Genomic DNA, 144,179 nt, shown 5'->3' with positions numbered 1-144,179 from the left:
GGTCGCAAACAATCGGTGAGTCACAAGAAGACATCCAGTTGGATAATCTAGCCCAAGGTCCCATCTGAAAGGTGGCACCACCTACAGGGCTTGGAGCAAACGAGCAATTAAATGAGATACATGGTGGTGCAAGGGTTAGTGGTGCTGCTTCATAGCTCCATGGATCCAGGTTTGATCCTGACCTCAGGTACGGCCTCCGTGAACTTTGCATATTCTTCCATGGCCACGTGGGATTTCTCTGTGCGCTTTGGCTTCCTCCTACATCCCAAAAATGTTCTGGTAATTAGATACCGTGCATTACCTCTTAGTGTAGATAAACAACATAACAATCAAGGGGGAAAATAATGGACATGTGAGAGAGAATAAGCTATAGCGAAATAAGGAGAGGGGGAATGAACTGATGGGATTACTTTTGCTGGGATCTGGCATGCACCTGATGGACCCAATGGCCTCCTTCTGTATTGTTATAAGTAAGTAGGAATAGTACTTCACATAATACCTGTAGTGTCCTGAAGTGTCTTTTCATTCATAGCTTAAGCCCATGAAATCTGAACACAAAGAGGTCAGAGTGGAAGTGGGATGGCGAATGAAGGAACAGGGTCACCCTGGCAGACTGAACGGAGGTGCTCTGCAAAATGATCTCTCAATCTGCGATTGGTATCTTCAATGTGCAGGAGATTGCACCGTTTCTGGACTGGAAGAACAAATAGCAATTTACTTGTTATTTAAAAGCAAAATTCTACAATCTGAAATAAGAACTGAGGACGCTGGAAATACTCAGCAGATCAGGGAACATCCATGAAGAGAAACTCAGAGCTGAAAATGCACTCTGAGCTGCCTTTACAAACAAGAGTTAGAAAGAATCAAAAAAGGTCATTGAGCAGATAAATGCGAAAGGAATAACATTATTTCAATTTTGACCAAAAACTGCCAAACATAGAGACATAGAGAATAAGAGCAGGAGTAGATTCTTTAGCCCTCTGAGTACCTTCCACTATTCCAATTGATCATGGTTGAGTCTCTATTGTAATACCATATTCCCATTCTCTTCCCACACCTCTTGATGCCTTTTGTGTCTCGAAATCTACCTACCTCCTTCTTAAATATATTCAGCAAATTAATTGCTATTGTCCTCTGTGGTAGAGAATGCCAGGGGTTCACCATCCTCTGATTGAAGAAATTTCTTTTCTTCTCAGTTCTAAATGTCTTATCCTGAGACAGTGACTCCTCACCTTAGACTCCCCAACCAAGGGAAAATATTAATACTTCCTCATAATTCCAATGGCAACCAGTCCTTTGTGTATAGCAATGTTTTATTCTTCCTGTGTTATGACCAAGCAATAGGTTAGTCCCTTTAAGTCTGCCTGGCATGAATTATCAACTGATTTTCAACAGTTTTCACGAACTGTGCTTAACCAGTTCCCATACAACTGTGGCACTCAGTTCTGTCAGACTTTAACACAGGGTCATTTTTTTCTTTGGCTTTTATGCCTTTAACATTATTAACAACCAAATTAAATTCTAGATATTTAACCCTTAACTTGTCTTTTTTTATTTTGAGGTTATTAACAATTAGTGCAAAGCTTAAGATAGCTTGAGCGCTCTTTTGAAATTATGACATGTTTGACAGTAATACATTTGAAGAGCCTACCACATTAGCTGCATAAACAAGACTCATTAATGAATGAAGCTAAGTCAAACTGTCAGGTTCTTTACTTTCTCCCTTTGCTGCTTCTTCCTCCCTGTTCCTTGCTAATTAGCTTGTTTCCTTTCACTCCACAGGCTGGTGCTGGAACTGGAGTCAATGAATGTCAATTTTTTTTTTGTAGACCCAAGAGTCAAGCTAATCAACAGAACTAATGACTCTGCAGTCCATTTTATCCGAAGTCCTGCAGTGGCTTTAGAGAAAGCAGTCTCCAACATGTCGATTTCCATCAAAAAGCTGCCAACCCCAAAATGAAAGAAAATAAGCAGCAATTAATATATTAACCTAAATAGCTTTGAACTAGCATTTTCTGAAAAACTTAGTTGCTTGTTGACAGGGGATTGATGGGTGTTTTGAAAGGAAGCAAACACAACTAGATTACATGCAGTACATCAAAAGACAACCACTTCTTGGGAGATTTTCCTCTGTATCCTGCAATAATGATATATAAAGACAAGTGCTCTGAAGTGGGTGGAATTATTCATTATGCTGTCGCCTGCTGATTTGTGTATCCAACAATTTTTGAATAAATATGGAAACTAAAATTAGCCTTATGGCATAATGTAATTAATTGAATGTCTTTGCATATCTGATTTCTGAATCATGCTTCAACTCCTTGCATTTTTCAGCAAGAAATTCACTAATGCAAAACAATTAACTGGCTGCATGACTGCACTTTTCCCCTCATTAGACCATCAAGAATGTAGTGGGTTTTCACTCTGAATCTTATGACAGCAATGAATGTGACTGAGTCAGGTATAATGCAGGTCAAGTTTAATGGCATTGGCTGCAGTACAGTAATACATTTGATTGCAGCCTGACCTTTACCTCAGAAGGGACTAATCTATGAACAACCTTTTGTCTACAATGGTTCACTGTGGTATTTCAATAGGATTTTTTATTCATCTTGGCTCATTTGTCTGTTCCTGCCTTTGACCTTACATTCTCTCCATTCAAACTCAGTTAATTAAATAAATCTAGAGTAAAAACATCAGTGTCCCTGAACAGGATTGTTGTAAAAGCCCATCTGATTCACTAATATCCTTCAGTAAAATCAGCTGTCCTTACCCGCTCTGACCATATGTGACTCCAGGCTCACAGGTTTGCAATTGACTGCCCCCTGAAATAGCCTAGAAAGCCACTCATCTTTGAAAAGTTTGGAATGAGCAAAAAAATCCTGGGCCTAACCAGCCACCCACAGTTCCCGTGAATTAATAAATACAAAAAAATGTTCATAATGGGACAACACAATGGTTGGACAGAGTGAGAATGAGCAATCAAGCCAGATGACTGTATTGTTGTGACTACATTGATTTGACACAGGAGCTTGAAAGCCTGGATGCCCAGACTTAAAGAACAGCTTCTTCCCCACTGCTATCAGACTTCTGAATGAATCGTACCCCCTTCCCGGTGGTGCTGCCATGTTCTTGTATCCTTAACACTATTCTCTCAGATAGTCCCTTATTATCACTTTAGCATATCTTTTTGCATTACTTCAGATTGCACCACAATCTTTGCACCATTCTGTTTTGCACATCATTGTATTTATTGTTGTATTTGTGGTTATTATTACCATTGTATACAGTTTACTCTGTGAGCTTCGTGTGAACAAGGACTTTCATTGAACCCTGGTGTATATGACAATAAATTAATCTAATCTAATTCCTAAATAACTACCCTCCAGTCACTGCATTTCTCTGGCATTTATTAGGAAGGGTTGCCGTAGACTCTGTCGTAATTTCTCTTTCATCCATCCATTAAATAGAAATGCTGAGAAATTTGACACCACAAAGCCCAAATAAACAGAATTGTGCACATAAAAATTGGATTAATGTGGTATGAACCAATTTTGCACATGTTTCTAAGTGAGTCAACACCAATAAGCTATGGGCTTTAATGTAAGAACTTCATATACCGTAACACTATTTTTCTGACGTATAGCTGTCAAAAGAAGTCAACAATTGTGCAATGTTCAAAATTCAATTCTGACAAGATCTTCAACCATTTGGTTCAATTCACAACTGTCATTGTTCCCTTACAGAAGAACCAGCTCGAGGCAATGCTAAAAGTTCAAACTGAACATTATTTAAAGGGCCAGATGCATATTTACTACAGAATTCCACACAACTCTCTCCCAAACCAATCTCAAGTAGATTGACCCAAACTATGATCCCATTCACCACATCCTTGGGTTCAGAATGTTCCTCCTCAAAATTAAAACCCCAGAAACCCAGCAAATAGATAGGTGATTCCATGTTCACCAGAAAACAAATTCATTAAAAAAATCTAGTGAAAGACAAAAGAGATGACACTGATGACAGGAAGTTGTCAGGAGGGGTGTCTATAATGACATTAGTTCCCTGCATGAATGCCTGCAATTCTGGATGCCCGACAATTTACAAATGTGCCCCTACCAGGTCTGAATGCATAGATCTCATTTATCTAAAGTAGAAGGTTCCTTACTTTGCTGGTTGATCTTTTCTTGACTTCTGCAAAGCAAAAGTAAGGAGCAAAGAATTATACGTAGTATATCTCAGCAGAGGCATCCTCCCTGCATCCTGAACCAATGTTTCTGAGAGTGAAGGGGGTCCTGAGCCTGACTTTGAGAAAAGTGCAGGGATTTGGGTCTGTTTGCTGCCTGAGGTTCATCCAGCAAACAGTTAAGGATCATGGAGAGGAAGGAGAGTTTGAAGGCAGGATCAATGTTGGATATGTTTTTAGGAGGAATATTTTTAGGATTTTTTAGATGACAGGAAATTTGAAGAACTTGAGAAATGGGAATGACCAACAATATCATCTTTCATGGGGGTCAGGAAGGGAAATTGTATGAGCAGCATTTCAGTGGGAATAGAGTAAAGAATCAGGAAGTGTTTCCAATGAATCACAGCTAACACCAAATCATATGCTCCTGTCATATGACCATTAGACTGTAGATCATACTTAGAGATTTTTCCAACCCTCAGTGTTTATTTTTCCTTTTTTTATATTTAAAATTTCATAGAAATGAATTTCCACAGGGCTTCTCCATGAAGGAAGAATTTACCAACCTTACTATTAATGAAGTTAAGTCTTTTGATCTTCCATTATATTGGCCATGAGTTGGACTTCATAAACCACTGCAATCCATGTGCTCTGGTTTGAGACGTAGTGTTTTGGGCCACTGCAGAAGTCAGTAAAGTATCCTCATGAGTGGTCAGGGAATGGGCATGGTTTGTCCCTCCTGGCCTGCTGTCACTGGGGCCTAAGATGTGCCACTTTCTCCCATAAGAGACAGGCACCTGTGAAGTGAGCAATGTGCAACATATCTGCCAGAGTGATGTGCCTGCCAGAGGCAAGTAGCTATGAGTGTGTGGAAGCTGTGAGGAGCTTGTGCAAGTCTTGGTAATGGTGTGGTGACGGTTTGGTCAGGCAAATAAATGCTCAGTTCTCATACTTTTAAAGTCTGAGGACGTTGTGGATCATGTGAATCCTGGCTGAATGATGGGGTATACAACATAGAGCACTATGTAATGGTAATAGAATTGCAAAATGTTTCTACTGACCTCTACCACACATGGGCAAGCCTTAATTTTCTTGTAGAACTCACAACCCAGCATTAACCTTGAATGCAGTCTCCTTGCACTGTCACTTCACTATGAACCTGAAGGGTTCCCTGGGCCCTTGTGAGAAAAGAGCCTTTCCTTCACACTGACCAAGGTCTAAAGGCCATTGTGCCTTCTGTCTGCCCTGTTTCACTAGTCTTGCTCTAGTCTTCCAAAACAACCAGCAATTACAGTCAATGAGCACCTACCCTTTATGAGGTACAGACTTGGATTCGACGAGCACTAACTAATGTCAAACTGAGTTAGACACTCATGAGCTCTGTGGATAAATACTGAGGCAATCCAAAACATACTTAGCACTGCCTAGACACTGAAGTCACAAGAATGAGGTGGGAATACTAATTTTGTTTATATCCCACACTGGGTCAGACAGTTGCAGGTTAATCATGCATTGCTAACCCTGTACCCATTATCCAGCACTGTAAGATTTAGTCCCCATTTTCTCTTCTATGTGCCTTATAACTGAAAAAAGATATGTCAATCACACCAGAAGAATGAAGGATAATGCCAAACAGTGACATTCTCATTTATTATCAGATGTTTATTATTCTTTTCTTCCTATATCTCTTGGCTCCACCCCAGCCAACACACCCACTTCCTCTGAGATCACTTAAAATAATGAACATCCACAGACATTCAACAATCTGAATGGGTTCCAGCACTTGCACTTTCAGAGCATCTTGTTTCTTTAGAATTAACTTTATCTGAAATTCTTCACACAGGGTAACCGTTAGCTCAGTTTTCTGGAATGTTAATAAAAATGTGTCCATTTTTGGAAAACTTGTGATTGTTTCCTCCCCTGTCATTTGGTGGTTTCCACAGGAAATACAACCGACAGAAGAATATTTCTGCAGCATCATTTTTTCCCATGGAACAGTGGGAAAGAAGTGATTCCATTCTGTCCCAGTGACAAAGTACAAATTTCAGAGATGAATCACATGCGTTAAAACACCTGCTATGGACCAAGTGCAGAGCTTCATGGAGTCAAATCTGATAGCCCGGGAAGTGGGTGTGAGCATCACAACATAATATGAACAGCATGTCAATATTCTACTGTCAACTCATTTCCATGATGTTAGCATTTACCCAGTGCTAACTGCACTGTAGAATGGCTAGATGTTAACACGGCACTGTTGTAGTAAATACCTATATCCAGTTAAAGTTAACCCTCACTACTTAAAGCTGGAGGTCATCGCCTGAAGATGAGATGCATTATGACTGGAACAGATGCAGACAACAGTGCAAGAAATGAATCAGACTAATGAGGAATGGCACAACATGGGGGAGTGTGGTTCCAAAGATTTCAAACTAGAAACTTTTGTCAAAGGAATGCAAAATAGGAGTATTATTTAGCGACCACAAAGGGCCAGGAGTTCGACCAGACAGATGCATAAGGGGACATCGAAGCAAGTAACCATCGAATGAATGCTGGGACTCGAGCTTCAACTTGGACGCAATGCCAGAAAAAAGTTCAATGACTTCAAATGAAATGGTCAAGGTCCATGAATGCATTTTCAAATCCCATATCCAAGTAACCATATTATTAGCCTTAGCAGTGATCAATTTACTCCAATTTCCACATCACACCCCCATCAATGACCGACAACAATAAGGACAACTACTTTCATGTTCATCATCTCACCCTCACACAGGTGGCACTGTTGTAAAGCTGGTAACTACATCTTATAGCCCGGTACCTCTTCTAGCATTTCAGCCCTGACAGACAAGATGCCCAAACAGGTGGCACAGCACTCACCATGCACTTCACTTTCTCGCAGGACAGTGCAGGAGAAATCTACTGTTCTGGTGATAAGTGATATGTTAATTCTGTTTCTCTGTCCACATATGCTGTCTAACCAGCCAAATCTTTTCCAGCTTTTCGTTTGTTATTTCAGATTTCCAGTGTTGCATTATTTTTCTCTTTGGTAAATCGAAGGGGGCAGACTCACTTGCAGGTCCTAACCCACAATGAGCAGATGGTTCTTGCCACTACTGGGATGCCCACTGAAGAGTCCAATAGCTGGCAGCAGGATTGAAACCCTTGAAGTTGATGGTATCCTCATACCTTGTCGCACCAACCTTTCAACCCACACTATCTTCTGATTTACAAGCTGTGGTTAGTCTCAGCACACTTCTCTTACATGCTCCCCCTCTCCACAGGCCAGGCACATCTTCACTTGATTTCACACTCATAAGCAGCACCTCAGGAACTCATGCTTCACGTAGAGTCATGTAACACGGAAACAGGTCCTTCAGCTCATTGTGTTCATGCAAGCCATCAAGTACTTATCTATACTAATCCAGTACTCAGCCTGTAGCCTTCTATGCAATGGCTCATCTAAATACTTCCTTGCAGGATTATGTGAGCCACGACAGAAGAAAACAACTGTTCCGATGAAAAGTCTATAAACTGCCTCCACACCCTCTCAGTTCCAGATTCTAATCCCATCTGAGTGAAAAATTCTTTACCAAATCCTTTTTAAATCTCCTACTCCTTATCTTAAAGCTCTGATTATAGACATCTTAGCAAAGGGAAAAAGTTTTTCACTATCTACCCTATTTATGCCCCTCATAATTTTGTACACCTCAATCAGGTAGTCTTTCAGTCTTCTCTACTTCAAAGAAAACAAACCCAGCCTATCCAGGCACTTCCTATAGCGAAAATGTTCCATCCCAGGCAACATCCTGGTGCAACAAACAACCTGCTGGAGGAACTCAGCGGGTCGAGCAGCACCTGTGAGATCAAAACCCTGCATCAGGTAGTTGAACATGAGACCTTCCTGGGAGGAGGTTGGGCAATGGTTTTGTGCAGATTTGCCTGGGAAGTGCACCAGAAGAGAAGAATAGTTTGGCTGTACAGAATCAAGAAATGGGTAGCAGCAGCAGCATGGAGAAAAATGGGAACATGAAGTATGGGCTCACAGTACAGCTTCAGAAGTATGAAGACTATACTAAAGGTCTTCTTTGAAAGCAATGGACCCACAGTTGGAGTTGCTACAGATTGAATGACAGGTAATAAAAGCTGGCAGTTTTTATATTTTGCAGCTGGCAAGGCAGGATAGCAGTGGGATACTGGGACCTAATGTAACCATTACAGAGGTGTCTATAGAGGCGACCTCAAGGTTGAAGAAGAGACCTTGAGGTAAAAGTAACATGTTGGTTGGAGAGTGGGAGCAGGATAAGATAATCCCCAGAAAAGAAATGAGCTTAATGGGAATGGGAGACCATGGACAGTGAAAGGAGGACTGTGTGGGAATGTAATGAGTTGTCCCATTCAGATGGACCACAGCAACAGTGATCTGGCAATTTGGGACAGATAGAAACAGTCTATGGAGGACAGCTCAGAGGAAGAGTCTGGGGTGGCACAGCTAGTGGAGCTGCTTCCTCCCACTCCAGAGACCCGGGTTCAATCCTGTCCTCAGGTGCTGTCTGTGTGGAGTTTGCATGTTCTCCCTGTGACTGCATGGGTATCCTCCAGTTGCTCCAGTTTCTTCCCACATCCCCGAAACATGCCAGATGGTAGGTTACTTGGCTACTGTAAACTGCCCCTAGTGGGTAGGTGAGTAGTAAAAGCTGGGGGTAATTAAGAATGTGGGGAGAATAAAATGGGATTAGTGTAGGATTAGTGTAAATGGGTGCTTGGCAGTCAGCGGGGACTAGTTGGGACAAAGAGTCTGCTTCTGTATTTTGTTGGTCTATGGCTCATTCCTGAAGTCCTTATGTGTAAATGGGTGGTTGATGGTTGGCATGGACTTGGTGGGCCAAAGGGCCTGTTTCTGTGCTGTGTCTCTTAGTGACATCTACAACATCTGTGATCTACTTAGTCGGCACAAACGAGCAAGTTCATCAGTGCCAGAGGAGGTGATAGAGGCAGGTAGAATTATAACATGCAAGTAACATTTGGAGAGGTGCATGGATAGGAAAGGTTTAGAGAGATATGGGCCAAACACAGGCAAATGGAATTAGATTAGATAGGCATCTTGGCCGGCACGGACATGTTGGGCCAAAGGGTCTGTTTCCATGCTGTATATCTCTATGAATTATTAAGGTTCAAAGAAATCAGCAGCCTCACTGCAGGATTCTAGTGGCAAGGTGGGACATAGCAGCCTCAGCATGAGGTGATGAACCAAATTATAACCATTCAGTTGAGTGATGATGAGAACAAGAAAGCACATATCCTACCAATGAGCTCATTATCCAGGGAGCTCTTGGTGTTCATCAAACTGCTGAGTGATCTTAATCAGGCTCAGACAGAACTTGATGAGCTGCAAGAGGGCTGCATTGCACTGTGGGGTAATTGCTGATCTCCAAGGATGGATCAGCTTCTTCGAAAGATTTCAGATCAGGTGTGGATTTGTTGATGTCAGCCCAGTATAGAACAGCAGGAGCGAGAGAAGACTTGCTGGCAGCTGTCATGTCAAGACGGAAGATGAAAAACACGATGATGCTGGAGGAACTCAGCAGACCAGGCAGCATCAGTGGAGAACAGCAGGCGGTCAACATTTCAGGTCAGGACCCTTCTTTGGGACTGAAGATAGGAAAATGGGAAGCCCAATATATAGGAGGGAAAAACAGAGCAGTGATAGGTGGACAAAAGAGGGGAGGCGGGGTGGGCACAAGGCGGTGATAGGTAGATGCAGGTAAGAGATAGTGATGGGCAGGTGTGGGGGAGGAGGGGAGAGCAGATCCACTGGGGGATGGGTGAAAGGTAAGGAAAGAAAGGAAAAAAAAGTGGGGTAGAAAAAAGAGAGATAGGCTAGGATAGGGAAGAAGAGAAGAAGCATGGGGGGGGGTTTGTGGGAAGGGGGGCGGGGGTAATCTCCTCCTCCCCCACACCTGCCTATCACTATCTCTTACCTGCATCTACCTATCACCACCTTGTGCCTGCCCCGCCTCCCCCCTTTTGTTCACCTATCACTGCCCTGCTTTTCCCTCCTATATATTGGGGCTTCCCCTTTTCCTATCTTCAGTCCCAAAGAAGGGTCCTGACCTGAAACGTTGACCGTCTGCTTTTCTCCACGGATGCTGCCTGGCCTGCTGAGTTCCTCCAGCATCATCGTGTTTTTCATCTAGATTCCAGCATCTGCAGTCCTTTGTTTCTCAAGACAGAAGATCTTGGTGATGATCCAGAGGACAAACGTTAGGGAAAGGATGGTGGTTATCTGGAATGAGCTGCCAGTGGAGGTAGTAGAAGCAGATACAATTACAATGCTCATAAGGCATTTGGGCAGATACTTAGATCGAGGAATGTGGGCCTAACGCAGGCAAATGGGATTAGTCTAAATAGGCATCACTGTCGGCATGGATGAGGTGGGCTATAAGTGCCTGTTTCTTTACTTTATGGTTCTATGATGCATCACCGCTCGGTATGGCAACTGCTCTGCCCAAAACCACAAGAAATTGCAGAGAGTTGTGAACGGAGTCCTGTCCATCACACAAACCAACCTCCCCTCCATTGACTCCATCTACAGTTCTCACTGCCTTGGGAAAGCAGCCAACATAATCTAGGACCCCTCCCACCCTGGTCATTCTCTCTTCTCCCCTCTCCCATCGGGCAGAAGATACAAAAGCCTGAGAGCACTAACTACCAGACTCACAGACAGCTTCGATCCTGCTGTTATCAGACTCTTGAATGAACCTCTCATATGCTAAAAGATGAACTCTTGATCTCCCAATCTACCTCATTGTGGCCCTTGCACTTTATTTGTCTACCTGTACTGCACTTTCTCTGTAACTGCAACACTATATTCTGCATTCTGTTTTCTTTTTACTATCTCAGTGTCATAATGGGTGGCGTGCAAAACAAAAGCCTGTCACAGATACAGTGAAACTAAAGTACCAATACCGATATGATTCTATGAAAGGAGCTTTCTGACAGAAAGTATAAGTAGGGAGGAGGAAAGGCCCAGCCTTTGGTGTGGGGAGCAGCTGCATGAAATTGGCACATTCAAAGGAGCAACTGAAGTGAAGATTGTTGAGCTTTGAATTTATTGTATATGTGAGTATATATACCATACTCTATGTAACAAAGCTAAGGTCAGAGATAATGAATAATGATAGAATACAACATGATGTAATGTAAAGAACAGATGGTAGGTGAGGAGAGCACAGGAAGTTCAGCAATTTGCTGAAAGCCATGACATATGCAAGTTCTTCAACCCTGTCAAGACCAAATACAACCCAAACACCCAAGGGCTCACCTCACTGGGAGTCAAGAATACAGGCAAATTTACCAAGGTCAGAGAGGCAGTCAGTACCTGCTAGAAGGGATGCTGCAAAGAACTTCTTGACCACAACTCTGTCCTTGACATGAGGGTCCTTGACTCCATTCCACAACAAACCCTTTAGTCCAGCCTCACCACCACTCCTGACCAACATCAGGCTGAAAAGGCCACATACCAACTGAGAAACAACAAGGCTTCAGCAGCAGATAGTATCCCTGCTGAAGTTCTAAAATGTGGCATGAGGAAGTTGAGTCACAAATTCACAGCCTCACTTCCCAGTTCTGGGAAGTTGAGGAAATACCAGCGGACCACAGAGATGTCATGATTATGATCATCTTCACAAAAGGAGGCAGGTTTGAATGTGGTAAGTACAGGGGAGTTTCCTTGCTATCTGTCACAGGGAAAATCATTGCCAAGGTCCTCCTCAACCACCCCCCTTCCAGTGGCTGAAGAGTTGTTCCCTGAACGGCAGTATGGATTCCATTCACCTGGAAATATAGTGGACGTGATCGTTACCTGGTGTCAACTCCAAGAGAAATAAAGAGAGCAGCATCAATCTCAGCCTCCTGTTGGAGTGGAGCTAATCAACCGGGAAAAATGGGAAACTGTTCAACCTATGTCACCTCCACTCAGGAAACAAGATCACTCCAACTTCAGTCATTATGCCCAGTATGCAAACAACATTTACGTATGCACATGTTCAGAGGCTGAGCTCCAGGTCATCATCAACTTGCCCACTGAAGCATACAAGAAAATAGGCCTTAACATCTAGAAAAAATGACCATCTGCTAATCCGCCCCTGCTGCACAACACTTTTAGTGAGATCTTTCCTTGTGGAAAATAACTGACACACCGCCTGTGCTAAAATGGTGATTACACTCCCAAGTCTTAAGTTGGCTGTAGAAGGATATATGATGGGCTAGCTGAAGTAAAGCTCTCTACCCTTCCTTTTGTTTCTTCTTCTCTCCGTTCTAAGAAAATAAACCAAAGGTCACAAATGTGGCTTCAGATAAGACCATTTCCGCTTGTCCTGGTTCACCACTTTAAATACCTTCATTAAGTCCATTACTGTGGCAGCATGATAGTGTAGCGGTTAGCATAACGCCATTACAGTGCCAGCGACCCGGGTTCAATTCCGCTGCTGTCTGTAAAGAGCTTGTACCTTCTCCCCATGTCTGCGTGGGTTTCCTCCAGGTGCTCCGGATTCCTCCCACATTCCAAAGACGTACAGGTTAGGAGCTGTGGGTATGCTATGTTGGTGCCGGAAGACTGGCGACACCTGCAGGCTGCCCCCCCCAGCACATTCTCAGTAACGCAAAAAGACACATTTCACTGTGTGTTTTGATGTACAAGTGACTAATAAATAAATAAATATCTTATCTTATTACGCTCTAGTTAGTCTGCTTTACAATAAAAAATTCAGGAAGGATGGATTCATCAGAGTTTTGCCTATTTTGGTTGAGAGTCCATTTTTTAATTATAGTGTTTGAGGGTTAAATTAGGAAGTCAGATTGCTACTTTCACGCAAGAAACACTAAAATTATTCTGTGATGGTACTCTTAACTGAAAGAAGCCTCCTACAATTTCTGAGATATCTCTTCCTTGTACAGGCTGCCCAAGACAAAACACAATGGGATACGCTTGATACCTTATACTGGAGCACGGCAAGAACCTTGGAAAGGTGAATGAGCCATAGAGTCATGGAATCATCTAACATGGAACCAGAACCTTCGATGCACTGATTCTGTGCTGCCCATCAGGATGTTCCTTGGAATGGAGGGCTGTAGTCATAAGGAAAGATTGGGTTTATTCTCACTGGAACACAGGAGTCTGAAGACTGACTTTAGAGAGGTTTATAAAATTATGAGGAGTACAGATAGGATAGGTAGTCAGAGTCTTTTTTCCAGGGCAGGGGGATCTAAATCCCCACCCCCTCCCATACTTCTTCTCTTCTTCCCTTTCCAAGCCTCTTTTTTTCCTTTCTCTCCTTACCTTTGACCCATCTCCCGGTGGATCTGCTCTCCCCTCCTCCCCCACACCTTCCTATCACCATCTCTTACCTGCATTTACCTATCACTACCTTGTGCCCACCCCACCTCCCCCCTTTTGTCCACCTATCACTGCTCTGCTTTTCCCTCCTATATATTGGGCTTCCCCTTTTCCTATCTTCAGTGCTTTTCCCTCCTATATATTGGGCTTCCCCTTTTCCTATCTTCAGTGCTGAAGAAGGGTCCTGACCAGAAATGTTGACCACCTACTTTTCTCCACGGATGCTACCTGGCCTGCTGAGTTCTTCCAGCATCATAGTGTTTTTCATCTAGATCCAGCATCTGCAGTCCTTTTTCTCTCTAGGGGAATCTAAAACTAGAGGACATGGGTTTAAGGTGAGAGGGGAGAAATTTATAGGAGACTTGAGTGGTAAGTTTCTCACACAGAGGGTGGTGGTTATCTGGAATGAGCTGCCAGAGATGGTTGAACCTGATACAATTACAATGTTTAATATGCATTTGGACAGGTACTTAGATAGGAAAGGCGTAGAGGGATACAAGCCTAATGCAGACAATTGGGTTTAGCATAGGTGGGCATCAAGGTCAGAATGCATGAGCTGGGCTGAAAGGGCCCATTTCTGTGTTGTGCGATTCTATGATCAAGTATCCATTTACTCTACTAATCCATTTTATTCTCATTCCCATCAACTTCATGCCCTTCCCGTCCCGACTCCCCCAGATTCTACAACCCATGAACGCCAGGGACAATTTGCAGTGGACAATTCACCTACTAACCCATACATTTTTAATGGGAGGAAACCAGAGCATTCACATCAGCAGAAAGAGGATGTGCCAACTCCACATAGACAGTACTACTGGAGATCAGGCTCATACCCAGGTTGTGGAGCTGTGAGGCAGCAGCTGTGCCAGAGTCTGCCACCCAGCTTAAGAATGGCCTCTGTTCAGGGGAGTGACAGAGGGATGGACAGCAAGGATGGTCTGCACTCTGGGGGAATGACTGAGGTACAGATAGGAAGGATGGCCTTGGTCCTGGGTAGCGAAGAGGGGCAAACAGGAAGGATGGCCTGTCTGGGGGGAGTGATCCAAGGATGGAGAACAAGAGTGGTCTCTGGTCTGGGGAAGTGACAGGGGGAAATGGTCTTGTGTCTGATGTGGGAGGCTGAAGCAACGGTTGCAGATGGCAGGAAGAGTTACCAAAGTTTGCACATAATAACTCTGAGCTCTCTGAAGTGCTTCACCGATCTCCACAAAAGTTGAACAATCGCATACTGAGGGCATCTAAGGAGCTGGGCGGGGGGGGGGGGGGGGAGGCAGCGGGAAAAAACGGACAGTAGATGATCACGGTCTCAGTGGAAGTCTAAGCGGTATATTCAGCCTGTCAACGACAAAGACAGGCGCTGTATCATTGGGACCTTTCCCACCTAGCATCGTACTGATCGGCGGGACCGGCGAGGAAGGCAGCATTGCCGCCCACCTATTATAAGGAACCGATTAAAGACAGAGGTGGCCTTAGACTTGCATCCCCCAGTGAGTGCACATGGTAACAGCTGGCAACATCACCGTCAGCTGATGTGAATGATCCAGGCCGGGGCTGGTCACCCTCACAGATTGTCCGTCCACTCGTTTTGTCACACAATGGGGAAGGAGATTCCGCATCCGAAGCAGGGCAATTTACCAGATGTGCCCGTCCCACTAATGTCCAGCTGTTAGCGCTCCGGATCCAGCCCAGCAGATTAATTACAGCGATTGGTTACTTATTACGGTTCCAGTCACACCTGCAGCCTCTGCAATTAGTCACCAGATTGCCCCGAAAGTCCTAAACAGATGCAAATTGGCCTCTTGCCATTTTCTCGCCAGGTGTGCCGAGCTGGTGGATAAAAGCAGCTCTTTCAGTGGCTTGTGTGTTATTTCAATCGCTGCCTACAGCCTGATGGATGGAGGTGACGGGACCTCGCTTTCACAATAACAATGAACATCAACCTATCTCCATCTGGAACCCCCACACGGTGATCCTTCATGCTACCAGGATGCCAGACACCAGGCTTTCAGGCTGCTGTTATTAAATGCAGCAACTATGTGGAGCATCGCTGCCATTGACTGCAGTGAAGTCTCTTCATGTGGTTGCCCGGGATTCAGATGGAGGTTACAGAACAAAACCATCACAGGTGCTGAGGAGGATGCAACGACTTTCATTCTGACGCTTATCTGTCAGTAAAGTACTGAATTCCGCGGGCAGGCTTTCCATTCTCCTTTGCAACTACGTATTCATTGGCAAGTGTTCTCCTGAAGGCACCGGACCCAATCATTCCGCACTAGTTCAACCCAAAGGCCATTCTCCGCGAGTGAACCTCCGCCTCCTGCGTTTTCCCGCTGTAGGTGGGAGGGAAGGGGGTGCTGATGTTCACTGCCCAACACCGTGGTGTTTGCAGTGTGCCTCCAATTGTTCAAAGGAGGGTTGGTGGGTGATCAGTCTCCTCCTCCCTCTCCCGCCTGTTAAACAAGAAAGATTAAGTGATCAGTTTCCTTTGGGTTTCATTTGCCCCGCCACCTCCATAAACTTAGGGCTTTCTCATATGAAAAGGAGTAGGTCATTCTTTCCTCAGCCCCCTTCTGCCATTCATTTATATCCATTTATCTGCCTGGGCTCTGCATTTTTAATAGCCTTGGTAATAAAAATCTATCACTGACGTTTTCTGATAACCTCAACAGGGGAGACTACTACCACTTCTGGTATGAATTAATATTTCCTGGCATCACCTGGATAACTGGGCCCTAATCTGTTGACTATTTTGCCTCGTACTGGGCGCACACATTGGGAGAAATAATTTCTCTCTATCCATTAATTATTTTAAATGCCTCAATTAGAAAGCCACTTAATCATCGGTATTCAAGGGGATACAAACCTACTCCAAGCCAGCTTGCTTCAGTTTAACCATGTATAATTCCACCAAATTTGCTCTTCCTGCTCTCCTTCCTGAGGTGCCTGCCCCAGGAGTCATTCAGCAGAGATACAGGCCCTTTGGCCCAACGACCATGGTGCCAACCCATCTAGTCCCAATTTCCTGCGTTCAGCCCATATCCCTCCAAGCCCCGCCCCTCCATGTACCTATCCAAGTGCTTCTTAAATTATACTATTGTACCTGCCTCAACCTCTTCCTATGGCAGCTCATTCCATATACTCACCTCCCTCTGTGTGGAAAAGTTGCCCCTCAAGTCCTTTTAAATCTTTCCCCTCTCACCCTAAATCTATGCCCCCTAGTTTTGGACTCCCCTACCCTGGAGAAAAAACTGTTACCATCCACCTTGTCTTTGCCCCTCATCATTTTATAAATCTCTGTAAGGTCATCCCTCATTCTCCTACGCTCAAAGAAATAAAGACCTAGACTGGCCAACCTCTCCCTATAACTCAGGCCCTCTAGTCCTGGCAACATCCTCATAAATCTTTTCTGCACTCTTTCCAGTTTGATCACGTCTTTCCTATAACAGAGTGACCAAAACTATACACAGAACTCCAAGTGCAGCCTCACCAACGACTTATACAACTGCAACATAATATCCCAACTCCTATACTCAGTGCCCTGACTGATGAAGGCCAGAGTGCTAAACGCCTGTTTCACCACCCTGTCTACCTGTGACACTACTTTCAACGAAATATGCACTTGTACTCTGAGGTCCCTCTGTTCCATTACACTCCCTAGTGCCCTACCATTCATAGTATAAGTCCTATGCTGGTTTGACTTTCCAAAATGCTTCACCTCACACTTAACTGTATTGAGATCCATCTGTCACTCCCAGACCCACTTCCATAATTGATGAAGATCTCCCTGTAATCTACGATAACCTTCTTCACTAGCAACAAAACCTCCTAATTTCATGTCATCTGTAAACTTACTAATCAAGCCTTGTCCATTCACAAAATTAGACCTGCTCCAGTTTAGGAGCCTAACCTGTGAACCTGTACTATCCTTTTCCATCACTATCTTAAAACTAATAGAGTTATGGTCACTAGAGCCAAAGTGCCACTTCAGTTACCTGCCCTACCTCGTTCCCTAGGAGAAGGTCCAGTATTGCACCCTCCCGAGTACAGCCAGCTGTACATTGACTCAGGAAACTTTTCTGGACACATTTCACAAATTCCACCCCATCCAGGCCCTTAACACTCTGGGTAGTCCAGTCAACACCAGGGAAATTAAAATCTCCCACTAATACAACCCTATTATTCTTACAACTATAAGCAATGTCTCTACACACCTGTTCCTCAAGTTCCCGCTGACTATTGGGGAGGGGGGGGTCTATAACACAGCCCCACTAGAGTGACCCTCCCCTTCTTGTTTCTAAGTTCTACCCATATGGCCTCACTAGATAATTCCCCAAGAATGTCACTCTAACTACTGCTGTTACGTTTTCCCTTATCAAAAAGGCAACACCCCCTCCTCGCTTACCTGTACCTCTGTCACACCTGTAGCATCTGTATCCCAGAATACTGAGCTGTCAGTCCCGCCCTTCTCTCAGCCATGTTTCTGTTTTGGCTATAACATCCCAGTCCTCAGAGCCAATCCACACTCTGAGTTCATCCACCTTGCCTGTTAGACCTCATGCATTGAAATAAATGCAGTTTAACTGGGTATTCCTTTCCCTGCCTTTACTGTCCCCCTGGCTGTGCTGATTACTAAACTTGCTCTCGCTGACTACTGCTTTATCCCATGACTTGCTCCTGCTCAGAGTCCCTGCTCCTGCTCAGAGTCCCACCCCCTGCCAATCTAGTTTGAACCCTCCCATATAGCACTAGCAAATTTCCCTGCAAGGACATTAGTCCTCTCTGTGGTCCAACTGCAAACTGTCACTCTTGTACAGGTCACCTCTACCCCAGAAGAGATCCCAATAGTCCAAGAACCTGAATCCCTGCCCCCTGCACCAGTTCCTCAGCCACGAAGTCATCTGGCCAATCTTTCTATTTCTGACCTCACTAGCATGTGGCACCAGGAGGAATCCAGAGATCACTACCCTCAACGTTCTGCTTCTTAACTTCTTACCTAACTCCCTATACTCATTCTGCAGAACCTCATCCCTTGTTCTGCCTTTGTCGTTTGTACGAACATGTTTTGTCCTCCCGTCGAGAATTTTCTGCAGCTGCTCACAGACATCTTCTGCAGCCGCCCAGGAGTGAATACAGCACTCCAACAAGGACCTAACCGGAGCTTTACTTAACTGTGACATATCTAAGTCCCTTTGTATCCCAGCCTCATTCTCTTCATTAGATATATTTAAGGTGGAGGTAGATACATTTTTGAAAGTATGAGGAATTGAGGGTTATGGGGAACTGGCACAGAGAAAGAGTTGAGGCCAACATAAATCGGCATTAATCATATTGTATGAAGGAGCAGGATTGAGGGGCCCGGAGGCCTACTCCTGCTCCTGTTTTCTTGTGTTCTCTCCATTAGCTATAAGTATCTGAATGCAGCTTTCTGTCATCATTCATTGATACCTTTGCATACATTCCTACATCCATACACCTGCTTCTGCATAGTTCTGGGTATTATTATTTAGAAAATATTTATCATTCTTGGGCCCAATAAAACTAAATGAAAGGCTTTTGTTTTGTTGTACTTGTTCATGAGGCATGGACATCTTTGAGAATTACTGTCCATGCTTCATTGCCTCAAGAACTGGGGATGCAGTTAAGAACCAACTATATTGCTGGCTCTGGAGTCAATGCCTGGGAGCATTTTGATGATAGCTGTTGAGTTAATCATCAGCATGTAGCAGGAAGACAGCCTAAAGGTTGTCATCCTGTTCAGGAAGATTCCCAAAGGGACTGAGTTCAGTCTGAATCCTAAGGGACAGCAGGTGACCCCTAATGAGAGATTGGTCAGGGGTCAAAGGTGATCCTGGGGAAGGTTTAACTCCCAGGGGTGCATTTCAATTTAAAATGTCAAGTAAAGTTTGTGTGGTGGTTCTGTGGCATCTCTGGGTTGTGACTTCAGAATTTGAGGTTATGGCCTTAGACCTGTGGCCCTCCTGTGCCTGAAGGGTCCCTGGTTGAAAGAAAGGAGCACACTGCCAACATCCCCATCTGCCATTTTAAAGCACACCGGCCAGATTGAGTTAACAACAGGATGGATATTTTATTCCAGTTCAACCTACTACAGATTAGCAGAAGACAACTTAAACTGTTTGAAATTCATTCAAAGTTGTACTTCTTTCTCATCAATGTGCTGGAAGCTAGGATTTACTTCATATTTCCCCTTCTGCTTTGAAGACAGAAAACAGAATGGCCCAAGCTCAGATATGGACAGAACATTCCGAGGTCACCACTGCCTGCCTACCATCCGACGCTCAGCACATCTTCAACTGCACCGCAGCATGGAGACGGGAGACACACTGGGGATCAGGTATCAGAACATCCACTGAATCCCTTGGAGGCTCTGGATCATACTGGAACAGGGGGGCTGAATGTACTTTGCAACTGGCCCCTCAGCTTTATGCCAGCAGAGTCTCTGACTGACATATGGACAACAGCTCTGCTGAAGGTTACCACCCTTCATGAAATAGGCAAATTCAGGTAAACTGTATATTTATTTTTCTTTATTTCACATTTTATTTATGTTTTACTTAATTTACAGTTGTTGAATATATTTTAATTTAATTCATTATTTTTAAAAAAATTAATTATTTTTTAAATAATCTTTTGCACAGTGGCCCAGCTAGTAGAACCACTGCCTCACAATTTTAGCAATCTGGGTACAATCCTGACTTCTGGTGCCACCTGCATGGAGTTTGCTTGTTCTCCCTGGGGTCGCAGAGGTTTATTATTGTCACTTGTACCGAGGTACAGTGAAAAACTTGTCTTACAAACCAATCGTACAGGTCAATTCATTACACAGTGCAGTTACATTGAGTTAGTACAGAATGCATTGATGTAGTACAGGTAAAAACAGTAACAGTACAGAGTAAAGTGTCACAGCTACAGAGAAAGTGCAGTGCAATAAGGTGCAAGGTCACAACAAGGTAGATTGTGAAGTCATAGTTCATTCATTGTATAAGGGAACCGTTCAATAGTCTTATCACAGTGGGGTAGAAGCTGTCCTTGTCTGGTGGTACGTGCCCTCAGGCTCCTGTATCTTCTACCCAACAGAAGAGGAGAGAAGAGAGAATGTCCCGGGTGGGAGGGGTCTTTGATTATGCTGGCTGCTTCACCAAGACAACAAGAGGTAAAGACAGAGTCCAAGGAGGGGAGGCTGGTGTCCGCAATGCACTGGGCTGTGTCCACAACTCTCTGCAGCTTCTTGCGGTCCTGGGCAGAGCAGTTGCCATACCAAGCCGTGATACATCCAGATAGGATGCTTTCTATGGTGCATCGGTATAAGTTGGTGAGAGTCAAAGGGGACAAACCAAATTTCTTTAGCCTCCTGAGGAAGTAGAGGTGCTGGTGAGCTTTCTTGGCCATGGCGTCTACGTGATTTGACCAGGACAGGCTGTTGGTGATGTTCACTCTCAGGAACTTGAAGCTCTCAACCTCAGCACCATTGATGTAGACAGGTGCATGCACACTGCCCCCTTTCCTGAAGTCAATGACCAGCTCTTTTGTTTTGTTGACATTGAGGGAAAGGTTGTTGTCATGACACCATTCCACTAAGCTCTCTATCTCCTTCCTGTACTCCGACTCATTGCTGTTAGAGATACGGCCTACAACGGTGGTATCATCTGCAAACTTGTAGATGAAGTTAGAGCAAAATCTGGCCACACAGTCATGAGTGCATAGAGAGTAGAGTAGAGGGCTGAGGACGCAGCTTTGTGGGGCACCAGTGTTGAGAATAATCGTGCCAGAGGTATTGCTGCCTATCCTCACTGATTGTGGTCTGGTAATTAGGAAGTCGAGGATCCAGTTACAGAGGGAGGTGTTGAGTCCGAGGTCTTGGAGTTTGGTGACAAGCTTGCTTGGGATTATTGTATTGAAAGCAGAGCTGTAGGCAATAAGCAATAGTCTAATGTAGGTGTCTTTACTGTCCAGATGCTCCAGAGATGAGTGTATGTTGCACAACATAAGGACAAAAATTTTGCATTGATTTGATGTTGCAGACAACTAGCCAAAGGACAAGGATGAAGAAGAGATTTGTTTCCTCGCAGCAAGTTACCATGATCTGGGATATTTCAGATTTCCAGCTTCGGCAGCATTTTGGTTTATTGAAGATGACACTTAACTCGTTCTGTTGGGATTCAGTAGTCAGCCTTTCAGTAACTATGTCTTTTAAAATTCAAAAGCAGTTTAGAACATGCCTTTAACCATCCTTGCACCCAAAAGAGCCAGTTTAATTTTTAGAAACCCTACAAATGGGTGCAATTGGCAGTGACTGCCAGCAGTGATCATTTCATCCTGGAGTGAGCAGGTTCAGCTGCTAGCACCATCTTTTTTTTAAACAAGTGCCAAAGGTCACAGAGACCCAATTTATAACTTGCCCTCAAATTTTTGCTCAAGTTTTCAGCAAATGATATTTAAAAAAATGCGTGACTGGGTGGAACTCTGCCCATATTCCCAATCCATGGAGTCACTCTGACGACCTTCGAAAGTCAGAGTGATGTGAGTTAATACTTTTTGCCTTCCCACTCTCCTTTATCCAACAACTCACCAAGCAGCACTGCACAGCTAAGAGGGTGAACACATTTTGTTAAGGCCAAATAAGCAAAGTCCAGGAATTCACTATTCTGCAGGCATATTGAGGCACTATTTTACTTTGGTTTTATGATTTGTTTTATCATATTTTTGCACTATCAAATGAAGCCAATTTATTCAAGAGATTGCAATGGCTCTGTGTGGATTGGAGGCCACCTATGACATTTTAATGCCTTTGTGGTGTATTTCTAACAACTGTGAGGCTATCAGTTAATTTAAGGAAGTTGAAGTCACTGTTACTTTAAGGACTATATCATGTGGTTACTTATAGGAGCATTGATGTACTATGCATTTCAGATCCAGTTGAAGACCAACTACCACAAGGTGTGGTGAATCAAGGAGAACAGTTTTGTTCTCGTCATGACCATGTCTGAGTGACTGATACTCAGCTCGAGACCATTTCAGAGGAACAATATGCCAGAGCTTGAAACCCAAAACACTGCAGATGCTGCAAATCTGAAATAAAAACAGCACATGTTGTGGACAATCTGCAGATCAAACTGTATCTGTGGAGAGAGAGAGAGAGAGAGAGAGAGAGAGAGGAACCTTTCATCAGAACTGGAAAAGTGAGAAAATATGCATGTACTAAGTTGGAGAGAACACGGAGGATATTTGTATTAGGGTACTGATTAATGTTGCCTATGTGACACAAACGTGCCTGATGCCATCTAAGAGACGGAAATGAATGCTGGATAGTCAGAGCTCATCTCTCTGGAGGAGAGTTAATAGGGGAAGATAAATAAGTCAGTAGAGAGAGAGAAACTGGAACTGTGAGATGCAGAACACAGCAATTGCTGTAAGTCTACAATAACAGAGGATGCTCGAAATACCCAGCAGATCAGGTAGAATCAGTAAGAGAATAAAACTGAGTTAATGTTGTAGGTTAACCAGAACTGGTCAGTTCTGTCACAAACAGCCAAAGGTTGGTTACCTGAAAATGTTGAATTCTATGTTGAGTCCAGTATCTACAATGTGCCCAGTCAGAAGATGAGTTGCTGTTCCTTGGCCACTTATTCTCTAACTTTTCAGAAGAGAACAGGCTATGATGAACCCACACATGCACCCAGTTTCAGATTCAAATAACAATAATTGTTTCAGCCAGCTCCATCAAGCCCATCCATTCTCCGTATCCTATGCTGTATTTAATAACCATAAAAGTAATGGAAATGTTCAAGATTTAATTTTAATTCTAGTATTATCATCATAAAATTTATCATGATTTTGAGAATCGTTCACAGATTTTTAAGAGCATTAATAATAGTTACTTACAATGTCCGTTGCCATGACTTTGTTCATCATTGTTAATCTGTCATTTGTTTATTGAGTATCACAGACTAAGATATTCATTGGTGCCAAAGAGACTGCAAAAGTGGGTTGTAGTTCAGAAGTAGGGAAGTAATGTTTCAATTGTACTTTTTTGGTGAGGCCACACCTGAAGTATTGTGCACAGTCTTCATTGTATTATTTAAGGAAGGATATACTGGTATTGGAGGCAGTGCAAAAGAGATTCACTGGGCTATTTCCTGGAACGATAAGGTAATCCTCTCATGAACAGCTAAAGAAGTTAGATCTATATTCTTTGGTGTTTAGAAGAACAAAGGGTGACCTTACTGAAATATATAAGATCCTGAAGGGAGGTGTTGAGATGTTTCCACTAGTGGGAGAACCTCAGAAGAGGAGACATAGTTACAAGATTGGGGGCGGTCATTTAAAGCTAAGGTGCATAAGATCTTCTTCTCGCAGAGTTTAGTGAAGTTCTGGAATTCTCTATCTCAGAGGACTGTGGAGACTAGATCACTGATGGTATTTAGAGAGAAGGGAGATAAATTGGGTCCATGGGGGACTGCAACAGAAGAGATGAGGCCTGGGACAGATCTGCCATAATCATATTGAATAGTGGGACAGGCTTGAGGAACCATGTGGCCTTCTCCTATTTCCTTAGGTTCTTATAATTCCAAGACAACCTACCAACTTTTTGGCTAAACCCACAAATGAGTGAGCAATCATGGCTGTACTTTATACCCTGCAGTAGAAACTTTATACCTTCTGGGTACAAAGAACAGGCTTTTCAAGGTGCCAGGTGTATCCCAGCCAATGGCTCCTCCTGTCCAACAACCAATGGAGGCTGCACTTCAGCAGGCAGCTGGCAGTAGGACACTGTGGATAAGCAGACAACACACTTAAAGATCAAAGGCAACATGGGGAATCTGGACATTTCTGCTCCAATAGAATGTGCCACCGGTGCAATACAACATTGTGATGTCCACCATGCCTGGGCACCCTGCCAACTCATTATTTGGACTCACTCATGGATAATGCCTCTCAGGTGAGCAATTGTAGGGCGTTCCAGGGTCATACACTGAAATGTTTGAAACACACTCCTCTCTCCCCATGTAGGAGTAACTAACTGAGGCCAGTCCAACATCTCCTCTGTTTTGGCTCATTTGGGTGCTGGGCTCAGTGTTTGGCCCTTCAGACTTGCTCTGTCTCTGATCAGATCATGTTTTTTTTTAGAAGACAACAGGTTTGTTACTTTTAGAGTGGACATTGTAGATAAATGAAAAATCCAGAGACTTCAGTGCTGCTCCCCACTGCCAGAATATTAGTAGAAAATTCATTGGCCCATGCATAGGAACATTAGAAATAAACTAGGCAATTCAACCTCTCATGCCTGTTCCAGCATTCAATAAGATCATGGACGATCTTCTACCTCAGTCCCACCGTCCTGCACCAACCAAATATCCTTTAGTCCTCTTAATATCCAAAATGCCATCAAATTCTCCCTTCAAAATACTCAGCAATAGCACCTCTGCAGCGCCATTCTCTGGGTAGAGAATTCCAAAGATTTGGTATTCTTTGGATGAAGACATTTCCTCTCACCTCTGTCCTGAATGGCTGACCTATTTTAAAACTGTGAGCCTGGCTCTAAAAACCCCATTGAAGAAATTATCACCCCTGCACCTATCCTGTCAAGCCCTTATCATAAGAACATTAAAAAAGCAACAGGAGTAGGCCACTTGGCCCCTCAAGCCTGCCCCACCATTCAATATAAGCATGGCTGATCTGTTGCATTCATCTCTTCTTCTGTGCCCGTTCCCCACAACCCTCAGTCTCTTGATTTTTCAAACATTATCTACTTCCACTTTACATACCCCCAATGATCCAAACTCCACCACCCTCCAGAGTAGAGTAATCCAGGGATTCACCACCCTCTGCAAGAAGAAACCTGAAAGGATTTTGTATGCTTCAATGGGATCACCCCTCTCCCTCAATTCACTGAACTATCAAAGGTGCTTTGCCATCAACAACAAACCCACAATCAGAACAGTTGCCCAGCTAGGAGAGCTGCTGCTCTACAGCTCCAACAATCCAGGTTCAATCCTGACCTCTGCTGCTGTCTGTCTGGAATATGCTTTTTGTGACTGTGTGGGTTTTGTCCAGGTGTTCCTGTTCCCTCCCATATCCTAAAGGATGTGCAGGCTGTAAGGTTAGTTGGCCACTATAAATTGCCCCTGGAGTGTAGGTGAGTGGTAGAATCTGGGGAGAGTTGATGGGAATGTTGGGAGAATAGGTAACAAAGGAAATTAATGAGGAATGGGATAGCTCAGTGAGCTGCCACAGACTGGCTGGGTTGAAGTGCTCTTCTATGTTATAAGGAAATATATGGACATCTCTATCACCTAAAGACAAGAGCAGCAGATACACCTCACGTTAAGGTTTCCCTCATGGTCAAACACCATCTTGACTGGGGTAGATATTGGCATTCCTTCATTATCACAAAGTCAGGATTTCAGAATTTCCTACATAATGCTGCTTTGGGAATCCCTACACTACATTGGAATTTAGTGGTTTCACAAAGGTGGCCAAGAAACAGCAGACTTGCCAGCAATGCCCACGTCCCTGGAGTGAGTCATAGAGTTGTACAGCACAGAAATGGACCCTTTGACCCACCACGTCCATGCTGAAATGTTTTGCCCATCAATATTAATCCCATTGTTCCCCATCAGGATCATATAGAACACAGAACAGTACAGCACAGGAACAGGCCCTTCAGCCCACAATGTCTGTGCTGAGCATGATGCCAAGTTAAACTAATCCCTTCTACCTGCACATGGTCCATATCCCTCCATTCCCTGTATATTCATGCAACTATCTAAAAGCCTCTTGAACGCCACTATAGTATCTGTTTCCACTACCACCCCTGGCAGCTCACTCCAGGCACCCACCACTCTCTATGTAAGAATCTTGCCCCTCACATCCTCTTTAAATATTCCCCCTCTCGCAAAGCTATGCCCTCGAGTACTCGATATTTCCACCCTGGGAGAAAGATTCTGGCTGACTACCCTATCTATGCCTCTCATAAGTTTATAAATTTCTATCAAGTCTCCCCTTAGCCTCCAAAGCTCCTTAATGAATGTTTGAAATTGTCACAGTAGGGTTTGCTTGAACAATTCTGAGTGACACCTGAGTTCCCTCACACCCATTTACCCTCCAGTTTATATAGGAAGAGGAGCCTGCTTCACACAAACACATAATCCTCTTATTCATGTCTACAGCTCCTGTAGACCCACCTCAGCAAACAGAAAGGAACTGGGAACAAAAGTCACCAGTTGGGTGATGTGCTGGAGAGGACAATTACCAAACACTGATCATAGATCAATTGGTAGCTGCAGTGGTGCTAATTGGTCAGTTCAATCCCACCACTGATTTTGTTGCCATGATCCAGAAGATGATCACTCACTTTTTTTGGAGTAATGGAAAGCATCGGGGCATCCCCTGCACTTCTGAGTCTCCCGATTGAGGAGTGAAGCTTAGTTGTCGGGAGAAAGGAGGAAAATTCCTCTGCAGAGGCCTTGGCACCTTAATTCACGCACATTATAGAAAGGATGTGGAAGCTTTAGAGAGGGTGCAGAGGAGATTTACCAGGATGTTGCCTGGATTGGAGAGCATGTCTTACGAGGAAAGGTTGAGCAAGCTAGGGCTTTTCTCTTTGGAGAGAAGGAGGATGAGAGGTGACTTGATAGAGGTGTACAAGATGATAAGGGGCATAGATCGAGTGGACAGTCAGAGACTTTCTCCCAGGGCCACAATGGCTAACACGAGGGGACATAATTTTACCATGCTTGGAGGAAGGTATAAGGGGGACGTCAGGGGTAAGTTTTTTTACACAGAGAGTGGTGGGTGCGTGGAACACACTGCCGGCAGAGGTTGTGGGGGCAGATACATTAGGGACATTTAAGAGAATCTTAGACACATGAATGATAGAAAAATAGGGGGCTATGTGGGAGGAAAGGGTTAGATAGATCTTAGAGCAGGATAGAATGTCGGCACAACATTGTGGGCCAAAGTGCCTTTACTGCGCTGTAGTGTTTTACGTTCTATGTTCTATGTAAACTGTTGAGTTGATGTGCACATGTACTAAATCTGTAGCCCAAGTACCAGCTGCTGGGGTAAGGAAAGGAGCAATTCTTGGTACAATGGTTCACCCACTCACTGTGCTTCCAGCATCTCTAAACATGCAGATGGCATTCTATTTAGAAGCAGAGACAATGGCATGAAACATAAGTAAGGTGAGGAATTTGCAATCATTATGTGGCTTACCTAATGAAATGGATCTGTTTCCTCAATTAGCCACATTAATCACAAATCTGTACTTGCAAATAAAGCCCAAAAGTTTAACAAGCTGTCAGCATAAGTGGTCTAATAAATGCATGTTTTGGAGATTAGCAATGACTTAACATAAAACTGAAACACAGATATGTAGCACAGCACCCGCTGGTTAATGAGCACCTTGTTAATGGGACCATTAATTTAAAGGCACCAATTAATAGGAATGTGCATTTTTTTGCAACCTCTCATCAGGTACTGACTCTCTCTTGGTATATTTTAATGGGGAAAGAAAGTCTTACATTTATATCGTTCCTCTCATGTCCTTTTCTGGAAGACCCAAAGCACTTTGCAACCTATATCATCCTTCTAAAGTGTAATGTATGAAACAGAGCAGCCAATTTGTACACAATAAGCTCCCACAAAAAGGAGTAGTATTATGATCAGATCAGCAGCTTCTGTTTCAATATCGGCCAGAATGCTGGGGATAACTCAGCTGCTCTTCTTCAAACTAATTCCATGGAATTTCTTAAGCTCACCTGGGACAGCAGTTGGATCCTTGGTTTTATGCCTCACCTGACAAACAGTATCTCCAAAGATGCATCACCCACTCAATGGCATGACTGGAGAATCAGCCCAGACGTTTGTGCTCAAGTCTCTGGAAAGAGATTTGAACCCAGACTTTTATGCCAAAAGGCGGGAGTGTAACCAAAATGAGCAATCAACAAGATGCACAGCTCAGGGTGTGTAACCAGCACCATCAATGCCCTCATAAAGGCAGATGGCTAATAGTTCAGTGGATTATTTCAAGTTTTGTTCATGGTGAAAAGGGTCACTGCTGGAGAAATGAGCAAACTCCATTTTAGCACTGTCAGCTTCTCCAAGGGCAGGAGTGACATTCCTGGATGTGTATTGGGAAATACCAGTGCTAGTTGTTAAGACCAAGTCCCATTGTGCTAATAAGAAAGGGATCCAAAAGTAATTGCATTGTTTTCTCAAGTTATATACTCCTGACATGTATAGAGTGTGTAAAAAAAAATCTTCAGTCTGTTCAATGCTCAATACAAGAGGGCATGGCTTTAAGGTAATGGGGGGGATCTTCAAGGGAGATGTCAGAGGGAGGTTTTTCACCCAGAGAGTGGTTGGTGCATGGAATGCCCTGCCTGGGGCGGTGGTGGAGGCTGATACATTGGTCATGTTCAAGAGATTGTTAGATAAGTATATGGAGGAATTTAAGACAGAGGGATATCTGGGAGGAAGCGTATAGATAGTCTTAGGAGTGGTTTGAAGGTCGGCACAACATGGTGGGCCGAAGGGCCTGTATTGTGCTGTATTGTTCTATGGTTCTATGGTTCCAAGTCCTCAGGCCCTTTTAAATGTAGGAATATTGCAAAACCACAAGGTCCAGTGCACCACTTGGTAAAGGCATAACCCAGTGTGGATCTGAGCCACGCATATCAGGAAGGTGTCAGGATTGATCCTTGTTGGGAGAGGTCCCTTTAAGAGATGGTGTGATCCTATTATCATGTCCTCAGGAGGTTGGATGACAGCACACAATAAAATGGCTTTGCCATGGAGTAGCACATGGCAAACTCTGCTGAATTGCGAGTGTTTGTTTCGATGCAGTGATTGCATATACTGAACAAGGCCAGTATGATAGTAATAGGTCATACCAGTTTATGCATTGAGTAGTCTCTGAAAGAATTCCCCATTGAAGGAGCCAAGGAGATCCCTGCACTGTATACATTGTAATCACATGAGTTCCCAGTCATCTTCTGACACAACTGATGGCTGCCAAGCAGGACATTTAAACAGCAAGTCATAATGCTCAGAACTGCAATCATCCTCATTACAAGGTCTCCCAGATTGTTTACCTCAAACCCCTCAAACCAAGTTTGTGGTCTACAGGGCAGCAGTGATCCCTGCCCTCCTGTATGCTTCTGAGACATGGACGACCTGCAGCACGCACCTTAAAGCACTGGAGAGGTACCACCAATGCTGCCTGAGAAACCCTCCAAGTGCATTGGTAGGATCAGTCTCTACTCCCAGGCCAACATCCCTAGCAATGAGGCCCTAATTACATTCCATCTGCTCTGTTGGGCCAACCACATTGTTTGCAGGCCTGACACCAGACTTCCGGAATGTACACTCCATTCTAAACTCTGTCACTGCAAGAGATGTCCATGTGAACACTGGAAAGGACACAAGGATGTTCTCAGAATCTCCTTGAAAAAACTGCATTATATCCACCATCTTGTGAGAACTCCTGGCCCATATCCACTCAAAATGAGAAGGAGCATTCCAGATGGCACTGAGAACCACAAGCCTGTTCATCGGTAAACAGCTGAAGGAAGGCAACATTGCCAAACAAATCCATTCGCTGACCCCACTGAACAGTTCCTGTCTCACCTCTGGAGAGCCTGTGGGTCACACATCAACCACATCAGTCATCTTAGAACCCAAGGGACTGTCTACATATGTTTGTTCCCACAAATGGCAGAACTAGTTTCCTCTCTCTGTCCACTCGTAATAATTGTTCTTTCTTATCAATCTTATGTGCTTTTGATCCCATTCATTACAATACTGTAGAGATGTGGTTACCATATTGAGTGATTTTTGTGTATTTTCTGACATGGACAAAATTGACTTATGATCTCTAAAACAACCCGCTTGTTACCTCGGGACAGCCTGTAATTAGCTCTAAATATACTATATTTTAACAGTAAAGTATAAAATATTTAGCTCTAAATATGCCATATTTTTAACATATTTATATACATAAATACGTCCCATCAAGGATATCAAGACAAAGCAAGAAATAGTCTGACTAAAGTAAGTACAGAGCAAATTCTTAATTCTTAGTACAAGCTTAGACATGTGCCCATTTTACACTCCAGTACATGCTTTTACACAGGAAATAACCAGTTTCAGAATAAGCAAGTAATGACCGGGAATGGGGATGAACTATAAGTGGGCTGAATGCCCGTGCATCAACTGAACTGGATGGAGATATACAGTCTAATGTTAGCATCAGTGCTGCCCAAATGATTTTGGATCACTATTTTCCTATCAGCAAGAAGTTGTGCTTTAAAATGCCATTCCGAATCACAAAAGAAAAATTCCTCCATCCTTTAAGAGAAAAACCTTTCTGATCAATGCTGTCTTTAATTGCAGAGGTTTAGTTTTCCATTCAGAGATCTGTAGTATGGTAGAGAGAGGAAAAAGCAGCAGAAAGGGAGGAGGAGAAGGGAGCCGTTCACCTGTGTTGTCCCACTCAGTCATTCAACGGAACATGGCTGATCTGCATCTTCACGCCATTTATCTGCCTTCGTTCCATATCCATCTCTATCCCTGCCTAACAAAAAATCTACTTACTTCAGTTCTGACATTTCAATTGACTTAGGCCGACAGTACTTTTTCAAGAGGGAGTTACAGAGTTCCACTACCCTTTGTGTGAAGGTGGAGCAATTGACTGAATCCAGGTTTAGAGAAATTTGGGCTTTCTAGCTATTAATTAGAATGGTTCATGCTAGGAGGGAATAAAAGAATTCCACTGTGACTACAGTGTTAAATCATATGCCACTGTTATAATATATTCATACATTTTACATCCTAACTCATGCAAATTGCCTCTGCAGTGGAGCAGAAATTAATTCAGTGCTGTAAATGTTTCATGACATTGGTTGTGACAAAGATGAGACCACCTTTCTGTATCAGCAGTCCTTGTGAACCGGTGACAATCCAAAACAGACCAGGGTCCCCAGACAGAGGTGCCCAGAAGTCAGAGGCAGCAAATAAGCTCCTCATCCATTTGGGCAAATGCTCCTTCTAAAGAAAGAGAAGTGTCCTCCAGGCCTGCACTTCATTCAAATGACGTTTAGATGCAAACACCACTGCAGTTTCATTAGAGAATGGCTCACTAATTATGGATTTCCCACTTGCACAAAGATCGCTATGTAATTTATTTAAATGAATAACATTCACTTTGCTTTTTACTCCCCCTTTATTTTCAGATTTCCTACATTATTAATCTGGATGATATAATAAAATGAAATTCATGCCATGTACAAAGATTGTTGTTATAAAATCCATTTTCAGACATCGGGCTTATTCAGAGGGATTGTTTCTGTCAGACCTGAAACACAGTTCAGATTGCAGGTTTATAACAGTAACTGCAGGAGGGCTTTGAAATAAAGAGCTACTGAAGATACTTTGTAAATCGGATGACCGCCAGCAGCAAGTAACCACAAATAGAAAGCGATCACCTCTTACCCAGTAACAACCTTGGTTTGCCCAGTCCTTTCATGTTAAAGAAAATTAAACAAATGAGATAGCCCTCTTGTTATAATTAATAACATTACATTACATAAAATATAAGATTAACTGAGAGTCATGTCACGCATACAATTATTGTTGCAACTCCATATTACTCATGCAATGAAAAACCCTTCTGTAATTAACCTACATGTTACATAAAACACTTATTGTTATTAAAATACACAGTTACTTGTTGAAAATCATGTTTGTGGTTCCTGAGATACGTGTAGGATTCACTTGGTGTCTTTTGTATCTATTCTTTCCCTGTTCCTTGTGGATGTGCAGAATGGGGCTAAACTAGATTTGCCTTTGCTTGGGATTGTACAGTAATCTTCAGGAACTGGGAATTAGCATCCGGGATCAACCCAGGTGAAATATCACTCTTTTTCTACTTCCTTTGTTTTTCTTTATTGCTGATAAAAGTGCTGGAGGTAGAAAGGGGGAAAGTGCTGATTGATGGAGTCAGAGATTGAACAATAGGTCCGTTTGCTTTCCATTAGGTGCAAAGTTAGTACCCAGGTTGGTAAACTAATTCTACAGTGGCTCACTTGGACACAAGAAGTCAATGTGATGATACCTCAAGGAATGCATGCAATCAGAACAGGCTGCTCTGGGGTCTCACCTTGTCCTGTCACGGGCAATGGTTTCTGAAAGCCCTCCTGAATACTTCCTTTATTGGACTGGGCCAAGTCCTAACTACTTAATGACCTTTGGTTTGTTCAGTGTGATCTCCATTTCTAAAGCTTTTCTAATTTTAATCCAACATCATTTTTACGAGGTTAAAATTCATAAAATCAATAATACAACAAAATTTTAATTATTTGTAAATATTGAACAGTGCAGATATTTAACAATTAAAGTTTGATTAATTATTGCTATGAGACATTTATTGTCCTTCCTGAGTTCAACTGTGTATCACATGGATAAACTGGTGATATTGGTTATTAATACTTGAGAGGCAGAACACAAAATAAAGGGCCCACACCTTGAATAAGTGTCTGATAAAGAGAAGCAATTTGTATTTATACAAGCAGGTTGGGACACCTTAAAACTGTTTACATGCCTTGTAGTTTTTTTGAAGTGAAGGCTTGGGAATTTAAGAAATAAATTACTCACTGCATGATACCCAGCCTCTCATGTGTTTTAGGAGCCACATACACTAAAGATGAACTCTTGATCTCCCAATCTACCTTGTCGTGGTCCTTGCACTTTATTTGTTTACCTGCACTGCATTTCTCTGTAGCTGCAACACTATATTCTACATTATGTCTTTCTTTTTACTACCTTGATGTACTTATGTATGGAATGATCTGTTTGGATGGCGTGCAAACTAAAGCTTTTACTGTATCTCAGTACATGTGACAATAATAACCCAATACCAATACCACATTATTTATGTAACTGGTCCAGTGGAGTTCCTGGTCAATGGTGACCTCCAAGATGTTCAAAGTAGGGAATTCTACAGTGGTAATCTTTAAATGTTGAGGGGAGGTGGTAAGAGTTTTTCCATGTTGAAAATGTTAATTGTTTGTCACACGGAGAATGTAACAGACCAAGTCTTAATGGTGTGTCATCTTAGTAAATGGCTGTTTAATTATCTGAGGAATTGTGAGTAGTGTAATCATCCCTAATTCTGACCTCATGACAAAAGGAAGGTTGTTGTTGAAGTAACTGGCTATGTGTTTGTCCATGATCTGAGGAATCTCTGAGGCTGAGATGATGGGCCTCCAAAAACTACAATTGTCCTTCCTCATGCTAAGTATGATTCAAACTAGTGAAATCATTTCTGTTTCATTCTCACTGATTTCATTTTCACTGGGGCTCCTTGATGTTGCACATGGTCAAAAGTAGTCACTCTCACCCCACTTCTGGAATTCAGCTCTTTGGTCTGTGTTTGGACCAAGGCTGTGATCAACCAAGTGGTCCTGACAGAATCCTAACTACACATTGATCAGCAGGTTATGTGTGAGTAGGTGCCTTTTGATGAAACTGTCAAAGACACCTTCTATCACTAGACTGATGGTAGCTGACCTGTATGGATTTTTGTGGCCACGACATTACCTGAGTTTACTGGGTAGACGCCAATATTATACTGGCCAGAGATCCAGCTAATTCTGAATCTCAGATCATCAGAACTAAAGCTGGTACGTTCTCAAGCTCATGGAGGGAGCCTGAATCTAATTGCCTGAAGACTGGTATCAGTGGCAGTGTAAATTTCAGGAGGAGGAATTGTCCACTCATCACTCGTAACTGAGAATAGTTTTTAATATCTCAGGTTTGTCTTTTGCATTCACTTCTGGACTCCAGCATCATTGAGGACAATTTGCATGGAGCTCTCTCTTCCTATTGGCTATTGAGTTGGTGACCATTATTCATACTTGGAAGTGGCAGCACAGCTGATCTATGGTTGAATCCTTCGTTTGGGAGATCACTTAGTTCCATCCATTATAAGCTGTTTCTGCTGTCTGCCTTGCCGTATCTCTCTATTACCAGTTCACCAGATTAGTATCTCAATTTTAGGCCCTGCCTGATACTGCTCCTTGAACGCCCTGCCACAATTATTATAGTGAGGTGGCTACCCTGGCTTTCAGGTAGTGGTAGAATTCAGGTAGGGATCCAGGGAGGCTTGGCAGTGTGGATTCAGAATTGGCTTGCCTGTAGAAAGCAGAGGGTTGTGGTGGAGGGAGTGCATTTGGATTGGAGGGCTGTGACTAGTGGTCTCCCACAGGGATCGGTTCTGGGACCTCTACTTTTTGTGATATTTATTAATGACTTACATGAAGGGGTGGAAGGCTGGGTTAGCAAGTTTGCAGTTGACACAAAGATCGGTGGTGTTGTGGATAGTGTGGAGGGCTGTCGAAGCTTACAGAGGGATATTGATAGGATGCAGAGCTGGGCTGACAAGTGGCAGATGGAGTTCAATCCAGAGAAGTGTGAGGTAGTACACTTTGGAAGGACAAACTCCAAGGCGGAGTACAAGGTAAATGGCAGGATTCTGGGCAGTGTAGAGGAGCAGAGGGATCTGGGGGTTCATATCCACAGATCACTGAAAGTTGCTTCACAGGTAGATAGGGTAGTTAAGAAAGCTTATGGGATGTTAGCTTTCATAAGTCGTGGGATCGAGTTTAAGAGCCGCAAAGTAATGATGCAGCTTTACAAAACTCTGGTTAGGCCACGCTTAGAGTATTGTGTCCAGTTCTGGTCGCCTCATTATAGGAAGGATGTGGAGGTGTTGGAAAGAGTGCAGAGGAGATTTACCAGGATGCTGCCTGGATTATAGAGTATGGATTATAAGGAGAGACTAAAGGAGCTAGGGCTTTACTCATTGGAGAGAAGGAGAATGAGGGGAGACATGATAGATGTATACAAAATATTAAGAGGAATAGATAGAGTGGACAGCCAGTGCCTCTTTCCCAGGGCACCAATGCCCAAAACAAGAGGACATGGCTTTAAGGTAATGGGTGGGAAGTTCAAGGGAGACGTCAGAGGGAGGTTTTTCACCCAGAGACTGGTTGGTGCATGGAATGCGCTGCCTGGGGTGGTGGTGGAGGCTGATACATTGGTCAAGTTCAAGAGATTGTCAGATAGGCATATGGAGGAATTTAAGAAAGAGGGATATGTGGGAAGAAGGGGTTAGATAGTCTTAGGTGTGGTTTGAAGGGTGGCACAACATGGTGGGCCGAAGGGCCTGTATTGTGCTGTATTGTTCTATGGTTCTATAGAATAAGGGATATGCTGAGCCCCAATCTTACAGATTGTGGTGGTATACAATTCTGCTGGTTATAATGAGCTGCAGCACCTCTTTGATGCCCATTTTTGAGTTGTTCTACCTGTTCCGAATCTATTCATTTCGGAGCAGCAGTAATGCCACATAACGCATAACCTTAACTCTGCAAATGGAAATTCAGCCTCTCAAAGACTGCAGAATTGCCTCTCCTACCTTGGAAATATGCATCCTTGACAGGAAGGTCAGTGAAGGAGAGATGACCACTTGAACCCATTACAGAGGTCACTCCATTTTCAATCCCACTGAAATCAAATGCGATGAAAATTGGACGAGTTGCAAAACAGCCTTCTGATTCACTCTGCCACACTGGTGCCTGTGATGCTGAAAAGCACACTCTTCGTGCATGGAGAAAGAACTGTGGTAGTTAGCGCCATCTGGTGGATTATTTGTACAGGCTCTCCCAGGATAGGCATTCACAAGCCCCTCAACCTCTCTTCCACTAGTATTAGTATTGGTTTATTATTGTCACATGTACCAAGATACAGTGAAAAGCCTTTGTTTGCATGATATCCAGCCAAACATAAGGTAGTAAAAGAAAAAACAGAATGAAAACATAGTGTTTCAGTTACAGAGGAAGTGCAGTGCAGGTAGACAAGCAAAGTGCAAAGGCCATGGCGAGGTAGTTTGAGAGATCAAGAGTTCATCTTTCCTGCTTATTCCTGAGTTCACAGTTCATTCTTCCTCATAAAGTTATAGTTTACTCTGGATAAATTGCTTGTCCCCACACCACCATCCACCCCTCCTAATCCCAACAAACCCATCCTCACTATCCACCTTGTATAATAACCTGCAATTGCTCTCCCACGTGTGAAGTTGGCTCCTCGTGTGTCTACCTGAAACAAATCAAGTTCCCAAATGCAAAACATTTTGGACCAATGAGAAAACCATACATTAAGTTCTGAGAAACTAGTTTACATAACTGAACCTGTCCATTTATGAAAATCAGTTCATTGTTATACTGGCTGCAATTGATAATGTTTTGGTTGTTCAGACTTTGCATGTTACAGAGCATTTGAATGTTTTTGGAAATGCTTGAGTGCATGAATTATATTCTCAATATGTCAGGTGCTAGATAGTCATCCAACCTCATTTACCCATGCATGTCACTCTGTTAAAAAGTTCAGGAAAGGAAGATACCAGCAGGTTGTAAGGGAGAGAGGTCTGAGAGTCAGGAACTGAGTCTTTGGATTGGGTCTTGTGGGGGTTTTGTAGGATGATCAGGGCTCTGATCAGTGTCACCGGATCAGAGCTCAGTGTTTTCAGATCATGGCTTGGGGTTGGGAATTGGGTCTTAGGATGGGGAGACAATCAGGAGAAGGAGGAGGGGAAGAGGGTTAGAACCTGGGATGGGGATGGGAGGGGGTTAAGGAAAAGGACATGGATGGAAAGACAGGGGAATGATTCAGGGCCTGGGACATCACCTGAAGGTCAAAGATGGGGATTGGTGCTGTGGAGGTGGTCCCAAGGAGTAATTAAATTAAAAGAGACCTATCTGAGTCAGGGTCCCAATGCCAGACTGGGACCAGCTCTAGAAGATCGCCTTTTAAATAGCACAACTCTGGAGATATCAAAGCTTTTAACATCTAGTTGTTCAGTGAGCACCCAACAACTCTGTACAATATCCTGCAATTGCTCTCTTACCTTTGCACCTCTATTTCTCTGACAATGTTTACCTGGGGAATGATGCAAGTCCGACACAGGTGCAAGTCCTTCCATGTAAGTCCGACACAGAAAACAAGAATATAAGAGCATAAGAAGCAGGAGCTGGACTAGACCAATCAGCCCCTGGAGACTGTACTACCATTCATTAAGATCTTGTCCAATCCTGTCACAGTGTCACTTTCCTGCTCACTCTCCAGCCCTTTGATTCCCTTGCAGTGCAAATATCCATTGGTCTCCACTGCAGATAATGATTTCACCACTGCCGATTTCTGGGGTATAGAATTCCAAAGATTCAGGGCTCTCTGAAAGAAGAATTTCCACCCTATCTCCATGTAAAAAGGCAACCCCCTTATTCTGAAACTATGGCCCCTAGTTCTAGATACCCCCACTATGGAAAACCAGCTTTCCACATCCAGCCTTCAACCCCTCCTCAAACTCAGGAAGATCAGCTCTCACTTTAAACTCAAGTGAATATAGGCACAACCTGCTCAATATTTCTTCATAACAGGAAAGAACTGAGAGAACCTTCTCTGCACCACCTCCAATACAAGGACATCATTTGTTAAATATGGAGGCCAAAACTGTATGTAATACTCCAGGTATGATCACATCAGCACCCTAAAACTGTGTATCAAAACATCCATACTTTTATGCTCCTTACCCCTTACAATGAAGGCCAACATTACGTTAACCTTCCTGATTACGTGCTGTTGTCATACTAACCTTTTGTGTTTCATGTACAAGGACCCTGAGTTCCCTTTTCATGTACAAGGACACTGAGTTTCCCAAAGATTTTGTAGTCTCACTCCACTTTAATTTCCCAGTATCCTTTCTAAATTCATCACATTCTACTCCATACATTAACTTCTTGCCACACTTACGGTGTCAATATCCATTTGCAGGCTCATTGTGTCTTCTTCACAACATGTTAACCCAGCTACCTTTGTATCATCAGCAAATATGGCTGCAGTACACTCAGTCCTTTCAACCAAGTCACTAAAGTAGGTTATAAACACTTAAGCCCTCAGGACTGATTCCTGTGGCAACATTCCTTGTTACTGCTCACTAACCTGAAAAAGGTGCCAACTCTCTGTTGCTTCATTCCCCTATCTGTGTGTTTTCATCTTGTGCAGTAGATTCTTATGTGTCACCTTATCAAATACCATCTGTAAATCCAAATATATTACATCTACTGGTTTCCCTTAATCCTCCCTGTTCATTACATCTTCAAAGAGCTCTAGGAAATTTGTCAAACGTGATTTCTCTTACATAAAAACTGTGTTGACTCTACCTGATTGCCTTAAGATTTTCTAAATGTTCCTTTATTACCTCCTCATAATGGATTCCATGAGTGTAAGCATGATTCACAGCAAAAAGTATCCAGTCCAATCTCTGAAATAGTGCAGTTCAACCTGCAAATGATCGCAAAAATTTTCCCTTTTGGAAGAAAGGGTTCGGGTTATTGATTTTCATTATTCCTTCCAAAAAGCTAGCCTTTCATTTTCCCACAGAGAAAAAAGCAATACCGTACACCTGGATTTCTAGAGACATAAGAAACTGCAGATGCTGGAATTTGGAGCAACATGCAAGATCTCTGGACAGATAAAGGGTCTTGATCCAAAATATTGACTGTCCATTTCCTTCCATAAACGCTATCTGACCCGTTGAGTTCCTCCAGCATCTCGTGTGTTGCACCTGGATTTCTAGGCATATCCTATCCCCAAATCCTGCATGATATGCATTTGCTCCTCACTCACCCCTCAGCCCTCTCCATCCATTTTTGAAAGCCTTTTGGGGCATCACATTCTAATAACTGCACCACAGAATTATATTTCTCTGCTATAAACAATGCAAAGCCTCTATCACTGAATTAATTAATCCTATGGATTTTCTGGTATTTGAGATATGGTCAACTTAATAGAAAAAGCTCTATAGCCAAGCTGTTATACACCATGATTCACTCATGAGACTGGGTGCCAGCCATTAAGTATGAGCACAGAACATAGAACAGTGGAGCACAGGAACAGGCCCTTTGTCCCATGATGTCTGTGCTGACCATGATGCCAAATGAAACTAATTCCATCTTCCTGCCTATGATCTGTATCCCTCCATTCCCTTCATGTATATGGGGGATGGCTGATTTGGATCTTCTGCCAATCTTTATACCAGCCAGATTAGTGCTCTTTGAATGAATTTTCAGCCTTCTAATGCTTTTCACTACCTCGGGATACCTTAAGGCATTTACAGCCAATGAAGTGCCTTTGAAGTGGAGCTACCCGTTGTGGCATAGGAAAGGTCGGAGGCAACTTGCATGCAGCAAGCAATTACTCCATTGTGAAAATACCGCTTGATTAATCAGATGGTCTGTGGGATCTTTTATATTTAACATATCACCGGCATAGCACAGATGGTTCCCCTTCTTTCCTCCATTTACAAGGGGACAGTAATTTAATGTACCTCCTCCAGATCGACTGGAGGTATTTTAGCTGATCTGTCTGAAGGAGGTGTATGTAGAGTGAAGGACTGCCTTCACCCCTGCCTACTTACATTTATGAGGAGCTGGTAAATGAATTACTGCCTTCTGGTTCTGACCAGGTTTTTTTTGTAAATGACAAAAAAAAGATTTCCTTATTCTGTGGTGAAGTACTCTTACTTGAGGTTGAGACATTACGGCAATCACATTAACAACAAGGGGTCAATCTACAAACAATCCAGTGAGGCATGACTTTCAGTGATTGACCAGATCACTTTTACCTAACTGCAGCCTTTGGCTGAGAGATCTCACTCAAAGATAAAAACTCCACTGTCACAAATAATAGAAACTGAGGCTTCCACTTTGACTGAACATTAAATTTCAACCCCTCCCCCACCCCCATCTGGTCTAAGCAGAAATTCCTCTCTCTCTCTCTCTCTCCTTTATCTGTGCAGTATCTGTGTCAGCTGCTCTATGCAAGTTTAAGTGTTACAAAGCCATGATTTTGAATTACATTCCAGTTAATTAAATACTAGGAGTACACTTTACTTCAATAAGATCTTGTGTGTGAAAACAGTGCAAAGGAATTACACATTCAGTGCTAGATACAATTTGGGGAAATAAAAACTTTAAAAACTTCCTAGCTTCTGCTCTCTGTTGTTGATCCAGGCTTACCGCATTCTTAGTGTAAATAGACAATTCCATTTCGTCAGCATTTTTAAAAAACTTTTTAGGACATAAGGAGTGATTATTTTACAGAAGTATTGTAAATGCTGTAGCTTTGTGAAGAATCCAAAAACTGCAGGAGGTCAAGCACATCTCTCCATAGTGTATTCCTCATATTTGCATAGAAGGAGGCCATTCAGCCCAATGAGCCAATGCCAGCTTTCACATAATCCATATCCCTCTATTCCCCTCATGTATATGTGTATGAAGGATGGATCTTCTGCCAATCTTTACCAGCCAGATTAATGCTCTTTGAATGAATTTTCAGCCTTCTATTGCTTTTCACTACCCCATAACCTATTCTATCTCACAACTCCCCTTGATTCTCCTGCACCCACCCACACCAGGAGTAATTTGCAGTCATCAAATAACTTAGCAGCATGTCTTTGTGATGTGGGAGGACTCTCTCTCTCTCTCTCTCTCTTTCTCTCTCACACACATGAATAGAGAGTGGAACAAGTTGGTGGCTCTGTCAAACAGTCAGCACAGGCACATCAATCCAAATAGTGACACAGTGATGCAGCTGGTAGGTGCAGTGGCACAGCATCAGAGACCCAGGTTCAATTCTGACCTCAGGTGCCATCTGTGTGGAGTTTGCACATTCTCCCTGCGACCACATGGATTTCCTCCGGGTACTCCAGTTTCTTCCCACATCCCAAAGACGTGCAAATTGGTAGGTTAATTGGCCTCAGTAAATTGGCACTATTATGCAGATGAATGGTAGAATCTAGAGGAAGAAGGGTAGTTGACAAGAATGTGGGGAGAATTAAAAATGGGATTAGTATAAATGGGTTGTTGATGGTCAACATGGACTCAGTGGGCAGAAGGGCCTGTTTCTGCGCTACCGCGCTTTCTGGGACTCTACGTCTCTTATGCTCCATGACTCATGGCTTGTCAGAGTGCCATTGTCCTCTGGAACCAACACAGGAAGCACGCAGTGAGTGAGATTTCAGTTCTGTCCTTTAAAGGAAAACTGGCTAGGTTGCTGAAAGGACAGTTAAAGTTACAAGGAGTTTGTGGCCAGTTTAGATTGTAATGTGGTGGGAGTAACAATGCTCTCCTAGAGCCCAGGGAAAGTGGAGCACAATTGTCCAGAGCCTTTCCTGTCCTGCTCATGTTTCCACATTATTACTTGTCTGGAGGTGGGATGGTAGCAGGTGAGGCTTCACTGGCTGGGCTGAGCTTGACAGGCCTGAAAACCTTGTCAATTGAGAGTCCTTTTCTTTGTCTATATTTGCAGTCTGCAGGTTGACTCAGGGCCGTGACTGGTGTGTGGCTCTGCCGGTTCATCTGTTCAGTAGCTCAGCTCATGTTCAATCCCCTGCCTACCCTATCCCCATCCTCCCTTTCTGCAGAAATCAGGAAACACACAGAAAGTTTGTTAATCTTCATTTCACATTTAAGTCCTCAAAATGATGTGACTTCAAACATAAATGATGGACAGAGGTGTCTGGTCCATCCAATTTTTACAATGTCTTGTGGATCATAAAGTATATACACTGTTCTTCACACAATACCATGTGACCTCCTGGGAATTTTGGAGTAGTATATTTGGGAAATCCTTCTTTGACTCCCCTTACCTACACCATTTAGATGATCACTTGAGCTCAGGACACCAATAAGGATTGATACTTCCATCTTCTTTATAGGTAATTGGTCATTGTTTTATTATTGTCACATGTACCGAGGTACAGTGAAAAGATTTGTTTTGCATGGCACCCATACAGACCATTTCATCACATCAATACATCAAGGTCTTCCAAGGGAAAAGCAATAACAGAAAGATAGTAACATTACACTCCAATAGGATATAGACTATAGGATATAGACAACAATACACCACAATATAAGAACTGTATAAAGAACTTTTAAGTGATGGTGCTCCAGAATGTGGTAACCAGCTTTCGCGTGGCTATCTGGCCTTGATGTAGAGAACAGGCTGTGTGAGTTGTGACCAGTGATGGGATTATTTGCCTTTTACCTGTCCTTTTTACTGAATGAAAGACGATTCCAACACTACAATGTCCTTCTGAAATAACATGTGCATATGGATGAACCCTTAAAAGAATCTAGACCTAATTCCAGATGGGTTCTACATTTTCAACATCCTGGCAATGAACTCGTGAATGTTTAGCATTTAACTGCAGTGAAGAGAAGCGATCCATCTGTATGGGACTCCACCTAGGGAAATCCCACTTGCCCATTCTTCAAATTATCAAAGTGACCACCTTCAGTGGCTTCATCAATGAAATTCTTCCCATCACAAGGTCAGAGGACAGATGTTCACTGATGATTGTCATTTTCATTTGTGACTCCTCAGTGAATGAAACTGTCCATTCCTGAATGCAGCCAGATCTAACAACATTCAGGCACAGACTGAACAGTGGAAATAACAACCATGGCACAAAAGTGCCAGGGCAATAGTCATCAATACATCTAACTACCTACCCTTGGTATTCAATGACATTACTGTAACAAAGTCACTCACCATCAACATCTCAGAGTCACCACTGATCAGAAATTCAAGTGGATCAGCTACATATTGTGGATACAAAAGCAGCTCAGAGGACATGTATCCTGTGACATCCAATTAAGTAGTGGTAAGAGCAAAGCCACAGTCTTCAAGCCATTCCAAGCCCATCAGTGCTATCTTTCTTCAGCCTCAGGTTAAAGCAGGCTGTTCACAGCCTTGGCATCTCTCTGACATGACAATTCCCATGGTTCCCTTGCCACCTTCTGCTTCCCACACATGGCTGGGAACTTTTTCATTTACCTGACCCTGAAACTCTTCAGGTGTCACTCTCTAGCTACGGGCAACTAGTACACCAAAAATTTCCATTTATTTACTACTGTTCCAAGGTGAGAATTGTCATCCCTGGAAGTGGCAAGGTTATAAACAGCCTTATGGTCAGGAATCGACAGAGCTTGCAAGCACTGGAAATGCTCTTTTTTTTTAAAATACCTGAAGCTGGTGATTTCACCCCTCAATACAAAACTTGCTGATCTGGTAATAAATTCCGAGGTATGTTGGAAACTTCACTGCTGAGAGGTAATTGGGGAAAAATTCATTTTGGTCACTGCTGCAAAAGATATTGTGGGAATGTCAGGGGTCATTCTCCACTCCCCTCCACACATTCCTTTCTACTGAAATCAATGCATTCTCCAGTTTAAAAACAATTAAATATTCTTGGAATTATAAAATGCCATATAATTATAATTCTGAAGGCAATTGTTATATTTTATACATAATTAGAGACTGTTTATGTTTAGATACTATTGTTATAGATGAGTATTTTATGTTCATATTCTCTTAAGTGAGAAGAAATTACAGCATTTGAAAACTTATCACCATTCACTTTCGATGTCTGTAACCAAATGTTTGGCTTTATTCTGGGCCCACAGTCCTTTTTCATCAGGGTCACAGATGCTCACCATTACCAGAACCACAGAAGCTATAGAAAGAGCTGAGATCAAATAAAAGGGGCAACTCCAGAATTTGTCTCCATCCGCTCCAGTAGTTACAACAATGCCAAATTATCAAGGGATCGGAACCATAGCTGGCTCTCCATATCCTTACATCTACTGTCTCTGTGGGACATTCCTAGGTCAAGTACTGAATTGTCAGTTATCAGATCAAACTCTCTGTACAATCCACAATTACTCTAAATTCAGATTACCGGGCATAAAGTCTGATTATGGCAGTGAGCTGCTCTGGTATTGCAACCATTATGACCTGACCAAAGGAAACTGTAGCTGATGTAGAGAGGAAATTTTATCCAAATAACTCTGGTTTCTAAGAATTCTGGTTCACTATCTGTCTTCTCATGCTTAAGTGATCCTATCCTGCATTTAAAGAGGAGCAAGATAGTTCTCCATGAGGTCCTAGCTGACACTTCCATCTCAACGAAGAAGGCTAAAGCAGATCATTCAGTCATTTACCTTCTTGCTCTTTGTGGGAGACTACTATTTGGCTGGATTGCTTCCTACATTCCAATAGTAACTGCACTTCAGAAAAAAAGAACACTTCATTGGTCCTGGAGCATCTCAGGATATTTCTGAAGTTTGGATATTGGCTTCACAAATAGAAACTATTTGGTTAGAACTGGGATTGGGAGTTGTAAAGTGAGGACAGAGAAAGTTGATCAAATATACACTGGAACTTGGTGGTTCTTGAAGTCCTGAAGCCTTGGTGCTATCACATCAATGAGGCAAAATGTCAAGAATGAACAGTTTAGGATGTAAATTTATTTGTGTAGCCTGAAGTTTAGCTTCCATTTTTGGGTGGACATATGAAGGAAGACTGATGATCAGTTGGGTAGCCAAAATTCATAGCACATCAGACTCTACATATTGGATAGTGACTTCATAAATGGAAACAGAAGGAATGGGCAAGGTATTTTAATTGGCCTTGTGTCACATCTGTGCTTTTTGCATGTCACTGGAATCCAAACTCATGCAGCCGAGCAAGACTACTAAGAGAAGGGTCACAGGAGAGTGGTCATAGAGTCATCAACTCACAGAGCACCGAAATGGGCCCTTTGGCCCAACTGGTCCACGTCGACCAAGATTACCATCTCAGCTAGTCCCATTTGCCCGTGTTTGGTCCATATCCCTCTAAACCTTTCCTATCCATGTAGCTGTCCAAATACCTTTTAAGTGTTGTTCACCACTTCATCTGGCAGCTCATTCCATATATGCACCACCCGCTGGGTGAAAAAGTTGCCCCTCAGATTCGAGGACCCTTACACATCAACCAAACTTCAGCTCTGCCCTGGCACTTAATAAAATTTGCATGAGTTGAGAAATAACCAAAAGAAGTCATGGCGACTTAAAGCAGATTAAAGTGATCAGGCAAGTGCAAAGCTATAACCTCCGAAATTTGCTGGATGAACATTTATCATCATTAACATCGTTACACAACACAGAGCTCAAACGGCCAAGGGCAGCTGTACTACCAGCGGCTGCACTGCTGCGGGGGAGGGTTAATTTTTTTCGTCTTCTCCTTCAAGAACCTTGTTTCAACAATAACCTCTCTGTCCTGAAGCACATTCCACCACCACACAAGCTTTATCCCACAGCATAAGAATCAGTAGCGTGTACATGGGACCTTTCTTCTTTGTTCCTGGGATAAGAGGCCTAAAAAATTCTTGCCTTTTCATAACGTATCTGAGTCATCTCTTCATTAAGTTGTATTAACATGCCCCTGATTGCATTCTGCAGGACATCTGGCATATCAATATGAACAACAGCTCTCTTTTGACCATCTTTTAGTGCAGTTATGAACACATCTTCTCTCTCTCTCTCTGTTCTCTTTTCACAGCGAAGCCAATAATTGCTGCGTGATTAAAACTATTATGATCTAGTGGGAGTGCCAAAGTATTCGTCACTTTGATGTCTCCTTAAAGCAACAGATGGACTTCTTGTTCCTTGACGCCATGACTGAGGCTGACCACAGAGTTCATTGTAGGGGATGCTTGGGGAACATCCAGGCAGCTTGATCTCTGTGCTGTCCTTTATTGAGGACCATTTAGTGCCGGAATTGGATTGGAAATGAGAATAATGAGTTAAGAGTGTCTGGTGGCATCAGAGACAGACGAAAAAGTCAGTTGCAACCATTCACAGCTAACTTGTTTGCCAAGGAATTCAGCAGGCTCATTTTTAATGAAAAGTAGGCAGTCATTGATTACCTTGTCCAATTAACTCTTTACAGATGCTGCAGCACTCATTCTCATCAAAACCAAAGTATATAAAACAAAGTGGTCTTGTTTTAAATGTGCCTAGAAAATATTAGAGATTCAGAGATATATTTCAGAACACTGCTTATTGTTTGTGAAAGAAATCTGTGAAGAAGCATTCCTAAAATGATGAAACAAAATAAAAACAGAAGATACTGGAAATACTCAGCAGGTCAGGCAGCATCTGTTGAGAGAGGAAAGGAGTTAATGTCTCAGGCCAATGCTTTTCGTGATACAATTAAAACCATGAATATGTACCATTAAGACTTTAACTGAAGGTAAAGGATCAGAGATTCTCAAAAAGGCTTAATTATCAAATAATTGTTGAAATTCACACCATGGAAGGAGCCCTTTCATGATGCCCAAATTATAGTTATTGAGACTCATTATACTTTCCAGTTCTCAGTTTCAAACCCCCACCATTGTCCTCTGCTCCCCTCTTGATATCGTCTTCTTCTTGGGCAGTCCATCAGGATTAAGGATGACTTTGTCTCCAGTTCTGTAAATTCTGAGGTGACTGACGAAGTCAATGTGGGAACTACAGACTCTGCCTCCGATGGAGCAAGTGGTGCTTGATCGGTGGGCATTAGGTAATTTGGGAGATGGTGCGATCTTTGGACTGCTTACACAGGGCTTCTACTTGTTCCCAACAAATGGACTCAAGATTCTTCATGCCATCCTGAACATTCCTCCATTTCCACCAACCATGGGGCAGAGATTCCCAGGAGTTGATAGGGACATTACTCTATATCAAAGAGACTTTGAGAGCATCCTTGAATCTTTTCCACTGTCCAGCTGGTAAAATCTTTCTGTGACAGGATTCTTCAATTATCCTGTTAAAGCTAATTACTGATGAAGAATATATTAGTAATAAAAAGGGTTGGGGAAGGTGGAGAGGGAGTGAGATCAAGTGGACAATTCTTTCACAGACCCAGTGTAGGTGCAACTAGTCTGAAGTGCTGGGAAAAGTCCATGTTAAATTGGTATTAACAAGCTCCAATGCTGTTCTTCTTATGTCAAAATGATTGGAGTACACCCTGCATCATCAGAGGGACAAGTGCAAGACATTATGGAAATACCAACCATCCAAGACACACACCAAGGCCTGACAGACAACACCCAGCTGCAGGAGCCACAAAATGTCCTCAGCTCATGGCCTGCTCTGAAGTCCTTAACACTTCATACTAGTTGCACCTATGCTGGGACTGTGAAAGGTTTGATAAGAAGTTACTTAACTGCATATATAATGGATTGGAAGTTCTGAATTTCCTCAAGGAAAAGAAAACAGTTCTACAGGCACCTGAAGACAGAAGTTCAGCTGAAAACCTATTACCTAAAGAACCAATGGAGGGTGGAGAGGGCAGGAGGCTCAGCAACATGCTGGCATCCATGATATGTATAGGTTCTTCAGCACTGTAAAAGCCATCTGTGATCCAAACAACCAAGGTGCTTTGAGAGCCTGGAATGGGAGTGACGTTGTTGAGGACAGAGAGGCACTCTATGACCAGTAGAAAGAACATTTTGAAGACACCTTCAACTATGACTTGATCCATCTCACACCAACTTATTCGCTGCAGTATAACCGCAATTCCTGACAAAAAAGAAGCAGGAAAAACTAAGTCACAACTAAAAAATACCAAAGTCTCTGGAGCAGACAGTATCCCCACTGAAATTCTACAACTGAGTGGGAAGAGCTTTAGAGTTTAGAAGAATGAGAGGAAATCTCATCAAAACTCAAACTTAAAAGAGCCTGACAGGCTACTTGCGGGTTGGATGCTTCTTCGGACTGAGTTGTCGAGGACCAGGAGCACAGTTGGAGAATAAGGGGAAGGTCATTTAAGACTGAGATGAAGAGACCCAAAGGGACTGTGAAGCCTCAGTCACTGAGTTCATTCAAAACAGAGATCGATAGTTTTATGGGCTCTAAAGGTAGACATTGGGGGACTTGATGACAATGTTGGGAGAATAAAAAATGGGATTAATGTAGAATTAATGTAAATGAGTGGTTGATGGTCAGCATTGACTTGGTGGGCTGAAGGCCTTGTTTCCATACTGTTCTTGCAATGACTTTATGATTCAAGTGATTTCTATCCCAAATGTTTGTGTTGGATCTGTGACTGACCTGTGCAGGTAGTTCCCCTCCCCACTTCGCCACTGCCCTGCAAATCTATTTTTTAATTATTCATATGACTGGTAATACATTGTTATAGTATTCACACCTCTACTAATTCTACTCACGATGAGTTGGACCACGTACCAGTTTATTACCATGACAATGTCAGGTACCAATTCTGGTTTGCGACAGCACTCTCATTCTGAATGGGAAGGGAGGCTCAAATCCTACTTCTGAGACTTTTAGCACTAAATTTAGTCTGGCATTTCAATGTAGTGCTTTGGGTCAGAAGGTTATGGATTCAAATCCACCTTCAAACACATGAAATATCTCAGCTATCACTTCAGTACACCACCAGGGGAGTGCTGCACTGTCAGTGATCCTGGCTTTTAGATGACGTGTTAAACAGTGATTCCATCTGTCTTGTCAGGTAGATGTAAAAAAAAATTTTGAAGAAGAGCAGATGTGATCTCACTGGTGTCCTGACCAATATTTATCGCTCAGTCAGCATCAGATTGTCAGTTCACTATCACACTGTTGTTTGTGGGATCTTGCTGTGCATAAATAGGCTCCAACACTTCCTACATTCCAACAGTGTTGATGCCTAAAGAATTACTTCATTGGTTGCAAAGCTGGGGAACAACTTGAAAAAAAACTTTTCTATGCAAGGCTTTCTTTTACATAGAATATCCTGGGGTTGTGGAAGGATTTTGATAAATGAAAGCATTTTATTTTTACTGAATGAATTTCTATACAATGTTGAATCATGTCACTAAACAGAGGTTTCCTTGGTAATCTGATTGTACCTCATTAACTTCTCATATAAACTTGTTCATTCACCATAACAGGATTAGAGTTAATTTCACCCCAAGAACATTCCTGTTCTTTGAAATATTGGCAGGGAATCTTTACTGCCCACCTTTTAGGGCACACAAGACTTAGGTTTGATATATTTTCCATATTAAGATACCTGGAAGAGCACAGCTTTTCTTCAATACTGCACATGAGTGTCACCCTGCACCCTGCACAACATTGGTTGGCAGAAGGATAGTTGACCCTCTGTGATGTGATATAAATAGCTCAAGTCCCAATGGATGAGTTTTTGTTTAAAAAGGAAAATAATGAAACACTTTTGCTGGGAATTATAACCATAATTAACAGCTCCGTGGAAAAGGAGCAAGTGTGGAAGGTGAAGCTGAAGCTACAAATTCATCGTAAACATTGAGAGAACGCGGACAATGTTGACAAGGCTGGAGTGTAATAGGCAGCGCAATGTGCCTTTCAACTATACACAACAGAGGACAGTGCTCTCCACTGATAACACGATCACAGGAAGTCGGGCTCAGGGTGTTACTCTCACGAATACTGGCAAACATCTGGGAACACACTCAATCCATAAGTTACCTGACAGCGCAGAGTACATGGCAACAGTAAATACCCCACCCATTCTCTCCCTAGAAAGATATAAAAAGTAAGAGGCAGGCAACACACATACACAGAAATAAACAACCACACACACACATACAGTGATAATGATAGACTCTCAATCACACAGGCTACATCCTTCATTAACAACTAGAGTTGACAAGGGGGTTGGGGACTGAGCTACAGTATCAGAAGGCAGCTGTGGCTCAGTGGGAGCACTCTCAGTGAGTCAGGTAGATGGAGTTCAACCACACTCCAGCACATAAATTTATAGCATGGTCCAATGCAGCAGTGGGGGAATTGCTACCCTTCAAATTAACTCAGAGCATAACTGGACATAAAATATGCCACAAAAAGAAATCCAATGTACGTATTTCTATTAAGCTCACCGAAGTAAAAGATTCTGCTGTGGTAGATGGGTCTGGGCAATAATGACTGTGCATTTCCTCCATTTATGGTGAGTCTTCATACATTATTCACAGTAAACTGCTCGGGAATGTCTTCATCACTGAAGAAGCACCACATGTAAAGATTCTTTCTTCCTTTCTTCGCAATATGTTGGAAGTGATCCTCTGACACACATACCTTCCAGTGTAGCAACAGTGTATCTGTGAATCTAACTTTGAGTGTCAGGTAATGAGGAGACCATCCTTATGCTCTGAACTGGAAGTTATAATATTTTGTACAATGATTTTGTGTTGATGGCGACATCTGAGCTCATTCCAAAACTCTACTGACTGTGTCCCAGCTCACGCCAAGTCCTTTTCACATATTACCTCTTCGTCCACTGACCTATATTGGCTCTCTAACTAGCTAAACCTCAGATTCAAAGTTATCACACATTCACATATCCCCTGCAGTCTCAGCCCTCCCTCTCTCTTTTCCCACCCATCAAACTCATCTATTTCTCTTCCATTGATGGATTCTTTAAAGCCTTTTGATTATGATTTCATTAGCTATTCTGGTACTTTAACACCTTTCCTGGGTTGGTGTCACACTTTGCCTGGCAAAGCTCCTATAAAGTATCTTCAAATATTCTCCTAACTTAAAGGAATTGTAGAAATACAAGGCAGTGCTGTTGATGTCTGCAGTCACTATTCATCCAGTGTTTGCTTCTAGGAATTGCCCTTGTCACAGAGAGGTAGTTATTGGTTTGGAGCTGTTCACTTTGAGTAGTGAGATCCTGAAGTTGGTATTGGTATTTAAGCTTAGTGCATAGATTCTGCAGGTCTTTCTCCAACAACATGGGATACCACAAGGAGCGGGTAGCACTACAGCTGTAGTTAGGAAAAGTAGTCCTGACAGCAACCCTGAAGCCTATGTGATAAATGCTTGTTATCACTCCCGTAGGCAAGAACAGGGATCTGCCACATTCAGTTCCTCCTTGTACTTCCAACACAAAGAGAAAATGATTTACTTCTGTGTCAAGGATGCCAAAGGAATCCTCTCGAGCAACTTTTCTTGTTAATTGTGTTGCTAGTAGATACGTTTCCATGGCAGAGGCTTTAGTAAAGGTCTTGTGTCTCTTCTCAGTGAATCCACAAAAACTCTTAGCTCATTCTGTTAGCAGCTGTGCTTTTGTAATGGCATTGGAAGTCTGAACAAAAGAAATACCGCTGCCAAATGCTTTGTTCTGCTTGATGTTGTTGCTTATTCAGCAGTTTTTTTATTCTGTTATTGATCTGTGAACATTGCCCACACACAGTATTGATAACAATTACTCGCTCCGATGTCTCGACTGGTCTCAACACCAAAGAGCAGGTACAGGATGCACTTCAGGAACTCACCAGGATTCCTTAGACAGCACCTTCCAAACCTACGGCCTCTACCAGCTAGAAGGACGAGGGCAGCAAAAGCATGGGGACACCACCACCTGGAAGTTGCCCTCCAAGCCACACACCAACCTGACTTGGAAATATATCACTGTTCCTTCACCATCACTGGGTCAAAATCCTGAAACTATCTCCCTAACAGCATGGTGCGTATACCCACACCTCAAGGACTGCAGTGGTTCAAGAAGGCAGCTCACTACCAAGGGCAACTAGGGATAGACAATTAACTTGCTCAGCCTGTGAAGCCTACACCTCTTGAAGGAATATATAAGAAGAGTATAATACCAGCTGTTGGAGCCATTCTGTCAGCATTCAGAGAGCCTCTGCACTCACTGCACCTTTCCCATCATCTGGGAACCCAAAGAAACAGCTTGGTCCAACAGCAGGGGACCAGGTATCAGAGGGCAGAGGAAGACCAGACTCAGAGTTTGAGATCCCTTCAGTGGAGCTGGGTGAATGACAAGTAAAGTCTGTTCTGGTGGTGCCCGTCCAAAATGAGAAAAAAAATTTCTTTCAAATAGTGACATGGTATCCCTTGGGTAAGCTAATTGGCCACACTGGCTTCACCTTAAAATCTTATTCAAATAAACTACTGCCTACATTAAGTTCCAGCATTGCCTGCCCCAAGTGTGATTAGCAGGAGAATTGCACTATCACCACCATTCCAGAGAACTTTATGCAGCCTGAAACAAATAAGTGAAGCTTGATCTATAACGACGAATACATTAGTGTTCAATAAAATCCACCTACTATCCACATACATTAAGAGATATGCGGGACACAGAGCTGCCTCACAACCTGCAGTTTGCTTTCTGAATTCTAAAAAGCTGGTTGATTTATCAGCCTTGAAGGAATGTTGGTAAATACAACTGCTCAGAACTAAATCCAAGTCTATGTTACTCTGAGTTGACAACCAGGTGTGAGAATAGACATCAGGTGCCTAGAAAATTGTTAGAGGCTGCATTCAGTGGCACAAATTGGAGGTCATAGGGTTATAGAGCTACACAGCATGGAAGCAGGCTCTTCGGCCCAACTCATCCATCCTGACCAAGTTGCCTAACTGAGCTAGTCCCTTCTGCCTGCCTTTGGCCCACATCAAGGAGGTGATGGGTAATTCCCCACCAATCATGTCTGGAGACGGCTCTGCTGTAAGTGACAAGGGTTGACTTTACACACAAAGTTTGTATTCAAAAGTTCTCCACTCACTGCATTTTCCTGGAGAAATTATCCTTCTATAGTTTTGGACAGGGTTTCCGTTCAATGTTGTGCTTACAAACTCTGGATGATACAGTTGATCAATCTTGGAAAGCTACATTTGGTGGGGATTGTGATGCATGATTAAATTGAACCTATTGCTTCCAATACAGATGTCAGGCAAACCTCCTGCAGCCTCCTCAGCGGGCAGCAACAGTAAACATATGGCTCAGAGGCTTCAGACCGCAACTTGAGCCCAACAATGTGAGGGGCTTGTGCCACTCAAGGCTAACCTGCACTACTTCAGACAATCCCACATTTCAAGTGGCAGGAGCAGATGCTGGGAATTATTCCAGAACTCAGTCTGTTCTGGAAGACATTAAATAACTGCACAACATGGGAGAGAGCAGGAGAGTGGGCTCTGACATAATCTGAGCTGTGCAGGAGGCCTGGGATGGATGAGGAGGAGGAGAGTTACAAAATGTCCTCTATCCATGGACAACCAAAACACCAGCCAGCCAACTTCTCAAAAGGCCCTGGGTCTAAGTACCCAAGATGTTTATTACCAGGAGAGAAGGCCCGGGACCTAAAAATGCTATCACAAAAGAATCAATGACCTCCCATATGTGGTGAAGATCAATTGCACCTTCCAATACCTTGTCTACCAACCCAGCCACCAACTCTGAGCCTGGTTGAGATGCCCCCGACCACATCACCACTTACCAATGATCTCTGTCAATCAGGACTCTAAGCTATGTACCCACATCTCATGGCCTGTGCTAGCATACCTAGCTATTCAACCATGACAATCACATCACCCAAACTCATTTTGTGACATTCACTTGTACATTTCTCTCTCTTGGGCAGGAGAAGTTGACCCACCAATGGAAGCATCTGCAGTCAGCCTGCAGCAGGCAGGTGTTGTGGCTGCCTTCACCCTATGGAGGGGAGGATTCTCAACATCGCTGGAGAAGCCTTCACTGACAGCACACTGAAATGAAGGAAGGTACCTGTTTCCTCATACTTAATCCTCCTCCAAACAACCCACTTCCTCACCATCCCACAAGCACTTTTAATTTACAAGCTAGAAATGGTTAAAGCAGACACTTCTTGTGTGCCCCCACCCTCTCCTTACGTCCTTCTTACTTCAGGCATCCAACAGCTGGAGCCTACGCAAGCAGTGGGGAAGAGCAGCTGGCAACAATCCAAGAAGACAGTGATGATGAAGGAGCTCTATAACATGGTTCCACACTCACAGCAACCAGCCCAGGAACTGACACACCATGTATGTTAGAGGATAGCCCAGCAGTGGGATCTGTATGGAGATAAACTGGGCACAAGTAACTTGCAATCAGGACAAAGCCCTCAGCACACTGTCTGTCAATTTTTAAAACTTAGATGAACTCTTAAAAAGCGTCACACACTTGTGTAATTACACTAACAATCAATCATAATCATGGCTACTAACATGGAAATAGCTGATGATTCCTTGTTTTACTACTGTGGCAGAGTTCTTCCTTCCAGTGGACTATGTTTAGTTGCGTGAGGTGAAGAGGGAGCAATAATTGGAACAGTTAGCTCATGAAAGGCAGAAAAGTAATGTTGTGCCAACACCATGCACACACACTAATCACCTCATCAGAATGACATCCAGCACAACACATGATACCATTGCACACATGTGAGCAGGCACTCTTTACTGGTCATAGTCTTAGTCTGTTTTTTTTAAGGAAAGGATATAATGGCAGCCCCAAAGAGACTCACTTGGCTAATTCCTGGGCTGAGAGAGTTATGAGTGGCTAAAGAAGCTGGATATGTAACCTGTGGAGTTCAGAAGAATGAAGGGCAATCTTATTGAAATGTATAGGACCTTAATGGGGTAGAACAGTGTAGACAATGAGATGTTTCCACTAGTGAGAGAGTTGTATCGGGAACATAGATGCGAGTAGGGGGCAGTGATTTAAAACTGAGGTGTGCAGGAACTCCCTCTCACAGAGGTTGGTGAATCTCTCAAATTCTCTACCCCAAGGGGTTGTGGATGCTAGAACATTGGAGGTATTTAAAGAGAAGGTAGATAATTTTTTCTGAAAGATCGGGAAATTAAGGGCTATTGGGATTCAGAAGAGAAGATGAGGCCTGGGGCAGATCAACAATGATTATATACAATGGTGGGCAAACTTGAAGGGATCAGGTGGCCTACTCCTATTGTCTTGTGCTCTTCCTGTGTTTAGAATCAAGGCAGTACCCACACCATGCTGAAAAGTACATGTATGTCCTCTCTTTACTCTAAGGCCTGCCATATGTTCTCTACCCTTTCTTCAACTCATTGGTCATAACAGTTAGATAAATGTTCTCTCCATTAGTTAAAAGGAAACTTCTTTATTTGCTTTACATTTAAATAATTCCCATTTTTATATCTCCTCTGTGTGCAGAGCCTCTTTAATGCTTTAACATTCGCTATTGCAGAGACTGGAGCAAGAAGCTGGCAGAGTAATGGGCTGGCATTCACAGATGCCCTGCAGCATTGTGTGACTTCCCCTCCCCTCTTCATCCTCCTCGCAACTGGCAACAGTGCCAAACTCTCCCACGAAGACCACTAATGACTTGCAGCTGCGCCAGTCTTTGGGGCAATGCCATTCATTATAACTGCCAGTGAGTAGTCAACGCCAGGTGCGGGCAGCACTAGTTCCAAGACAAGCGAAAGCCTGCATTTGCCCCCCTTGTATCATGTTGTGTCATTTTCTGTTGATTCTTGCCCTGCCATTTAGTTTTGGGTGGGTGGGCAAGGAATTGAGGAGAAATAGAGTCTTTCAGATTACATTTTCAGTGAAAACTCTCTGATTATAACAATGCATGTGTTTAAACTCAAACAACAATCATTGCTGTTTGTCATTGAATGGCCTGAGAATGGGCACGGTTACTCATTTGCCACAGAAGTGCCCTTGTTAAGTAAAAGCGCTTCATTTTATTTCCAGTCACACAGGCAAGACAGAGTGGCAGACTGCTGTTCACAAGCTTTGCACAGCTCTTTGTGCTCCTTGAAAAGTTCTTTCATTGCAACGCACTGTGGTGGTCGGCAGCTCCTGTTTGAGATCCTTTTATTCTCCCTTTCTCGTGATTTCATTTCTTTTAGGATCTATTCAATTACTTCTTTTGCTGAAATTGCCTCCTTTTCACAGAGTTGAAGTGCAGACCCGACCTACTACACTGAGGGCTGCTCATTAGTAAGTACGTGCTTGCCCGAGAGTCAGCTAACACATGCTCCAACAGAAAGTTTAACATGTCAATAGTTCCAGGGGAAATGATATCATTCCTAACTGTAACTGTGAGAAATAATTACCAGAGGCTCAGTAGAAAGGTTTATTTGCCCACTTTCAATTTGAAGCAAAGTTTAGCATAATGGATTAAAGCTCTAATCTCTGACCTTTCCACTCTAGGGCCTGGATTTAAATTCCATCACAGACAGCTGATGATGAAAATGTCTAGTTGTTGGCAGTTGCCAGGAGCACCAGGTGAAGTGAGTTCAGGCAGTTGCAACCATCATTCTGCTTGGCATACATCCACAAGACAGAAGTGATTAGAATTCAGCACCAATGTCACAGTCCTTTCAAATGTTGTGGCAACGAGAGCTGGTCACAGATCCAGCATTCTGCTGATTCACCTCTCCACTGTCCAAAAGCATTCCACCATCTGTAAGTCATGGGTGTGAAGGAATATGATATCTCCATGTTGCAACAACACCAGACACTTGACGCCATCTAGGACTAAGCAGGCCACTTGATCATCAAGCCATCACCTTGTTCATTCCCTGCACTATTGCACAGCATGCCTGCAATCTACAACGTCTACAAGGTGCACAGTGGTCAAGATTTCTTCAATGGCTCCTCCCAAATCCAGTGACTTTGACCACCAAGAAAAACAGGGAGAGCAGTCACATAAAAAGTCACATACCATCCTGACTAGCCCTTCCTTCATTGTCACTGGGTCTAAATCCTGGAACTCTCTCCCCAATAACATTATGGGAGAACATTCATCAGAATGGACAGGACATGGCAGCCTGCTTGATAAGCACCCCATCTACAACAATTCTCTCACGCCACCACCGATGCACAGTAGCAGCAGTTTGTACCATTTACAGGATGCACTGGAGCAACTCGCCAAGACTTCCTAGACAGCACCTTTCAAACCCACGGTCTCTACCCAATTAAAGGACCGGGCAGCAAAAGCAGGGGAACACCACCACCTGAAAGTTGCCCTCCAAGCCACACACCATTCCGACTCGGGAATATATCGCCGTTCCTTCACCATCGGGTCAAAATACTGGAACTCTCTCCCTGACAGCATCATGGGTATACCCACACCTCAAGGACAGCAGATGTCCAAGAAGGTAGCTCACCATCACCTTCACCTTCACTGGATAGATACTTGAGGGAGATTAATTTGCAGGGATTTAGGGAAAGAGTGGGGGAATGGGACAGACTTGGTTGCCTTACTAGGAACTGCCATTGAGTCAATGGACCAAATGACTCCCTTCAATGCTTTAACAAATCTGTGATTCAAATGCATTACAGCCAACTTTTAAACTTGCTGGGCCCTCCAACCAGTGGAAATAGAAACATTATATTCATCCTTTAACAAGTTACATCTTAAGTTCCAGAAATTAGTCCTTTTTTTTGTAATCTTGGACTTCAATCCTTGTTGTCCTTATTGGCATATCCAAGCTGCACTTCCTCCAAGACTATATACTCTTCCTAACATGTGATACCCAGCCCTGACAACAGTACTTCAGGTGGGGTCCAAATAAGACCTTGTATAGCTGTAGCTCATATTTCAGTCCTTTAAATACAAAGACCAATCTTCCATTAGCTTATTAAATTATATTCCTGCACCTCCCCATGGCATTCTAACAATCCATGTTGACAAACAACCAAAGTGACTTAGGATTCAAGTTCTAAATTATCTCTGATCTAAAGTTACTAATTCCAACTTGGTTGGCCTCGATATCCATTTGCCAGAATTCATTCTGTACGCAAGATCTTGTTCAACGGCACAAGATTACTAGCACTCCACCTGGTGGAGTGAGTGCATAGTGGCATTTGTTTTTAGATGCGATTTGGCTTTGGTTATTATGCAGAATTGAGTCCACAATAGTAGAAACAATTGCACACTGAATAGCTGTGGCTTTTAAATAGTCAATTTCTTTATTCAACAGATGAAAGGTTGTTGACCTGAAACATTAACTTAATGCTTCCCTCCATGGATACTGCCTAACTCCACTATTTCTTGCATCTTCTGTTCTTATTCCGACACTTTGCTTTATCACAAATCTCTTTGTCCTTTAAAAGATGCAATCATCTCTGTCTCAATATAGATGTATTTCTCCCAACATCTCTGCATGAATTGTATTGCAACCAGAAAAAATATCATGACTCTGTACACCTTATCCATGCATCATTGTTCTAATGAAACCTCTGTGAAAGCCCCTCCTTTCCTTATCCTTTTCTTATCCACAAAAGCAGTATTGCATTCAGAAGGGTCCCTGACCTTAAGCTGGTAAGCTATTGGAGTAACTTCAGGCCCCCAAAAGCTGCTGGATTTGTGGTAGATAGGAGACAAAAACTAAATAGATATTGGAGACACAAGAGACTGCAGATGCTGGAATTTGGAGCACAAACAATCTGCTGGAGGAACTTAGCTGGTCGAGCAGCATCTGTGGGAGGATAGGAATTATCGACATTTCAAGTCGAAACCCTGCATCAGGAATCAGGGCTACATAGATATGACCCTGATATAAAGGTAGACCAGACATTAAATGCTACACTGATCGGCAGACTTGTTTCAAAAGTGGTGGTGAGGTTTAGGCATCCAATGTGTGCTCTTGGCATACAGATCAGTCACTGAAATAATTTAAAGCAGGTCAGACTGCTATTTTACCTATTACTACCTGTGACCAAACCTGCCTGGATTTCCCAGGGCTGGGGGATCCCAGAAGGTGAGTGGAGACAAGAAGGACTCAGGTTTGTTCCCAAGCCCACCATCTAGTGTGTGCCCAGTACGTGGACAGGTTGATCAATGGTCAGTTCCAGCAGCCCCTCACTATGCAGCCAGGAGAAGCAGGAGTGTTTCCCGGGGTCCAATAAACCCTCACAATCAGCCAACATCCTCTCATCAATACACCAACTTCCACAATCTCCAGCTATCCTATCCAATATACCTTTGAACTCCCACCTCCTCCCCTTCCCAAAAATCTCTCCTGAAAATCTTCCTGCCCCCCACCCACATTCCCACCCACTGTCACACCACCAGCCCCCATCTCCCCTCATCCAATATCAGCACATTCTTCCCTTTCCTACTCCCTCTTCTCCACTCCATGTCTGTGGTCCTGTATGGCAGAACTTCCCACTGACAGCCAGGCTGATTGACAAGCTGGCCATATGATATTTGTAAATAGTTCTGGATGCCATTATAATTCAGCTGTAGCCAGTTCTATCAGTCTTCAGTAACACTATATGTCTGTCATAAATTGTTGCTTCTTGTCAATCAGCGGAGCTGTCGGGAAGGAAATCTGCAGCTGCTTTCAAGAGGACACCTGGGATAAAATGACTTCCATTCTCCCATTCTGAACAGCTACCCTGGCCCATGGCCATGTCAACCCTGATTCAATTGCCCCATTCTTGAAACTTCCAGAGCACTAATGGAGTGCTGCACTCTTAGAGGTGCAGTCTTTCACTTGGCAACCTAAGCTGATGCCCTGGCCATTCCCTCACGTAAACAGGATAACATTATTTCAAAGGGGGGCAGAAGAGTGTCCTGACCAACACTGATCTCTCAACCAACCTGTAAGAACATTATCCAGTTATTAAGTCATTCTTGTTTCTGTAAGCCTGCTGGTTATTGCAATTCATGCATTACAGATCTCCACTGACTGCATAGACTGTCAGACGTACATTCATAGAGTCATAGCACAGCACAGAAACAGTCCATGCCGACCACAGCATCCTCCCTGCTAGTCCCAGTTGCCCACGTTCAGCCAATAACCCTCCAAGCCCCTCCCCTCCATGTACCTATCCAAATGCCTCTTAAATGTTGCAATTGTACCCAATTCGACTACTGCCTCTGACAGCTCATTCCAGGTACTCACTACCCTCTGGGTAAAGAAGTTACCTCTCAGGTCCCTTTTAATTCTCGCCCCTCTTATCTTGTATCTGTGCCCTCTAGTTTAAGACTCCCCAATCCTGGGGAAAAGACTATGACCGTCCACCTTATCCATACCCTTCATGATTTTATAAACTTCCATGAGGTCACACCTCATTCTCCTACACTCCAAGGAATAAAGATCCAGTGTGGCCAAACTCTCCCTATAACCCAGGCCCTCTAGTCCAGGCAGCATCCTTGTAAATCTCTTCTGCACCCTCTCCAGCTTGACAATGTCTTTCCTATAACAGGGTGACCAAAACTGTACACAATACTCCAAGTGCAGCCTCACCATCGACTTATATAACCGTAACGTAATATCCCTACTCCTAAACTCGATGCCCTGACTGATGAAGGTCAGCATGCTAAACACCTTCATCACCACCCTATCTACTTGCGTGGCCGCTTTCAGCAAACTCCCAGGTCCCTCTGTACTACAACACTCGTCAGTGCCTTGCTATTCACTGTATAGGTCCTACCCTGGTTTGACTGTCCAAAATACATCACTTTACACTTATCCAAGTTGAAATCCATTTACCATTCCTCAGCCCATCTCCCTAACTGATCAAGATCCCCTTTGCAATTCATTGTAACCTGTTTCTCTATCAACAAGACCCCCTAATTTAGTGTCATCAGCAGACTTTCTGATGGTGCCATGTACATTCATATCCAAATCATTTACATAAATAATGAATAACAGAGGTCCCAACACTGACTCTGGGGCACCCCACTAGTCACAGGCCTCCAATCGGAGAATCGACCTTCAACCATCACCCTCTGCTTCCTATCGTTGAGCCAATTCTGAATCCACCTCGCTAGCTCCCCCTGCATCCCATGCGACCTAACCTTCCAGATCAGCCTGCAATGTGGGACCTTGTCAAAGGCCTTACTAAAGTCCATATAGACAACATCCACTGCCCTACCTTCATCTGTCCCCTTAGTTATCTCTTCGAAAAACTCCAAAAGATTTGTCAGACATGACCTCCCACACACTAAACTATACTGACTATTCCCGATCGGGCCTTGACTATCCAAATGATGGTTGATCTTGTCCCTCAGAATTCCCAACAGTAACTTCTCTACAACTGAAGTCAGGCTCAGTGGCCTGCAGTTGCTCTCCTTCTTGAATAATGGAACAACATTAGCTGTCCTCCAGTCTTCTAGAACTTCGCCAGTGGCTAATGACGAAGCAAATATCTCTACAAGGGCCTCGACGATTTCTTCTCAGGCCTCCTGTAAGGTCTGGGTGTGCCCTTGGTCAGGCCCTGGGGATTTGCCCACCTTAATGCACTTCAAGGCTGCAAATACCTCCTTCCTCATAATATGCATATGATCCAAGACCTCACTACTTATTACCCTCATTTCTCTGGCATCCATGATAATCTCCTTAGTAAACATGGAGGACAAATAGACATTAAAAATTTTGGCCACCTCCTGCAGCTCCACGCATAGGCAGCCCTGATGGTCTTTAAGAGAACCTAGTCTCTCCTTAGTCACCCTTTTACTGTTAATATAACTGAAGAACCTCTAGGGGTTATCTTTAACCCTGCCTGTCAAATCCATCTCATACCCTTTTTTTGCCCTCCTGATTTCCCCCTTAAGCCTGGTCTTAAACTTTTTATATTCTTCAAGGGATTCATTTGTACCCAGCTGCCTAAATATGATGCACGCTTCTTTCCTTTTCCTGATTAGAGCCTTGATATCTCTCATCAACCAGGGTTCCCTGAACTTGGTATGTCTACCCTTCACCCTATCAGGAACATGCCACCCCTGGACTCTTGATATGACCCTTTTAAAAGCCTCCCACTTGCCAACTGTTCCTTAGAGTCACCCAGTTGACCCCAGCTAGATCCTGCCTAATGCCCTCAAAGTTGGCTCTGCTCCAGTTCAGGACATTAACCTATGAACCTGTTCTATCTTTTTCCATAACTATTTTAAAGCTAGTAGAATTGTGGTCACTTGACCCAAAGTGCTCCCCAACTGCCACTTCCGTTACTTGGCCCACCTAGTTCCCTAAGAGGAGGTCCAGTATTGCTCCTTCCCGAGTAGGTTCCGAGTAGTATTGCGTGAGGAAACTATTTTGGGTGCACCACACAAATTCCACCCCATCCAGGCCCTTCGCACTCCGGGTTACCCAGTTGATACCAGGAAGATTGAAATCTCCCACTAACACTATCCTACTATTTTCACAAATACGAGCAATTTCTCAACACATCTGCTCCTCAAGTTCCTGCTGACTTTTGGGGGGGGGGGGTCTATAGTATAGCCCTACAAAAGTGACCATCCCCTTCTTATTTCGAAGTTCTACCCAAATGGCCTCATTAGGTGATCCCTCAAGAAAATCCTCTCTAATCACTGCTGTTATATCCTCCCTTATCAAAAAGGCAACACCGCCTCCACTTTTACCTGTTCCTCTGTCACGCCTAAAGCATTGGTATTCCAGAACATTGAGCTGCCAGTCCTGCCCTTCTCTCAGCCATGTTTCTGTTAAGGCCACAATATCCCATAGTGGTTACTCTTCACACTCTTATTACAATTCTGCAATGGACTGCCCAGAATTGCATGCGTTTGTCTAATCATTCTACGTAATCCTTTGTGTGCTTTCTATAAAGTGCAGCACCTGGTCTTTAAACTCATTTTCTCTGAGTGTTTAGCGCTGTCTAGGTTCCTGTCGTAAACTCAGTACTCGAGTGCTAGCAGTCTCCCCCTCAGTAAATACATAACTGAGGCATGGCATTGACAGCAACATTTGTGAACACTACTGAGAACATTCTTCTTGTTGAAGCTAGAAAGGAATATAAGCTGGTCAGTTATTATTTTGGCTCCATCTTTTAGCAGTCAGTAGGTTTTTTTTAAAAGGAGGTTACTAGATGACTTTGCTATTAAGTTGTAGCCAAACCCATCCCTCATAAGAAGCCTAACATAATTTCCTTTCATTGTACCATGAATCATTGGTGCAGCTCGGGTCAGACATAATCACCAGAGATATTGTAGTACATAGCCTCCCACCTGTTCAAATAACCCTTTCCCCATCTCAAGTATTTTACAACTAATCAATGCAAGAGTTTAAACAAAATAAGGAGAGAAGATACAAGGCACACAAAGTATTGGGCACCTTGTATCTTCTCTCCTCATTTTGTTTAAACTCTTGCATTGATTAGCTCTAAATGCTGCAGTATAACCTGGGATCAAACTAAGCAGGAATACACAAAGGTCAACGACTGCTTTGCAGAGTAGGTAATGTAAGAATACAATGCATGGTGAATAATGTCGGTGACCTGCAGGTGCAAATAGCTTCAAAGGAATATATTATGGCAATAACAGAGGCTTGGATTAAGATAGTGCAGGACTGGCTGTTGTTATTCCTTGATTCAACAAGTATTTATGGAAGGAAAGTGGAGTAGCAGCATTGAATACTGCAGTGGTGGAGAGAGAGGAGATGTCCCGGAGGAATCAAGAATGGAATCCATGTGATTAGATTTAAGGAGCTGTAGAAGTACCATTATACCTTTAGGTGTATTGCATGCTTCAGCAATTAGTGGAAAGGATACAGAGGAACAGATTTGCATGGAAACTACAGAGAGCTGCAAGAACTGTGGAACAGTGTTAATGAGAAACTTCTATCCAAATATAGACTGGAGAGGTGACGTTGCAATGGGCAATAAGGGTAAAGCATTCTGGAAGTGTGTTCAGGAGAAATTGGTTTATCAGTGCATTGCTGACAAAGGGCAGAAGAATCTGCTGCAAAAAAACAAATTGCTGGAGGAACTCAACGGGTCAAGCAGCATACGTGCAGACAAAGGGATGGTCGATGTTTCGGCTTAAGACCCTACATCAGGAGGGTAGAGGGAAGATAGCCAGTATAAACAGGTGAGAGGGAGGGGTGAGGCAGGAGCTAATAGGTGAAAGGTAAAGAGATAAGGAGAAAGAGATTTTGAAAAAAAAAGGACAAACGGAGCCAGGTGAGGGAAGGAGAGGGTGGAGGTAGAGACAGAGGCTGGAATGTGGTGTGGAAACACAAGAGGCGGCAGATGATGGGATTACTGATCAGATTCCAACATCTGCAGCCCTTGTTTCTTCAATCCATGCTGACACATTTCCCCAATGCCATGAGCTTTCGTTGTGTGCAAAACACATTCACTAGGTTAACCATGACTCAGGAAAGCAACCATAAAAACTATGTATCCTTATTTGCCATCAATATCAATTGTCTCACTCATGAAAATATTTTAATGAATCCAGAACCTATGGCTTTGAACTGAAATGAGTTCCAGCTTTTCTTCCCTTTAATGTGAAGTATTGCTGCCTGGTTTCATTGCTGTATGACTGAGCTTTAACGTTAAGATTGTGGTCCCTTATATATCAGTTAGATCACAACTCAGCATTGCAAATCCATGGGAATACAAATCATGTAGAAAACACCTGAAGTCTTTTAAATCCTGGAATTATTCTTATGCTTCTTTCACACATCAAGTCTTAAAATTATATATTAAGCATTGTAGCTGTTCTGGTTACAAGGAAATCATTGAACAGTGTTCGCTTTTTGTAAACAAGTACAAGAGATAATAACATTTGCAGCCATTGAGTGTAGCTGGAGTTCATTGAATGGTCTGGAGAGGGTGCTCAGCACCCACTTATAGATTAGCATGGCCTTCTAACTAGCAAGTCTACAACGGTGTCAATATCAGCAAGGGTCGGTGTCAAATAAGGCTGTGCCACTGCCCCGATATTTTTCATGATTTTTCTTGCCATAAGCACCTTCTACAAACTTCCTGCAGGAACGGATCTCTTCTTCGGAGTTGCTGAGTAACTGTTCAAACTTTGGTCACGAGGTGAATTGGCTGCTATAAATTCCCCCTAGTGATGTGACAATCAGAGGAGTATTAATAGGAATGTGTGACAGAATAGGTTATAGAAAATAATTTGGGGTGAATGGAATCACTCTGGAAGCAGGCATATACTCGATGAGTCAAATGGCCTCTTTCTTTGCAGTTAGGAAATGTGTTATTCTTACATCTGGGTACATTGCAGCCTTCCAGACACAATAACAAATTTTAGATTTCCAGCATCTGTTTTGTTTTTTGTGTAATCAGCTTTGTATCACTCATTTCCAGCATTCACATTGTTTCTCCCTTCTCTTCTGGTAATTTCAGGTTTAATTTGTCTCCTGTCATTTGCACCTTATGCAGACATTATCATTCATTAACCTTCACCACCTTCTTTCAGCAGACACCACCACAATTGTGTCATTAGGTCTCCTGGTTTCCACCCTTCTCTTCTGTTTTCTCTATAAAACTTGCCTTATTTCTAACTTTTGCCAGTTCTGATGCAAAGTAATTCACATGAAACATTGACACTTTTTTCACCCTCCAGAGGTTTCCTGATTTGCTGAATAGTTCCAGCATTTGTTTTTAAATCTGCTTGGCACAAGTTATTAATTCTTGGATACCTCCTCAACAATACAGGTGTTCCTTCCACTTCCCACACATCTGCTCTCTATGCTGGTGGTGCTGATGAGTCATCTTCCCAGAATTTTTTATGTCATCCCTTTGATTGTCTCAACTTCACTTTGGCTAATCTCCTGTTCTATAAGAACCACTCCCTCAGGATTTTCCTGTAATTAATTATTGTAAGCTCCCTAGACTCTGACATCCTGGCAGACATAATTATTCCTTTAGACCCATGTAGAGAAACTTGCCCACTTTATGGATTCTGGGATTCATCTCTGTATCCACTTTGTGCTCTCATCACTGTGTTGTAACTGTGACTAAGTGACTGCTTGGCTGATGCATACGAGAATATCTCATGCCAGTTTACAAACCATATCTCTTGCATAGCCAACCTCCTGCTGTGGGCCAGTAGCCTGTGCTCTGTACACAGTAATGTTTGTTTTGTTACGTAAACTGTCCTTTTAATTTCAAAACTGATTACTGCTCTTACTTTACATTTCATCAGGTTCTTCCACACAGCCATCAGATTCTTGAACTGACCTAAAAATCCCTCACACTACATCTCTTTTTCCCTCTCTCTCTAACTGGCACTAGTCATTATGTTTATTTTGTCATGAATGTATAACTTAAGCTAACAAACTTAAATTAGCATATGTTTGTAATGTACTTTGCTGCTGCTAAGAGCTGATTTTCATGTCATTTATACCCTGTCTATGTATGCCTATGACAATAAACTTGAACTTGAAAGTTTAAAGGAAGAGACCAGTGAGGACAAATGAGAGTCCCTTAAAAGACAAAGATGGGGAAAATTTATAATAAGAAACAGAGAGGAATTAAACAAATAGTTTGTGTCTGCTTTCTTGGAAGAAAACACAAAAGACCTCCAAAAAAATAAAGACTGGAGAACCGAGAGTCCATGCAAAGGAGGAAATAAAAAAAAATTAGTACTAGTAAAGAAATACTTCTGGAGAAGTTCAAAAGCCTGAAAATAGATAAATTCCAAGGATCTGATGCACCTTTTTAAGAAATGAGAGAACCTTATTGTTTTACCTGCCTCTGCTGTTCAGCTGCAAATTACTGCCTTCAAATAAAAGATCTTCTGTTTATCACTCCACCTCTGTCCATTTGCAGTAAGAAATGGACAGACACAATGTTACCAGATAGGCCCATTATACGCAAAGGATTACCCATACAACCACCACAGCAGAGGGTAACGACAGAGTTACATTTATTTACAATAGAGAAAGCAGAAAGACATTCAAGGTCCTTGAGGTCATCAGACCAAGTAAATAATTATAGTGAATGTGGCATGAAACTTGGGAGAGGCAAACAGAATGAACAGATCAAACACAATGACCACACAGAGGGTTGAGGAGTATTTGAATTGGCTATTGCTAACTTTGATTGTGCAATCAATTTAAGCACAATCTGGTCAGGCTTTTGCATATACTATGCTCAGTGCTGGCTCAGTGGACTAAAATTATCATTCAGAGGTCTCAAATTCCCATGTCCCTGCGTGCCCTTTTCTTGGCTTCACATTGGTTTGAATCAGAATATATAATCTCAACAGAAAATAAATTTTAATGTTCTGAAATCTACTTATCAATTATGGAATTTAATTTATTGGGACTGCAATGCAATATGGTACAAAAAAGGATAGACTTTAAGCATCGTCTTGTGTGAAATATCTTAGAGCCTCATGACTCAAAGCTTCAGCCTTATACTTAGAGGAAACAGTGATGCTATACCAAACTGGAAGATTCTGGGTTCAATTCTGGGAGGGTTCTGAGTTTGTGGAGTCAGAGTCATAAAGCTGTACAGTATAGAAACAGGCCCTTCAGCCCTCTGCATCTATGCCAACCATCATGCCTATTTATACTAATCTGATTCACCTGCATTAAATTCCATCTCCCTCCATGCCTTGCTCATTCAAGTACCTGTCCAGATGCATCTTAAATTAGCTCCTCACAGCAGAGTAGGTGTAGAGTTATTGCAATTAGCCAGGACTCTTGCCAATTGAAAAATTACTGCTCGTAAATGTACACTTAGGAATGTAAACTGATTAGGTTCAGTTTTAATAGTCACTATTATAAGTCAAATAGTCAGCCAACACTTATCATTAAGGCACAAAAAAGAAAAATGAACTATGGAAGTCAAGCAACTACCTATAGAACCCAAACATCAATATTATAGAAACATTCCTAAAGTGCATCACAAGAGCATTACCAACAAACCTACCTCTGGTATCAAGTTTTAAGGAGCATCACCTTGTTGGAAAATCAGAGAGAGATGCGGAGAGATTTCCCCAAGATTAAAACATGAGATGGCTGAAGTCAAAGCCCCCCCAGTTTTGAGGCAATGGAGTGGGATGGTTAATTGGAGGAATTCAGGGTTGTAGCATAGCAGGTGGCAAAAGATAGTGGCAATTAGAGGGATTTTCAAAGTCATGGAATCAGTGGACCAGGGGCTAATGGTTGCTAGGACAGGTGAATTGGTGATTGTTGCCACACCCCTAACTTGTTACAAGTTCCAAAGTGCTAACTCAAATTTATACAAGTGTGAAAGAGGAGAAGCCACCCAGGAGGTAGATGTATTCTGGGGAGTTATTCCCTTCAGGAGAGAAAGCAGGTGAAGCAAAAACAAGCAAAATAGCCAGCCTCTTGACAAAGCAAAACATCTTTCCTTCAGAGACTGCCCACTTACCATTTCTAGATGTGTTATAGATTGTTTTCAAACAGTGCATTGAAGTAATGGTGGACACAACTGAGCAGCTTTCTTTGCCAATGTAGTGTAGAAACAGGCCCTTCAGCCCACCGCATCTATGCCGACCATCATGCCTAGCTATACTAATCCAATTTGCCTGCATTAAATTCCATCTCCCTCTACACCTTGCTCATTCAAGTACCTGTCCAGATACATCAGTGTTCTTATGAACTTGGATGGCAGGTAAAGCATATCCTACAGGTGATAGCTCTAAACTGTTCAAAAGGAAGTATTTTCCTAAAGGACAAAAGGAATATAATAATCCTTCTGTTTGTGGTGATTGCCAAATTTACATGACTGAACTCATTACTCTTGAGCCATGTCCCCTATTCTGCTGCCCCCACCATTTTCATTTTCCCATTTGTTACCTTCTGATACTTTAAATGGGAGACCACAATTTGCTTTGTAAAATCCAGAGTCAGACAGGAAATAAAAGACAGAAAGCATCCTATTTCTCTTCCACTAATTCTAGTAGACAAAATTAATATCTCATCTTACAATATCACCCAAACCATTATTCATTCTTTGCTAAGGCCACAATGCCCCAACAATCCCTGTTTGGAGCTCTGCTGCATATGTGAGCCATTACCCATCTGCTATGTCCCTCATTGCTACAGTTGTCATAGAAGAGACATGCTTTGTTTATCCTGAAGGTAGGACTATGTTGCATGACAACTGTTTTAGTCTTGACCCATGACTTAGCTTTTTTTTGAAGGAAAAGGAAACATATTCCAAATCACAACAGTGTGGAGTAAGGAAGGGGATGAGAGGAAGAAATGCCATGAGCTGGACCACAAAGATCACTCCCAACAATCTTCACTGACAATGTCATTACTGATAATGTGGTTTACAACTGACATAGGATGGCAGCCAAATGTTGATAAGAAAACAGCCAAGTCAATAAAAAGCAAACTAATATGATTTATTTTTATATCAAACAAAAATATACACAAGCTTCCAAACTAGATTTTTCTTACAAACTTAACATTATTCAGCAATATGGAATAATTACATAGAGTTATATATTTATATACATTTATAAAGTGCATAGATTTGCAATATTGTTACAATTCTGTGACCAACATCCGGGAAAAAATAAAATCACTAGGACAGTAGAAAGGTAGCATGGTTTTTGCTGCCCCCACCCCCCCCATCCCCGTTTCCTTTGACCAACTTTTTCTCCCCATTCAGTTGGGGGATATGGGATATGGGGAAGGAAGGTGGTTTGAACTGGCTGTTGAACCCAAAATATATTGGTGAAACCTCCAGGAAAACATCCAATCAGAGCTGGAAACTCCACCACAGACACACGATTCTTTGGATGTTAGTTGTCCCCCTTGGTGTAAAAAAGAATCCTAGGTAGGTAAAGACAATGGGAAGTGCATGGGGAAATAATATCCATTACCAGAATGGTGTGTGGGCTCCTGTGTGACTTTCTTTCTCCAAGCAGATTATAAAACTGCTTTTTCCACATACTTGTACAATGATGACCACTTGGTTCACAAAGCACTTATTCAAAAGGAATTCCTCAAGATCTGCTCCATCACACTCTTCCTGCTCTCCCCAACTAGGTCCCCACCCTGGTTCCCACATGGGTGATGGGATGGGGGTAGAGTGCGGGGAGAAAGGAATGACCTACATACAAAACAAAGAGCAACATGAACGTGGGAAGTCCAATTTACAGACATCCCTCTTCACCTCTCCCCACCATCACGAATTTCAGCAACATTCGGATATATAAGAGTTTAGTTAAACATGAACCTCATTATATCCACACCCCTCAGTTGGAATGGAACAAGTACCTGGATTTGTGACCTCCAGCACAGTTGTCATCCTGTTCTTCTATGTTCCATCCCAATCACACACCATCCACATTCGGGTAAACATCACTGTTCCTTCACTGTCAATGGTTCAAAATTCTGGACCTCATTACCTCCCAGGATTATGGGAGATCATTCAACAAAAGGACTACAGCTTACTATTAACACTCTCAAGAAGTAGTAGTGATGGCCCATAAATGCCACCCTTGCCAATATCAAATAGGATGATGGCCTCCAAAAGTACAAAATTAAGCCACGCTATGAGTCTGATTAAATTTATAGAAGTTCTATTGATATGCATAGCAATGAAATTAGATGCAAATTAGGGACCAGGGTGTTTGGACTGAAGTTGCCTGGCCCAATTTCCAAAGCCCTATTTTGCACCATCCTGCTGTGTGGGAGAAACCAAATATCACAAATGTGACATGGACTCCCCATGCAACAATGACAGGGAATCTGCACTAGTGCAACTTACACCAGGAACTAGGACAAGAACAGGACAGTGAGGCTAATCCAATCAGGACAAAGAATCAGGGATGAATGGAATCTCACAGCACAGATACTCCATGTCATTGATGTTAGGGGAGGGTCAGAGATATTCTGAGGTCAGGAAATTCAGATGCAGGCACCCACCTGCTGTACTCTGCAGTTCTCATCTCAGTCAGAAATTGGCTTTCCCAAAACCGGGAAAAAAAAACTTAGCTAACTAGAATAAACTTAAATATTTTAATCTCCATTTTAAATGACCCACCCACGTTCTAGAAGCAAGCTGTCGCCCATCCTAGCTGTGCCTTTTCTTGAGCTAGCTGTTTTGATTTTTTGTTTAAATCAATTTTGCATCCCTCCCAACCCAAACCATCACAGTTTCTACACTGAAGTTCCCCACTGCATTAGCTAAACACACAGTTAAACTAATCTCCATCAAGTCAAGTCAACTTGTGGAGCTGGCCTCCTGCCACAATGACATTTAATAACACATAGAAGACAAGGTAAAACCCCTTGCACAAAGCAATGCAGGCTGTAGTGTGTTTCAAGAATGTAGCATGCTTGAGATTCAAACCACGTCAATATGATACTCAAATTTTATTGCTGCAGTCAGGCTGCCTCCTGTAGACCCTGCTATATCTCAGTCCTGCTCTTTAGTTTATTTCACCCTATATAATGTCATTCTACTCAGTGGATCTCATTCCTCAAGACTACAAACCATTATAGTTTGCAGAGTATGGATGTTTCTTAAATGAATCCTGCGATCTTTATTTCAGCCAACCTTCCTTCCTGTTCTCTCCAGACATCAATAGCCCTCTGTAGCAAGCTAAACATCCCGATATAGGCTCTAAGTTGACGATGAGCTTGTGCCCTTGTTTATGACAGGCCCTTGAAACAAATACTTCCAGTAGAAGCAGGAATGCTGGGCATCACTGACCTAAGATCCATCCAGATTCACACTAATGGGGTCATTGCTTTAGAAAAGCAGTTAAGTTGTCCAGCCCTAGGAAAGCTGAACACCGTTACTGTTTATTTAACATTTTGACATTTAGGAAAAATTCTTCAAGTAGCGTAATTTTAAAGCTCCAAATCTTTGTCTGACGACACTGACAACCAGTCTCTACAATTAGAGAAAGTGCTAAGAACACCAGCACAGGCAGCCATTCCTGAGCCATTTCTAATTGTGCAAACATTTTGACCTGTAAATACATAATGTCTGATACGCAAGATCTTAAATACAAAAGATAAAACATCACCGTGAAACCCACTATGTAACCCAGAGTTAGAACCAGACTGTAATTGTGGGACTTGAACCCATCCATAAACTTCTGATTTAGAGGCAAGTGCAGTACCAGCTGAACCACAGCCAACATACTGTTATTTGGACCTTGAAATATCAAGGTCCCTGCTTTTAAATGAATAGGTTTTTGAGACGATACATACAAAGGAAGGGGGCTCATCCATACAGCAGCCTGTAAGCCTCTACTGCTCACTGAAAAGGTATCAGACAAAAAACTGGACTCTCTTGCCCAGAAAAAGAGAGAAGTCATAGTCAAATTTGGCAGTACTACAGCCGTAAACTCAGCACTGTTGAGGTAATTCTGGCACAATTCTGACCATTAAAGGCAGAGCTGGAGATAATGATCAGCAAACTTTACAGAGTCCAAAGATTTCTGCACCCAAGTTCCTCATAAATATTTCCACTGGATAAAGCTCTGCATATAGAACACAATTTTATAAAAAGTTACCCTTAAATGGTTTATATAACATCCACTCATTATCCTTTTACTGCACTAATTTTGCACACATACCTGGCTGATTTTAACATTTAATGCCATGCTACTATGATCAGACATATCATTAATTAAGCACCAATCCAAATTTGACATCAGCTGTAGCCAAAACCAGGGATTATATGAATGTTATGCAATTCCTAAAATATAGCCCATTTTTCTATAAATGGCATTCTCAACACAAATGCTGTAAGCAAAACACTGCCAAGACAGGAAATCAGAAATAAAAGCAGAAAACACTAAACACTCAACAGGTCTGGCTGCATCCATGGAGAAAGAAAAGTTAACCTTTCAGGTCAATGGCCTTTCATTGATCAAAATCCCAAAAATAACATTAAATCTGGAATTTTAACTCTTCCCCCCCCCCCCCCCCCCCCCCCCCCCCCCAATAGATCTGCTGAGTAATTCCAGCATCTTCTATTGTCAGCTCATAGGAAGATCTGCTTACTGTATTCAGTTGCCTTAATTTTGAGGCACGGTGGTAAATGTGAATAGTCAAGCTCACAACTTAAGACAACAGGCATTTTCCTTTAAAATCCATATTGCCATACTAACTGTTTTTGCCTCTCTTTCCATTCCTTGTAGACCCCAAATGTTGCAAGAAAGGAAACTGTCTTGCATAAAATTCCTATGGCCTCTGTGATAGGAGGTAAAATGGAATGGGATTCATCACCCTACTATGCTACTAGTCCTTTTGATTGTATCAGGCTATGGTTTGTAATTACACATGGAAAAAGTGAAACCTAAACAATGCTCCAATAAAACAGTAATAACCATTTTCCAGGCATCTGAATGTTGGCCAAGTGGTAAGACACTATAGTTTCTCATCTCATACAAATGCCTTCAAGCTCAAACCTCAAAAGTGCCAGGAAGAACCCAAGGCTTTCTTTTAAAAGTAGATTAACAAGATGCATTCGCAAACACTGCAGTATCAAGGGAACTAGGGGAACTGAAATTCTAAACCTTATCCTGTCCCTAAGAGGTCAGCCCAAATCATAACAGACATGGTGGATGGACAATAGGTCTAATGGCAAAAATCTCACAAAAAAAAAGCCATCTAACAAACAGCTGAAAACACACAATTATCCTTGGATTATGAAGCAACAGAGGCTGTAACAGCTTGGATTTTAAAGATGGTTTGGACAATATTGCCAGAAGGCATCCACTAAATCCATTTTGCTTGCATGATTCAGTTACTATATGCTAAGCACCCTCACCTCTGTCCCAATCAACCCCCTACAGGATGTTCTTTCATAGCACTGATCCAGTGGCCATATCACCCTTAGGAATGACGAGGTGAAGAGAGGTAGCTTGGCACCGAAGGAAGACGGGATCAGGCAGTTCTTCCAATTTAAGAAGGTGGTGGACGGTCGTGTTTCCTCTTGATCCTGCAGGATTTGCAGACACAGCAGAGGATGCAGGGTGAGGCCAGGAGGAGAAGTGGAGATGTGACCAGTACAATCAGACCTAATCCAAAGAGGATCCCTACAACCTGTAAAAGGGAGGAAGGAGAGAAAGGCAAGACCATTAGTGCTTCTATAACCCATAGCATAGTCGAGCTGTACAAATGTCTGTACAATTCTTAATGCAAAGCCACTCCAAGCCTTACTCAGAGGCTCATTATGAGCCACTTTGTTATATTTTCCATTTAGTTTTGTTTTTAAGGATTTAAATATCCAGCAGCATGCATACAAAGGATATTGCTTGGTTCTCCAAACTACAAACATTTTAATGCTTACAGTACATTTAACTTCTCACAGCATTATGCAGTGTGCTCTTTATCATTGTAATCACTTTTACAAACACAAATAATCGCCCCAAACCCTCTGACAAACTCAGTGAGTCAAAAACAAGTAGAGCCTCCAGAATAAACAGCATTCAAAATGGGGCAGCAATAGATAAAGATAATTCAATCTCCACTACAACAGCATGTATCCTGGCCCAGAACTTCATATAAATGTTGCCGGGACTTAAGGACTTGAGTTATAGGGAAAGGTTGAATAGGTTAGGACTTTATTCCCCGGAACACAGGAGAATGAGGGGAGAACTTAGAAGTTTTCAAAATTATGAGGGATATAGATAGGGTGAATGCATGCAGGCTTTTTCCCCTCAGGTTGGGCGAGACTAGAACTAGAGGTCAGAGGTTTGGGGTGAAAGATTTAAAGGGAATCTGAGGAGGAACTACTTCACTCAGAGGGTGGTGCAAGTGTGGAATGAGCTGCCAGTGGAAGTAGTGGATGCGGGTTCAAATGTAACATTTAAGAGAAGTTTGGATAGGTGCATGGATGAGAAAGGTATGGAGGGCCATGGTCCGGGTGCAGGTAGATGGGACTAGGTAGAAAGCCAGGCTGGCATGGACTAGATGGGCCAAAAGGCCTGTTTCTGTGCTGTTGTGCTCTATGGCTCTGTAAATGACTGCATCCAATTCTCTAGGCTAATATGCCTATGTACCACATCAGGGCAAAATGTCAGCAGTTCCAACTCCAACTTTTGCTCCACTCACCTGGGTTCTGTTCCAAATGACTGAAGCCCTAGAGTGGCCGAGTTTATTGCGGCATGGTCCTTTGTCATAGTGTCTCAGGAAAATGTCATTCTGAAACGTACAGATCATCCATAACTGAACAAATCACATTGAGCCTTCTCATTCTACTGAGCATCAACAATTTATTGGTTGTTTATAATAATAATAATAAATAGCATTGTGTGTAGATTAGCCTTCTAAATGCTTACTGCATTCATTTGCAGCTGTCTGAATGAGGATTGAAGTATCCTAATTTAATTTATTGTTGTTTGTGTAACTAAATGTATTCCCACAGTGCATTTAGTAAAGAAAAATATCTCAAGGTTCTTCAGAAGCTTAAGTAAAAAAGAAATCAAACTAATGATGGAGATGCTCAAAGAAATAGTCAGAATATTAGGAGCATTATTTAAAGTACAGAGGCTCAAAGAGGAGGTGAAGGCAGAGAGGTAATGAGGGTTCCCAAGTGAGGTGGGAGTGGAAGGAAGGGTCTAGAGTGAGAGGTAGGCAGCCTGGGAGGCTGGAGTAAGAGGGAATAAATTAGGAGCAAGAATCTCCATTAGCAGGAGAGTCAGTAAGCAGCAGGCACGAATTTCAAATAAATCAATCAGCAAAGAACCAGAGGGGGATTGAAATTTGTTTCAAGGAAAATTTGAGTTGTTCTGGTATTGGTGTGATGATGGAAGCAAATTGAAACAAAAATCTAAAAGTCTTCTATGGATGAAAAAAAATAAAGCAAGTCTAATCAGTTAATTCAGAGTTGACACTGTTCATGATGCCTCCATCAGCTATCTGGGTAACTGAAGATGCAACCAGCAATGGTGGGGCTGTGAAAGTACATTGACCAGTCCATAATATCAGTTGCTGCATAGATGGGTGCACCTGTGTGATTCAGTCCGATTATCTGCCTAGATAATGGTTCTTGAAGCGAATTTTAAAAAATATACAATTCAAGCAACTTCTTGAATGGACACTAGTTATGTGAGAAAGATACTTACATCCAGATTGTGAAGGCAATACCAGCAAAAGGTGTGCTTGCAATTTTTGCACATCATTTGGGCACAGCCTTCATTTCGTTCTATGAGGATATGACATACAGGACACTGCTTGATGGAAGCTTCCATGTCATGGCTGACGAGAACACTATGGAAAGAAACAAAGAAAACAATGTAAAATTCACCTTGCAATTTAAGTCTTAGAAGAAACAACAGATAGAAGCTGATCCTAAAATAATCCTAAATGTATAATAGAATCCTAAATGTAGAATAGAAATTAACACGACAATAGGATACATCAGATGATTTCATAATCACCATCTGAGACTATCTTGTGCCATCAAAATATTCATAAATCTCTCACTATTATCTCATTCTGAAGTTTTCTGATACACGAATATCAAAAGCTATTGACTAAAGCTTTCCCCATCCAAAATCTGATGAATTTGTTGACCATTTATGGGATCCCTTTAAATGTGTGCAACTGCAACATTTCAGTAAAATGTTAATCGATCTATGTCCAGAAGTTGATCCTGAATCCTTAACCAAATTATTTGCAAATAGAATAGAAAAAAGGCAAAAAGGAAAAGGTTTGGCTGTTTTTCTCTTTTGGAATTACCATGATAAACCTTAGAGCAAAGCAAGGCAGAAACTTAAAGACTTCCTCTTTGACAAAGTTTTTGCTCATCTGCCCTAAAATGTCTTCATTTGCTTCAATGTAAAATTTTGTTTATTGACTTTCTTGTTAATTGTCTTAAACTGTTTCACTGATGTAAGGATTTTACTCAAGTCTATGTTGTTGATATACCATATTTAATATAGTCCCAAAGAAATCAATCATATATGTACAGACATTTACGTGCACTGGAAAGCTATCTTAAGAGTTAGCTACAGGTCAGAAGCAGCTTTCATTTCTCCAAATTATTGCATTGTGCTTCAAGTTCTACTCCAAGACTTCAGCACAATTCCAGCCTGATGTTTCAATGCAGTTCTGCACTATCAGAGATGTCGTCTTTCTGAAAAGAGATTAAGCCAAGGCACTGTATAATATTAAAAAAAAATCGCCAAGCAAAAGTAGAAAATCCATCAATATCACTAAAAAAATGTTCTGACCATTATTATATTGCTCTTTGCAGGAGTTGCCCAAGGCAATTCCCATACAATGGTGTAAAGCTAAGTTAATCATGTAGCATTCTAAAAGATGAAAATAAATCTTATTACAAATACATATAAACAATGTAGTATAATGTACAAGCTGTAAAATCAGTTATCTTCTTAAATTTAGTTGAGAATTCGCACTATGATTCAATACAGTGAAGAGTTACTTAAAAATAAAACACCAAGTGCTTGAAGTGCAAAGGATTTCACCTCAACAGAATGTGTATTAACATTCCGTAACTACAAGTTGCAATCTTTAAGCAAGTTGAAACAAACATCAGAAAGCAGCCTAACCTCAACAAGGTGTCTTCACTCTTTTCCCACAATAAAACCTGGATGCTTTAAGAGATTGTGCAAACATTTAGCAAAATTAGAACAGAAAATCTTATAAACACTCAAGTTAGGTGAAGGATCCCAGACCTGAAATCTTAAGTGTTTCTCTTTCCACACGTTGTCCAACATGCTGAGTGTTTCTAGCATTTTCGAATTTCTTTCAAATTCCTAACATCTACAGTCTTTTTAAAGTAATAAAATTAATAGTATAATTCAGCCATGAGTTGACTAAATGGTTGAAGGACTCAGAGGTTTAGATGATTTAATTAGAGGTTAATCTCGTATGTTGTGATAATGACATGTCTTTATATCTCATTATTACTCAATTACAAGCAGAAAGAAAACTATCCTAACATTGGAACATGTAGAAAAGCCAGGGAAAATTAGAATGAGTCCGTTATTTAAGAATTATTCCTTTAAATTATTGCCACTGAGAGAAGGATTGAGGCAGATTAAAATGACCTAAATAGCTGCATTAATGGTATAAATAGACCATGAATTTTGAAATCAAGATGTATGCATACATTCTTGGTCATTTGCAGAACCATCAGGAATGTTAAATTATCAGAAAATTAAAAATGTAGAGCCAAAAGAAAATGAGGAATTGAAAGAGAGACACAAGTGACTGCAGATGCTGGAAATCTGGAGCGACAAGCAAAGGAGCTGGAGGAACTCAGCGCATCAGGCAGCATCTATGGAGGGAAATGAACAAAATCGACATTTCTGGTCAAGACCCTTCATCAGGACTAGAGAGAAAGAGGGGAGATAGCCAGTACAAAAAGGTGTTGGGGGGGGGGGGGGGGGGGGGGGGGGAGAGGGAAGCAAGAGGTAGCAGGTGATAGGTGGATCCAGCTGAGGGCAGTGACAGGCAGGTGAGGGAGGGAGGAAAGGATGGAATTGACAGAGAAGGGAATTGGGATAATAGGTACCACAATATCACAGATACACCACCACTGGAGAAAGCAGTAAAGGGCGGAGGATACGAGTCTTGAATTGCTCTAAGCCAATATTGCAACATTATTCAGTAGTCTATCCAAACATGCATCAACTTCTTGAGGATGGGTGGTGTGTCAGGTGGTGCTCCTTCCACCACTTACACAGGGCTTGGCTTGGAGGTTCTTAATACCATCCTGAATGCTCCTCCTTCACTTTGAGAAGCCATGGGCCAAGGATTCCCAGGAGTCAGTGGAGATGTTGCATTTCTTCAAAGCAGTTTTGAAGAAATAAATTATCCTTGAAGAATTCCTTGTCCACCTAGTAATCTCCTTCCATGGCTCAGGTCAGAATAGAATGTCCATTTGTCCAGTGTCAAGCATATGGATGACACTGCCTGATCAAAAGGGCCGACTCAGTATAATTAGGTCCTCAATATGGAAACATTGACCTGGGGGAGGACATTGGCATTGGTTCATTTCACCTTCCAGTGGATTTGGAGTACTTTGCTAAGACAAAGTTAGTGCTATCTTTTGAATACCTTGAGGTGCCTTCTTTAGTTGGTCCACGTCTCAGAAGTACAGAGAAGGGCAGGGATCACAGCTGCCCAGTAGACCATGAGTTTGGTGCCAGATCTGACGTCTTTATCTTCAAATACCCATTTCCTCAAAGGATGTGCTGGCACATTGAAGGCATTGGCAAATTGCATCATTATTGTATCTTCAGCGAGAAGTGGCTCCCAAGAAGTGGTGCATGTATTTCAGGGTCTCACCATGAACCTTTCATGTTGGAGGGCAGCGAGGTGCAGCAGGGAGAGATTGGTAGAGGACCTTTGTCTAGTGGACATTGAATGCAAGGCTCTTCCTCTCAATAACAGGAAATACTCAGAACTGACAACGGATCTCAGACTTGAAACATTAACTATTTTTCTTTCCACACATACTGCCTGACCTGCTCAGTGTTTCTGTTTTTATTTCAGACTTCTAGGTCCCTGGTATAAAGTCCTCTTCCCTAGGGTCAATGACGAGCGTGTTGTTATGTGACTTCAGCTCTTTACAAGCAGGTGTTAGGATTTCAGCAGGGATACTGCCTGCTCCCAAGGCCTTGTCATTTTTGAAATGGGTTATAGCCTTTTAGACTTCCTACTGGTCAAGAGTAGTGACAAGGTTGACCCGGATAGGCTGCTGTTGGATGGAGTCAAGGGTAGTCACATCAAGGACAGAATCATGGTTGACTAGGTCTTTGAAGTATTTTTTCCTGCACTCTCTCCACCTTCCATCAGTTCTTTAGGTCACAGGTTTACTGCTGGACCTCTGCCTTCAGGTGCCTGTAGAGCTGTTTGCTTTCCTGCAAGGAAATTCAGAGCTCCCAATCCAGAATTGCCCTATGTTTGTAGTTAATTAGCTCTTTGATCTCATGTTCATTCTAGTCAAACCAGTCCTGATTCTACCTGTTAGAGAATCCCTCACATTTGCCAGTTATAATGGACTTCAGGGCAGCCCATAAACTATGGACACTGAGGCTTCTGTAGGCTTGGAGTTGCCAAGTTATTTCTGAGAGGAACTGCCTTTGTGGGGGTCCTTGAGAGCTTCAACATTACTCTTACAGCATTCAATGCTGTGAGATCATCTACATTGATGATGAAGTTTTGGGGTGCAGTTGATGGAGATAACAGAGTGGATGAGGCAGTGGTCAGTCCAGCAGACATTGAGGCCTGTCATGCAGTGAGTGATGTAATCATTCTTGCAGTCCCTCACTTGCTTGAATGGTGATATAACCTAGAAGGCGATTGCTTGGATGGGGGGAGCTGGGGAGGGGGAGGGGGAGGGGGTTACTGCCATGGCATCTTGTGCTCATCTCTCTGATGAAACAGTGTGCTTGTAATGTCAAGGGGTTGGGAATAACATGTGATTGTAGCATGAAAGGCCAAAGGCACTCACTGATTCCTTAAGGGGAGTTGCTGAAACACTGGACCAGCTCATTCTTGATGGTGAAGCATACTCCATGAAAATGGCATTCCTCTCTTCCAGTTTGCCCCTCCAGAATGTGCACTCACCATTTATATTTGAGCTGGCCATCTCCTGCCCATTGTATCCCAGTGTAATAATAGTAATGATAGTGATGGCAGTGATGTCAAAGCATCTGAGCTATCATCAGTGCACCGATAGAGTACTAATGTAGCAGTGTGGGGTTATCAAGCAGCATACAATATTAAAAGGTCACAGCTAAACCAGAGTGTAGTCCTAAAGCAACCGCTGTTGCAGAAGCAATTGAGCAGACCAGAGCTGAACAAGTCCTCAAAGAAAGAGTGGTTTAATGTGGAGGAGTGGGTGACCTAAATGTTACTTGCATTATTATCTCTCTGCTGCCAAAATATCAATTTCACCCAGAGAAATGGCCCAGGCATTCAAACTGTGGCCTGGATAAACCTTTCATTTATTCTACACGCAATGTGCTTCGAAGAGCATAAAACACACAGTGCACACTGGACAAAGTAGACCTCACGCCTCTGTGGCCAAAATATTTGAATGAGGTGTACAACATCATGACTGATTTAAACAGGGTAATTGGAGAGATGCTGTTCCCATTAGTGGATGATTCAAGGATTGGGGAGCACAGATATTAAAATTTTGGGCAAAAGAAACAAGAAGATTTGGGATTTAAAGGGAAAGACAAATCAAAATTTGAGCTCATTCCAGAACTTCAACACACCATCCACACCTGTACTGGCTGAACTGTGGGGTTTGGTTTTCAGGTGAGATGCTTGACAGAGCTGTTCTGGTGGGCAACATAAATTCGGTGATACCTTTAGATAAGCAGATATTTATAGTCTAACCAACACCATCAAGAAACAAGTTAGATTGGTAACTTATCTCACCGCAGTATGTGCCCTCTTACCATCAAAGAAAATGGCCAAAATATACCCCTTTACAACAGTTATCACACTTCATTCAGGACAAAGGACAATGGCACATCCAAATGGGTGAATGCCATGAACTGATTGGGCAGGAAAGGTTGAATCCATTTTTCAATTTCTATTTAATTCCTTACATTGATTTTTTTTTTAGATATACAAATATACACTCAGTTTTCTGGAACAACCTACATCTCAACTCAACTGAGAAATAAATGTATAGTGTTCATTTAAGTTGACCTGCTCTATAAATATGCCCAGAAAGCCCCAAGGTAAGATGTATGAAATCATTGGGAGTGCCCCTGTTACAAATCATACTCATTTTCTCATTACACCTCTGGGTGGGTCTCACATAAGGCAGCTTTGATGATGAGTTCACAAAGCTCTGCTCAGTCCAATAACAAGGTTACTATTTTGATCGTTTATAATCCTCACCCATCATCAGATCCTTTTGAAGGCAGGAAGGGCTGGCTCTCTTGACAAGTTTGCCCTGGATGCCAACTGGCTTTGCAGATGGAGCAAAACTGTATGCAACAGGAGGGGCATTGAACTGGCACTGCCTGGTGAGAATCACCTGCCTCAATCTGGCATACAGCCTGACACTGAACTCTGGGGCACCTTGTCCTGGAAGGGTCCAGATGGATTTCTAAAAATAAAAAGAGAAAGAAATCATAAAAGTCTCATTACTTTTGGTCCTTGAGTGCACAGTATTTTCAGCCTTTCCCTTTAAAGCATTTGATTATAAGAGCTATTTTTTGCAATGTCAGTTTTTCCTTATGCTAATTAGAGATTTTCTTATGAATAGCTACTCTTCTGGAATTGGTAGCCATTTGAGGTTTAATTTGTAAACACTGAAAATTTAATTCTGGTGTAATAATTACAAGAACGTCTGATTTTTCTTAAGTGCTTTAGCCATGAAGTTTATTCATAGGGACTTTCCCGGCCTTTTTCTCTGGGCATCTGGATACAAAGAATAAAACAAAAACGGAGCTGGAAAGTGCTCCAATAAAGGATTCCACTAAGATTTCAGATGTTTCAATATGTTGCAGTGTAGGATAAGGAAAAACTCATTATGAGCAACTTAAAAAAGCTAATGTGCATTAAGCACAAAATACTTCTTCCGCCTCTGCATCACCCTCTTCAAAACCTTTGAAGTGTTTCAGACTCCACTCCATGACCAATCCAATTGGGATGTTAGACAAATACTAAACCCAAAAGGTCAAGCAAAGTTGAAGGAGCAGCACTTTTGCTTTGAAGCACCCTTCTAAAGTTTATTTAAACAGTTAGGTATCTAGTGTTTATAAAATATCCATGGTTTACTTTAAAGAAAATGTCCTCGCTAAAGTGGGGGTCACATTCAAGGAATTTACATAACACAAATTGGCTATTTGGCCCAACTGGTCCAGACCATCTCCACATAAGCCTCCTCCCTCTTTACTTCATCTAACCCTTTTAGCATAACATGTACATATCAAGCTTCCCACTCAGATTCATTTAACTCATTTACCTCAAACAAGCAATGAGGTAGCAAATTTCATACTCAACCCATTTGCTGGGTAAAGAGGTTAATCACAAATCCTACATTCAGTTGCCCTGATTTTGGTCTCGCCACAAGTGCCCTATGTCCATCCTATTGGAACCTTAAAGATCACTGCTTTCCATACTATTTTCTACGGCAGAGATCAGTTCCGTGTTAAGTATTTTGTACTGGTCTTGTCTTTCCTCATTGAACTAATGTATCCACCCACATTCCTAATCTTCCCTTCATTTTAATGGGTACTACCCAAGGATTAACTTGCAGTTTCACGACTGGTGAGGTTAAAAAAAAAACTACCATCTGGGTACACAGTGAATTCTCACATCATACTAAACAAGAGTAGTACAGGATAGTAGACTTAACTACATGGCAACCAACCATTTAAAGTGTTCAAGTAAAATAGCGGTGTCAATGCAGAAAACACAGGAACTTCCTATTCCGACCCAATCCTATAAACCATAACTGGGCCAATCTTGGAGAATTATTGTTACTATGGGGAGACATTTCAACAACAGTGAAACCCAATGAATATATCTAAAGTGAGTTGGGCAAAGGTACCAGTATAGAGCCTCACCCCAGTCAGTAAACAGCAAACACACTACTTTGTGATGTTTACTCTGCCTCCAGAATTCATTCCATTCATCCAACTACATAGTGCAATTAGTGCTACCAACTGGGATGAATTTTTAGGCAACCATAGGGCAGGATTTTACAAAAATGATGGAGACATCCTGGAGTTCAGATTTGGACCTTAGATGAAGAAATTAGGAGGAGGACACCAAAAGATTCTCTCTTCATTCATTTTCCATCCAACCTCCACAGCTGAAATCCAAATTTGCACATTGGTGCATTGTAAAATCTACCTTTATATACAGGCCGTGCCCAGGTTACACAAGGGGTTCTGTTCCTGAGAACTATCTGTAAGACAGATAGTCCTTTTTTTAAAAAAAAAAATAGCTACCCCTATCCTATTGCTTTACACACACTACTATAAATCTTTCATTTAGTTGAATAATCACTGTAATACTACCCATAAATAAACTAATGGAATATATACTGTATCTAGTTATTAGTGAATACCATGAAACATTTTATTACTAGCTTGAAAAATACTTTTAAAATATATGGGAGAATTTGAGTACAGTTGGATTTTCACAATTCAGGTCATTCGCAACCCAGGGAGCCCCTGTATCATTGTGTTATCAAGTGTATTACATCCTTACAATGTACACAGCATCAAAAGGCAGAGAATGAAAATGCTATTTGAAAAGTGTTCCATTCTTTGAGATGGACATAGAATGGGGATGAACAGGTTGAGACCATTTAAAAGTAGTTCAGACAAGTGGTTGAAAGAAAGAGCATGAATAGGATAAGGCAGATGGAAGTACTTGCTCACAGAGGAGAAACAGTAGCATGGACCAACTATTTCCCCCCATTGTTACTTTTAGAAATTTTTGTGTTTTGTCTGGTTATTCCAATTCCATAAAAAGTTTTGAATTCCAACATTTTGCACATCATCATTTTCATTGGCTTTGTTGGATTATTTTCAGAATGCTTGCTTTTCAGAATATATTTCCCCAATCTTAACAGGACCTCTTGGGATTTCCACTTTCTGTAGAATCAATGGTGTTTTAAAAGATAGCAATGCAAGTATATGGAAATACAGCTATAGAATGTTTCAATGATAAATATCCTAATAATATGGGCTGTTTTATTGATGTGCTGCAATTCAGTTATCACAAAAAGTGGAGTTAAAGTGGCTATCATATTACTATTTCAGAGAGATAGTACATATCCACAGAATATGTTGGGAAAATATGACAGGAATATGATACTGAGGAAGTGTACGTGTTTGCTAGACCCAACTAATATTTTAGGGGGCTGCTCCCCCTTGTTTTGGAGTTCTGTTCTTCTTTCAACAATTGCAAGTGCTATGGCAATACCCAGTGGGCCCTGTGTTTTTCTGTATACAATCATAACCTACTTTCTCCTTTCAATAAATTAAAAATTCTTGATGTTATTTTAATCTAATTCATGTTGGCCATCACTCACATGCTGCGATGTTCCCATCTGAATTAGTAATCCTTCAGTGTGGGTGAGATCCAGTTTCACTTTAAGAAATGCAGTCAGCAACATCATAAAGAATTTAATGTATTTAGTGGAGCTTGTTCATGAAGGAAATGTAGAGTCAGAGAGATACAGCACAGAAACAGTCCCTTCAGCCCACCAAGTTGCACTGACCATCAGGCACCCATTCATACTAATCCTATATTAATTCTCATCAATACCCCAGATTCTACCAAGAGAATCTGCCCGCAAGCCAAGAAAATCTTCCCAAAGGAAATCAGGAGAGGTCTATGATATTTTTGCTGGTGGATGTTGGAAAAAAGAGATCATGAATAAGGGAGATTACTTACTACAAGTGGAACAAAGTACAACTTTATCCAAGTTAAAGTAGAAAACTTCAGCATTTCCCATTCCCATTGTGGTTTATGTCTAATTGTGAAATTGGTCTCTTCTAATACATCCCTCCACCAACCCCCTAATGAGGCTGTGACTTCTCTGGACTATTGAGGGCACTGGACCCTCACCAATCTGTTGAAAATGCAGATCAATTCCCCAATTAGGCAATTAAGAATATGGGTTAGAGAAAAGTTTCATGAGTTCTGGTGTCTTACTCAAATGGCTATTATTCATGTGAATGTGGCCAGTTGTACAAACATACAAATTAGTGGCCCCATGAAACTGCTCCATCATTTAATGAGATCAGTGAACTGACTATAACCTCAACTTGCATTCCCACCTACCCCCGATAATCTTTTACCCCCTTGTAGTTAATGTGCACATCAGAGAGCGATTTCATTATGGGGATATCACCTATGCCCAATCTAACCTGTACAAGTGTCTCATGCACATTTCCAGAGAACCTGCAAGATAGCGATCAGGAGAACCTTTGGATGATTTCCTCCACACCCACCCCCTATAACTCAAGAGGATTAGGTCAGAGTCCCCAAGCTGCTTTTCCAGATGAGTTTAATATGGCGATGTTGGTCATCTCCCCAATCCCTTCCTCAACTAACTTTGCTCTGTAGGGAACTAGGAGGACTGGTCATAACATTCTTCAACTCCTGGTTTATATAAATATTTGCTGCATATGTCTAAGTATTTAGCATATGAAAGGAAAGTCTGAAAGATCCCTCCCATCACACAGTTAAAGTAGAATCAATGCATCTGGGTCAACTTCCTCCAAGAACAAATGGGGTAACTATCTGCTTAGGAATGGGAATGAAAGTCATGGGAAGACCTATTTAACCAAAAAAATCTCCCCTGTATTTCATGACATCATAATTTGAAACTCATTGTAAGGCAAAAATAAAAATCACAACTCAAAAATGTTTTTCCATCCATTAATCTTAAATGGAAGCATTACAAGCCTGTGACCTGCTGAGATGAGCTCTTTGCAAATGATATCCCTAAAAAAAGTTTCCAAGGCAGAAGAAAGATTGCACATCAAAAGCCAATAGTCATAGTTAAAAGGCATAGATGTGCTGATGGGCAAACAGGCCACCATTTCACCTCATTATCTTTAGGGGACCAGAATTAGCTTAGAGTTTTCATCAGCAGATTAAACATTTTGGACAGAGTCTGCAATTTGACAGGGTGCACATGGCCGTGAAAGATTAAGCTGTTGGGTGTCGAACAATCAATAGGATCAATTAAACACAAGACTGTAAAAAAATTGAGATGGACGCTCCATTTCATTCTCAGTACTGCAACCACTTAGCTCACACTTTTCTGTACACCTGGATCTGAAAGGGGGCCCCTTGCATGACACATGTCACAATATCAGTTTACAACAGGAACAAGAAGCTGACAAAGCATGTGCAGAAAAAAAACTCTGAAAATATCAGAAATAAGGAAAATTTAAGCAAAGGGGATACAAAGCACAAACAAGTCAATTCTGATTAGTAGCCTCAGCTGATTAAGATGTTAGATTCGGAAAATAAAAAAGACCAAATACAACCCCAGCTGACCCAATGCTTAGGCAAAAGTTGACAGAATCCAAAGTAGTAAAACCCCCAGTGAGAAGCTGAGAGAGCGTTTTTGCATATAAAAAGATGGCACACCTCGATCAAATTTCAGTTGCTGGTACAGCTGAAGCAGATCAGCTGGAACCAAACAAGCAATCTGAAACAAATAAAACAAAAAGTTAAACAAGACCCAAAAGGTGTTTACTTAAAAAAGTTATAAGACATACATTCAATTCAAAACCTGCCTTAAGCACAGCAGCTAATTCTTTCACTAATGGCTGTTCGTTCTTCCACCAGTAAGTAGGCCAGCTTCCAGCAAGAACAATGGCAATATTACCTTCTACGAGCATCAGCAGTAGGGAGCTACCACTGGGTCTCCTGAAGGGGAGCAGATTGGCACCATGTAATGGAAGATAGTTAGATTGTTCTTTGCCAAACATCTGCCTTGTTCGCCTGAGGCTTCTTGCTGAAGTGTGGTTCCATGAGTCCTGGTTGTCCTGCTAACTTATCTAAGAGCAAATAACTTGTGCAGGAGCCACAACAGTGAAGTATAACAAGCTCTTCCATGATTACTGGGGAGGAGAAAGCAGATATCCAAATCCATGTTGACAAGATAGATCCAGATTCACATTCAGACCACCCCAATCATTGCCTTGCGAGTGAGTGAAGTCTGTCTATCTGAAAAATCAGACCTAGGCATCTAATGGATGTTCACCAAATTACCCAGCAGAATAATATCATCGTTTTGCACTGTTGTGAACTGCATTCACTAGTAGAAAAGTTGAGATCAATTAGAATACCCAGCACCATTGGAAATGACTCTAGACTGCATATCTACCTGTATTCAAGAATTCAACAAATAGGACTATATCCGTGTAGAGAAAATAAACACTTATTTTACAATTCAATAAATAAATAGATAGATAAATAAAGGCTGCTTATCTCAATTGTCCATGATGCTGCCTCATCTTGCCATGGACGGGGTAGAACCATGGCAGCTGGCACTGAGGCATTTTAGTTGAAGGATACTTTTTTAAAAAATATATATAAATAAAAGAGTGCATATGTACTCCCACTGATGGGAAAATAGGATTATGGCAGGATTCCCACCAGCAGAACTTGTAATTCCACTTCTTCCCACAGAAGGAAAAAATTGCACAATGCATTCTCCATTACTGGATAAATCATGTTGCAATTACAACAGTTGATTCCAGTTAGAGTGTAAACTAAAATTTGGCTCTTTAAAACCTCCACCCATTGTGGTCACTCATATTCAAATAAATACTTCCAGATATAAACTTCAAAACCTCTGATATGTAAATAGCAGCTGCATGGAAAGATCTTTCTTTCCTCCCTGCCACACCTCATCCCATTTAGGGATATATTTCTTCATCTTTACTGTGTCAAAACACTGGTTAAACGCAGAGACAGGCAGAAGAGAACAGCTGGACTGGGTGTTTGGCTACAGGATCAACCAAATCTGCTCTGTATTTTTTACTTCAAAAAAAATATAACAAGAACATATTTCCTTACCATATAGGAGGCTATTTTAGCCCATCAAGTCCATGGCAGCTCACAGAGCAATCCCATTCCCACACTAATTTTCCTCGTAATCTCTTCTTCCCACACTTACATCAACTCCCCCCACCAGATTCTACCATCCACCTTCACATTAGGGGTAATTTACTATGGTCAATTAACCTACTAACCCACAGTCACAGGGGAACATGCAAACTCCACACACACACACAGCGCTCAAGGTCAGGATTGAACCTGGGTCACTGGAGCTGTGAGGCAGCAGCTTGACTAACTATACCACTGTGCCACCCTTCATCTTCTATCCAATGTGAAAATGGTTGAAGGAAGTCAAATTGCATCAGTCTGTATGCTACTAAGTTATGAAGAGGAAGTGGGTTTGACTGCTGGTTTGTACTGAACTGGCCAATTTCAGGTAGGGCCTTGTAGCATTGACCTTGGGCAAACAAAACAGACAAAGGCAGGTTTCACCATTCTTTGATCACTGCAATGGGAAGTGCCACCACTGGCACCAGACATTTGACCAAACCCCATTCTGCCCTCCCAGGCAGATACAAAGGATCCAATAACACTCAGTCTGAACCAGGGCAAAAAGAACTCACCAGTATTCAGGCTAACATTTAATCCTTCACTCAGCAACAATAAATCAGATTCTCTAGTTATTTAATTACAATGTGGGATCTTGCCACATAAGCATCAGCTGCCCTGATTTCCACAAAAAAAATTTACTCACTTTGAAATGTCCTTTGAAATTCATTATGAAAGTCATCAAATAAATTCAAGTTCTTTTTAACTGAAAAGACCATGTTTGGCTTGTGACAGCAGAAAGCTGCACCAGTGAATTCAGTGGAAAGGGGAGTGCACCAGAGGCTTAAGTGTTCAAATCGATGCATTGTCAACAGTCATGTATCATTGGTGAATAGACTTCCGTGCTTCTTTGAGATGACTCATGACAGCATTTACTCCTTCTTTAAAGATGCTTTATCACCCTGAGTATCACAGGGTGACTTATAAGTTATCATGGAGATATTGATGGACCCATGTTTATAAAGATGGCAGCAAGCTTCACAATTATTGGATTATGCAAGGGAGAAGAAAGAAAATAATCTGCTGAGAATCTGTGTCCACAGAGTCCCAGGATTTTAGTTGGATGCAAGGTCCCTAATACCATCCCACGTTCACTTATCAAACTCATACATGAAAATCAAAGAAACTCCGGTAATCTCCCTGCCCCAGTGCTCACCTCACACCCACTACTGCTGATTGCTCTTTAGCTCCATACTTCCAACCTCTCAAACCCCAGCCCACACAATTGCTGCTTCACCCCAATTCACCACTGACATGTTTATTAGATCATCTACCACCAAATCTTCACCGACTCCCTCTGATGGTCTGGGTTCCAAATGCACAGTATTCAAAATCTTGGACAACAAACAATCTGCTAGAGGATCTCGGAGGGTCGGGCAGCATCTGTGGTGAGAACAGAATTGGCAGCGTTTCAGGTGGAAACCCTGCATCAGGACCTGGATCAAACTCTTGGCCCTTGTTTACATATCTGTCCTTTGTTTTGATGCATCTAACCTCTGCCACCTGCTCCAACCCTACACCACATCCCCTCCCCTGATCACATCGTTATTTGCCTCTGGAAAATATAGCAATTTAACTACAACTCTTTGCCGCTTCCTTGTAACTTCTAATCCGTGACCAATTCCTAAATGTTAAGTATTTTAAAATATTTCAGTCCACTTGAGTTCATCAAATAAGTGCAAATTTGTGCTGGCTTCAAGTGCTTAAAGACCTCTTTAGAATCATACTTTTGTAGGATTTGATGCCATCAGGTATGGGTGCTTGACGGCCAGCAGCTCTGTGGCCCAAACGGCCAGATTCCATGCCGTCTCTGGTGACCCTAAAGAGGGTAGTGGAGGAGGTGGAACAACCAAACATAAAAGAAAAATAACACTATTATAGACGGATATTATTGCGAATAATAATAATGAACAGCTTCACTGGGGTAATGAGGAAGAAATTATTTCCACTGGTCACTGAGATGCAGATTTGAGATAACTAGAAAATCCAAGAGGGGAGATGAAAATTCTTAGCAATTTGTTAGTGTTTGCACAAATGAAAAGGATGGTGGAGATCAATTCCAGAGCAATATTCCCAAGGGAAATCAGTGCATGAAAAAGCAAAATGTGCAGTTACTGGGAAAGGTCACTGAGTGAGACAAACCCGATGGCCTCCCATTTTGCCAGCTTCAACGAACTTTTCAGTCCTCTTTAAAAATGACTGGAGATGTGCATTGCCCCGGAACAGTCCCATGCTAAGGAACTCAATATTCCAACAACACACATTGAGAAAGATTCTAGCGTCAGGATGTCTGATGAAAGACACAGAGACATTAAGTGCAGTGTGTTCCATGTGGACACAAACCTATTAATATTTACCTTGTGCAAGTTCCTAAAAATATTATATCCTGGTTGTAAGTGTTGCCAGTACTGTTCATACAATGGCTATAGGTTTAGAAAGCCACCAAGTAGAACCCGAATACTTTCTGTAGTGCAAGAGAAACCAGCAGCCTTCCCACCCATCCCCACCCTACCCTATCGTCTGACTTAAAAGTGGGATGTTAGAAAGTAGCAACACCTGATTCAAATCAAAATGAAAGTCTTCCATCAATACAACTGTTCCACTTGATATTATAGAGACAAGAGGTCAGTGTACTATTTGGTTGCTACTCAGATGTTTTGAACAGAACTGCACCAGGGTAGGTGTGGTGCAGTACAGAACTTGGCTAAAATTTGTGGCGGCAATGAGTCACACTATCTCTAGAGCTGTCTGGTCAGGCATTAAAGAAATGGAAGACTGTTTAAATTAAAAACCCTGTTTTTCTGATACTTAGGGATACAAATGAATGAAAAACTACCTTTCACCAGCTGCAGTTGAAAATGCAACATGTACTTTTTAATTCACTGCAAATATTGTATCATGGCATTCACTTCAATATCTTCAAAAGGCATTAAACGTAATATATTTTAAGCATGTAAAGTGTACAATGCATTGCACAGCAACGCTCAGATTATCAAAAGGTTGATGCAGACTACAGCTGACTCCACTCCCCACCCCCCCCCCCCACCCCGCATTATGGGTCATTCAAGTAACAGAAATTCACCCTCATGGAATTCACAAATCACTACCCAAAAATCCAAGGTACAGAATATAATTAATTCTTACAAAATTTGTGGACTGGTGGAGAGGGGAGGGAAATTAAGTAAATAAACAACTGCAAAACAAAACAACTAATTTTGTCTATTTTTATATTTTTCAACTTGCATTTTTTGATGCGTGCTCAGATAATTTTTTTGACATGCAGCAAGTTCTATTTGCTGTCTAGCAGTTCTTCCTCCCCCAAGAACTTTCCATATTATTTACCCTCAAGATGTCTGAAACAGGCCTAGCACCTTTAAGTGCAAGGTGTAAACCTGAAACAACCACCATTATTTGTTGCGAGTTGTATCATCAATCTATCTTATTTGATATGCATTTAAAAGTATATGTCCCCATTCAAATTGAAGGCTGGAAGATGATGAGCATCTGCAATCACTTGTTTCTAAACACAGCTGCTGGCCATTATTTGCTTTACTTTAAAAACTGGGAAGCTAATCTCTTAAGTGTTCCCACCACTCACCTCCCCAGCACCCCCACCCGCTGTGATACTATCATTATTGTTGGGTTCCTACAGATTGTTTTTCACTAATCTCCACTTATAACACAGGATTCAATGAGAAGCAAAGTTTCGTGTTACGGAAAATTGCAATATGGATGGCTTTCTAGGAACACAACACAACCCAGGGGTTGCCTGTAAATGTTTCAGTGTGACATTGTTACGTTGTTGAAAAGCAAGCACACCACATGGCTGTTGTTAATTAGGATCACGCCATGAACACAAATGGATGAAGAAAACAAGCGTGATGACACTTGCGGGTTGCCCCCAGAATATTCTGTACAAAAGATGCTTTTCACTGTGTATTTCGATGTACAAAGATCTAATAAAGATATCTTATCTTGTGCTTAAAGATACAGTGCATCATTCCCCCTTTTAAAAGCAGTAATGAGTTATCTATCATTAATAGTCACATCTAAGAAGGGGAAAACAGTTATAATTAAGAAAATCTATAAGTCTAGCACAGTGACTGGTTTTTTGAGACTTTCTGACTATCCTAGTCATTTTAGTGTTGTTAGTTCTGAATTTTAACAAGGAATTGCTTGGACTTGGTGTTTCACTTCCTAAAGTCTGGACTGGATCCAACTGTGACACAACTTCATGATTGAGTGATGCACCAACTAGACTTCATTCACTTCTATCAGAGATCACTTGATCTACAAGAACACTCTGAACTCTGTCACCAATTTCTTTGGTTCTCATTCTCATTAAGTGTTCCTTGGTTCTGCAAACCTCAATGTAGTTTGTTGCATCATATTACAACTTTATAAAGGATTGGCAATACTGCACCCAGAGCATATATATTTACAGTTCTAGTCACCAAACTACAGGAAACATGTCATTGTGTTGGCGAGGGTGCAGAGGAGATTCACCAGGGCATTGTCGGGAGCATTGAGGTCATGGCAAGAGAATGGATGGACTTGGTTTGTTTTCCCTGGCCCAAGAATGATATGACGTGGGTATATAGGATTATGAAGAACATAGATAGGGTGTATAGTAAAAGTCTTCTTTCCGTGGTGGACGTGCCCAAGACAAGAGGGCATTAGGTTTAAGGTGAGTGTCAGAAGTTTTGAAAAAGGATCCAAGGGGGAATTTTTTTTCCCCCACACAGAGAGTGGCTAGTATTTGGAACATGCTTCCTGAAGAGGTGCAGGAGGCAGATATCCTCACAACATTTAAGGAGCATCTAGACAAGTACCTGAATCGCCAAAGCAAAAAGGCTACAGAACCAATGAGTTTAAATGGGATTAGTGTAGATAGGTACAACATACAGCATGGACATGGTAGGCTGAAGGGCCTGTTTCTGTGCTGAAAAAATTTATGACTCAGTGGTTCCTATTTCCTACATGTGAAAGCTCAAATTGCTTGGGGGCTAAGTACATAAATATATTTGCTTCACTTGGAACTGCATTCCCTCCCATTACTGTCATGATGATATTTTTAATTCCACCATTGCTATTCAACTTCAGAAGCTAAATTTTGTTGACCAATATTCAAGCATGTTCAATCTTGTCTTTGTTAAGAGTTCTACAGGTGTACAGCCCATGATAACAGCAAGGAATTAGCCAAATATTATTTCACGCTACTCTTTCAGTATCCCTGTAGTAGTTGCAGCTGAGTGGCCTCTCAGTTGCTCTTGTTAAAGCTGAATGATATGAAAGAAAGAGATTCCAGTAAGTTCAATAAATGAGTCGATGGAAACGGTGGGCCATTGTCAGAAATAAGCCTTGTAGGCAATTCATTGCATGCACATACAGACCTCCATTTATCTATTGCACACCTAGAGTGGTGGTGCATGAACCAGTAGTCACTCAAGTCAAATGAAGTGAAATATTAAATCAGTGCCAGAAAAATGTTCTGTTTCACAATCAAGTGTGTGTGCACTCTCCAAAAAGGTCTAGTGGACTACATTCTTTAATGGGGAAAGCAGTTTTTAAGTAGTTTGTTCCAATGACTTCGGCAAACAGTGTATTTTCTTACCATAGATTTTAAATTCAGTCTCCAAACAGCATCATCAAACAAAGCTAGCTGAAATAGATTTCAGATCACCTATTCCTGGTTGTTCCGTGTGAAGTTAGATAAAACTATCTCAAAGTACTGTGTATTACCACGATGACGACATTTGATGCTCCCTGCTCATGTAACAACACACTGCAATAATTGTGGAACCATTTCAGCTCCTCTTCCATATACTGATCAAATTCTGCCCATCCTTTCAACAACAGTCTTTCTGGCTCTTCTGCAATTTCAGGTTACTGGACAATCCTCACCATTTAACACGTGGATCTCACTTTCATTTCCTTTGGATTACAGCAGTCTTCCAGTTTCACCAGAGCACCCTTAACTTGGGAGATGGGCTCCAAAATTTTCCTTGGTGAAAGAGGAGAGATGTTATGGATCATCAAGGACTCAAGGAGCATGCCAAACACACTGTCAAAATCCAGTGGGATCAGAAATATAGGGAGGTCAATGGCAGCAGTCTGGCCCCAAGGATGTAGATGCAGTGCCACAAGAAATTCAATGACGTCACAGGACTCATCAAGGTCAGAAAATGCATTTTTAAATGACACATCCTACCAACTACACAAATGGATTCCAAGATTCATCAATTCATTTCCATCACTTGCTAATCAAGTCACAAGTATTTGAACCTAACATTCCTATATTCCACTGCACCCTCACACATTAGCAATGCTGCAAGTCTCTTTGATGCTTCAGGCTGAAACAAATATTACAGTACAGACTTGCAGAATGCCCACAATATCAAATCTCTAACACCATGGGCCAGATTGCGCGACCTAATCCCAACTCTTGGGAGTCTCTAGCCTCCATCTCATCCACTCAAGTTTCCTACCTCCTTCTTGGTCACTCCTGGGCTTCCAATCAACCCAACCAATTCCAGACTCACTCAATTCTACAGGAGGTCCCACAGACCAAACAAATCACATCCCTGGATTGGAGTGATGAACTGCTGGAACTTGATTTAATGGCATGATCTAAATATTTACCAAAAAAGGCATAATAAGTATTTACATAGGTCAAACCATTTCTGCTCCTCTTCCCAGAAATCAATCTGCCTACTGACTTTTGTTTGCTCTTAGTAGAAATACTACTTTTGACAATTTTGTCAGCCGTGTCATAGAGCACAGGAGCAGGCCCTTCAGCTCATCATGTCCATGCTGACTTTTTGCCACCTACACTAATAGCATTTGTCTGCATCCTTCTATGCCTTGCCTATTTAAGTGTCCTCAACTCAACCAGTTTTTATTTTTGAATTGCATAATTTAGGCACAACCTTTCCTAAAGGTAAAAAAGGCAAAAACACAGATTTAATAAAATCCATGCAGGAATAAGTCGTGCTATTTGGTTACCACTTTCAAATACCAGAACTGCAACACCCAAGTTCGGATTGCTGGCAGCACAACTATAAAGTCACAACAGGCTGGAGTTCTGTCCTTGAGTGGTACTGCTTTGCTTCATGAAGCAAGATGACAAAAGAGACTGCAGATGTTGGGAATTGGAAACAAAATGCTGGAATAACTCAGAGGGTCAAGCTGTCTGTGGAGGCAAAAGATGCGTTAACATTTTGGGTTGAGATCCTACCTCACGACTGAAAGGGAAGAGGAAAAGTCACCAGTATACTGTAGTATGGGGGTGGAGTCAGGAGGGTGAGATAGAGGCTGCTAGGAGGAACTAGGGGCCCATCTCCATCTGGTTCCACCTATCAGTATCTATCCACATTTTCCTTTGTATTGCTATAAACTAGCAATCTTTCCTCTTCCCTCTCAGTCTTGATGTAAGGTCTCAACCTGAAATGTCAACTTACAACTTCCACCCCCACAGAGTTCATTGAGCATGAACCTGCTCTGAATTCTCAGGAAACCTGCATTCCCCCACCAACCCCTACAGGCTGTTGTCAGCGAGCTCAGAGTGTCCAGACCTTCAAAGCTGAACCTCCACAACCTGCAGCCATCTTCACTGAAGGCCACCACCCACCCACTCCATGGCCACTAAGGTCACACTACATACAACATTCAATGGGTGCAGAAACCTGCTTGGTGAGATTTTACACTTTCAAGCAAAGTATGATTTTGAGCTGCTCAGGAACATTCACATAGTGGAGACTTTTATTTTTGAACTGTGATTGAAACAGTGATGTGGTCAACAATAGAGGGAGCCAAAGAGATGGGGGAACTAGTATCATGGTTAATGGTGTCTCATACAAATCACTTCAAGTACAATCCATCTCCCCTCTTTTGCTCTGTGCTCCTGAGCTGGAGAGGGAGTGCAACAAGGTGTAGACCATCACAAACCTTGGGACCCACTCAGCCAAATATTATAGGACTCATGCAGGCAGCATTATTCAGGCAGTAGTCTTCTCTTTCAGATGTCTTAGGGGAGGATAGCATCAATGAAACTCTGGTACACATTGGCAGCATGGGTAAGCAGCCATATCATCAGTGCAGCAACAGTTACACAATCACCCATGAGATAGTGAGCATTGAGCTGTATGATACACTTCCTCTGCTCACAGATCAACTGAGGGAGAGGAATCTTTTTTGGATTGGTACGAGTTGGCATGCAGTTCCCCCACAGAATTGCACCTGTGGTCAAGGGCTGCTGCATTATGAGGAAAATCAACAATCCCAGCAAGCCCAATGTCAACGCTCTGTTTATGCATCTCTGGAAAGGAGAACAAAATGAAGGGTTTTGACCAAAATGTCAACTGCCCATCCCCACCCCCCACAAATGCTGCCTGACCCACTGAGTTCCTCCAGCATCTTGTTTGATGTTCCAATTTCCAGTATCTGCAGTCACATGTCTTCACAACAAAATAGTTTTGCTCTCTTAACAGAGTGCCTCAGTGTCCCCCTTAAAAAAAATTAGTAGATGGCAAACCATGAGATGTCACAAATAAATTCTAGTTCTAGCCTGGAAGGAGGCATGTGCATAAATGCACGTTGCCATTCAGTTTACCAACAAATGTAATACTTGCCTTGTCCTGCTAAGCATCAATCTGCAGTTGGAGCAGCTGGCAGATTTGAATGAAAGAATCCTTACTGGAAGAAAAATCCCCTGTACTTTGCTCCTTACCCAGATGAAATAGGCTCCTCCAACTCTATCCCCTGTAGTTTTCCCCACATCCATCATGCTGACACTAGTGACCTTGTCATCAGCTGTCCTGTCCCAAAGCTTTGGAATTCCCTCCAGACTCAATGAGGCAATAAAACTTCCCTTGAATGGTCCCAATACCAACATTGAGTAAATTACCCTTCACATATGCACATTTTTAAGACCAATATAACCGGTTCCTGTTTATGATCACTATGGGCATGAAATTGGCATATTAAGAAGAGTTACCTTACACTGTCAGTGCAGACAGGGTGTTTCCTCCTAGGGATAACCAGGGGAATTTTGTTTTAAATTAAGGAACCAGCAAATTTCCAATAATAAAATGAACTACATTATCTCAATTAGGGCAAATGCTCTTTGATGAGCTACACTTGAAATATCTGTTCATTTAAAGACACGAACAGAAGTTATGCAGCACCTCTTAGAATTGTGCACAAAAATACAAGTTAATTGTCAAAACTGTGAGTGAGTGGAAGTCAGATAAATCAGTGTTATTTTAAAACACAAAATGAGACACAGAGGCAGACAGAGAGGGGACTGGATGTCAAATTTAACCATTTGGCTGGATAACCTACATTTTCCACAAATGAACGCATGTAATAAAGCTGACATTGAGATTCCAATTCCTCTCTCAACCAATCCCAATGAGTAATAGCTTGACAATTACAAAGACAGGATCTCTTCATCATAGTCATAAGTGCAACAGTTTTGTCCATTGAGGTCTAGTTTTGAATAGCTCATTTTTGACTGTTTCATGCTGTTTAATGTATTCAGGCACACTCAGAACAATCCCTAGCAACAAAATGCTGCAGTATAATTCCTTGATCTACACCTCAGCACTGATGAAGTTGTCACACTCACTTGAGAAGATGTGAGAAATAGGAGTACTGCCTTATGGGACACTGTTGAGCACTTGAAGCCAAACCAAGTATCGGGAGAAAATGGAAAGGGATGACACATCATATCTTTGTCACAACTAAACTTGGAATACTAGAAGGCCACAGGAAGTGGGAAACCCATTTTCTGATTGTCACATCCATTTGTCAGTCCAACTCACGTTTTCAGATGCCAACTAACCACCTGAATATTCTTTGCCTTTGACAATGATAACTTCAACCTTGCTGGTTACAAACATTTTGAATAGGAGTTGAGCAGCGACAACGTCACCTATGGAAGCTACAGAAATACACAGCAAAATACTGCCAGGAAACCTCCTGCACCAATATAAATCAAATTATCAGTTCTGTCAAGTGGTCACCAGCCAAATTCAAATGGAGTTTGATACAAGCATGCTAGTCACACTTTAATAAAATGATACAGGTCCTCCACAGGTTATGACAGGTTCCATGCCTGAGAACTGTTTGTAACCTGAACAGTTCACAAGTCAGAAATACAGCCGCCCAGTAATATATTTAAATAAAAACATAGGCCAACCAAGGGTGAGGTTTAGTTAAACCAGGGCATTTAACTCAACCATTCAGATACTGTCGAGAACAAGTTCCCACACAGCCTGCAGCCCCCCAGCAGCTAGCAAATCCCACTGGTCTCCCAAATGTTCATCTGTATGTGTGGGCTGTACATAAGTTAGGCATTCATAACCTGGGGAGGACCTGCATGAATATTCTAAAATAATGCAAAAACCTTGGCTAAAGTGGCCAAAAAAAAACCACTAAAAACCCAAAAAACAGTCACATGATACTGGGAGCCAAGCAAACATTCCACAGCAGCAACCTGGTTCCAAATACAGACACTGACCCCATCAGCTGCTGGTGCACCCAGCAGGAAATGAATGTCCAGCAGTCAAACTTCTCCAAAGCCTTGGAGTGGTTTTGTTGATCCAAATTAAGTATGCCGCAAGCACTCTATAATATGAAACACGTTCCACTTTTGCTTTGACAGTGTCTCAAGAATCATGTCTCAATTCACGAATAAAGGCTTTTCATTTGCAGAAGTGTTCACAGGCACTTCTATGGGAGTACAGCAATATTCTGGTTGCATTGTTCGGTGGAACACTGAAAATTTCTGCTTGTAATTTTGATGTATGCGCATTTCCACCTCCTTTCTTTTGACCATTCCACTCTTCAGTATCACTGAGTGGCACAGAGACTATATTACTACATAATCAAATCACATTACTCCTCTGGGTCTAGTATCAAACCCTTTCAAACAGAGTTTGTTTTGTTACTTCTAAAGTAATCCATTTTCTATTTAAAAACAAAAATGTTTCTCAGGTCTTTGTGTAACAATGGAAAAATTAGAACTCCAAGAGGAGATTTCATTTAAGTGTTTTGCCCCATTTTCACTCCCTCATTCTTTTCCTCTCAGTCACAGTATCTTGCAAAATACTGAGGACATGACATTGGTATTGGACCCCAGAGAGTGACAAATGACCCTCAAGTGGTTGGGAGGAAAGATGCACTGAGATATCAATGGAAATAGGTTGCCAAAAATTGGTTGGCTGAAGCATTACAATTTGATGTGCCACACTTACACTAACAACTGGCTGTAAATGGAAGAAATATTGCAACTTTGAACAAATCAAAAAATCAGTATGTTAGAGTAATTCCTATTAATCACAAAACATTATTACCTCTGCATCCTGTAAGACACCATTTTTAGGACATCCCAGCTCAGGGCACGTGACCGTAGATCCACAACCTTCTCTGATCATCAGTTCCACATATTGTGTCAAACACTAATATGAGTCAAACATGATGAGAAAAAAAATGTATGTTGGTTACTTGGTATTGACATGTCTGCTATATTTATTACATCAGCAAACCTTAGGTTTCACTCCTCTTCAAGATGTTAGATTCTAAGTGAATATGAATATTCTGTGTTGCTGCAATCAATGCTATTGGCAAAGCATAAATTTCAGCTCATAATTCCATCCATACAACATTTTTACTGAATGCCAAAAATGCCATGTCAGTTATATGTGTTACCTTGTGATTTGAGATAGTCTAAAATATGGCTTCGTGAACAGATTGTAAATGATGCTTCCAAGGGCTTGGAATCAAATTAAGGGTTCAGAAGAGTAAACCAGATTTATTCAGTATTCTGCGCAAATGTTAACAGAACCACTGCCTTTTTTTTTTATACATTCAAGATGCCCGGAGAGAGATCATTTCTGATATTAATGGCCCTAGTCAAGTGAGATCTTTCTCTATTTGTGTTTCTTGGCCTGCTGCTGTGTTTTCCAGACAGACGCTGGCGACTTCCAAACATCCCTGGCAAGGATGAATATGTCTGAGATGTAGGTTCAGAAAGGGCAGAAATTTTAGATTTGATCAAAAGAAGGGAGTACACTATTCAGTCCTTGAAACTGCTCTGCCAGTCAATCTGATAACATTTTGTCTATACTGCACTCCCTTTGCCCGCTGTAAGTCCATACCTCTCAATGTCTTTACAAAACAGAAATCTAAAGATTGCAATCTTGAAATTTCCAAATATTCAAGTATCCAGAGAATTTTGGGGAAAAGATTTCTCTACGGAAAAAGTGCTCTGTGTCTTCATTCCTGAAGAGCTTAACCATGAATTTATGCTTTTCTGAATTCCAGCAAAAATAGCTTCCCTCACTCTATCCCAAAAAAAATCTTTTTAATAGCCTTTGTCTTCAATTAAATCCCCCACTCATCTTCAAATCTTAATGAAATAAAATCAGTAACTCTTGGAAACCAAGTATTATTCTCGTAAATCTACATTCTACTTTCCCCACTGCTAATGCACTGTTAATGATCATTAACAAGTAGTGTGTCTGTCTCGCAGGATCTGTTTAAGAGCAATTATTTTCCTTCAGTGAAATAAAAAGGCAAAAAAAAATATCCTGTTGCTTGTCTTTATTTGGGGAGATCTGTGCACCTGGATAATTAAAGGCAAACCATTGCATTAGAGAGCGAGCAAGCAGACAAGATTATGGGTGTAAAGGGAGGAAACTAAATTAGATTTAAAAATTAATTAGGAAAAACAAATTAGGAGCTAATTTCCACCCCCCCCCCCCCCCCAAGAGATTTTGGAACTGAATTCTGCGGGGGGGGGGGGGTTGGTGGCGGTCACATCAGTTTACCGTGCAATGATCTGGTTATGGACTGGACCTATACAGCTGATTTAATTATCCAATAACTCCAATTTTGTTAAAAAAAACTTAAAACTTTTTACAGTACAGTAACAGGCCCTTCCAGCCCAATGGGTCCACACTGCCCATTTAAACCCATGTTAACCTACTCACACCTCTTTAATAGAACATTAAACATTAATGAGAAGATATATTAGTATGCAGGAACAGGCATGCTTTTTATTAAAAAAGGTAGATGCAATATCAGCAAATTTGAGATAAACTATTGAGTAAAAGCAGCAATGGTAATTAAACTTTGATTGGGAAGAAGATAATCTTCTCTGCACGCTCTCCAATACAACCACATCAAAAGATACTGGGCTCATTTACCTGGAGCATAAAGGGTTGAGGGGTAACCTGACAGTGGTATATAAAATTAGAAGAGGCTTAGATAGAATCCTTTTCTCATAGTAGGGGTATCAAAACAAGAGATCATAGGTTTAAGGCGTGAGGGAATCAGACTCTCATTAAAGTAACTGAAGTTGGTTAAGAGAAGTTGTTTTTTTTTTTTACACACAAAGAGTGGTTGATATTTAGAACGTCACCAGAGGTTGGGGTGGAACTGGATGCAATTACTACATTTAGGCCTCATTTAGACAGGCACTTGAATAGGCAAGGCATTGAAGATATCGACCTAATGTGGGCAAATGGGATGAGTATGGATGGGCAAAATGATGGTGGATGTGGTGGGCTGAAGGTCACGTTTCTGTGCTATACAATTCCATTATCACCCTGTGAGCAGAGGAATACATGCACTCAGGTTGTTTTTACAGCCTCTTGAAGATGCCCCACCATCAAGGATATCTTCAAGAGGCAATGCCTCAAAAAGGCAGCATCAATCATTAAGGACCCTCACCATCTGGGGCATGCCCTCTTCTCATTACTACCTTCAGGGAGGAGGTACAGGAGCCTGAAGACCCACACTTAATGTTTTAGGAACAGCTTCTTCCCTTCCTTCAAATTTCTAAATGGTCCATGAACACTACCATGTTATTCTTCTTTTGCACTGTTTATTTATTTTATAACATAGCAATTTTTATGTCTTGCACTGTACTGCTGCTGCAAAACAACAAATTTCATAACATATGTCAGTGGTAATTAACCTGATTCTGATCGAGATACAGACCATGAAGTAATGATGAGTTTATTTAAAATTCTAAGACATTGGTTGAAACAGCTTGCAGGACTAGGTTCCATGCTAGAGGAAAGATAGAGGTGTAGTTTCACTCAGATACAGCCAGGTAAAAAGAAACACAAAAAGATCCTGAAAATCTTTGACTTCTTCTTCAGAATTACATGTTATTGGATTGACTTGCAATACAATGAATTTGGAAGAGTGCTGGGGAAACATCTTTCCACAGAGATGTATAAAACTTTAGAATTCACTTCCAAAATTCATGACTGAGGCAGAAACAATGTCAATCATCAAATTAAATTGGACAGGGTATAAAGGAAAAAGATTAAAAAGGGACATGGAGAAACTAACTGTGCTTAGAACTACTTGCACAAGAGGAAGATAAATGGATTGGTTGGACTGAAATGCTCAAAAAGATAGCAATTGTTTTCGAAGAGCTCTAGTTTATGGAAGCCAATTATGGCAGCATTGGAATAGTAAAGTTCAGAGACAATAAAACATGGGTCAGGGACTGAGACAGAAAATAGGATATATTCCTGAGGTTTACCATTTGCAGGAAAGCTGCATTTCTCCTAATCAACTGAAATGACAGCAATCTCATTTAGATCTTTGCAATGAGTTCAGTTTCAACAAGCTCATCTCTGTTACAAGTTGTTGAGAACACTCACCAGGGTACAGAAGACACAGCTGCACTGCTCCAGAGTGGTCATTCTATCAGGAGCGTATTCACAAAGGCAAAGCTTGCACATCACCAGTGGCTCAAGAGTCAGCTCACTATCCACCGATAGACCTTTTGCCATCGCCTGATGGGTCTTACTAACCATCTCCATTCTTCTGAGCTAGGGCACTGGATGTGGCCCTGGTACCTGTAATAATTACAACAATCAATAAAGATGCTATCATAACATCAGTTAGATGATTCAGTCAAGACTTTTTTCTCATGCATAATCTCAATCAGTGAATTCCTGTTTTGATAAACTATCAAAGGTTGAGCATTCATTTAAGAGCATCATCATTCACTTCAGCTGCTTCACACTACATCAAAAACATTGACTCAGTGAATCTATTGTTTCTGAACTCTCAGGCAGTGAATATGATAGGTAATAATTCTAAACTATCACCTGACCACTCCATGAACTCACATTTAAACCTAGCTTTTTTTCTCTGGAAAAAAATGTATAAGCACCTATTTGAATCTCCAGACTAAAGTGGTCTCCACAATTATAGCAATGATCTACTCCACAATTGTCACTGTTAGTCAAACCTACAGTACAGCAACCAAACTAGTCAAAGAAATAGGACATGCACATGAGCAAGCTTTACTTGAATTATTTTTCATCAAAATTCTTCTCTTGTAATTCACACCTTTGTTACGATAATTTGCAACACAAGTTCAATCCATTACTTTCATTGGAATAACCTTATTCAAACAAAATTCAAAAAATTGAATTTGGCCAAGTTGTCTTGGAGTAAGAAATGTTAACCCCATTTACAGCTTATAAAACCAATACATTGCAGACCAGTGTTATTAAAAGGTGCATAACGTGCTGCCCTATTGAAGAGGCTTTAAATGTATCCCCTTGCTGCCTTTTTAGGTTAAGGTCCCTTTTTTTGAAGAACACCAAAGAGCCACAACATATTTTACATAACTACCACCATACAAACTAGTTATTTGTACTTGTGGGATCTTGCTGTGCATCTATTCACAGTATACCTTGGAAACAGAGACTACGCTCCAAAGAATATGAAAAATGCCTCAAAAGCTTCAAGGAATAATATACTATTAAATTGCAAGGTTTTATTTCTTGCTATCAATATGCTTTTCTTTTTAAAAAAGTCCCAGTCTTTCCATCATTTGACATCTCACCAACCACGCAACATCAACAGGTCTAAGCAGACAGAAGGGTGTCTGAATTTCCATCCAATGCCACTAAGAGACTTGCCTGAGAACCATGGGATAGCTTCACACTTGGGCTGTGGTCATCACTGGCAAGGCTGGTATCTATTACCCTTCCATAAATGTACTTGGGGTGATGGAACCACTGAAGTTCTTGTGGTGAAGGGACCCATGTAGATCTGTTATGAAGGGACCTTCAGGCTCTATTTCCAACAATAATGAAGAAACTGTCATACAGATTCAAGCCAGGTTAATGTACGGCTTGGAGGAAAACTTGCCAGTAGTGGCACTGAAATCAGAAGTTCACCACCAATTTCTCACACTGCTGAGTGTGAGAAGATTAACACTGGTTTTGAGTTTCATCTAGCTGTGTAGAATGACCACAGATCGTAACAAAGACAAGACTTCTGAAACTGTTCTAAGCAGAATTCAGTATCATTACCATCTGAGAAGCATAATGATCACAACACAAAGGCATTGCAATAAAGTTTTCCAAAGAGACAGTTGGGAAATTGCAAAATCTCTCCCCCCTCACCCCAAAATTAGGTGAAGATGCTCTAATCCTTGTGAGAGTGGTTTTCTACTCTTGGCTCATTGTGACTCATTGGCTAGAGGTGATAAATTTGACATCTGGTACCATTCCAGCAAGCTTTTTTTTTACATTTATCAGTGAGATCCGTGTGATGAGCCAAGCTTCAAATGCTGCAAAAAACGGTCCCCAATATTCATCACTTTAAACAAATGTATAAAATTTAGAACTCCAAGTTTTTACTACTTGGGAATGATGATACATACTATGTTTTCAATAAAGGATTGCACTTCAGAACTCAACCACCACCACAGAAGGACAATGATAGGTGGAATTTGATCAGTTTGAATCAATCAAGCCATCTTTCTTACGTTTTTATTGAATGTCTGTCAGTTGTGTTCACACCAGAATTTGCATTAAAGCATCTCAGTTTGTTCATTCTCAGTTAGCTTCCTATTGATTATATTCACGAGTCTATTATCCCAATTCTTTGCATGTCTGCAGACTGAAAGACATTAGCCCCCATCTTCCACTTGGAATTCCCAGCATTTACCTCCATAACTTTCTGCAAAACACAGAAGCCCCAAACTACACTGGAGCTGCTTGCTGGCTATTTTTCAGTTGCACACCATTACTGGATTCCTCATGGAGAAATTGCCAGTAAACCTTTTCCAGGTTAGACCTGGTGTATGTGTAGTGGCTGCTTTGTGGGCAGTACAGTGGCACAATAAGTGGTGCTGGTGCCACACAGTTCCAGCAACAAGGCCGACTTCTGGTGCCATCTGTACAGAGTTTGCACATTCTCCCTGTGACTGTGTGGGTTTCATCTGGGTGCTCCAATTTCCTCCTATGTCCTCAAGATGTGCTGATAGTGCTGACAGTTAATTGGCTCCTGTAAATTAATCTTTCGTGTTTGGGGGTGCCAGAAGAATCAAGGAGGAGGGGAGTTGATATGTGAGAGCAAGAGCGAGAGTGAGTGAATATGTTAATGGAAATAAGTGGAGTAATGGATCCAATGGGAATGATCCAAGAGCCAGCATAGACTCAAGGGGCTGAATAGCCTGCTACTTCATAGGGTAATGTGAACAAATGAGCATTCAGTTCAATGGAGAAGAATGGTATCAGTTATTAAACATATATTTTTAAATTAGCTTAAATGTATTTAATTGTTTTATCACACTTTGGTGCTTTTTTTAAATACTGATTATTTTTTGAATGTTTGATCTGCATATTGTTTGTTGGCCAGTTCAGCCAACCAGCTGTCAAAGCTTTTCTGTCGGCTTCTGCCACATTATGCTGTTTACAGCTGTAAGGAACACAAGGTCTTGCCAACCATAACCAAGTCAGCTCCGTTCAGGAAGGTACTACCGGACAGTCCACTGCATGCAACTCCAGTGGAACTGGATGGGAAGCAGCTGCCAGGAAATTCCAGGTCAAAAAATATGTTCAACTGGTGCCTACAGCTGGTAATACAGTGATTAAAATATTAATAATTTCCCAATTAGAATCCATGCAATGTTGCACAGCCCACACTTAGGTGAAGTAAAGCACTTTCTACCAGAGTTAAAGCTTCAGGTTTGTCACTCTATAGGAAGCAAATGTTACTTGTCATAAGCAGACACCAGCTTGAACAAGTAGCTTTTGCTTCCTGTCCCAAAAGATGTTTTGAAGTGTTCCAAATACTTTTGAAGTGGAGTCACTATTGTACTACAGGGCACACATCAACAATTTGCACACCAGTCAACCCAACAGAGGATCATCTGAGGAATAATTATTGGACAGGACACCTGGAAGAATGCCTTGCTTCACTTTGAAATGCTGGTCTGGGATTGTACACATCTGAATGGGATAAAAAGGTAAATCCCACACCCAAAAAGTGACACTTGGCTTTTTCATTTTTTTCCTATTTCACTAGATTGGTGCCAAAAAAATGAGACACTAAAAACTGCAACACAGAGCAATAAATGTGCTAAACAGCAAAAACAGCATGCAACACCAGAGGTAAATGATCTCAGAACCAATGGATCAGATTGAAGTTCTGCCGTCCTACCACATGTAATTGAGCAGTGATGGTCAACTATCAGGAGGAGGAGATAGGGCCAAAGACAAAGGTGAAGCATTCACATCATGTGCAGCCAGAAGAGCCAAGGGGATGATCTATCTCAGCTTCCTCCTGAGATCCCCACCATCACAGAAGTCAATCTCCAGGCAATTCAATTCATTGTGCTGGTAAGAAACAGCACTTTGTTTTGCCAACCATATTTCTAACACTTCAACACTTTTCACTTGACCCTAATCCCACCAAACATGTTTAAGCAGCTTCTTGTGTGTGAAGGAAGACAAGGTATTGTCCATGTCACCTAAATAATAATAGTAAAGAATCTTACAATAAATAGGAACAGGAATGATGGAAATATTCATTATACCAGGCAGCAGTGGAAAAAAAAGTTATGTTTCATTAGAACAGTTGAAAGGTCAATGTGAAGGTTAATTGCTTCTCCCCCCATGGAGTCAATGAGACTAGAGTTCTTCGAGCATTTTCTGTTCTTACCAGTGACCTCCAGCATCCATGTGTTTTTCTTTTAATGTTGCAACAATCCTCATTGCAAGCAAGAAATTTTAAGATGCAGTGCAACATTTCTTATGCACAATGCAATCAGCAACAGTGTACATCTGTGGCATTCATTCAGAAATGGCACCATAATCCTTCATGTACATGACTTGCAGCACTGACTCAAACACAGCTGATACTGCTTTTGCAACCCTCCGGGATAAAAATGCACGTCTCAAACAACATGGGACATGAACAGCTGTGCAGACATAACCAAAGTCTGGGTCCCTCCTCCAAAAGAAGACTTTAAAAAAAGCCCAACTCTACCCGAACTGTTGTTCAGGAATCCAGCAGTGGAATGTCATCTGGAACATTCAAGTTTCTGATATTATCCATCTCATTTTCTTTTTGCTGGGTGCCACGCAACCATGGTGATCCAACACCCAAGTACCCAACTCCCTTCATGAGATCCCATTGTCTAGAAACATCACTAGAGGGCCAATGCTCCTTCACATAGTCCAAACATAATTACTGAGCAAACACACCTCAATGCTGCACCTACTACAGAAAGAACAAAACTATTTATCAGTTCGTCACTAAACATCCTCTTCCAAAATCAATGGTCTTGCTTCACGGCAACTAGTAGTTTTAAATTTATCTAAAGAGCACAAAACAAAGATCAGGAGAAGGCCACCTGACCCCTCCAGTCTGCCCAGCCACATCCCCCTCCCCCCACCACCATCCCATTGAATACAATCATGATTGATCTGTCTCAACTGCCCTTCTGTGCATGTTGTTCCCATAGTCCTCCGTTCCCCAATTTTTCAAAAACGTATCCACCTCCACTTTAATTCCTTCTAATGATCTAGCCTCCACAGCCCTCAGATTCACCACCTCCTCAGAGGAAGTTCCTAAACACCCTGGTTTTGAATGACCATCCCCTTATCTTGTAACTTTGTTCCTAAATTCATGTCTCTCCCAATAGGGAAAGATTTCAAATCTATCCCGTCATGCCCACTTAAGAGATATGGAGAATTATTTTTCCTCGCCCACACATGGGGTTGTTAAGTCTTTTGGTGGTAGAAGTAGAATGTGTAACAACCATCAACACCAAAGATAGTAAATACTTGGGAAAAAAGATAGACATGAGGCAATACATGATATCACACTAAGCAGCTACCTCTTGTAAAGAGAAAGCAGAGCGAGGAAACAAATGGTCTATTGCCATATAACGTAATTTATTTGTGTAAAGAATTAATGTACTTAAATATCTGTCTGAAGGAATGTTGGGGGGAAACCCAAATGCACTAAAGCAAGCTTGGAATGAGATTACAAAGAATATTCAAAGCCAACACTTGGAAAAGGAAAGAGGAACTTGTTTTACTCAATGTTCAACTCCACGAGCAACAAGCTGAACAGGGGAGGGGATCATTGCATGAACAGGTGATAGATTGATTACACCAGAAATGATTGTGGAACAAAAGACCAAGGTACTCCATTATTCACTAGAATACCAAATTGGAAGATTACCAAGCTTTTGAAGAGAGCCCTTAAAAATAAGACTTGCAGCATCCCCAGTAAAACATGCTGCTTTCCGAAATAAGAACCAGCAATATTTGCAGAGCAAATATTTGCAGTATTTTACAATGCAATTTTACATGCAATTAATATAACCAACATAATGCTTGTTCAGTGAAATTTCTGTATCAACTCCAAAGGACTAATTTTTGTTCTTAAAGCTTTCTGATGCATTCTCTACAAAAACCCCTTCAGAAGCACCTGGGATCTCACCTCAAACACTGCACAACATTGGTCACCATAGCAGAAACATTATCAATAAAATACAACTGAATGTTATCTGTGCAAACATTCCTTGAAGGAGAAACTTTACCATGAAAATCTGCTTAGAGAAAACCATTTTGGAGGTGGCAAGCAACAGCCAGAAAATACAGTCCAGGTTATCTGGTGCGTGGATTGACCAGGCCACCCTGAACAAACACAGCACTACCCTGGACAGAACCTCTGATCTCCCCACAAGATGCTCTCACAACTGGAAACCATAGGCACAGCCGCCTTCCCTCTCCTCTCCAAGATGGAAACCAGGGCGGGGCACCCAGACAGAGACAGTACACAATCTTCCCCCCCCCCCCCCCCCCCCCCCCCACCACCACCACCACAAACCTCTCCTAGGTGTAGGCACTTGGATGTGTACTCCCCTCCCAGATGGAGGTATTTCCCCCTTCCAAATCTCTTGGCTAGAGCCCATTTAATTAAATGCTTGCTCAGCTACTAAACTACTCTCAGTTGAGAAATGTCCTCAAATCATATTGCATAGACAATAATGTACTGTACATTTAATGGCTTTTTATGTTTGTTTTAAAGACATGCTTGAGGCATTGGCCTCCATTACCCTGGTTCATCAAGTGTCAATGATAATGTTAAATTTAGTCTGTGACCAATGTTTCTGCGCAAACTTCAACCATCAATGACACATTATCCATCATCACCCATATCCATGGTGATCTCAGTGAGATTGTCCTGCTACTGCTTCAACTCTAATTGTTACAAGTCACCAGTATATCTCGTCGCCATTTATCTCCAGTGTGCCATAAGTCTTCATTCTTGCATTTATCTCCTGTTCCTTTTCTTTTTATTGCCCTTGGCATGATTCTCCGTGAGCATGGGGCCAACTTTCCAATGTATAACAAATGGATTTGTCTCTACCCTTCCACTGCTACCCATGACTATTAGCACATTATTAGTCAAGTTATCTAATGTGAAGTTGTAAGTGAGCTAGAACTAGCTACAGCTCAGTTCTGCCAAGAATGACATAATGCAACCTAAACACCTCAAATTCCATGCCCCATTCCTGGGTTCAATGCCCCATTTCCAGATTCCATCCCCCACTCTTGCTGCCACATTTAGTTCATGCCATTTGTGCATGACTGAAGTCAAACTTCATGTGGGATATATCACACTCACAACCCACTTCAACATCCAAAATCATCCCACCACTTCTCTTTCCTGACCACGAGTGTTGAAACCCTGATGCCTTTGGGCAGCACACTGGCACAGCTAGTGATTACTGATTTACAGCTCCAGTGACCAAGTTCAATCCTGACCTCCAGTGCTGTCTATGTGGAGTCTGCATGTTTTCCCTGTGATTGTGTGGGTTTCCTCTGAGTGGAGAGTGTAAAAATGGATACTTGACAATCAGTATGAATTCTGTGGGTCAAAGGGCCCGTTTCCATGCTGTCTCCCTCTAACTCTGCCACTGTCAGGCACAATCCTCTCACCGGCCTCCTAAATCTAACCCTATACAAACTCCAACTCACTCAGTGTCAATCCAATCTTGCTCAACCATTCTGCTCCTTGTTGCCCAGCTGACTCCACTCCTTCAGTACATCAAATTTTTTAAATCTTTGCTGAAAGGTACAAATCCACTACAATCTTGTGAAGCTTGCATGATCATCCTGAGGGGCAAGGGGAAGTCAGAGAAATTCCCTACTGGTTTTCCTGGGGTGGTAATTAAAACATGGGAAGTTACATCATACCCAACTGGACATGCTCTATCTAGTCTTCCCTTTTGCTAAATAACCTCATGCCTCCCATCTAGATAGGAAATTCTCATGTTTTAATTACCACCCCAGGAAAACCAGTAGGGAATTTCTCTGACTTCCCCTTGCCCCTCAGGATGATCATGCAAGCTTCACAAGATTGTAGTCTTGCTCACATCCTTTTACCTAAATATAGTCTGCTTCAAATTCTTTACTTCTTCCATTTATTCCATCAGTGGTGATCAGCAGTGCAACCATTTTGCCCCCATTCTACTAAGTGTCACTATACAAACTTTTTCATCTCGCTAGGTCTCTCGCTTCCACAAACCATTGTGAAAATTAATTCCCATTCCTGCTCAGCTCAGACTGCAGTGAGGCTCTCAGAGATGCTCTGCTGTTCAAATGATTGCACAGGTGACACAACAATGCAAATTTGCTGGTTAATGAGAAGAGGTTTGCATGTAACTTTCCATGAACTTTCATGTTATTAATGTTTACAGAAAGTATCCTAATCTGTGAAATGTCAAATGTTTAAAGGTGGCTCTGTTGCTGGAGGAACTTCCATAGAAAGGCTGAATAAGAATCTACTTTGTAAGCAAGTTGGATCACTATAGCAGCCATTATAGGAGCAGCAGCATGAAATCTCACATCCTGAAGACCTCATTTTAAGCTTAATGAACTGTACCTCCGTGACCAGAAGGCTGTGCAGTCACAGGACAAAATCTCAGGCGAAATGCCAAAACATTACTGACAGGGTGCTACACTGCTGAGGCATTAAGCCAAGACTTGGCCAATAATTATCCCTCAACCAAATCTAGAGCTCCCATTTGCTAGCCACTTTAATTTGCCTCCCCAATCCCACACAGTCCTGTCTGTCCTAGGCCCCTCCAGTGCCAGGGTGAAGCTAAGTGCAAACTAGAGGAACAGCACCTCATTCTACCTGCATAGTCTGCAACCTGACAGCACAAACATTAAATTCTCCATTTTCAGGTAACCTGCTCCCCCTCTGTCTGTTTTCTCTCCTCCTCCTGATTTACTGAGTTCCCCCTGGCCCATTGAATTCCTCCTGCAGTTTGTTTCTTGCTCTAGATCCCAGCATCTGCAGTCTCTTGTGTCTCTATCACACTGTTGTTTGCAGGGCCTTACAGTACAAACTGGTTGCTGTAGTTCCCACATTGCAAATGTGCCTACACTTCCAAAAATCTTATTGGCTACAATGCACTTTGGGACATCCCAAGAGCATGAATAAACAGGATATAAATGCAAGTCTATTTCTCTTTTAATAATCAGAACGCTTGTTGCCCACAGTATGATTTCAATGAAAATGTTGTTTACCAGACTTCAAAAATCCTTTCAGTAACTCTTACTGGAGCCCCTGTAGGTTTTTTCCAGTATAGGTCTAAAGCAAGTGCTATTTAATAAATAAAGCACAACACACAGGGAAATCATTTATAAACATTCAACAGATTTGTTGTTGACTATTGATGTTGATTATTGGTCATTCAGTTTCATAGCAGAGGGTTGGTTGTCTCATATTATGAAACATCAAGATTGTGACCATAAGGTAAAACCCACAAGCGCCAGAAATCTGAAAAGGCATCAGCCTGAAACATTAACTGTTTCTCTCTCCACCTGCTGAGTGTTTCCAGCATTTTTTGGGTTTTATTCAATACCTTGAAATAGTTGAAGCTGAGATCAAACAAGCATTTTCAATGTGTTTCCACAATTGACAAATAGTTAAAATGAGTAAGCGAGGAGTTCACAGAATGATTACAGCAGGGAAAGAGGCCATTCTGCCCATCATCCATACTGGCTCTACAAAAGAACAATCCAGCTAGTCCTTACTCCTAGTCCCTTGTCATAGCCCTGACAATTCTTTCCTTTTAAATACTTCTGCCCCCACTATTCTCCCTGACAGTACCAATGCTTTCTACTCATTGCATAAAAATGGTTTCACACATCACTTTTGATTCTTTTGCCAACTGCCTTCTTTCAATGTTCCCTAGTTCTTGATCCTGCACCAATGAGAACAGTATCTCTCTCTATATACTTTGTCCAAACCTTTGATGGTTTTAAATACACCTCTATCAGATGCCCTCAATCTCTTCCATTAGGAGGAGCTGAAATTCTTTATTTTGATTTTATTTATTTATACAGCACGGTAACAAGCCCTTCTGGCCCAACAAGTCCGCTCCGCCCATGTAAACCAACTGTAAGTCTTTGGAATGTGGGAGGAAACCAGAGCACCTGGAGGAAACCCATACAGACATGGGAAGAACGTACAAACTCCTTACAGACAGCAGCAGGAATTGAATCCCTATTGCTGGCGCTATAATAACATCATGCTAACCACTATGCTACTGTGCCACCCCAAATTCTAATTCCTTACTAATTTAACCAGAAATGGAGGCAAGAACAAGAAACAAGGAAATCACTACACCCTTAAATACGAGAACAGAAGGATTAGTTTCCAGAGAAGTGCCCCAAACCCACTTTGCTGCCTGATGCCCATAACAATTGATTCCAAAGGGAGTTCCAGAATCTAAATCATCCCAGGTTTGAATATGCTCAAAGACTGAGAATCCACAGCCCTCAGTTGGAGAGTTTTAAAGATCCATAGCCCTCTAGACTGGACAAATTTCACCCAATATCAGTCCCAAATAGCCAACCCCACACCGCATAACCAGACCTTTTGGTACAGGAAAAAAATAGCCTCAGCATCTATTTTGTCTAGCTTGCTCAGAACCTTGTATACGTCAGTCGAACTCCAGTGTATATATAGGTCCATCCTACCTAAACTCTCCTATACCATTCACACAGTTTAGGCCCTCACTCCAACATTACAGATGGTTTTCAGATCGGCAGCCTACTAATTCCTGTAATCTCTTCTTTAGCCAATTGTTATATATCCTCTACATTACCCCAAAAAGCCCTCATTACGTGCAATCTTTTGTGTGGCACTTCATCAAACACCTTTGGAAATTCCACTGGCTCTACATGATCATCATGCTTATTACATCCTCTCTGCATACAGTTACCCTTTCATAAACCTATGTTGACTCTGTCTAATCACATTGAGATTTTCTACATGCCCTGGGATATTGCATCCTTCGTAATGCATTCCTGCATTTCCCAGATGACTGATGTTAAGCTACCTTTTGATCAACTGGGACCATCCCCACATCCAGCAAAATTTGAACTATATCAGCAGCTACCACTTTTCAAACTCCAGCGATGAATATAATATCAAGGCCACTTGTGCTTTTAATTCATCTTTCTTGCAAGAAATGCTGCTCTATTAAGTTAAATCCTTTAAATCATTTTCCTTCTTTATACACTGGTGAAGTTACCAGATCTTTGTAGAGAAATTGCTTGAAACCTGGAAAGGCACCTTATGTAATTGGTACATTGCGAGATAACATATGTTCTTGCTCAAGGTTTTATGGCACAGAAAGACCCAAGATACTGTACCCCTATAAAGAGGTCATTGCCCATTCATGAAGCAAAAGGCCATTCCTTAACATCTTCTGCCATTGCAAGAACAGGCAAGTTGTGGTAGGTCCTTGGGGGGCAGGGGTAATTGAGAAAAAAACAGGACCTCAATAGGTTAATTAGGAGCACTGGTCGATCAGGGAAAGAACTAGAAGATTTGTTCTTTTATTCCCCCCACCAAAAAAATCTACAAAATTTGCCATTATAAATACACACACATTTACTGTGAATGCTGACAATCATTCCATTTGTTTAGACAATTTACCTTGTTTCAGCATGGCATCAATTTTTTTGTTCATATACATTCCACGAACTGCAAGTCGGAGGAACTTTTAAAAACATGGGTTCCAGCCCCTCACTGTCCAGTGGCAGGGGACCCTATACTTCAATGATAGCAAAACAAAAAAAAACTGCGGATTCAGGAGTCTGGCACAGAACCAGAAAATGCTGGAAGAACTTGGTTTAAGTTCTTCCAGCAATTTCTCCCTATCATTGCCCTTCTTTGACATTCTCCCCAAGTATGTTAGCATCTGTGGAAAGAGAAACCAGTTACTGTTCGAGGTCAAAGACCTTTCATCAGAACTAAGAGAGAAAACAAGTCAATCTAAGTAACTAAGAAGATGGGGAAAGCCACTGGGTGGAATAAATGGACTATCAGTAACGGGGTACAATGATGTAGCCAATGAATGGACAGTTAAGCTCCTTCATCTATGTAAGGTGTTGCTAACATTGTGAAATCTGAGTGATGCTGCATCATCTGGCCCACTGGGACATGCTGAGCGGGCCAGACAATACAAGTGAAATCGGTGAGGTGGGGGGTGGGGGGGTTGGAATGGGCGGGGGCTGTCCTGATACAAACAGGAAGAAAGAGCAAGTTGAGCAATATTGAGTCCTGAAAGCTGCAGCATCCTGTAAACCTTTGCACCTTCTCAAAGCTTTGACATTCTCCCTGAATACATCAGCCAGGATTAGCAATTCTCCAACCGGGGCATAACTGATGACTTTAAGTCAATATATTCCAGCTTTGTTGTCAATACATGCATTTTTGACCATTCACCTTAACAAATCAAAAGGGTCTAAACAGATACTGAAACTTGCCTTCCTCCCCCAAAAAGCAAGTTCCAGTAAGAGCACAAGCCAATAAAAATTAGTCTCAGTCTTTATTAATGTGCCATTACCATCATCAGATATACTTACATTACTGAACCATTTAGTTTCTCACATTGAGCTCACACCATTATCTTAGCAACCACCCCTATCATTTATTGACACAAATAGTCCCCAAGAAATAATTACTTCCCACAAACACTTGATGAAACTGTTTAAAAAGACTTGTTAACCTATATTTAGGAGAAACTAAATTTGGCAAAAGATTACATTCCTCTGAAACACATTTATATTGAAAACAGTTTGAACCTATTCTCCTACCTACTGTGACCAGAGAGACAAAACACAGCTGTCTTTTATGTATCCCATGCAAAATCACAAATGCTCCCTTTTCATTCTCCAATCGTAGATTATTCTTTCACTTCACTATAAGCATCTCTGCTCTTTATCTTGAATACAGGATGGAGCCTCTGGCCATCAGGACAAACATATGTGCACAGAAGGTTGTCCAAAATGAGTGCCTTGCTCAAGAAACAAAAGCACTCTGCAATCCACAGGAATGATCTTCAGAATACATGTTGCATTTTAGGGAGTAATGAGATAGTGAGATACTCAGATGGAGGCAGTACAGAAACACCTGGGGTTATGTAGTTGTCTTGTAGCCTTACTGTGCTGGCTCTTCATAATTCCAACAAGAATAGTGGCAGAGCAGAGACAAGTGGCCACAAACATCACAGCACTGCAGAGAAGAGGATAACCAGAAAGCAATGGCAATAGCATTGTGAAGAGAAACACTATTGCCATTTGTAGACCATTACTTCCACCATAGTAATCTTCCAATGCACTGCATGACACCAGCCAGGAAGCAGAAAATTACATGTACAGTATTAACTTGCAACCCAGATAATACAAAAAGGAACAGTTTTCCCAAGGCACTGGGGATGACTTCCAGGGCAGGCAAAAGTTCCACCAATATGATGGGCCAATCAGAAATAGTTTCCTGGCAAAGTAAACAGCAAGAGGTTGTGGAGGAAGATGTTCAAGTTGGATGGCATACAGCCAAGGGACGAGGATAGCAGCAATGCAGTAAATTGGTCAAGAGCATGTGCAGGGAGATAAAGTTTAGGACAGATAAAAGACAAGTTACAAAGTGAAGACATCAGCAGAAGAACCTGAAAAAAAACGATAAACGTTAAGGAAGATTATGAACATGTCTGGCTTGTGCTTTTTTCCCCCCAATGTTCATAAATGAATAAAGATAAAGGAACGAGAGGTATTAATTGCAACTGGTGATCTAGAACTAAAAGAATGTCATGTGAAATTGGAAGCCAAGTATTACCAGTTTTAATGTTTTTTCTAAGAAAAATGAAGAGGAAGTTGATGCAACCTTCGTAAAGACTAGTTTGTTACCATTAATAGGAAAAAAAAATTTTTTTAAATGGTGCTCAATAACTCTCTTTTTTGGGTAGTTGCAAGAAAAATACATCCAATTAAGGATGATTACTTAAGTTGTACATGAAATAAGTCTCAGACACTTGTGGTAACCAGCCCTGAAGGCAAAGAAATTAACCCAATCCCCTCCACTCTGCCTAACTTCTAGTGTTGTCACCATATACAGCCTTCTAAAACAAGGAGAAATGACAAGCAGAGGGGTACAAAATACAGATAAAACTCTGATAACAAGGAAAAGCATAGAAAGGAATCAAAATATAAGATTAGAAAGTAAAAATAAGATAAGACTAAGTCAGTGTAAAAGGAAATAAAGTCTTTAGTGAGGAAGACGATAAAAGTAAAATCAAGATGCCAAATCAATTTTAGGGTAACTAATGTAGGCTGCTGGAATTTTGTAAGAGGACATGTAAAATATACTTGAAGAAAAATATTCAAAGAACAACTTTAAAAAAAATTAATGAGACTGTAATTGGAAAAGTACCCTTGCCTGGCTGGTATAAGTTCCAAAATTCTGATAGATTTAGCAAGAGGGAAGCAGAGAGTTCCAAACCATAAATTCTCAGTAGTTCCCAAGAAGTAAAGATAGACAAATGTTGAAACCTACTTTTAAAGAAACAGGCGGTGATGGAGCGAAAAGTGGAGTGAAGCAGAAGATTTCATTTTGGCTTCCCTTTCCCCTAATCTCGCAATGGAAAAAAATGAAAGGATCCAAATAAGGGTTTTAATATTAGGAAAGGGGCAACAGTTGGGAAATTAGAAACAAAATAATGTCAAGATAAATTCTTGGAGCACAAAGGTTTCTTATTACAGATAGCTTCTGAAACAGACCTCTTGTTAAAATGAAACCAGGTAAATGCGCGAAACAAGATACGAGTAATTTGCCAATAAAAAGGATTATGGTAGACAGTTAAAGAGGTGCCACAGATATTGTGAAAATGACCTCCTTTGATGCTGAATTTCTTGCAATACCTGTCAAAGGTACTCTAGTGTCACATGTTTCACCATGAGAGTGGAGGAAGCACTGACCCAGTGTACAGACGACTCGTGTTATGGGAGGGTTGCTTTCCTGGAAAATGGTGTCTATCGTAATTTTCCTTAACGCGAAGCCACATCATCTATGCATACATCAAGAAGCACACGTTGAAAAAAAAAACTAAACTGAGTGGTTAATTATTTACTTCCCCCCACCCAACTCCCACATAAATTCCATAAAAGCGAATTATTTCCATATCTCAAATTTTTGCACAGTGATTTGTGAATTCTGCAAGGGCAAAGTTCTGTAATCCAAAAGGCCATAATGCAGGGGGCACCTGTACTGAACAAGTACAGGGTTGCAGTTACTTTATGGATGTGTACAGTGTCAATAACAATGATTCAATATTGTAACACAATTATTAATTCGTAAAATGTGACACACCTGCTCTTAAGTATTAGAACCCATCTGCTCCCTGGCAGTAGTGATAAACAACAAACCAGTTTTCCTACTTTTGTTTCAGAGTTCAAACATCTAATTTTGCTTCCAGATCTCTGTGCAGGGCACACAAAGGAATCTAAGCCTTTGAAGTTCACTTATTTAAGCCTCCAGTTCCTCAAATTGCTTCCTGATACATCAGCAGTAATAAGTTACATTTGTTTTGCAAGTAGGATGTGCAGCTTACTCAACTGGTTTACAGCAATAATTTTCACATATCAGCCACTATAATACGATCCGATTCATTCGGAGTAAACATAATAAAAACCCAGTTAAAAATCTGACTTGTTTTTCAAAACCTATATTATAAAAGGGATTAAGTGACAGCTTTGAGATACACAGAAGAATTTGTATTCTGACCTGCAGCAACATGAGGCACCAAAATACACTGGACCCCTTGGTTTCGTATCACCCAATTAAACCAGGGATATGCTGTTGCCTCAACTTCAATGACATCAGCATTTATGCTTTACTCTTCTTTCCTAATCTAAATCTATCAACAAAACCCTCTATTCCTGCTTCCTCATATGCTTGTGAAACCTCCCCTTAAATTTGCCTAAGCTACTCTCTGTGGGAGCAAGTTCCACATTATCTTTGGGTAAAAAGTTTCACTGAATTCCCTAAAGGATTTCTTAGTGATGATTTATATCAATCCCTCCACTTATGTTCCTCACCACCAATGAGCACACTCTCACTGTACCCACTCTATAAAACACCATCATTTTGAAGTTTACCCATCAGCCTGCTTTTCTCAAGAGACACAGTCAGTTCATTCTTTCCTGATATGTACACGCTCATTTCTGGTACCAACCTTGTTAAATCTTCTCTGTGCCTCTCCTCTACATGCTTTTCCTAATAAGACAAGATATTTTTATTAGTCACATGTACATCAAAACACACATTGAAATACATCTTTTGCGCAAAGTGTTCTGGGGGCAGCCTGCAAGTGTCACCATGCTTCTGGCGCCAACATAGCATGCCCACAGCTTCCTAACCTGCATGTCTTTGAATGTGGGAGAAAACGAGAGCACCCGGAGGAAGCCCACACAGACACAGGGAGAATGTACAATTTCCTTACAGACAGTGGCCGGAATTGAACCCAGGTCACTGGCGCTGTAATAGCATTATACTAACCACTACACTACTGTGCCTGCCCACATGAGTATACTGTGTATGCAGTTCTTTGTGATCTAACCAAGGTTCCACATGTCTTTAGCACAACTTCCCTACACTTCCATTCTCCCCCTCCAGAAATAAACCCCATTGCTTGGCTTAGTAGCACGGTAGTGTAGCACTTAGTGTTACGCTTTACAGCACCAGCGACCCAGGTTCAATTCTCACCGCTGTCTGTAAGGAGTTTGTACGTTCTCCCCGTGTCTGCATGGGTTTCCTCTGGGTGCTCCGGTTTCCTCCCACATTCCAAAGACCTACAGGTTAGGAAGTTGTGGGCATAGTATGTTGGCGCCAGAAGCGTGGTGACACTTGCGGGCTGTCCCCAGAATACTCTACACAAAAGGATGCATCTCACTGTGTGTTTTGACGTACATGTGACTAATAAAGATATCTTATGTTCCTCTACGCCACCAAGACCCAGACCCTCCAAGAAATAAGTGACCTACCTGGTCTTCCTCCCAAAATGTTCTCACATTTCAGTGTTGAAGTTCATTTGCCAATTATTTCCCTATTCCGAAAGTTCGTTCACATTCTTCATTAATTTGTTGCTATCCTTCTTGTTATCGTATATTCTGGGCCCCATCCCTGCCACCCACTACCCCTGGCTCCTCACCAAACACACACCAATTTGGTATCATCAGCAAGTTTGGATACTGCATCTTGATTCCCGAATTTAAATCACTAATGTAATCACAATGTAAATTGTGAACAGCATTGATCATTGTGGCATACCACTACCCACATGCTTCCACTGTGAATAGTCACTCTTTACTCCCACTCTCTGCTTTGTCCTGAAGCCAGTTAGCAGCCCATTTTGCTACTTGTCCCTGACTCTGCATATTCTCACATTAGTCATTTGTCATTCATATGGAGGAAGACATCAAATAGCTGGTCACCCAAGAAACCATAGCACAACATCAGTCAAGGGAGAAAAAATAAATTAAAAAAAGCATTGGATGAGAAATTTAAAAAGAAAATAAAACAATCTCAGAATTTGAATGTTACTACATCTTCGCCCTAACAATAACCATGAAGGGAGTCTTTGCCAGTGATATTCTTGATGCTGCAATACCAGCAGCAAGGCTCTGATATTTCACTGTTGATAATAACCAAAGATACAAGTCAGGCATGTGGCCAAGTTGTGAATTCTATAGGATCACCAGTGGGATACAGTCAATTAATGACAAAAGATCATTGAGAAACAGGATTCATTCTGTTCGCTATTTTGCGAACAGGTGAGCTCAGTCAGACAGTGCAGACACAGACCCTTCAACCACCATGTCCATGCCAATCATTAAACATACAGTTGCACTAATCCCACTCTAATCCCATTTTATTCTTCCTACAGTCCCATCTACTCCCTCCAGATTCTACCACTCATGTTCATACCAGAGGCACTTTACAGTAGCCAATTTATCAGGATACCTCTGGGACGCAGGACGAAACTGGAGCACCTGGATGAAAACGTGGTCACAGAGAAAACCTGCAAACTCCACACAGATAACAGGGGTCAGAGTTGAACCCGAGTCACTGGAGCTGTGAGATAACAGCTCCCCTTGCTGCACCACTGTGCCACCCGAAAATATCCTACTTTGAAATGGGAATAACAAAGGTTTTGGTTGACATGACTCCTGTTAAGAGGCATCTTGAGATTTTGGTAAGTGAGGAGGGACCTCAGAGTGGGTGAATCCTGAAAATAGCTATCTCTGGGTTGACTTATGAACACCCAACCACCTGCTTTTCTCCACAGATGCTGCCTGGGCTGCTGACTTCCTCCAGCATCATCGTGTTTTTCATCTAGATTCCAGCATCTGCAGCCCTTTGTTTCTCTAGTGTTACTGCTCCGCTGTGAAGTCTCTTCAAGGGTGCCCACTTTGAAGAAGTTTTCTTCCTCTCTTTGATGGAAACTTCATGAGTCCCTCTCTCACTGTTCCACCTCTGTGATCTCCTCTGCTCCCACCCTGCCTCCACCTTTTTGTCCACCTATCACTGCTCTGCTTTACCCTCCTATATATTGGGCTTCCCCTTTTCCTATCTTCAGTCCAGAAGAAGGGTCCTGACCCGAAACGTTGACCACCTGCTATTCTCCATGGATAATGCCTGGCCTGCTGTTTCTCCAGCATCATCATGTTTTTCATCTAGATTCCAGCATCTGCAGTCCTTTCTTTCTCTATCTTGATTCCTGGCCAGGCTGGAAAAGAACTCCAAGAAAAATTACATTTACTCATCTCCATTAAAGAAAAACAAGAAACCCAAATTGTCATTATATCCAGACGACAGATCACTCAATGCTTGCAGTGGGCAGACACACATTAAGTTTATTTTTTTTAAATTAAATCAAGTACAAGGAGGTTTATCACACTACTGTGTATACCACACAAAAAAAATCACTCGCATTCACCTTGAGAAAAGTAGCATTCATAATATACAACATATTCCAGCTTTTCAAAGGAAACTTTGAATTCTGCTCCAGATTACACTATCATAATTTATCTGCGATTTTCTCACTACGTAGAGAGTAACTCAGTATCTTGGTTTAAGCAGTCAAATCGTGATTCCTTTCCCCGTGAACACGTCACCCTGAGCTTTGGTGTCTGCTCCTCTGCAGGGCAGCAGAATGGAGTTTCTATGCAATTGCCCTTGATTTTCATAGGATAGATTCCAACACCGGCAAGAAACAACACCACTCATCCAGCAACATAGAATCATGTAGCAGAGGCAGCCTTTAATTCCATTGTATCTATGCTTTTAAACCTTTCAGGCATTTATCCTATTGTATTTTGAAAGTTACCATCCTTTCAGGCAGTGCACTCCAAATTATAACTTGCTACACACAGAAAATATATGCCTCCACTTTCCTGCATTACAACGATAACCACCCTTTAAAATTACTTCATTGGCTTAAGCAACAGTGTGAAAGGCACAGTTTGATGGCAAGTCTTGTATGGTATTTCTTGCTAATATGATTTGTTTCTCTCTCTTTGTTGCTACCAGGTGAAACTGATGGTGCTCAGGGAAATAATCTTATCTGACATAGGCAGAATTTGGGACAGCTCCCAGCACCATTATTGCCTGATGGTCACACCTCTTGCTGTTGATAATTTGACTTGAGAATTGGTATTGGTAATAATAGTGTGAGTAGTCTTAGGCTACAAGAAGATATTGATGAGTTGGTAAAATGGACAGAGCAATAGCAGATGGAATTTAATCCTGGTAGGTGTGAGGTGATGCACTTTGGGAGGAATAATAAAAGGTAGGACATACACAATGAATGGTAGGGCTCTGGTGAGTATTGAGGAATAGAGGAAACGCTGTACAATCAAAGGATCCCTGAGATGGCAGAATAGACGGTAGATAAGATTAAGACACATGCCTTTGTTAGCAAAAGTATAGAATATAAGTACAGAGAAGTTATGGTATAACTTTATAAAACACTGGTTAAGCACTAGATGAAAAATGATGTGCAGTTCTGATCACTACATTACAGTATGGACATGATAGCATCTGGAGAGGATGCAGGAGATTCACCAAGATATGGCCTGGGGTGGAGTGTTGAGCATTCAGTTAGGAGGAGAAACTGGATAGATTGGGTTTGTTTTCCTTGGAGTGGAAGAGGCTGATAGGGGATCAGTTTCATGTATACAAAATTATGACAGGTAGACGGTAAGAAACTTATCCCCCTGCAAAGGTATATAAAACCAGAGGGCATCGGTTTAAGGCTCGGTGTAAGATGCTTAGGGGGAATCAGAGAAAGAATATTTTCTCCCTGAATGTAGTTGGAATCTGGAACTGTCTTAAGGGAATGCTGGAGGCAGGTAGTCTCATGACATTTAAGAAGTATCTTGATGAGCACTTGAATTGCCAAGGCATACAAGGCCACAGACCAAGTGCTGGAAAATAGGCTTAGTATGTATGAGTACATGATGGTCAATATGGACATGATGGGCTGAATGGCCTTTTCTGTGATGTATGGCTCCACAACCTAGTCATTTTTGTGGACATAAACTTCAGAGGAATGATTAGTAGTCTACTCTGATATGACTGGAAACCCACTCATAGGGACTAGAAACCCTGTCTGCAGCTTCTAAAGATCCTAAGTATGGCCATTCCACATTATCGTTGATCATTTAAAATAGTGAAGCAAGGCTGTTGACCATGATGAGCATTGCTTTTCTTGGGCGTTGCACCACCTCCACCACATTCCTCCTTTTCACAGGCCTCTGCCACTCCCAAACACTCAATAATGGCCTGTCACCAGAAAAACCTTCCACTTTTCCCACTGAATACTAGTTTGAATGCAATTTATCCTCTTTCCCATCATGGGAACATTTTCTAAATGGAGCTGACTTGTGCCGGGTTTTCCAAAGAGTCTGTTTCTGTGCTGGATGACTTCACAACTCTAAAAACAATTGCCAAAAATCCGAATCCCTCCAGCATTTCGTGTTTTAATTTCAGAAGGTCAAGTAGTACTTCTGGTGAGAGAAAAAGTAAACTTTATTTTATTTTTTATTATTTTTATTTACAGCGTGGTAACAGGCCCTTCCGGCCCAACGAGTCCACCCCACCCATTTAAAACCCAATTAACCTACCTGTAGGTCTTTGCAATGTGGGAGGAAACCGGAGCACCCGGAGGGAACCCACGCAGACACGGGAGAACGTATAAACTCCTTACAGACAGCGATAGGAATCGAACCCCGATCGCTAACTCTGTAATAGCATCGCGCTAACCGTTACGCTACCGTGCGTATTTCCAACATTTTTGCTTTTTGTAACTAAATGCATTGTACCCAACCGCGAAATAATGATACACATTTGAGCTCCACTTAGTTGAAAGCCCAATTAGAGGCTTATGAAACCAACTAATCTTCCACATTACATGGGAATGGAGTAACGCCCGTAACCCATCAAAACATTAGCAGCAGGAACTACTGCCATTGCGATATTATTTCACTGATCTTCATAAATCATAGTTCAATGCATTTGAAAAACCCCCAGTTACAATGATCATGAATCAACCCGAGGCATAATCAGTACATTCGTTCTTAAAGTCTGCTGTGGAAAAAACAAAGTTAGTTTCTGATCTCTAATTTTGTTCAGAAACACCAACTACTGTCTACTACGAGTTAACCTGTTTGCAACACACCTTTGGCTTTGAAACAAGTTTGGGTAGACATTGACAGGTTTTTTTAAAACGTTACCATATCAACCAAATAATCCTGGTGTCGGTGAAAGCACTCGGTTTTGCCAACACACTTTCAGTTCGGACTGCGATTACGTGTCATAAAAATTGAACGTTATCAGAGAAACTCCCGTTAAAACCGTGACAATTGTGCGTGAAACAGTCTGATATTTTCAAAAGAAAACAGTCAAAACATTTTACCCCATCAACAAATTCTACGTCCGAGATTTCTCACAAAGACTAAAAGCAAAACTCCTCTAACAGCAACTGTACGGGAGTTTCTGTTAGCCAATCTACCTGATATTTATTTTTTAAACAATGCCTTGAGAAGTAGTAGTGATCAACTTTAAATCTATTTCATTTTCGCATGCATTACCTCTGAACAAGGAGAAATCCAAGCCCAACGAACAGTCAGGGAAAACTGCTTGTCTGTGACTTTAATTCTGGTATGGAAGCCAAACAGTGCCTTGAAGAAACGTACACACAATGCCGCTTTTCAGCTGTTGCAGCTTAGCTACAGACTGCACACAACAGTTCAAACACCACAAGCAACGAGGACAGAGCGTCAACCTTCAGATGGTTTATCCGTATATCTGCAACTTCCTGAAAGACTATTTTGGAGAGCGGAGTGAAGTGGAGGGGCGGGGAGTTCTCGTTTTAAAACCAGCGGACACCACGTCAAACCTGCCTCCACCCACGGGGATGGTGATTTAGCAGGAAGCGGAGCGTAGAACTTCCTTCTGTCAGAAATTTAAATATTGATATTAAGGAGGGCTCATCTTTTCCAAACCATTGCTGAGTACGGCAAAGAGGAAAGATTGCTGCGGGACTGGTACCCTCCTCGACTAAAGCTGATAACAGTTTTAAAAAGTTTTAAAAATGTAATATAAAACTATTCATGAAAGCAAAAGTTTGAAAATAGTAGTGCATTCTGATTAATAAACTTTAAGCAAGGCAGAAATATTCACCGAAACGAAACACGGTATAAACAGCGTATCATCCGGGCAATTTCAATGAGATTTGTTTTTGCCCTATCCATCTCCCCCCAGCGTTTCTTCGATCTAAAATTCACCAGTTTTCTCCCTGATGAAGTGTTTTCAACCTGAAACCGACAGATTTCCATGGATACTGCCTGACTTGCTTTCTGCTTTTATATAAAGAAGCTCTCCGTTCTGGAACAGGGTTGTTTAAGCTAATCGTGTACAGTTCTTTCACTCTGTAGGTCATGCGCCTATCTCTAGCTCTCAGTACAGTTCAACCAATTGGATGTGGGATGAACTGTCCTTCTCAAATTCCCAGGAGGAGGAATCATGGTCCGATTTTCCTCTGTATTTCAACTGGTAAGGGGGGGAGGGAGTGAAGTGGAGTAATTTCCCCATCTCACCATCACCAAATAATTCTTTCAGAGTTTCTTCCTGAAGCAAGATCGGGAGCACAATCCATTAGACCAAATACAATCCAATTAATGGGAAGTGATTGTGGACTAATCCTGTCCTTTGTACCCTGGCAATGACACAATGCCTTTGCCTCGTTCACGTGATCATGGGTGGTGCAGTGGCACAGGAGATGGTACTATTGCCCCACAGCTCCAGGGACCAAAGTTCAACCTTGCTGCCTGTGTGGAGTTTACACGTTCTTCAAATGATGGAGTGGGTTTCCTCCAGATGCTTTGGTTTCCTCCCCCTCTCACCTTAAAGATATGCCCTCTGGTATTTGACATTTCTACTCTGGGGGAAAAAAACTCAGCATTTCTACCCTATTTATACCTCTCAGCCTCCTTTGCTCCAGAGAAAACATTACAAGATCTGTGGCTAGATGTGTGGTGTTCAAGACCAGCGATCCAGAATCCTACAAGAAGTCCAGGTACGACCTACAGAAGGCCATCATGAGAGCAAAAAGGCAATTCCGTGTGAAGTTAGAGACATGGATGCACGACAGCTGTGGCAAGGTTTTCATGCCATTACTTCCTATAAGACAAAACCTAACAGCATAAATGGCAGTGATGCTTCACTCCCTGATAAACTCAAAGACCTTTATGCACACTTTGAAAGGGAGAATAACACTACACCTGTGCGAATCCCCACAGCATCTGGCGACCCTGTGATCTCTGTGTCAGAGGCCGATGTCAGAACAATCTTCAAGAGGGTGAACCCTCGCAAGGCATCAGGTCCCGAGGGTGTACCTGGCTGGCAACTGAAAACCTGTGCCGACCAACTGGCTGGAGTCAGAGGTCAGAGGTTCCCACCTGCTTCAAAAGGGCAGTGATCATACTGGTGCCCAAAAAGAGCAGGGTGAGCTGCCTCAACAACTATCACTGGGTACCACTCACTTCTACTGTGATGAAGTGCTTTGAGAGGTTGGTTATGGCTGGAATTAACTCCTGCCTGAGCAAGGACCTGAACCAGCTGCAATTTGCATACCGTCACAACAGCTCTACAGCGGATGCAATCTCACTGGCTCTCCACTCCGCTTTGGAGCACCTAGACAACAGCAAAACATACATCAGGCTGCTGTTTATCGATTACAGCTCAGCATTCAGCACCATCATCCCCTCAGTATTAACCAACAAGCTTCAAAACCTGGGCCTCTGTACCTCCCTCTGCAGCTGGATTCTCGACTTCCTTATCAGGAGACCACAGTCAGTGCAGATCGGTAACAACATCTCCTCCTCGCTGATAATCAACACAAGCACACCTCAAGGATGTGTACTGAGCCCACTGCTCTACTCTCTCTACACTCATTACTGTGCGGCTAAACACAGCTCAAATGCCATCTATGAATTTGCCAATAGCATCACTGTTGTTGGCAGAATCTCAGATGGCGACGAGGAGGTGTACAGGGGTAAAATAGATCGGTTAGTTGAATGGTGTTGTAACAACTACCTCACACTCAATGTCAACAAGTCCAAGGAATTGATTGTGGACTTCAGGAAGGGGAAGTCAGGAGAACACACACCAGTCCTTATTGAGGGGTCAGCAATGGAAAGGGTGAGCAGCTTCAAGTTCCCGGGCATCAACATCTCGGAGGGTCCATCCCAGGCCCAACACATTCATGCAATCACGAAGAAGACACACCAGCAGCTCTACTTTATTAGGAGTTTGAGGAGATTTGGTATGTTACCAAAGAATTTCTACAGATGTACGGTGGAGAGCATTCTGACTGGGTGCATCACAGCCCGGTATGGAAGCTTCAATGCATAGGATCGCAAGAGGCTGCAGAGGGTTGTAGACTCAGCCAGCTCCATCACAGGCACAACTCTCCCCACCATCAAGGACAGTGCCTCAAGAAGGTGGCATCTGTCACTAGGAACCTCACCATCCGGGAGATGCCCTCTTCTTGTTACTACCATCAGGGAGGAGGCACAGGAGCCTGAAGACCCACACTCAACAATTTAGGAACAGCTTCTTCCCCTCCGCCATCAGATTTCTGAACAGTCCATGAACCCATGAAACCTACTTTGTTATTCCTTTCTTTTGAACTATTTATTTTAAAATTTATAGTAATTTTATGTCTTTACACTGTCCTGCTGCCGCAGAACAACACATTTCATGACAGACAAGTCAGTGATAATAAACCTGATTCTGATTCTGAAGTTTGTTCAACCTCTCATAGCTAATACTCTCCAATCCAGGTGAACCTCTTCTGCATCCTCTCTAAAACCACATCCTTCCTGGGTGTGGCAACAAAACTGCACAGTAAAGGGGGAGAAGGGAGAAAGACCCCACCCACCCCAGTCATTCTCTCTTCTCCCCCTTCCCATCAGGCAGAAGATGATTTACTAGACTCAAACACTAGATGTGTTGTCTTATGAGGAAAATTCAGACAGTCTCAGCTTGTATCTGCTGGAGTTCAGAAGAATGAAAGAGCACATGATTGAAACATATAGGATCCTGAGGGGTTTTGATATGGAGAGGATGTTTTCTCTTGTGGGAGAAACTAGAACAAGGATACACTACTTAAAAATAAAGCATTGCCCATTTAAGAGCAAGATGAGATAACATGTTTTCTCTTAGATGACCATGAGTCTTTGGAATTCTTCCTCAAAGGCAATAGAAGCAGAGCCTTTGAATATTTTTAAGAGAGAGTATGAAAGATTTGTAAAAAACAAAGGGTGGACAGGAATGCAGAGTTCAGGGTACAATCAGATCTGCTGTGGTCTAATTAAATGGTGGAGCAGGCTCAAGCGATGTGTGGCCTACTCCTCCTTGTAATTCATGTTTGTATGTTCTTAACTCTCTGAGCACACTGCATTCCTCCAATTCTAGCCTGCTAGATATCCCAATTTGGTTTGGACAACTATTAGTTGCTATGCCTTCTGCCCTTTAGCCCCTAAATTCTGAAATGCCCTCTCTCCTTTTCCCACTCCCACCAAAATGTCTCTCCTCCTGACCTTTAAGGTGCCCTTTCCATTCTCCTTTCAGAAACATGTCTGTGGAAGGTAATTACCTATCGGTAATAATCTATCAGTAATTTTGCCACTTTGAAAGCACTATATAAAGGAAAGCGGTTGATATTGTAAACTCGAGATGACTGTCCATCTGCTATTGTTGCAGTAAATTGACCTCTTGTTGAATCCTGTCTGGAATCCACAATTTATTGTTAATGGAAGTCAGTTAATTTTAGATTTGGAAATTATGAATCAATTGTTGCTAAACTCGTTTGTGAAGGATGATTACCTTCATAAAAAATGTATGTCAGGGAGAAACAAAGATATTACATTGCTTTTCCCCATGGAAACATCATAGGCAAGGTCCTGGTGCAGGGTCTCAACACAAAATGTTGACTATCCCTCTTCCTTCATAGATGCTGCCTGATCCACTGAGTTCTTCCTGCAGTTTGTTTTTAGCTCCAGATTACAGCATCTGCAGTTTCTTGTGTCTCCACAGGCAAGGAATTGGTCAATTTGTGTCATCAGAATTTACATTTTCCTATTACACTGTTTCACCAGCTTATGTAGCCTCTTCCCACAACAATCCCCAACCACCTACATCTTGTCATGTTTAAACTCATCTATTTATTATATTTAGACACAATAAGTACTTCCGTCGCAGGTTACATGTCAAGTGACACTCTGGCGCTCTATATGATGCATCACCAAATATCATTTGCTCTGAGACCCACCAATTACTTATGAATAATTGCAACAAATCAATCGAGCATAAATTCTCTGCTTCTGGCATAAACATCATCCACTGAGCACACACAGGAAAAGAAGGATGGCACAGAGCAGCTGCCTCACAGCTCCTGGGTTAAATCCTGACCTCAGGTGCTACACTCTGTGTGGAGGTTGCAGGTTCTCCCTGTGAAAATATGTGTTTCCTCTAGGTGTTCTGGGTTCCTCCAACATCCCAAAGATGGTTGAAGGTTGATCTCAAAGGTTGACAGGTTAGTTTGCAGCCAGTGTACAGGTGAGTGGTGGAATCTGGGGGGGCAGGTAAATATAAGAACATAAGAAATAGGAGCAGGAGTAGGCCATCTGGCCTGTCGAGCCTGCTCCACCATTCAATAAGATCATGGCTGATTTGGCCGTGGACTCAGCTCCACCTGCCTGCCTTTTCACCATAACCTTTAATTCCCCTACTATTCAACAATTTATCTAAATGTGTCTTAAATATATTTAATGAGGTAGCCTCTACTGCTTCTCTGGGCAGAGAATTCCACAGATTCACTACTCTCTGGGAAAAGCAGTTCCTCTGCATCTCCATCCTAATTCTACTCCCCTGAATCTTGAGGCTATGTCCCCTAGTTCTAGTCTCACTTACCAGTGGAAACAACTTTCCTGCCTCTATCTTATCTATCCCTTTCATAATTTTATATGTTTCTATAAGATCCTCTCTCAATTCCTAGCAAGTATAGTCCCGGGCGTCTCAATCTCTCCTCATAGGCTAACCCCCTCATCTCCAGAATCAACCTGGTGAACCTTCTCTGCACCATCTCCAAAGCCAGTGTATCTTTTCTCAAGTAAGGAGACCAGAAGTGCACACAGTACTCTAGGTGTAGCCTCACCAGCACCCTGTACAGTTGCAGCATAACCTCCCTGCTCTTAAATTCAATCCCTCTAGCAATGAAGGCCAACGTTCCATTTGCCTTCTTAATAACCTGTTGCACCTGAAAAACAATCTTTTGCGATTCATGCACAAACACTCCAAAGTCCCTCTGCACAACAGTATGCTGCAATCTTTCACCATTTAAATAATAATCTGATTTTCTACTTTTCCTTCTAAAGTGGATGACCTCGCATTTACCAACATTGTACTCCATTGGCCAGAACCTTGCCCACTCACTTAACCTATCTATATCTCTCTGCAGACTCTCCCCATCCTCTGCACAATTTGCTTTTCCACTCAATTTAGTGTCATCAGCAAACTTAGATATGTTACAATCTGTCCCCTCTTCCAAATCGTTACTATATCTTGTGAACAGTTGCGGGCTCAGCATCAACCCCTGTGGCACTCCACTGATGGCCAACCAGAGAAACACCCATTTATCAAAACTCTTTGCCTTCTATTGGTTAACCAATCCTCTATCCACGCTAATACATTACCCCCAACTCCATCCATCCTTATTTTATGGATAGGTCTTTTATGTGGCATTTTATCAAATGCCGTCTGGAAATCCAAGTATACAACATCCACTTGTTCCCGTCTATCCACTGCGCTCATTATATCCTCAAAGAACTCCGGTATGTTTGTTAAACAGGAGCTGCCCTTCCTGAACCCATGCTGTGTCTGCCTGATGGAACTACTTCTATCCTGATGTCTTGCTATTTCTTCCCTAATGATAGCTTCAAGCATTTTCCCAACTACAGACGTTAAGCTAACTGGCCTATAGTTAACTGCCTTCTGTCTGCATCATTTTTTAAATAGTAGCGTGACATTTGCTGTCTTCCAATCTGCCGGGACCTGCCCAGAGTTCAGAGAATTTTGCCTCTACTATAACTTCCGCAATTTCTTATAGTACCCTGGGATGCACTCCATCAGGACCAGGGGACTTGTCTACCTTTAGGCCCTCTAGTTTGCTCAGCAGTACCTCTTTAGTGATAGCAATTATATTGAGGTCTTCACCTCCCATAGCATCCATAACATCTCTCCTTGGCATGTTAGATGTGTCCTCCACTGTGAACACCGACACAATATAGTTATTCAAAACCTCGGCCATTTCCATATTACCTCCCTTCTCATCTTCCAAGGGACCTATGTTCACTTTAGCCATGCTTTTCTGTTTTATATAATTTAAAAAAACTTTACTATCTGTTTTTATATTCTGTGCAAGTTTACTTTCATAATCTATCTTCCCTTTCCTTATTGCTTGCTTACTGGTTCTTTGTTGCTTTTTAAAGTTCTCCCAGTCTTCCAGTTTCCCACTACTCTTGGCAACTTTGTATTCATGAGCTTTTAGTTCGATGCCTTCCTTTATTTCCTTAATTATCTAAAGCTGGGTCTCCCCACCCTTACTGTCCTCATTTTTAACTGGAATATACTTTTGTTGAGCACTGTGAAAAATCTCTTTGAAAGTCTTCCACTGTTCCTCAACTGTCCCACCATATAGCCTGTGTTCCCAGTCTACGTTAGCCAATTCCTCCCTCATCCCATTGTAGTCTCCCTTGTTTAGGCATAACACACTGGTTTAGATTGAATTGTTGCACCCTCCATTTGTATGAGAAATTCATGAGTTGATGGGAATCTGGGGGAATAAAATGGGATTAGTGTAGGATTGGGTGATAGTAAATGGGTGATTGATGATCAGTTGAAGTCCACAATGACAGTGAGGGCTGTCTTTGGTTTTATATCTGTCAATTTTCTGGTGTCAAAGGCACCAAACCAAGACCACTGAAGCAAAATCTGTATCTTATTTGAAACAGACTAGTTTTCTGCAAAGTAAAGAAAATCAGAAAGATAGAATAACTTTGCTGTTTCTAAAAGGAGCATAGTCTGAATTGAAGTTTTGCAGTTCAAAATCATTCGCTGGGTGCCCTACATATAGGAACTAATTTAAAGAAGGCCATAAGGCCATTAGAGTCAAATTACTGCTGCTGAAACAATAACTCTGGGTGGGTAGCACTCAGCGTCTCAGGGCTCCAAGCAAACATTACTCAACATTTTCATTTAATGTGAAAAAATGACTAGTGAAATTGTAAGATTTGATGATTCATAGCATGCATGCAAAAGCAAACACTCCCATTATTCTTGTACCAGTGAAGGATCTGCCCTTTACTCATTACCATGCTATAATTTTAATATTTTCACAAAAAATGAATAATACAAATGATGGGTAAAAAGGCAAACAAGATAGTAGTGCAGCAGTATTGTATTTCAATTACCTTCTGTGTCCTCAACTCTTCCCACTGAAACTGAACATTTCCATTAAAACTGAACAACTCATTTTTCCTTCCTGGCTTCTGGTTAAATGATGATGTAGGTTTCCCTCATTTTCCACAGTACTATATCATTCCAACCCCAACAGAAATTATATTCTGCCCTTATATCCTCACTAATTGCGATCCTATTTTACCTTCATTTCCAAGGTTCCTGAGCCTATTGTCAACTCCCAGATTCATGGCCATCCATCCTGAAACTTATGAATTATTCACTCTGCTTGTGGACATTGCACAATCCCTCCTTTATCCTCAGGCTCTCTGTAGGGTTCAATGCAACAGATGCTGTTCATCTTCCTTCAAAGCACAAAAAGGGTATTCATTCTCTGGGGAACATATTATCGACCTTCAATCAGCCCTAGGGAAATATAATAGCAAATTTCCAATAAATGCAAAAGCACTAGTGCAATAAGTGATACAAGAGACTGCAGATGCTGGAAATCTGAAGCAACACACAAAGGGGCTGGAGGAACTCAGCAGGTCAGGCAGCATCTATGGAGGGAAATGGACAGTTGAGGTTTCAGGTCGAGACCAGTCCAGATGAAGGGTCTCTACCCGAAACATCGACTGTCCATTTCCCTCCATAGGGCAATAATAGAGGGATATTACAATCACCCTAATATATACTAGGATTCAGTCAGTGTAAAAAGTGGGCATAAAATTCTTTAAGTGCAACCTCAGAATGTTTTAGCCAGTATGTAGCAAACCCTTCAAGAGTGGGGGCAGTTCAGGATTTTAGTTTCTCAGAAGGACGCTGGGCAGGTATAAAAAGCATCGGTGGAAGAACAGTCTGTGGGACAGTAGTAATCAAAATTCACTTGGATTTTTAATAGCAACGGAAAAAGCTAAAAATAAAGTAGGAGTTGAATTTCTAAGTCGACATCTAGCCAAATTTACTAGACCAAGAAGTGATTTAGCAAAAATAAATTGAAACTACCACTTCAAATTAAACCAGTCTTAGGATAATGTGAAGCATTAAAGGAAGAGATAAAACCATTCAGAGTACACATGGCCCCACAATGAGAAAAGATAAGTAAGCAGATATAGAGCCCCCTGGATGACAAGGTGGATAAGACAAAAAGGGAAAGCTTATCCCTGACACCAGGAGCAGAAAATGAGAAAGACCGAGGAAAATGCAGGTGAGATTAAAAGGGCAAAGAAAGAAAGAATATGAAAAAAATTCAGCATATAAAATCAAAGAAATGCAAAGATGTTTTTATAAATACATAATGAGCAGGAGAATAACTAGAAAAGAGTAGACACTATTAGGGTAAAAAAGTTATGGATATGGAAGATCTGGATAAAGTTCTTAATGAATACTTTGCGACTGTTTTTACAAAAGACAGAGATGATTTAAATATTGAGGTTGCGCCGCAGGTGTGGAGGAGGTTCACCACGATGTTGCCTAGATTGGAACATCATAGTTATAAGAAACAACTGGATAGGGTGGGTTTGTTTTCTCGGCAGTGAAGGAGGCTGAAGGCAGACTTGATAGAGGTAAATAAAATTATGAATAAATGGGGTAGATGGTAAAAACCATTTTTACATGGTGGGGCTGTCTAAGACGAGGGCAAAGGTGAGTGATAGGAAGTTTAGAAAGGATATGAGGGGGATTGTTTTCACAGAGGGTGCTTGGAATCTGGAATTTGCTGGCTGGAGGTGCTCTCACAACATTTAAGAACCATCTAGACAAGTTTTTAAATCGTCAACATACAGAAGGCAATGGACCTAACGCAGGTAAAAGGGATAAGTGTAGGCAGGGAAAATCGATGGCATAGACATGGTGGGCCAAAAAGCCTCTTTTGTACTGCGTGCAACTCTACGCATCTATAAATATATGTGAAGGTGTTTAGCATCTTTAACAGAGACACAAGAGTTCCGTCTACCACAAAAGCAAGGACCTCCTGGTGGCCAGCCACTTCAATTCCACATCCCATTCCCATACCAACATGTCTATCCATGGCCTCCTCTACTGCCAGGTTGAGGCCAGATGTAGGTTGGAGGAACAACACCTCATATTCCGCCTTGGTAGTGTCCAACCTGATTTCTCTGACTTCTGGTAACCCCTCCCCTCTTTTCTCTCCCCCTTTTGTTCCTCCTTTGTCTTCCCTCATTCCTGAGGCCCCCTTCCCCCTTCTCTTTCCCCATCTCCCACCCTCATGACCTGCCTATCTATTCCCCACCTCCTTTCCTTTATTCCACGGTCCACTGCCCTCTCCTACTGGATTCCTTCTTCTTCAGCCCTTTGCCTCTTCTACTTATCACCTCTCAGCTTCTTACACCCCACCCTCCTACCTTCCTCCTCTCACCTGTACTGACCTATCACCTCCCTGCGCATACTCCTCCCTCTCCCCCGACCTTCTTATTCTGGCTTCTGCCCTTTTCCTTTACAGTCCTGATGAAGGGTCTCGACCCAAAACATTGACTGTTTATTTTTCTTCATAGATGCTGCCTGACCTGCTGAGTTCCTCCAGCATTTTGTGTGTTTAGCATCTTTAAAACAGGATAACTCACCTGACTGAAATATATCCTAGATTGTTAAAAGGAGCAGGGCAGGAAATTGCAGAGGCTCAGGGAATGATTTTACAATCCTCTAAGGTAGTGGTGATTGAAGACTGGAATTGCTAATATTATAATGTTGTTTAAAAAGGGAGGAAAAGATAAACTGATGAATTACAGGCCAGATAATTTCACTGATGGGCAAGTTAGTAGACAGGTCAATCAGCTGGTTAGAAAGGCATCCAGGATGCTTTTTTTTAGCCAAAGGATAGAAAATAAGAACAGAGTGATTAGGTTTGAATTGTATACATCAATAGGTAGGCCACAGTTGGAGCTCTGTGTACAGTCTGACCACAATAGGAAAGATGTAATTGCAACAGAGAGGATGCAGAAGAGATTTAAAGATGTTGCCAGGAGTTAGAGTTGGATCATAAGACATAGGAGTAGAATTAGGCCATTCGGCCCTTTGAGTCTGCTCCACCATTCAGTCATGGCTGATTTATTTTTCCCTCTCAACCCCATTCTCCTGCCTTCTCCCCTAACCTTTAACACCCTTATTAATCAAGAACCTATCAACCTCCACTTTAAATATACCCAGTGACTTGGCCTCCACAGCCGTCTGTGGCAATGAATTTCACAGATTCACCACCCTCTGGCTAAAGAAACTCCTCCTTATCTCTGTTCTAAAGGGACGTCCTTCTATTCTGAGGCTGTGCCCTCTGGTCCGAGATTCTCCCACTACTGGAAACATCCTCTCCACATCCACTCTATACAGGCATTTCAATATTCGGTACGTTTCAATGAGATCCCCCTTCATCCTTCTAAACTCCAGCCCAGAACCATCAAATGCTCCTCATATGTTAACCCTTTCATTCTCAGCATCTGTTGAAACAGAGAAGGCTAATGGGAGAGTTAACTGAGGTGTATGAGCTTCTGGGGGGGTGGGGGGGAGTGGGTGGAGGGAGGCAGGAATAGGAGGACCTATTTCCCCTAGCTGAGGACTTAAAATCAGGGTGGTATAGATTTAAAGTAATTGGTAAAAAAATTAGAGGGGAGATGAGGAAAAATAAAATTTGGGACCAAGAACTCACTGCTGAAAGGGTGGTAGACACAGAAACTCTAATCACACTTAAACTGTGCTTGGATGTGCATGTAAAGAGCCATGATCTATGTGACCAGAGCTAGTGCTAAAAGGTGGTATTAGGTTGAACAGCTCCTTTGAAACTGGTATAGGTGTGATGGACAGAATAGCCTCTTTATGTGTGATAAATTTTAAGTCATTCTATGTAAACCTATGTCCTATTATCCAGCTCCATGGGACTGCTTTTGCTCAATTCTCCCACTATCTAGTCAACCATAGCTATTCTAGTCTGGTTGCAAGTTTCATTCTCTCCCTGCTATCTGTAGCTGTTTTCAAAATGTAGATAACAATCAGTCAATCTACCACCCCACCATCTCTGATAATCGTGCTTTTGAAATCGCAAAGTCTGAAATTTACCATACTTATGCTCATTATCTCTGTAATTGCCTTCACTCCTACAGCCCCTTTATACTTACATTTTCTCTCACTCTGGCCCCTTCTCCAGCCTCCCTCTTTAACCAACTGTTGGTGGCCTTGCTTTCAACTGCATAGGTGCCACTCCCTGAACCTCCTTCTATTAATGCTCTATCAGCCTTCTCCAAGAATCTCCTTGACATCCTTCTTGATTACTCCATCCTTTTATTTGTTTCATTGGTTTGGGATCTATTTTGTTCAAGCTTCTGTGAAGGGCATCAAAGTTGCTAAATAAATGCTAATGGATGTTATGTTAAACGTAGCAAAGGCCTTTTATATAGGTAGAAGACAATTACGTGGTACTTTGCTGCAATGTAACACAACTGCCGAAACCTCTGAGGCAGGGATTAGTTACTAGGGATGAGAGAGGAAAAATGGGATAGTTTTAGATGGGTGTTTCATAGTCGGCATGGACACAGAGGGCTGAAGGGCCTGTTTCTGTGCTGAACAACTCCCATGTGTTCTTGCTCATGAATTTCAACGTTCTCCCCCAGCACCTACACCAGAGCAATTGAAAATATCCGGTGAAGAACATTAAGAGGGTAAATTACCTCCAGACAATAACTTATTTCTTTGAAGTCAACATCAGGCCATACTGGCAGGAGTTTGGACCTAGATTCCTATCAGTCAGTCCCAGGTCTGTGGCTTTTACGTTATTTATAATCTGAAAGCAAACAATTCAAATTATGAGTAGGTAACTCCAATGCTGTTCAGCTTTGATAAGCCTGAAAGTGTGGGAAGATCAGAAAAATTCCTGGCAGTGTAAGGTTTGTGTTTACATGCCAGAAATTTCAATGAAGAATCCATGCAAAGGTTTCATGTTTTTACTGTAGAGCTGTGTTTGAGTGGAAGAGAGGAATTATACAATGCCAAGATTACTTAAGAATGGAATCCATCCAGTATGATAATTACAGCAGTACAAAGAAAAGTAAACAAAAATATACATAATAGTGAATGAAAAATGAGTTTGAAACTGCTGGCCTGATCAAAAAGCATGAGAGAAGATGAATGTCCGTGTAAATGTCTACAGTCAAACTGAGTGCACTGTCCTTGGGTGTGACACAGGAAATGTATGACCTTTTGTGTATGCTTGAGGAAATAAATCACCTATTCTCACCAGATGAGTACTATTTTGGTAACTGGTTGTGTGGCATACTGAAGATTACCCCTCCATTCATACTGAAACACAGGTGGGCAGACAAATCATTTTGTAAAATCTCTTACCAATGCCACTCTTATTTTCAAGAAAGCTTTGACTTTGGGACATTGCTGCTTTTTGAAACAAATGAGAGTCTTTATTTTAATGTTTAATGCATCGCAAAATAATACCAATGGACAGAAGATGTACCACACATACTCTGCCAACTGACACTGAACTAGCATACCTTAAAAAATTTAATCTGCATAAGTGATATTGTTTGAGGAATAAATGATGACCACGAAAACAGATCAAGATCTTCAGCTCATCTTCAAAATAATGGCATTATTTTGAAGATGAACTGAGGATCTTGAATCTAGAAAAAGACACATCCAAGAGCATGGCATTACCTCAGTACTGCACTTATGTGACAGTTTATATATTTGTGTTCAAATATGACTATGTTAGAACCCATGATTTTCTGACTCAGAAGTAGGTATCACCACTGAACTATGATTCACACCAACAGGAACAGCAGAATGTCATTCCTGATATGGGAGTGTTCTCACTTTCTTAGTAAGTGTCTTGTTGCACTAGGAGATAGATACATTGTATATCTCTTTACACATTAATTGGACTCAAATTTGGGGTTACTACTTAACAATGAAATGTCACTCTTCAATCCAGGAAGTGAGCAATTGAAATTGTGGAATTTCAATCCAGATAATAAATTGTTGTTAGAGATTTTTTTAATTATATTTTTCTGCTGTTTTCTTTTGGCTGTCTCAGTCCAATCTTTTTTTCCACATCTTTCATTTCACTTACTGATTTGACTTGTGCATCTGGTTTCCTTTCCATCATTCCTGTTTCCTTCTCCATCCTTAAATCTCCTTGGTTAAGGAGGTACTCTTTTGGCCTCATCCTTCACCAAAATCCCATTTGGCCCATTATGCTTGTTGCTCATGCTGCGCTATCATAGAATCATAGAGTAATACAGCACGGAAACAGGTCCTTTGGCCCAACTTGTCCAAGCCAACCAAGATGCCCATCTAAGTTAGTCCCATTTGTCCATGTTTAGCCCATATCCCTTGAAACATTTCCAATCCATGTACCTGTCTAAGTGTCTTTTAAATGTTATTTTTGCACGTGCCTCAACCACTTCCTCTGGCAGTTCATTCCATATATACACCACCCTCTGTATGAAGAAGTGGTCCCTCAAGTCCCTTGTAAATCTTTCCCCTCTCACCTTAAACATATGCCCTCTAGTTTCTGATTCTATTTCACTTAGAAAAAAAAGACTATATGCATTAAAACTCATAGCCAGTAATTCACGGGGCCAGAAATGCTCCCACTGAGGGTGGAGGTAAAATGGGAAGATGTTCTCTTCCAGCAAATTCTGGCAACTATTGTACTTGAAGAATTATTTACCTTGGAAACTGAGAAAACTGGTATTTGAATGACTGGTTTACATGGCTACCAAAACTGGAAGTTGGAATTAAGAAACATGACCTCACAGCAGCTCTCATGACTCAATATGCACTTTCAGGTTAATTAGTGACTCACAGGAACAAAATTATTCTTCCAATAAACAGAACCACTCATTGCAGACTGATGCAGGGAATGTCCTTTTGGTGGTCTGCTGCATTTTCCCAGAATTTGCCCTGTCTGATGAGATGCTGTCACATAGCTGTATAAACAGCAGGTAAGTTTTCTTTCTTGTCCCATTGTACAATTTCCTGTCAATAAAAATTCTTCACTGATGTGAAACAAGTATACCCAGCATTACTTTATGCACAATTAAATTTCTTTTACATTTAACCCATTTTAGTCCTCAAAATAATTAAATTTTACCACTTTATAAATCTCATTCAGATGCAGTGTTAGACCATACACAAAGTTTAAATAGTGATGTGGATGTATGACAAAACGGCATAATAAATCCTCAAAGAAAGCAATTGTTATTGCGTAAAAAAGTTGTTAGAGTAGGTGTGATGTTGTTTCTTGATCTTCAAATGGATAGGAATCACTGAAAACTTAAAATGAAACAACATATTTGCTATGGCAATAAGCCAAGTCATTATGGAAATAAGTAGAAATAAATGTTACAAGTATGAACAAATCTTAAGTGAAAGTCATGGTTTAAGGATTAGTTTTCATCCCTCAGGTTAGTGGGTATATGGAACAGATTCTCATGAGATGTTGTTCCACTTATCCATTTAACAGAACCTGGTTATAATGAGGAAGTCAGATTCCCTAGTCAACTTCTCCAGCTGCAACACAGCTTATTCTTCATCCTATGTTTACTTCAAGCATACCTACCAAGTTAGACCATCCGTTTCATGAAAATCTTCTAGGAATCAACATTATAGGGAAGAAACACAAAGATAACCAAGCACAACATAAAATGAGATGTGATCTGTGGAAGACAAAAAACGGCTATTAAAAAGTGGCAAAGAAAATTGCCCACCTGTACAGTGCCTTTTACAATCTCAGACAACTAATGAAATACCTTTAAAGTATTGTCACTATTGTAATGCAGGAAGCAAGGCTGTCAATTTATACATTACAAGGTCCCATAAGCTGTTACTCTTCTTCTTATGATGACTCTTGGAGTGACAGATGACTTGTTTTCATTCCAGTTCTGTGGGTTCTGAGGTGGCTGATGAAGCTAATGCAGGACTTGCAGATACAGCAACAGATAGGGTAGGCTTGACAGAGCAGATGGGTGGGTAGTGTAGGAGGTGTTGCACTCCTGCAATTTATGCTGACCTTTCTGTGTGCTCCCAATGAAAGGATTTGATGTTCTCACTGCCATCCTAAACACTCCTTCTCCACTTTGAGCATTCCTGAGTCAGGAATTCCAGGAATCAGTGCAAATGTTACACCCTTTGAAAGAACATCTTGGAAGCATTTACTCTGTCCACCTGATAATATCTTGCTGTGGTGAAATAGAGTGAATCTTTCAAGCATCAGGTATTGAGCAGCCAAACAAACTGTCCTGCCCATCAGACCTAATTGAGCATAATTTATGGCTTTAATGCTCAGGGTGTTGGCCTGGGAAAGGAGACTGACATGGATCACTTAGCTTTCTTGAACAGATTGATGGAGACAGCATTGAGGTAACTCTCCATTGTTTTGAGATGCCTGTTGTAGGTAGTCCATGTCTCAAAAGAGTACTGGTAGACAGGAATCACTACTGCCCAGTAGACTGTGAGCTTTGTGCTAGGTTTGATGTCTTGATCTTTGAACACTCCTTAACTCAGATGGCCAAAGACTGTGCAGTGCACTGAAGTTGATGGTGAGTTTTATCAATGATGCCTGCCTTTCTTGAGATGTAGCTGCCAAGAAATGGGACGTGCTTCATGGTTTCTAAGCTCTTATCATGGACATTTATTGTCAGGGGCAGTGTTGAGCAGTGAGAGCAAGTTCGTAGAGGACTTTGGTTTTGTGGATGAAAATTTAAAACAAAGATGTAGATGTGTGAAATCTGAAACATAAACAAAATGCTGGAAATATTCCAGCAAGTCAAGCAGCATGAAAGGGGAGAGTAAGAATTAATGTTTCAAGTTCAAGACCTTTCTGAAACATTGGCTCTTTTTCTCTTTCTACAGATGCTGCCTGACCTGCAGAGTGTTCACAGCATTTTCTGTTTTTGTGTTGGTTTTGTGAATATTTAATTTAACGCCCATTCTCCCATGTCCTTCAATGAACCTGCTGCAATGACTTGGAACTCACCCTCTGAATGCACGCTTATGCAAGCACCATCTCTGTACCACAGTTGACAACTAAGATTGGAGTAAAATAAAAACAGAAAGTGCTGGAGATTCTCAGCAAGTCAGATAGAACCCTATCCTTACTCTGGATGGGAGGAGTGGGGGTGAGAACAGAAGTCCAGGAAATAGAACAGACAAGGTTGACAGCCCTGTCAACTATAGATGAGGGAAATCCATGGTTAAAAATAAAGGAAGACATCTTAGAAGCACTTATGTGGAGAGTGTCATCATCAACACAGATGTAAGAGAACTGGACAAACTGGGAGAATGGAATGGAGTCCTTACAGGAAGCAGCATTAATACAATTTTCAATGTACCAGAAAATGGGTGAATGAGAGGGCCCAAATAGAACTATTTCATGTACTCTATAAAGAGACAGATATAGCTTGGACCTATATGGGTTCCCACAGCTTGTAACCCTTGATCTAGAGGGGAGGGGAATTAAAGGAGAAGTTGTTTAATGTTCCATGTTTGCGCCGGAGATGTGGCGACACCTGCGGGCTGCCCCCAGAACACTCTACACAAAAGATGCATTTCACTGTGTGTTTTGATGTACATGTGACTAATAAAGATATCTTAACTTATTTTCTGTTTCTATTTCCAGCATGTGAAGTCTCTTGCTTTTTAAGTTGGAGTAACCTTGGTTTTGGAGTGGAGGCAGTGCAGGTTGAACAGTTTCCCATTAGTCCCACAGATTAATCCCACTTCAGAGGGAAGCTTGTTGGAGGTAAGGTGAAGCTTTGCAGTGAGAAAGATGAGGCAATGGTAAAGCTTTGCCAGGCACTAATCTGCATTGGGATTGGATTTGTTGTGGACAGGTTGGTTAAGATCATGGCTTGAATGCCATCATGTAGAATTGAGATAAATGTCCAACACGCCATTTTTGTGAAGGACTGATGGAGTCAAAGGTTTTTATGAGGTCAGAAAAGTCCAGGTCTAGTGGTTGATGCTTCTCTCTTCATTTCTCAGTTGATGCACAGTGAAGATCATGTCCATTGTGCCTCGAGGTGGAGGGAATCCACACTGCAATCTAGAGAGCAATTCTTGGTTCTGGGAGGAGGAAGCTGAGGAGGATCCTGACAATGGGAGCAGAGAGACCCCTCCCAACATCGCCAACCAACCAGTAGCTACCACAATCAGATTTGTCTCCTTTCTAGAAGATGGTCACAACAGCTCCTCTGAGTTGCACTCATGCCAATTATAATCACAGAGAATCTCAAAATGCATTCGACCAATGAAGTAACTTTTAAATATTGTCATCATTGCTGTTAAATTATATGCAGCAAGATCCCACTAGCAGAAATGTGATAATGACCAGATAATCTACTACTTATATTGTTTGAGGGATAAAGGTTGACTGGGACAGCACAGGGAGCTCAAATACTCTTTATCAAAACAGTACGCAGAGATCACTTGCATCCATTAGGCAGGGGCCTTTGTTTAAAGTTCCTTCTCAGAGATGAATATCTGATCTGAAGAACATGTGCCTTAAGGGTTCATTTTTCCAGGGCAAGTCAGGACTGGGGCAAATGAATCTCTGCACAGCAGAATGAACTAATTTTTCAATCTACTCTGATGTCATTGGTTTGCAAAGTCAAGGCAGGTATAGGGCTAGTGAGGAAGTTTGTGCGCTATTTGCCCTTTAAAGAAGCAGTGTTATTAAATCAGCTGTAAATACAATGGATTAAGGCTGTTTACTGTAGCTTGCTTTTTACTCTGTTGTCTGTTGTCAGTAACTAATTTGTGTACAATTTATATTGGTGTTCTGCAGAAGACACCAGAAAGT

The 144,179-nt window shown here is 41.8% G+C and overlaps 1 protein-coding gene across 2 annotated transcripts; it reads right to left on the bottom strand.

Moving 5' to 3' along the window:
• Positions 1-69,397: 69,397 nt before the first annotated feature.
• LOC127570576 (E3 ubiquitin-protein ligase RNF144B-like) lies at positions 69,398-125,758 on the bottom strand. Of its 2 annotated transcripts, XM_052016251.1 has the most exons (9): positions 125,431-125,667; positions 119,514-119,554; positions 103,315-103,512; positions 99,988-100,092; positions 87,104-87,164; positions 81,875-82,085; positions 76,105-76,249; positions 75,092-75,181; positions 72,965-74,080 (listed from the first exon to the last, which is right to left on the bottom strand). In XM_052016251.1, the coding sequence occupies exons 3-9, from the start codon at positions 103,474-103,476 to the stop codon at positions 73,940-73,942; spliced, it is 915 nt and encodes a 304-aa protein (XP_051872211.1). In that variant the 5' UTR covers positions 103,477-103,512; positions 119,514-119,554; positions 125,431-125,667; the 3' UTR covers positions 72,965-73,939. The 2 variants fall into 2 exon arrangements, with proteins under 2 accessions (XP_051872212.1, XP_051872211.1); XM_052016252.1 differs by lacking the exon at positions 119,514-119,554 and having other exon boundaries at positions 69,398-74,080; positions 125,431-125,758.
• Positions 125,759-144,179: the final 18,421 nt, after the last annotated feature.

Source organism: Pristis pectinata, chromosome 5 (assembly GCF_009764475.1).
Source record: "Pristis pectinata isolate sPriPec2 chromosome 5, sPriPec2.1.pri, whole genome shotgun sequence".
Lineage (NCBI taxonomy): Eukaryota > Metazoa > Chordata > Chondrichthyes > Rhinopristiformes > Pristidae > Pristis > Pristis pectinata.
The sequence above is the reverse complement of the archived record's forward strand: the minus strand, read 5'-3'. Positions and strand labels throughout refer to the sequence as shown.

Excerpts from the sequence above, each read along its gene's own strand:
- LOC127570576 (XM_052016252.1), bottom strand. The coding sequence starts at position 103,476 with ATGGAGATGGTTAGTAAGACCCATCAGGCGATGGCAAAAGGTCTATCG. Across the intron at positions 87,165-99,987 it reads GTGTCTTACAGGATGCAGAG|ATTGCTTGTTTGGTTCCAGC; the intron begins GTAATAATGTTT and ends TATTTGTTTCAG. Across the intron at positions 75,182-76,104 it reads ATTGCCTTCACAATCTGGAT|AATGACATTTTCCTGAGACA; the intron begins GTAAGTATCTTT and ends TGTACGTTTCAG.